Here is a 133,017-nt window from a genome sequence, read left to right as displayed (position 1 = left end):
CAGGGAACAACACTGTGCATTGTTGATTCAAGGACAGCCGGGTTGAAAGGAGAGAATTTGAGACACCTCTTCGCCGGCCGTTTTCGCTTTCTCTCTGTGGACGCTTCCTCTACCCCCTATTTCAAAGGATGTCTCCATTTGCTGCTGGTCTCCGGCGACGTTCCTAGAAGCACCCCGAGACAAACCATGCGCCCCGTTATCGGAGGAGCCGTCCTGAGCCTCCTGCTGATGATCAAGTCTATCCCTGCGCCTGGGAAGGAGATCCTAGCAGGGGAAGGGCCTGAGCTTCCAAGCTCCAGGGAATCTGTGGGGCCAGAAGAGGACGAAGTCTTGGGCACGTCGGACTTTGCAGACCCCAGGATGACGGTGGAGGCCCTATATCCCACGGACGCAGACTGGGGCGGGCCCTTAGGTCTGTGGCCCCACAGTGCTAGCTTTCGGCCGAGGCCCCACGGAGACCCCCAGGGGCCTGTTTGTAGGGTCAAGGTGCACCGGGGTGGCGAATTGAGCCGCCGTCCTCTGGAGGTTGTGGGTCTCCTCACCAGCTATGACAACGGGTTCCTGAAGGCGCTGAGTGGGTCCATCTGGAGCGAGGAGGATATGGAGGTGTTTGGGGTCTGCCCCACAGATGTGTCCCGGGGTGTCCTGGCCTCTCTGCAGCGGGTTGGTGCTCACCTGGACAACCCGGGGGAAAACCGGCTTCTGTGGCTACACCTGGAAGAAGGTAGGTGGCCATTTGCGTGAGATCTCTGATTGGCGAGCGCCAATTTTTTTTTTCCACGCTTCAGATGATCAGGAAAGGGATTGGAAACAAAACTGCAGGGTCTTGATGCCGTTCTGCAAATTGACGGTGCGGACGCCTTTGGAAGGCGGCGAATGGTTCTGGGTGCCTCGCTCAAAAGGGAGTTGGAAAAGGTTCAGAAGAGGGCAGCCCAAACGGTCAAGGGATGTAGCAAGTTTCCTGGGATCCACGTTTGGGGCTTTTTTATTTATAGGAAGAGACAACATGATAGATAAAATGATGCATGATGTTGAAAAAGTGGGATGTTGAAAAGTTTCCCTCCCGAACACTAGAAGTCACAGGAATCCCAGTGAAACTGAAGCTTGGAAGATTCAGGGCAGGTTTCCTAGCTGGCTTCGAAAGGGATTCGGACAAGTTTGGGGTGTTATAGATGGCGAGTAGCCACGCTGCTTTGCTCTTCCTCTATGATGGGAGGCAGCAGTGTTTCTGAATATCATAGAACCGTAGAATCGTTGGAAGGGACCCAAGGGTCATCTAGTCCAACCCCCTGCAATGCAGGAATATCGGTTGCTGCAAACGACAGGAGGGGAGAGTGTTGCTCTGATGCTTGAATCCAGTTTCCCAGAAGAGGCATCAGACTGGCCACTGTGATGCTGAACCAGCAGCCAGGTTCTTATGTTTCTATGGAACCTCCCAGTCCAGAGGCAGTCTATCGAGATCCCTAGCTTCTTAGGGGTGTTTGGCTGCCGCGGAACAGGATGCTGGACTAGATAGGCCATTGGCCTCATCCTGCCACTGTGCTCTTCTTATTTGGCCTCGTAGGTGTGGGTTATAAGCAGGAGCTCTTAGCACCCTGGCGTCAAGATAACTTCCAGATTTTGGGGGACTTCCCTGCCTTTTTTCTGGCCCATGTAGAACTAGTCTGGATAGTTAGCCTTGGTGAAGACTTGACGTTTTCATCCCCCAAAAAGTTTTTTATTTGAGTTTCTACTGAAATGAGGCTGCATTTTCATGTTGTATTTTAATCTTGTTTTTTAAGTTGTATTTCCATCAATTGTTTTTATACCTGGTGTTAGCTGCCCTGAGCCCAGTCTTGGCTAGGGAGGGTGGGGTATAAATAAAAATTATTATTATTATTATTATTATTATTATTATTATTAAGTCTCCCAGCTTGAGAGTCTTCTTCCCTTGCTCAGAGCTTTAATGGGCAGTGCCAACTTTGCAAGTGCCTTGTCAGACAGCACACTTATGGGATTGGTGGCCCCATCTTTGATCCCTGCCAGTGTTCTGCCCCTATGCAAAGTTTCCAAGGGCAGTCCCATTCCCGAGTGTGTTGCAGTAGTCTAGCTTGGGTTCAACTAGGGCATGAGTCACTCAGGCAAGGCCTGATCTCTGTCTCTCCAGGTAGTGCCACTGCTGGCTGGTGCCCATTGGGGACTGGCGAGGCGGGTAGCAGGGACCCCAAAAAGTAGGCAGAGCCAGAGCCAATGAGAGGCTGCGCTGGATTATTCTAGTCTAGCCCCCCTCCCCCCCGCTGGTTCCTGCTGGATCTAGTTAACGAGATTTTTTGATTTCTAGTATATGCAAAGAGTAAATAGTAATCTATGCAGCCAAAACAGAACCCCCCCCCCATTGCACAAGGGGGAAAGTGTTGGCGGGCTTGGGATGAACCCCAGATATTGCAGAAACCCCTCAAATTTAGTGCTCCAGGAAGCTTGCACCCCGCAATGTCATCTGTAGGCTGAGGATGCAGACTGGAAACCCCAATGTGTGTTGGGGGCGGGGAATGGAGGAGGACGAGGAGGAGAGGGGGGTGGGATGGCATATTGTGAAAGAGGGCTTGGCTGCTGGGTTTGGGGTGGCCTGGCTGAGAAGCCCCACACGCCCCACACTTTGTTACAGGTCTCATCCTATCTCCTTCTCTCTATATGCCTCAGTTCAGGGCCAGCAGTGGGAATTTGATGGGAGAAGATTAGAATCTATTCAGTTCCCCAAAAAGAACAGAATATATTGAAAAACAGGGGATACCGGGCAGAAAGTGCTCCGTGCACTGCAACCTTTTATTGCAGTACTCACCGTGTCTTCCTCCCTCCCTCTCTGCCTCTGATCAGGACCAAGATGGCAATTTCGCCAGAAAAACACACAACAACTTGCCATAATGCAAAGAGCCGAATAAGTCGGCCCGCTACAATGCATGCTGCCTGGTTCTTCGGGTGTGCGGTACTTCTCGGCCAGAGCTAAGTCTCGGGATGGCATCAGGGTTTGACTTGACAGTGTGAATGGGATTGCCTCTTGCTTTTTTAAAATGCAGGCAGGCAGGCAGGCAGGCAAGGTTTCGTTATTATTTCGTTTTATAATCTATATGAAGTGGAGAGAACCATTAGTTTCTGGAGGTGAAATCTCAAAGGGTACTTTCACTGCATATGTATACAAAAGGAATGCAACACCATATTAAAAGAGTCTGGAAGCGCTAGTCCTCATTGAGATCTCAAATGATGCCTGGTTTTCTCATAATGCAGAGCGAGCGATACCAAGTGTAAGATTTTTGGCTGTCCCCCCCCCCCCCCGGGCTGCGTTTGCTATTTAAGCTGGCATTTGGCACACCTGCAATGGAGGGAGTGAGACTCGGGTCTCCCTTGTACCAGGATGAAGAAGCAGGTCCCTGTCTGATTCTCCGGTTTCCTTCTTGCAGTGAAATGGGAGGCGGAAACGAAACTCCTCTTCCAGCTGGCCTTCCACGAAGAGGATGCGGGGGGCTCCCTGAGGTCCCTGCAACTGGCTCTGCTGATATTTTACCAAGGCGGAAAGGAATCGGGGGGCCTCGGGACCCTGGAGAAATTCCTGGTGGGAGGGGAAGGTCTCCATCCTAAACAGGTATGCAAATGGGGATGGGGGGGGGCGGCAATCTTTGGAAAGATGATTATCATCTGACTGGCAGAATCCGAGACCAGGGAGAAGAGTCGGTGGAAGAAGATTGGAAGAAATTTAAAGACTATCTACAGAAATATTGTAAAATTAAGGAATGTTAGAAGGATGTTGGAATGAAGTTATGTGGTTTTAGCAGTAAATCTTATAAAGGAGTGTTTAAAGATGGATTATTAACAGGTGAGAATGTAAAGTTATAATATATCATGATAAATTATTAAGATAAAAGCAAAAATGGAAAGGATTTGCTGAAATAACTAACTGAACTAGGACACAAAAAAAGGAGGTGTGAGGAGGTCAGGGAAACAAGTAAATGAAAGTCAAGAAATGGAAAGGTTGATTTGTTTTTAATTGTTTTTACTTTTTTGTATTTTGTAATGTTTTGTTTCTTTTTCTTTTTTTTATTCTTGTAACTTTTTTGAAACTTTAATAAATATTATTAAAAAAAAAAAAGGAAAGATGATTATCATCATCATCAATCTTTATTACGGTCCAGAGACCCAACAAATCATTGCAAAACAATACACAATTCATACCTACCTCCAGGTTAAACAAGCATATTGTTCAGAATATAGGGCTCATTTGTTCTTGCAACCACCGATAGAAACTTTGCCACTGCTAATGTTCTAGCATTTGTCCGGTCTTCCAATAGGAACCTGACATAGTGAGCCTCTGATTTTCCCGGGAAAGGTACCAGCAAGGGTAATATCAGTTCTGCCCTGGCTTGCTCATATTTTGCACAATGCAACAAAATATGTTTTACGAAATCGATGTCTTGAGCACACGAGCAAAGTCTGTCCTGGTAGGGAACTCCTCTCCACCTGCCATCCAACTATGAGATGATTATTTCATTCATGGCTCTGGACGCCCGTCTTTTCTTTCGGGTGAGACATGCAGAGCTCCCCTCGGACTTTATCCTCGCACAACAACCCTGTGAAGTAGGCGAGGCCCAAGGTCACCAGGGATTTGAACTCAAGGGTCTTCCCAGCCCTAAAGCGACATGCCCATTTCATGGACAGAGATAGTCCATCAGCTGCCATTTCTTTTTTTAAAATAATTTTTATTGAATGATTTTATGTTACAAAAAACAACACAACCATACTACCACTGAATATAATTAAGAGACAAAAATTACATACATCAATATTTAGTTTATTTGTTATTTACCATCTTATTTCCTCCCAAACATTCCATACAAAAGCACACATATGTGCAGACACACACACAAGATGATTATAATGAATGTAAATATTTTCCCCCCTTTTATCTTCCGAAATCTTTTATTCAACTTTGACTTCCTGTCAAGTCCCTTTGCATATATTTTATCTTACAATCGAATGTACACAAAACAATAAACCTTTCTATATAAATTTTCCAATACAGCTGCCATTTCAGGGAAATAGAACCCAGCTATTTTTTATAGTTTAGATCAGGGGTCAGCAAATTTTTTCAGCAGGGGGCCGGTCCACTGTCCCTCAGACCTTGTTGGGGGCCGGACTACATTTTGGGGGATAAATAAAAAATGAACGAATTCCTGTGCCCCACAAATAACCCAGAGATGCATTTTCAATAAAAGCACACATTCTACTCATGTGAAAACACACTGATTCCCCGACTGTCCGTGGGCCAGATTTAGAAGGCGATTGGGCCGGATTGGGCCCCCTGGAACTTAGTTTGCCTACCCCTGGCTTAGATATCCCTTTGCACCACAGAGTTATTACGCTAGCCTGTTCAAATGCATCCCCTCCTTTGTACTGCCTGGAAGGTTTCAGAAAATCCCCTTCCAGAATAGACTTTGCTCTGGTTGAATGAATACGCCAGATATGATATACCGTATAATTTTGGACTTTCCTCTTTTCGACACTCTTAGGAGAGACCTACTGGCGACTCTTTTGAAGCTTAAAGTATCTTCTTACAAAGAATCTGGAATCCAATATCTCTTGTGGGATGATACACCCAGATCTACTGAGATTGCTTCAGGATATTCAGCCAAGATTTTTAAAGTCAAATTTGAAACTACTAAATTTTACTTTAATGGTGGCTGCTGATTCTTTTATACGTTTCACGTGTTTAATAGACCTTGATCACCAATGTTTTATGCATGTTTCCCCCCCTCTCTCTCTTTTATGATTTTATTGTCTGAATTGTGCCAATAAAAGCAGAGTGAATGAATGAAATAGAGCCTCCATGTCCGGGACCACGCTACCAGAGAGCATAAAAGCTGACGTAAATAGATTCCTGGGCCCTGTTTTTCCTAAACTGATACTTTAAGAAACATAAATTGTTGTTAATTTAGTTGCTCTGCAAGCACAGCCCTGCGGAAATCCAACTGGTAAGGCCTTTCCCTGCCATCCTTGCCCAAACTTGGGTCTCCAGCTGCCTTGGGACTACAAGTCCCATCATCCCTGACTGCTGGTCCTGCTAGCTAGGGACGATGGGAGTTGTAGTCCCAGTACAGCTGGAGATCCAAGTTTGGGCAACCTGGAATTCTAGAGGAGAGACATCACCCGTTGAACTTCTGCCTAGCGGAGGCGATACTAAGTGCGCGGGGTGCTGCTGCCTTTAGCCATTTTTGCAAATATTGATTTCCACCCCGCAGGTCATCTGTCTCTCCAGCAGAACCCAGTACCTCGTCCTTCAGGGGTCGGCGATGTCAGGCAGACATTCCCTGGGGCAGCTCAGCTTTGAGGTTTCCCTGGCAATCAGGCGCCAGAACAGCAATGGTAGGACCCCTATTGCGTAAAATGGAATAGAAACAAACCTTTGACACGCAAGCCAAGCATTGGGGGGGGGGGTGGGCTTTCAACCTGAGCCCCGCTCAGGATTGCACTTTCCATAGCATGCAAGTATATGCAAAATAAATCCCCTTCCCAATATGTATTTTTATTGAATTTCCAAATTTTTCCAAATTCAATAGACATTTAATGTACTGTATTGACATTTCACTTCCAGGTCCACTTCCAGGTGTTTTTGTTTTGCATTATATATCCAAGTCTTATCTATTGCAAAACCCCCTGTAATGCAATTACTTTATCATTTTGAATTTTACTGTTATTCATGCTTTTATACTGTATTTTATGCTGCTTTTACAATTAAGTGTTTTAAATTTGTTGTTAGCCGCCCTGAGCCCGGTTTTTGAACCAGGAAGGGCGGGGTATAAATTATTATTATTATTATTATTATTATTATTATTATTATTATTATTATTTTCCTTCCAATGCTCCTCTCTCGGATCCTGCCTGCGGTTTCACTTGTTTGTAGTGCTTTTCCAAATAGTCCAGAAAAGGCCTCCATTCTTGTATAAAAAGTTCATCAAAATAAATCCTTTTAAATGCAGAACATGCTTTGACATCATCTGCACCTGAGATCACAAAGGCCCAATCCTCACCACATTGCAATCCTTACACGGGAGTAAAGCCTCTGTCAATCTTACACTGGGCTTAGAAGAGGAGTTCAGGGATATGTTTATTTTTTTTAAATAACTTTATAACTTTTGTGCCTTTGCTTCCCAATTTGCATTGCACCGTGGGTTTTATTGATTATAGTTCGGAAATTGTTTGTTGTGATCGTTAAGAGTGAAGTTCTGTTTAATTATTATCTGCCAATGTTTAATTTTACTGTGTGCTATTATATTCTAACGGATTATTTAATATTACTTTATTTGACATAAGTTGTTTCTTTTCAAAGAATCATAGAACTGGTGGACTCTCTCCTTTTTTGGAGGTTTTTAAGCAGAGATTTACAAATCTCCCTAAATCTCTGTTTAGGGAAGCTTTTAATGTTTAATAGGTTATTGTATTTTAATATTCTGTTGGAAGCCGTTCAGAGTGGCTGGGGAAACCCAGCCAGATGGGCGGGGTATAAATTATTATTATTATTATTATTATTATTATTATTATTATTATTATTAGGTGGCCCTCTGTCCTGGATGCTTTAGCTGAGATTCCTGCATTGCAGGGGGTTGGACTAGAGGACCCTCAGGGGTCCCTTCCAACCCTACAGTTTTTGATTCTACAAAAGTCCACTTTTGCCTCTGTCCCTGCCCAGCCCTGGGTGTCCCTTCCAATTCTACAATTCTACGATTTCATCCTCCCCACCACAACAACCCTGTGAGGTAGGATAGGCAGAGAGGCAGTGGCTGGCCCCTCAGGTCCCCCCCCCCACTAAACTGCGTGTGGCTGAGCGGGGGATTCGAACCCTGGTCTTCCAAGTCTTATGCTCTAACCACTGCACCACGCTGCCTCTCCCTTGTTAATATTAAATAATAGCAGCAGAAAACAATAATAATAGCAGCAGCCGTCTTTTCAGGAATTAGAGGGGTCTTTATTAGCTACAACCGAGAGAGAGACCTTCTATTTGTTCTACTCCTCTTTTTGTCCTACCCCTTGCAGGCACCGGCCTCTCCCAACACGAAACCCAAAACCTCCTGTTTGGTTTCGACCCGAAGTGCTTCACGCGCATGACTCCGGCTGTGCTGCTCCTGGCCAGGCTGAGACCCCGATCTGCTCCAATCCTTCTTCCCTCCTCATCTTTCCTCGCCGCCGACGGCAAACTGGACGTGGTCCCTTACCTGAACCCCAGGTGAGACCCCTTCCCTCCCCGCCGAGGGCTGTGCTTGATTTGCTCAAAAGGGAGGGCACTCTGCCCATGCTCAGGAGACCTCGGCTGATCTCCTTCCCTTGAAAACCAGCATTTCTCTCCCTCCTTTCTCTGGCCGCGCACATGATGCACATTCAAAGCGCATGGGAACGGCAGGAGTTGGCGGGTTTTCCTTTGGAAACTGCGAGAATAGGACGGGGAACAAGATGGACCCCCTTTGCCCTGATCCAGAAGGATCGTCCTTATGGAACCTCCAGGTTCAGGGGCAGTCTATCTGGATCCCTATGTTCTATGGGGTATACCTGAAGGAGTGTCTCCACCCCCATTGTTCTGCCCAGACACTGAGGTCCAGCTCCAAGGGCCTTCTGGCAGTTCCCTCCCTGCGAGAAGCTAAGTTACAGGGAACCAGGCAGAGGGCCTTCTGTGGCACCTGCCCTGTAGATGTCAAAGAGAAAAACAACTACAGTGGTACTTCGGGGTAAGTACTTAATTCGTTCCAGAGGTCCGTTCTTAACCTGAAACTGTTCTTAACCTGAAGACCACTTTAGCTAATGGGGCCTCCTGCTGCTGCTGTGCCGCCGGAGCACAATTTCTGTTCTCATCTTGAAGCAAAGTTCTTAAGCTGAAGGACTATTTCTGGGTTAGTGGAGTCTGTAACCTGAGGCGTATGTAACCCTGTACCACTGTACCAGACTTTTAGAAGACATCTGAAGGCAGCCCTGTTTAGGGAAGTTTTTAATGTTTAATAGGTCATTATATTTTAATATTCTGTTGGAAGCTGCCCAGAGTGGCTGGGGAAACTCAGTCAGATGGGTGGGGTATAATAAATTGTTGTTGTTGTTGTTGTTGTTGTTGTTGTTGTTGTTGTTATTTGGCCACTGTGAGGCCACTGGCCTGATGCAGCTGCCCTTCTGACGTCCTTCTCTCCGCAGTGTATCCCCGACATCTGCCACAGCCGATGTGCAGCCCTCCCCGGCCCCCCAGCCGAACGCCACCTCCGCCCACCCGGCGCCCTCAAGCACCGGCCGTTTCCTCGCCGCTCTCTCCCAGTTTGTCAACAAGGTCCTCAGTCCTTCCGGAGAGCCCCCACCGGCCCCCGGGCCGCAGCTGCGGCTGAACTTTGACACCATGGAAGCCCTCCCTCACCGGGTGCTCAACCTGTCCGAGAAGGTGGCGCTGGAGCGGCTGGTGCAGTCCGAAGACCCCCTGGTGGTCTTGTTCCCCGAAAACAGCCAGGCCTTGATGGAGAGCCACCTGGCGCAATGGGCGCTGGAGGGGAAACTGCTGCGGCAACTGCTGCAGAAATTGCGGGAGGTGATTCGGGAGCTGGCGGCCTCCCCGTCTTTCCGGGACCACGAGACCCTCTTCCACGGCCTCCTGGCGTTCTGCTACTACCCTCCCGGGGTCCCCGGTGGTGGCGATCCCGAGGGATCCGCAGAAGGATCTCCCGGGCGGCGGAAGATCCACAGCCTGCTGCTTCTCAAAGCCTTGCAGGCCCTGCGCGCCCGCTGGCGGGAGTCCCGGAAGGCGGCCCCCCGTGCCAACCGCAGCACCCAGGAGCGCGACGACTACTGCCGGCTGCGCAAGCTGCGGATCGAGCTGGTGTCCACGGGGTACATCATCTTCCCCGAGTGGTACGACGCCAACAACTGCGCTGGGCCCTGCCGCTTCCCGCTCTCGTCCCGCGTCCCCGACTACTACTCTCACACGCTCTTCCTGCTGCGGGTGCAGGAGCAGGGCCTGCCCCTGGAGAGAGCCCCCTGCTGCGTCCCCGTCAGGTACTCCAGGAGCATCATCGTCACCTTCACCAATGACCAAGGCATGAAGGTGAAGGCCTACCCCGACATGGTGGCCGAGGAGTGCGGCTGTCGGTAGAGAGAGGCCGGCTCGGCGGTGGTGGCTGGGGTGCTTTGCCCTCCTCCTCCCGCCGTTGAGCTCGTCTCTCCTTGCCCGGCTGTGCCCTGTTCTCCTTTCCCATCAATTACTTCACCCTCCTCCCACCGCTGACATCACACTCCTTCACTCACCATTGACTTCACCCTCCTCCCACCGCTGACATCACCCTCCTTTGCTCACCATTGACTTCACCCTCCTTTGCTCACCATTGACTTCACCCTCGTTCACTCATCATTGACTTCACCCTCCTTCACTCATCATTGACTTCACCCTCCTCCCACCGCTGACATCACCCTCCTTCACTCACCATTGACTTCACCCTCCTCCCACCGCTGACATCACCCTCCTTCGCTCACCATTGACTTCACCCTCCTTTGCTCACCATTGACTTCACCCTCCTTTGCTCACCATTGACTTCACCCTCGTTCACTCATCATTGACTTCACCCTCCTCCCACTGCTGACATCACCCTCCTTCGCTCACCATTGACTTCACCCTCCTTTGCTCACCATTGACTTCACCCTCCTTTGCTCACCATTGACTTCACCCTCGTTCACTCATCATTGACTTCACCCTCGTTCACTCATCATTGACTTCACCCTCCTCCCACTGCTGACATCACACTCCTTCACTCACCATTGACTTCACCCTCCTCCCACCGCTGACATCACCCTCCTTCGCTCACCATTGACTTCACCCTCCTTCGCTCACCATTAACTTCACCCTCCTCCCACTGTTGACATCACCCTCCTTCACTCACCATTGACATCACCCTCCTTCACTCACCATTGACTGCACCCTCCTCCCACCGCTGACCAGAACTGCTGTATCTCCTCTTGTTCCTTAGACCAAGCTAATAATTCTGGTTCCACACCGATGACACCCCCTCATGCGTAGTCAGCCTACCTCCAGTTTCTCTTGCTTTGCATAATTTATTCTGTATTTGCATATATATCTGATGGTGCTGGGATGATTAAATCTGTTGGATATTGGGTTTTTTAAAATGTTGACAGTGTGTGGCATTTCTTTTCCAGAAGCGGGCTGTGCTTGGTTTTGCTCCGTTCTTTAAATTGATGTAGTTTCTTTGCGGAGTAATTAAAGAATTGCAGAGTTGGAAGGGATCCCCCAAGGGTCATCTAGCCCAACCCCCCCGCAAAGCAGGAGAGTGCTTGCAGGTTTCCCAGAGGCATCCGGTTGCGTTGCTGCTGATAAAAGGATGCTGGACAGGATAGACCAAAGTCTAGTCCAGCAGGGCTCTTCTGGACCCTTAAAAATGTGACCAAGGCCATGCCTCCAAGCATGTGCAGAGTGGTTTCCCTTTCCTGTGCTGCCGCCACCAGAACCCCACCACCAGCATCTAAGAAACAGCATTGCCTTTAAAGCTCTAAACGGCCTCGGTCCAGTATACCTGAAGGAGCGTCTCCACCTCCATCGTTCTGCTCACACGCTGAGGTCCAGCGCCCAGGGCCTTCTGGCGGTTCCCTCGCTGCGAGAAGCAAAGCTACAGGGAACCAGGCAGAGGGCCTTCTCGGTGGTGGCTCCCGCCCTATGGAACACCCTCCCAGCAGATGTCAAAGAGAGAAACAACTACCTGACATTTAGAAGACATCTGAAGGCAGCCCTGTTCAGGGAAGCTTTTAATGTGACATTTTAATGTATTTTTAATCTTAGATGTATTCAAGTCTCCAGGGCCAGATGAACTGCATCCAAGAGTATTAAAAGAACTGGCAGATGTGATCTCAGAACCACTGGCAGTCATCTTTGAGAATTCCTGGAGAACAGGCGAAGTCCCGGCAGACTGGAGGAGGGCAAATGTTGTCCCTATTTTCAAAAAGGGGAAAAGAGAGGACCCAAATAATTACCGCCCAGTAAGTCTGACATCAATACCAGGGAAGATTCTGGAGCAGATCATTAAGCAAACAGTCTGTGAGCACCTAGAAAGGAATGCTGTGATCACCAATAGTCAGCATGGATTTCTGAAAAATAAGTCATGTCAGACTAACCTGATCTCGTTTTTTGACAGAATTACAAGCCTGGTAGATGAAGGGAACGCAGTGGATGTAGCCTACCTTGATTTCAGCAAGGCATTTGACAAGGTGCCCCATGATATTCTTGTAAAGAAGCTGGTAAAATGCGGTCTTGACTATGCTACCACTCAGTGGATTTGTAACTGGCTGACTGACCGAACCCAAAGGGTGCTCATCAATGGTTCCTCTTCATCCTGGAGAAGAGTGACTAGTGGGGTGCCACAGGGTTCTGTCTTGGGCCCGGTCTTATTCAACATCTTTATCAACGACTTGGATGATGGACTCAAGGGCATCCTGATCAAATTTGCAGATGACACCAAACTGGGAGGGGTGGCTAACACCCCAGAGGACAGGATCACACTTCAAAACGACCTTGACGGATTAGAGAACTTGGCCAAAACAAACAAGATGAATTTTAACTGGGAGAAATGTAAAGTATTGCACTTGGGCAAAAAAAGAGAGAGGCACAAATACAAGATGGGTGACACCTGGCTTGAGAGCAGTACATGTGAAAAGGATCTAGGAGTCTTGGTTGACCACAAACTTGACATGAGCCAACAGTGTGACGCGGCAGCTAAAAAAGTCAATGCAATTCTGGGCTGCATCAATAGGAGTATAGCATCTAGATCAAGGGAAGTAATAGTGTCACTGTATTCTGCTCTGGTCAGACCTCACCTGGAGTACTGTGTCCAGTTCTGGGCACCCCAGTTCAAGAAGGACACTGACAAACTGGAACGGGTCCAGAGGAGGGCAACCAAAATGGTCAAAGGCCTGGAAACGATGCCTTATGAGGAACGGCTAAGGGAGCTGGGCATGTTTAGCCTGGAGAAGAGGAGGTTAAGGGGCGATATGATAGCCATGTTCACATATATAAAAGGAGGTCACATAGAGGAGGGAGAAAGGTTGTTTTCTGCTGCTCCAGAGAAGCGGACACGGAGCAATGGTTCCAAACTACAAGAAAGAAGATTCCACCTAAACATTAGGAGGAACTTCCTGACAGTAAGAGCTGTTTGACAGTGGAATTTGCTGCCAAGGAGTGTGGTGGAGTCTCCTTCTTTGGAGGTCTTTAAGCAGAGGCTTGACAACCATATGTCAGGAGTGCTCTGATGGTGTTTCCTGCTTGGCAGGGGGTTGGACTCGATGGCCCTTGTGTGGTCTCTTCCAACTCTATGTTGGAAGACGCCCAGAGTAGCTGGGGAAATCCAGCCAGATGGGCGGGGTACAAATAACAAATTATTATTATTATTATTATTATTATTATTATTATTATTATTATTATTAATGCTTAGAAGAGGCATCCCCTTCTGAGAGCAAGCCATGCCTCTTTTTGGATCCCTCCCGTTATTGCTGGACTCGAACCCCTCTCAGCTATGGACAGGAATTATGGGAGCTGAATTCCAGCAAGGTTTGGCAACCCTATATGTTCCTCTCCCCTGTTCCAAGAGGCGGCAAGGAAGAGATGAGAGGATGCATCTGTTTTTAAGAGGCATTCCACTCTTCTCCAATTTGGGATGGGGGGGGGGAACCTGTATCCCTCCAGATACAGTGGATGCTCTGGTTGCGAACGTGATCCGTGCGGGATGCACGTTCGCAAGTATTTGCAACCTGCAGCGTGGGTTGCCATTTGGCACGCCTACACATGCACAAAGCGTGATTTAGCATTCTGCGCATGTGCGACTGCCGAAACCTGGAAATAACCCGTTCCAGTACTTCCGTGTTTCGGCTGCCCACCACCCGAAAAAACACAATCTGAAGTGTCTGTAACCCCAGGTATGACTATACTGGATTCCTCTATTTTAGGCATGTCCAAAGTCCGGCCCAGGGGCCAAATCCGGCCCACTGGTCAGTTTAATCCAGCCCCACCGGCAATTTCTTTCCTGGGCATGGAACTTCCACTGGGCGGTTATGTCACTTCCGCCCACTGTTTGTCTCTCGCTCTGTGCTGCCTGCGATCTGAGCCAAAAGGTATATGAAAAGTATTCTGTGACTAATCCTTAAAAAAGGTCTGGAACTCTGGGGGGGAAATCCTTAAAAAAGGTCAACAACTTCAATACTTCATCCCTAAAAAAAGGTTGGCCCTCATGCATGTTCATTTCATCAAATCTGGCCCTCTTTGAAAAAAGATTGGACACCGCTGCTCTATTTGGAAGAGGTAGCAGGAAATGCCTCTTCTGAATAGAGCAGCGTTGGGGAAATGTGTGCCCCTTCAGGTGCCCTTAAGTTCCACCTCCCAGCAGCCCCCGAAGGCAGAATTTCCCAATGGTCAGGGATCCTCGGGGACCGTCGCTGCGTGGAAGAAAATGAAGAGTATCCTACATGTCTGAAACTTTTATTTAACAGATGTATTATAAACAGATTTAAGCCAAAAGGGTGGGGAGAAAAGGGAAGAGTTCTTTTAAGGGGGAAAATCGAGAAAATTGGCTGGAGAATAAAAGGTGGGGAGCTGAATTTAAGACTGCAAACACGATGAATGGAGAGGAATCAGGATCTGCGCCACCTCTGAAAACTGTTTTGTGACAGAGGAGGAATGGATGGTTCAATCTGTCTTTTTTTTTCAGGCACTGATGTATGGGGTGTGGGTGTGTGAGCCAACCCCACTGCTTATGGGGTGAGATCTCAAGGTTTTTTGGGGGGTCTTCCATCTACCAAAGCAGCAGAGTCTAGCACAAAGGCCTCATCGTCCGTCACAAGCTGGTTTAGCAAACACTGCAACTTCTCCTTGCCGTTGTGGGGCGCCTCCCCCTACCCCGTTATTTGGGGGGGGAGGCGTGAACACCCAAAAAAAGAGAGAAGAGAATGGGGGGTGGGAGAGGCTTTCTTGAGGTCAGAGGTCAGAGGGATCTCCTGGGCTGGGCAGACAAGTCCTTGGCCGTGGCCCAAGATCCCTCTGCAGGTGGCAGGGCCTCGGTATTATGTGTCTGGGAAGTGGGACCAAGGGGAAGTTTGTGAGATGCAAGCAAGCGGGTCTCGCACTGCTCAAGAGTCGCCTGGGCCTGCTTGTTTGTGGGCACAGGGGGTGTTTTGGAGCTCTGCTTCCCACGGCGGAGGGGTCTCAGTCGTGCCGCCTGGCAGGCTTCTGCAGGGGGAAGAGCGGGCGCTGCACCCGCAAGGGCTTCCGGCCTCTCTGCTCGTGGGGGTGGGCCTTGTGGTCCCGCTCTTTCCCGCGGTCGTGCCCGTCCTTGGGGCGCCCCTTCCCTTCCTCATGCTTGTGAGCCTTGGCCTCGAGTTTGGGTTGTCGGCTCCTCCTCTCCTCACGCTGCTCTTTCCGCTTCCCTTCCCGCCGAGGTCGCTTGCTGCGAACAGGCTCCTCCTCTTCTTCCTCTTCCTCCTCTTCCTCCTCTTCCTCCTCCTCCTCTTCCTCTAGGTCCTTGCGACCTTTCTGGGACTTCTCCTTGGAGACCCTCTCTCTCCGGGTAGCTTTCTCCAGCCTTTTCTTCTGCTTGACTTTAGCTCCTCCCCCTCCCTCCTCTGGCTCCTCCTCCTCTTCCTCTAGCTCCTCCTCCTCCGCCTCTGGCTCCTCCTCTTCTTCAGTGGGCTCCTCCTCTTCGACTTCGAGGCTTTCCTCTTCTTCCTCCTCCTCCTCCTCCTCGATGTCAGGCGGTTCGTCCATGTCCGACCAGTTCAGCCACCTCTCATAAAACCAGAGTTCTTCCTGGAATGGGAAGAAAACACACAAACACACACAGCAGGTGTCACCAAAAACAGCCTCCGGACATTGTGGGCCCACAACTCCCATCACTGCTGGGCGTCCAGCAATATTTGGAGGGAAACAAGTCTAAGAAAAAGCTATTATTCTGCCTCGAATGCTGCTTTAGCGGCTTGAGGCCACAAAGTAATCTATACATTTGTTAAATAAATTCATTTGTTAAATAAAGAAATGCATGAATGCCTTGTGGTGTCTTTGGCAGAGGAAAGGGCTCAGGATTGAACCCTACACAAATCTTGAGGGGAGTCCCTAAGGCAGTTGGGTGACGCCTTGTGCGTCTCCTTCTGGCAACTCCTGCAAGCCAAGCTGGTGCCAAAGGTCTTCCACTGTGTTCCTTTGGAGCCCATCAGTGAGGCTGAGAGAGGGGTCTTGTCCAGCCCAGGACCCCCAGACACACTGCCCAGGATTGTGCCCCAGGGAGGGCACTTCAGTACTGCTGTCACAGCAGTTTGACCACCCCCAGATGCCAGCAATTATTATTATTATTATTATTATTATTATTATTATTATTATTATTATTATTACCCCACTCATCTGGCTGGGTTTCCCCAGCCACTCTGGGCAGCTCCCAACAGAATTAAAAGCACAATAAAACATCAGAACAACAGCAGCAGCAACAAAATAAACTTAAATCTGGAGGGCATCAGCTTTTCCCTCCCCCCGCTCCAGGATGAAGCATTCTCCTTAGAGGTAGCAAGATGGGTGCTGGCCGAGGGCCGATTGCAGTGGGTGGGGCCCCAATTCAGCATCCTCCACCGTGGATGGGCATATTTTCCTGCTTTCCATTCACCCGTTCGTCATCTCAACTCACCGCTTCCCCAACGCTGCCGTCTTGAGATGTCCAAGCGTTCAGCTCGGCCTCGAGGATTTCCCCGCCATAGTCGACAATGTCTGTGGGAAAGGAGAGGCGACCTTCAATGTGCTCCAATACCAAAAAGTAGATGAACTTTTTTTGGCGGATGTTGCAAATCTAGGAATCGGACGCATCCTCCATCTCTGAGAACCTAGTCCGAGCTGCTTCACAGCTGAAGCAACATCTCCCTTTTAGCCCCAGACACCAGTCTTCCTGAATTAGGGGGAAATGGGGATTGATCCTAGCTGGTGCACTTTGGGACTGGTTGGAGGGAAGGCAGGGAGCCTGACAGCAGGTGGCGCCAGAGACAACAGCAGGGAGAACTCACTGATTCTGGTTGGCAGGTGGAGCTGGATGAGAGTTTGAGAGCTGCCACCTATGTGCCCGTGGGAAGCTACTCAGAGAAGGGTGTCGATCAGGCCTGCTTGGATCAGGGCCAGGCTGAGAGCCAGGAAGGAGTGGAGCTTGCAGATCCTACTCTGAGTTGCTTCCTTGCTGAAGCAAAACATCTCCCACCGAGCTCCATGCTCCAGCCTTCCTGGACCCAGAGCCAGTGTTAGAAACACAGATATAACCTAGGTGCCAAATGGCTCCTTGAACCAGGGTTACAGTCGCCAAATCGGAATGTCTACTTTGGGGGCAAAGTCTTATTTTTCAAATGATGGACTAACTGTGATTGGTTCTCAGTTCAGAGGACAACCTTGAGCTCAGTTAAGAGCTTTGAGAACTTAAAAAAGAAAAGTCACTTTACCTAGTTCACATATCTTTTGGCCTATTCCGACCCCTTTTTCTTAATGGAGACACAGACCATTCATAACGCAGGAATATTCTTCCCAACTCTGAGCAGGGCAGTGGGGGAAGCCAAGACAAGCGACAACAATTCACTATAACGCTGTTCACTGCTACTGCTCAGGTGGCACTGAAAAAGCATTTTGGTTCCAGAAATTCGTTCTGATTGTGCGGATAAAATATAATGGATAGAATTCTACAGGATGGGACCTTAGTGTGTGAAAACAGACCAGATCCAAGGATCCCCAGATGGTGGAGACGTCAGGCACCATCCTGGCACCCAGGTCGCAAGTGGCCGATATCTAGGTGCAAAAGGCGCCTGGTGCCTGGCTAATTTCGAACACTGCCTGGAGGGAATCCTCTGGAGAAAAGGAGCCTTCTGTAATTGACTGGCCAAGCAAGGCAGACACCCGGAACAAGTTCTACTCAGAGTAGCACCCCCTCCTCACCCCCAAAATAGATCTGAGACAGTGGTTCCCAAACCACTTCCTTGCCTCAAAAAAAATTAATCCCCAGAGCCTGCTGCCTTATACAGTGGACGTTCAGGTTGCAAACATGATCCGTGTGGGATGCATGTTTGCAACCTGCGTTTGCACATGCGCGGGTTGCGATTCGACGCTTCTGCGCATGCGCGACCGCCGAAACCCGGAAGTAACCCATTCCAGTACTTCTGGGTTTCAGCGGTCCGTAACCCGAAAAAAAAACAACCTGAAGTGGCTGTAACCCAAGATATGACTGTAAAAGTGTTATTCAGAATGGATTTGTGTCCAGATTTTCACTTTCTGAAATATGGCAACGCTATCCAGTGCCCCTTTGATGCCCCCTCGCTTCTTAGCTCCCCCCAACATCTCCCACCCAGGGGGCAGTAGCACCCGCTCTGGGAACCACTGATCTGAGGTAGAATAGAATCTTAGAGTTGGAAGGGACCCCTGATGGTCATCTAGTCCAACCCTCTGCAGTGCAGGAATATGCAGCTGTCCCTTGCAGGGATCGAACCTGCAACCTTGGCGTTATCAGCACCACACTCTAATCATACTCTGAATATGACTAACATCAGGTACAAGGCAGAATTTGTGCAGCGCTTATTTTTTTTGAACCATGAAGACTAGAAACTTGTGGTTTGGCTGCAACTTGGATAGGACCCCAAGCCCTTTTACTCCTGCGTCCCACTCAATAAATGTGGGGTTTTCCTAATTGCCAAAGGGGGTCCCTGAACAGAAGGAGCCCACTACCCAAGGGAATAGCTCAGCTGGTTGGAGCGTGGTGCTGAGAACGCCAAGGCTGCAGGTTCGATCCCTGCCTGGGGCAGCTGCCTATTCCTGCCTAGAATAATTCAAGGGTCAGCAAACTTTTTCAGCAGGGGGCCGGTCCACTGTCCCTCAGACCTTGTGGGGGGCCGGACTACATTTTTTGGGGGGGGAGGGGAATGAACAAATTCCTATGCCCCACAAATAACCCAGAGATGCATTTTGAATAAAAGCACACATTCTACTCATGTAAAAACACGCTGATTCCTGGACCATCCGCAGGCCGGATTTAGAAGGCGATTGGGATCAGGCCCCCGGGCCTTAGTTTGCCTACCCATGGACTAAACGATCCTCACAGTGCCTTCCGACTCTACAATTCTATGATTCTCTGTTCCAGTAAGCAGCTGGTCATATCCTGAAACCGCTCTTCTCCCTTACCTTGAACCACCTGGCAGCTGACGCTGAGGAGGGCGAGGCAGGAGGCGACAACGAGGCATTTGTTCAGGGTCAGGCCCTCCCAAGGGAGCGTGTCCTTTGTTGGCCCTGCAGTGCGGGCCTCTGCTTTCCTCTTAGCCGGGACGGTCTTTGTGGCTTCCAGGAGAGAACAGAGAGAGGGAGAGAGGGAGAACAGAGAGAGGGAGAGAGTTGGGCACACTTGACCAGCCTGCTGGGACCCAAAGGCCGTTTCTGGTGGGTCCATCATGGGGGGGGGGGACACATTCTGAGGGTCACATGGTGGCGGTGGGAGGGGCCAGAGGCCCCCAAAGTGTGTGGGAGAGGGTCACTAGGATGTTCAGAAGAGCAATGCTGGACCAGGTGAAAGGTACCCAGGATCCTGTCGTCTTGGTGGTCACTCGGACTCCTCCGGGGTAATTCACAGGTGAGCAAGAGCATCTGGTCTTCAACACCGCGATACATCACCAGCTAAACATTGCAATACGCCGATATATCACAATGTCTGGAATAAGGGTGGAACTGTGTAGAGGCAAACAGGAGGGCTGGGCAATATCTGGCACCACCAGCTAAACACCGTGAAATATATAGCACGATGTCTGAAATGAAGAAGGAACTATGTAGAGACATTCGCCGCTGTCAGGGGCTCAGGAGCAGAGGCACAGGAGAGGGAGGAAATGGAGGGCGAGGGGGAGGAATCCGAGGGGAGCGTAGGCGGTGACAGTGGTCCGAGGGATTCCATGAGCCTCTCCAGCGAATCGGAAGATTCACAGAAGGGAGCGCCAGTGGCCAGGGCAAGGGGGGTGCCAAGGGGGAAACCCCAGAAGGAAGGGGCCAGCGGGGACTCCCAGAGCAGCAGTTGGAAATCAGGACCAGCTTCCCCACCAGAGCGCAGTGGGGGGGAGGAGTCCCAGGCATCGGGACCAGTGTTCTCACCACCAGCGAGAGGAGATGAGTCAGGATTGACCACGCCTCCATCGGAGAGCGGGGAAACGGTCAAGAGGAAAGTTACCGGCTGGGCGCACGCGCCAAGTTCAAATGTACAGGCGAGCGGCACAGCAGGTAGCCCGGATAGGGAGCCAGGTCCTAAAGCCCGCCGGAAGGAGGGGCAAGACTCAGGGGGGTCAGCGTCAGAAGAGTCCAGAAAGGAGGAAACCCCAGGGGGCAGAAGGACCCAGAGGAGGAAAGAACAACGGAAGAGGTGGAGTAAGGCTAGAGTCTTAAACTGGTGTCTAGGAGGCGGAGACTCAGATGGAGCTTCGCCGGTCTAGGTTCTAAGACGTAGAGTTGCACGCTGCGGTTTGGAAATGGAAACTAATCTTCAATAAAGACTTTTATAAGTTATTACTGACTAGCGTTGGTCCTCTGTGAGCTGGGACCTAGAGGCAACTCTGACAGCCGCCTTCACGGTTTCTCCTACATCATGATTTTTGCATCACACACACGACATGATTCGTGATATATTGCCAGGTCACAAACTATGCAGCCAATATCATGACCCAGAGACTCCAGCGGGTGCAGAATGCCGCAGCGAGGCTCCTTACGGGGTCCTCGCCGCGGGATCACATTCACCCAGTGCTATACCAGCGGCACTGGCTCCCGGGGGAGTACAGGATCAGGTTCAAGGTGCTGGTTTTGACCTTTAAAGTCCTTCACAGCCTAGGACCCTCGTACCTACGGGACCGCCTCTCCTGATATGCCCCACGGAGGACCTTAAGGTCCACAAATGACAACACTTTGGAGGTCCCAAGTTGCAAGGTGGTTAGACTGGTCTCAACTAGGGCGAGGGCCTTTTCAGTACTGGCCCCGACTTGGTGGAACGCTCTGTCACAAGAGACTAGGGCCCTGCGGGATTTGACATCTTTCTGCAGGGCCTGCAAGACAGAGCTGTTCCGCCTGGCCTTTGGTCTGGACTCGGTCTGACCCTAATGTTTCCCTCCCCTTATGGTCTTGATTTATCAGCTATTTTAAAATGAGGCTACATTTTAAATTGCATTTTAATCTGTATTTTAAATTGGGGTCCCCCCCTTTCCCCCCTATTATGTTTTTACTGTGATTTTATTTTATTGTTGTTAGCTGCCCTGAGCCCGGCTTTGGCCGGGGAGGGAGGGGTATAAATAAAAATTATTATTATTATTATTATTATTATTATTATTATTATTATTATTATTATGACTTGAAACCAATTTCGGACAATCTATTGCCCAGCCTTAACACACATCATGATTTGTGATATTTTGCCAGGCCAAAAAATTATGAAACCAATATCATGCTATGGACTTTGAACCAGTTTTGGATGATATATTGATATATTACCCAGCCCTAATGAGCACAAGTGCCGCCTTGTTTGTGTTTCCTGTTGCTCATCTCCCTTGTTCCCCATCCCTCTTAGTTGTTCCCCGCCCTCCAAATCAAGAAATCTACCTGGACAGGCACACGCACATGCTACAAGGAGGAAAGGACCTTGAGGACTAGCCTCTTCCTGTAGTTTTAAGGGAAAGGCCACAACGCAGAACAGCTGCTCTGTATGCAGAATGTCCTGGGTTCAATCTTCAGTGTCTCCCAGTAAGGCTGGGAATGCCCCCTGTCTGATATCCTGGAGAGAGGTTTCCTAGTTTAAATCGGCTCAGGACCATGAAGGAAAGGACCATAAACTCATGCAGAAAGTCCCAAAATCTCCAGGTTGGGCTCAGAAAGATTCCATTGTCTGAAACCAGGGAGAGCTGCTGCCAGTCGGTGTAGGCAGCCCTGAGCTACATGGAATAATGGTCCGACTCGGTCTAAGGAAGCTGCTAAAGTGAAGGTTGGAAACCCACCTTCCTGCCCCCTGGCCTTGATCCAAATCCAGCCCCCAACTCCTTGCAATTTCTGCCTTTACAAGTAGGAAGCAATGCTGTCGTCACGCGTGCATCCGGACCCAGGGAAACCGCATACCTGCTGGAGCTGCAGGCCGCGCTTTCTCTGCCGGCTTCTCTGCCCGCGCCGCCTTCTCAACTCGGGGTGCCTTTTCCACTCGGGGAACCTTCTCAGCGACCTTGTCCATCCCGGAGGTTTTTTCTGCTCGGGGCGTCCTCTCGACCACCCTTTCAGCCCGCAGGACTTTTTCCGCCACTTGCTCGGCTCGGGGCTGTTTTGCGGGGACCTTCCCGAGAGCCGGGGGCTCCTCTGCTTCCAGCGATGGCTCAGGAAGCGTGGAGGAAGCTGCTTCTCCGATGCTGTCCACGAACTCATCGAGGTCTTGCTCGACCACGTGAAGCCTGTCTACATCTTTCCTCTCTATACCCTGAAGTGGGAGGAATTCCAGTGGTTTATTTCATCTGAACACTGAAGACGTCCTCTAAGCAGTTTTCTAAAATAATACATACTATGGGCTCATAAATCATAGAATTGTAGAGTTGGGAGCAGTGGCGTAGCGTGGGTTGTCAGCACCCGGGGCAAGGCAAGTAATTTGCGCCCCCTAACCCGTGGATTTGCGCCCCCTAACCCTAACCCCCAGATGTTGCGCCCGGTGCGGCCGGGCCCCCCTGCACCCCCCACGCTACGCCACTGGTTGGAAGGGACCCCAAAGGTCATCCAGCCCAACCCCCTGCAATGCAGGAATCTCAGCTAAACTATCCATGACAGATGGTCACCCAGCTTCTGCTTAAAAACCTCCAAGGAAAGATCGTCTACCACCTCCTTTTCACTGCCAAACAGCTCTTACCATGAGAAATTTTTGTTTAGTCGGAATCTCCTTTCTTGTAACTTGAAGCCATGGGTTCGAGTCCTACCCTCCGGAGCAGGGGAAAACAAGCTTCCTCCATCCTCCATGTTACAGCCCTTGAGATACTGGAAGATGGAGATATCCTATCTCCTCTCTGTCTCCTCTTTTTCAGGCTGAACACACCCAGCTCCTTCAAACGTTCCTCACAAGGCTTGCTTTCATTAATCATCTTGGTCTCCCTCCTCTGCACACCTTTCGGCTTTGTCAACATCTTTTTAAAATTGTGGTGCCCAGAATTGGACACAGTAGTAAGCTGATTTCTTCCCCAGAAATCCATGTGAATGACACTTCGTTAATTTCAATATTTGCATCCCATGTTAGACAACTGGGGGGGGGGGACATAGGAGCCCCCCATTCCTGATCTAGGTAAAGGTAAAGGGACCCCTGACCATTTGGTCCAGTCGGGGCCGACTCTGGGGTTGCGGCGCTCATCTCGCTTTATTGGCCGAGGGAGCCGGCGTACAGCTTCTGGGTCATGTGGCCCGCAGGACTAAGCCGCTTCTGGCGAAGCAGAGCAGCGCACAGAAACGCCGTTTACCTTCCCGCTGGAGCGGTACCTATTTATCTACTTGCACTTTGACGTGCTTTCGAACTGCTAGGTTGGCAGGAGCAAGGACTGAGCAACGGGAGCTCACCCCGTCGCGGGGATTCGAACCGCCGACCTTCTGATCGGCAAGCCCTAGGCTCAGTGGTTTAACCCACAGCGCCACCCGCGTCCCATCCATTCCTGATCTAGGAAGCAGCATTTCTCTGCTGCATGGAGGAAATGGATCAATGCCTCTATTCCAAAGAGGCCTTCTCTAAAGAGAGGGGAATGCATCTTCTTCTTCTTCCATCAGGTATGTCTCCCTCCAGGTGTTGCTGTTTTCTGACTCCCACATGGTTCTCCCCCCCCCCCATTTTATCCTCACAACGCCCCTGCAAGGTAGGTTAAGGTGAGTGGCCCAAGGCCCACAAGCAAATGGATGAGCATGGGGGTGGTGGGATTCAAATCCTGGTCTCCCCATCTCTAAACCAACCACTGCATCTCAACACAGGGATAACAATTTCTGGCACAATGCCTCGTGCTGCTAAAAGTCAGAGAGAGATTTCCAGGCAGGACTTGGAGAGGAGATCAAGAGCAATCTCCTTTCAATTTCAAGGATGCTGTCATGAAGGTTCACGGCTCTGTAGAACAAATTACACAATAGCAGCCTTTGTGTGCGTGTGTCCGTTTGATTGGAATTTCAGGGTCCTTGGCTGCTGTTTTCAGCCGCCTCAGATAAGATGCTGGGCATTGTGGGTTGTACAACTTGGGGAGAGGGAATTTGGTTGTCTTAACACACACACACACATGGGAGAATGCTCTTCTGTTTGATTCTTGCTTTTGTTTTGTTTTCCCCCAGTAATTTTTATTATTTTTTTCCAAATATCTTAAACACAATACAGCCTAACAATACTATTCTCCTTTCAACCTATATCTTATCCGAATTAACTTCCCTCCACCCCTCCTCTGGCTTCTCTACATTGCTCTTACTTAAGTGTGATTACTCTATATACATTCCATAAATGTCTCTAATTCCTTAATAATTTTTTGTATTATACTTTAGACATACATTCCTTATTACATTACAGCATTACATCTTGTGGTCTAACCAAATGTTTGCAATAAACGTTATGAGCTTTATTTCAGTCCTGTGAGTGTATTTATTTATGTACAGTTTTCTCTAAGTATACCATAAATTTGGACCATTCTTTCTGAAATTTCTCCATCGTCCTGCTGTCGGATTCTTGCAGTTAGCCTTGCTATTTCTGCATACTCTTGGTTCTTGCTTTTGGGCTTCCCAGGATGCTAGACTAGAGGCCTGAACCAGCAGGCTTCTGTGTGCGTTATACAAGGTGGACTAATGACATCACAGACTCATTGAGTTGGAAGGGACCCTGAGGATCATCTAGCCCAACCCCTTGCAATGCAGCAATCTTTTGCCTCATATGGGACTTGAACCCACCACCCTAAGATTAAGAGTTTCATGCTCTTATCAGCTGAGCTACCGAGAGTTTGGGGAAAGGGCTATAGCTAATTGGGAATGCACATCATTTGCATTCAGAGCTGGCACAAGACAGCTTTCTTGGTTTTGAAATAAAAAAAAATAAGGTCTTATATATATATATAATAAATGTTCATAAATGTACCAAGCAAACACGCACATAAATATATAAACCACATGTCTGAAGCAGCACAGGAGAACAGCCCTGAAAGCAATTTCTCTGCAAGGTCAAGGAAAATGGAAAAGCCTCCCCAATGTCTTTTCCTTCACAAATCCTGTCTTAAGGGTATGTCTGTGTATGAATAGGGTGAGCCTGTGACCTGGCTCAGGAACTAAGTGTCATTACAAAAGACTGGCCAGGCTCCCCAGGGTATCCAATCAAGTGAGCAGTAACAGGTAACCTGCCAGACAGGAGGTAAACAACGCACTCATATTTCTGTTGTAGACCACCCTTTCTGTGATGCAGGTGTGATGTATCTGGGGGTGGTCTTGGACTCCAGGGCAGGGAATTTAAAATGTCTATATAAGGGCAGACACACATTGGTTCAGGATCCTCCTCCTTCTCTTGCGTGTGAGGAGAGCACCCTGTTGCAACAGATCAATAAAGATCAGGCTTACTAGCTGCTTTGCTTCTCAGTATTCTCTGGTTGGCCTCTGTTATTTTCTCCGACCTGCAAAGGACTCTAGAAGGGCTCTTGTGGCCCCCATAAGGGAATAAGGGCAGATTTTCATTTATTACAGTTTCCTACTTCAAGCCAGTTCCTTGAGGACTAGAATCTTGCTCTATCCCAGGAACAGCTGCAAGGAGGGAGGAGGGAGGACAAGGTTCAAAAATCAGCTCAGCCACAAACCAGCTGCCTGAGCTGCTCAGCAGGACAGCTTGTCCTTAGGCAGGAATGATGTTGGGACAGGCTGCCAAGCGTCAGTCTCTCCTCTTGAGGGACAGGACAGATTCTGTTTTCTCGTAATTATCATCATTATTTCATCTATTAATTGCTTCCTGCAAAGTTGGTGCTGGGAATCTCTTTGAGGGGGTTCGTAGGGAGCAACTGATAAATGAAACGATGATGGTAACGAGAAAAAGAATCCCTTCCGTCCCCCGCAAGGAGAGATCATGCTTTAAAAAAATAAACAAATTAACACCAAATTAATGCAAATTTAATGCAGATTTAAAAGTTGACTTCCCGCCCCACTGCCTGATGTTTCACTGTTGCTGCTCAATATTACAAACATTTCCAAATTACGTTTTAAAAAAACCTGAAGGATTCACTTCCACCTGGAGCTAGATTGGAGTTAGACTTGATGGCAGGATTTAAATAAACATCCACATTATCAGCATCAGAAAATGTTTAGAAGATAGTGAAATAGGATGGTGTATTTAATTTAATTTTTATGTTTTTAGGTTCGATGTTACGCTATTAACAACTTTTTCTGTTGAGAGATAGCAAAGTGGGTGAAAAGATAAACAAACCAGAAGCGCATGTTGGGGGAAGCCCTTGAGGGGAGGGAGGAATATATAGTAAATGTTAAGAAGTTGAGATGTATGTAATAAATGAAAAATTAAAAACAAAAACTACAGTTCCCGTGATCCTTTGGGGGAATAATAACATTTTATTTATATCCCGCCCTCCCCAGCCAAAGCCGGGCTCAGAGCGGCTAACAACATTAAAATGATACAACATTCTAAAATAATAATAAAATTTTATTTAAGTTGCAACTGTTAAAGCGGCAGAAATGCTGCTTTCAATGTGAGGTGTGGATGTGGGCCGAGAGAGGACCCGGGAAGCAAGGGTCTTAAACCATTACCACACGCGGTCGTACTTACGTTTGGGGTGCTGTTGATCTCTTCTTTACTTACTGGTATTGCGGCATCTGTTAAAGAAACACACCCCAATTAGCATCGCTTTAATGGTGGGACCAGCGCTGAGATGATGGGGGAGACGATGATCATGGCCAGGTGAGGAGAGACTGACCCGACTTTGGCTTTCTTCTTCCCTCCTCCTCTCTCCTTCCTTTTGTGTCATGTCCATGAGATTAAGAGCTTGGGGGCTGGCTTATCTTTTAATACCTGTATACAACAAGGTGCTGGAAACAGCAGGAGGGGAGAGGCTCTCGTGCCCAGATATTGCTTGTGGGCCCCTGAGAGAACAGGATGGTGGACAAAATGGGCCTTTGGCCGGACCCAGCAGCCTCGTCTTCTGTTCTCATGGTGTTATGTACTGAGTTGAATAGGATCCAGAATGCTGCAGTCTGATTGGTCCTAGAACAATAGGATCCGGAATGCAGCAGTCTGATTGGTCCTAGAACAATAGGATCCGGAATGCAGCAGTCTGGTTGGTCCTAGAACAATAGGATTCAGAATGCAGCAGTCTGATTGGACCTAGAACAATAGGATCCAGAATGCAGCAGTCTGATTGGTCCTAGAACAATAGGATCCAGAATGCAGCAGTCTGATTGGACCTAGAACAATAGGATCCAGAATGCAGCAGTCTGATTGGTCCTAGAACAATAGGATCCAGAATGCAGCAGTCTGATTGGTCCTAGAACAATAGGATCCGGAATGCAGCAGTCTGGTTGGTCCTAGAACAATAGGATTCAGAATGCAGCAGTCTGATTGGACCTAGAACAATAGGATCCAGAATGCAGCAGTCTGATTGGACCTAGAACAATAGGATCCAGAATGCAGCAGTCTGATTGGTCCTAGAACAATAGGATCCGGAACGCAGCAGTCTGATTGGACCTAGAACAATAGGATCCAGAATGCAGCAGTCTGATTGGTCCTAGAACAATAGGATCCAGAATGCAGCAGTCTGATTGGTCCTAGAACAGTAGGATCCAGAATGCAGGAGTCTGATTGGTCCTAGAACAGTAGGATCCAGAATGCAGCAGTCTGATTGGTTCTAGAACAGTAGGATCCAGAATGCAGCAGTCTGATTGGTCCTAGAACAATAGGACCCAGAATGCAGCAGTCTGATTGGTCGACAGGAGCCAGCGAGCCACCCAATCCAACTCCAGGTGGAAGTGAATCCACAACCTGATTGGCCTACAGGAGAATCCCGGAGTTAGCCAATCACGTGGGGCCCATTGTGTAAATAATGGATATAAAGCAGACATTCTGGGGGAACTTCCATTCCTCCTCACCACCATGAGCTGAATAAAGAGCAAGAAATCCACTCTCAACTCCAAGTATATTTCACTGGCGAAGAAGGTGGGATTCGAACACACGTGTGCATAGTATATTTCACATGTTCTTCTGAAAGGGCGTAAGTTGCTTAGGTTCCCTAAGCCATGCTCATATCCCTGCATTGCAGGGTCCCTTCCAACTCTACAATTCTATAATTAAAATACCTTCTTTTATCTCCTCATTCAATGGCTTCTGGACCGGAGGCTCTTTCCGAGAATCTGGAGACTCCTCGCTCCGCTCCAGGATCTCGCAGGGACCTGTCGCCATGTCGTCGCTGAGGAACCCTTGCTAAACGCAACAAGAGGAACGAGGAAGAGATCTGTCGTCAGCATCCCAACCAGGTTAAGTCATGAAACAAGCAGAAGGGACCGGAGCTGTGCGAATCCCAGTTGGACTGCAACTTTTGCTCGCGCTGTCTCTGAGCAACTCTCAGTACCATTAAACTACAAGATTCATTGGGGCAGAGAGTTGAAATATGGCTCTTTAAAGTGCTCCAAGGCTGCTTTCAATGCATAGTGCAAAGGGGGCCCTTATTGATCCACTCAAGCAGGGGTCAGCAAACTTTTTCAGCAGGGGGCCGGTCCACTGTCGCTCGGACCTTTTGATGGGCCGGACTATATTTTGGGGGGGAAATGAATGAATTTCTATGCCCCACAAATAACCCAGAGGTGCATTTTAAATAAAAACACACATTCTATTCATGTAAAAAAACGCTGATTCCTGGACCGTCCCTGGGCCGGATTGAGAAGGTGATTGGGCCGGATCTGGCCCCCGGGCCTTAGTTTGCCTACCCATGACCCACTGTTTGTGTGTCTGAAGGCAGTTGGAGAATGGATGGTGGCTAATGGACTGAGGTTACTGTTTTGGGGGGACAGGGGGCGGGCAGGTGTGGGGGACTCCCTGGTCCTGAAAGTGGTAACTGTGCCCCTGAAGGACCAGGTGCGCAGCCTGGGGGTCATTTTGGACTCACAGCTGTCCATGGAGGTGCAGGTCAATTCTGCGTCCAGGGCAGCTGTCTACCAGCTTCATCCGAGACCCTATCTGCCCGCGGACTGTCTTGCCAGAGTGGTGCATGATCTGGTTATCTCCTGCTTGGACTACTGCAATGCGCTCTACGTGGGGCTACCTTTCTCGGAAACCACAACTAATCCACAACGCAGCAGCCAGACTGGTGACTGGGAGCGGCCGCTGGGATCATATAACACCGGTTCTAACAGTCCCTATTTTCATCTGAGAAATGTTGGAGGGTACGGGGTTATGCGACCCCCGAGCCAAGGAGATAAGTAACTGCACAACCTTTAGGAGATGTCTGAAGGCAGCCCTGGATAGAAAAGGGTTTTCTAAAAATGTTTAATGTTTTATTATAATGTTTTTGTATATGCTGGAAGCCACCCAGAGTGCCTGGGGCAAATAATAAAATTATTATTATTAAGGCTCCTGTCCCAAAAGTGGAAAATTGGTTCTAATTCTAGGAGATTCCCTTTTTTAAAATACCGAGTCCTGTTGGAGGGGTGGGGCAGCTGAAGGTGGGCGGGGAGTGGGGGTGGTGTAAGTAATATCCCAGGGCCTTAAACGGCAGTCTAGTTTCCACCCCACCTCTCCTGGAAGATGCCACAGCCTTCATTCACACTCGGATATGTCAAACCAGAGCCTTGGCTGTGCAGTCATCGTCAAAAACCCCATGGCAGCCTTCTAAGAATAGGGATCTGAAACCCAGCACGCTGGACACCGTCCAGCCTGCAAAACGAGCAGCCCCATTTCCCCGTCCCGTTCACAGCCCAAGCAGGTGTTTGGAGTCGCAAGAGGAGCCTCGCCAGTCTCCTCCCTAGGTGCAGTGGGAAAGAGTGTGTCGGATTAGGCACCTGGGAGACCTGAGTTTGAATCCTGACCCTGCCTCAGCCACAAGTTCCCTGGGTGTGCCTGCTCGTTCCTTTTTTAATAAACTGATTTACTAACAACAACAACAATGTGCAAAAAAAGACAAGCAATCAAAAGATTTTAAACCTTAAAGCGCCACAGCCCGGAAAGACAAAAGTACAAACATACAAACAGGGAGAATAAAGGATCAACTCATACAAATATAGAATTATAGAATTGTAGGGTTGGAAGGATCATTCAGTCCACGCCCCTGCAATGCAATGCAGGAATATGCGGCTGTCTCATACGGGAATCGAACTTGCAACCTTGGTGTTATCAGCACCACGCTCTAGCCCACTGAGCTGCCCTTTCCAAATAATAAAGATTCATTTAAAAAATCAAAGCAATCTCCAGCTGCAGGCTTCATCGTTATTGAGAATAAAGGTTCTAATAAATATCTTAAGTAAGCCAGATGTTTGCATATACTGGTGGCATAAAATCGTGGCACATCCAGTGGTACCTCGGGTTAAAAACTTAATTTGTTCCGGAGGTCCGTTCTTAACCTGAAACTGTTCTTAACCTGAGGTACCACTTTAGCTAACGGGCTCTCCCGCTGCCGCCACCACGCGATTTCTGTTCTCATCCTGAAGCAAAGTTCTTAACCCGAGGTACCATTTCTGGGTTAGCGGAGTCTGTAACCTGAAGTGTCTGTAACCCGAGGTACCACTGTATTACAAAAAAATACTTTGCTTTTACGAGATGTTTTTGGAGAAGGGCAATTCCCAAACAACCCAGCAACCCATTCCAAGAATCCAAATGATTGATTATCAATTATTATGATTACTGATGGCATTTATATGCCCGCTTTTTCTCCAAGAATTTCAAGGTGGTGCAGCTGGTTGTTCCCTTCACAACAGGGTAGGTTAGTCTGGGAGGCAGTGACTCAAACTCAGGCCTCCCATGTCCTAGTCTGTTGTCCCTCTCATCTTAGCCTACTCCACAGAGTGGTTGTGTGAGAATGAAACACGGAGGGGGTGAAGATTCTGCATGGTGCTTTGAGCAGCCTGGCAAAAGGGCAATACAGTGGTACCTCGGGTTACATATGCTTCAGGTTACAAACTCTGCTAACCCAGAAATAGTACCTCAGGTTAAGCACTTTGCTTTCAGGATGAGAACAGAAATCGTGCTCTGGCGGCGCGGTGGCAGCGGGAGGCCCCATTAGCTAAAGTGGTGCTTCAGGTTAAGAACAGTTTCAGGTTAAGAACGGACCTCCGGAACGAAGTAAATACCGTATTTTTCGCTCTATAAGACACACCAGACCACAAGACGCACCTAGTTTTTGGAGGAGGAAAACAAAACAAAAAATATTTTGAATCTCAGAAGCCAGAACAGCAAGAGGGATCGCTGCGCAGCGAAAGCAGCGATCCCTCTTGCTGTTCTGGCTTCTGGGATAGCTGCGCAGCCTGCATTCGCTCCATAAAACGCACACACATTTCCCCTTCCTTTTTAGGAGGGAAAAAGGGAGTCTTATAGAGCAAAAAATATGGTACTTAACCTGAGGTACCACTGTAAAGAAATTAAGAAAACCGGAGGTGGGGAGGTTTTCAGCTTGTGGGACGGACATAATTTCTGAGCTGCCTTCTGCTGAGTCTCATGGAACAGGGAGCAAACTTGCTTTCTCCTGTTCTGGAGCGTGAGACTCGAATCTTTGGCTTAAAGTTAGAAGAAATGAGATTCCGACTCTACGATTATATGACTCTGTAAGTCAGAGTGCTCTTCCAGTCTAGCTCAGCATCACCTACAGGGGCTCTCTGAGATTTCAAGGTGGGCACCCGTCCCCAGCTCTGCCGGGAGGTGCCGGGGACTGAACCTGCCGCCTTCTGCATGCCAAGCAGGTGTCCAACGACTGCGTTATGGCCTTTCCTCTTAAAAAACAAAAACAAAAGAACGGCGCAAGACTCCAGTCCTCAATCAAACCACATTCTTACTCTACTTATTTAAACTGAATATTCATTTAATTGGATCTGTGTCAGATGTGAACAAAACACCTATGGTCGTTTAACAGAAGACGTTCCCTGTATACGCTCAATCGTGGATTTTGGCAGACTTTCAGCCACAGGTGATTCCACAGCTGAGGAGCAGACAGTGAGAATCTCTGGGGAGGCCCAATATGGTCCATGGAACAGCACAAGACATCAAACATTAAAAACTTCCTTATTTATGTGTACAACGGCAGCAGTAAGAATATTGTATGCCCAAAGATGGGAAGAAGAGGAGGTTCCAACAAAGGGAGACTGGCTTTTGAAAATGGTGGCGTTTGCGGAGCTGGCAAGATTAACAGCAAAGTTTAGAGACCAAAATGAGGATAAATTCCTTGAGGACGGGAGAACTGTTACTACAGTACCATGTGGAGATGGAAACACAAGCAGGATTTGAAATATGAACATCAGAATTAATTATTGGTTAGCATAAAGCAATTTATCCTATTTTTGTAGGAGAAATGTCCTTTTGCTAGACTATGTAAAGCACATTTCTACACACACACACACACACACACACACACACCCACACCCACACCCACACACACACACCCACACACCCCAATAATCCTGTTAACTGTAGCTTACTCCTCACAGAGGTGCTTAGGTTCCCAGCAAACTTACCGTTTTCCCCCATGTATAAGACTAGGTTTTTTTTTACCAAAGAAATCTGTTTAAAATTGGGGCTCGTCTTATACACAGGTAGTGCTGAGGGGGTGTTTTCCTAATTTGGAGTACCCAAAAATAGGGGGCGTCTTATACATGGGGGGCGTCTTATACACAGAAAAATACGGTAACTAATCAGAGTTCTCAATATTCTTTGGTCTGGGTGTGAGTGTGCACACACACACACACACACACACACATGTGCTTTAAATGTTCTTGGTGTCTGCGCAAGCTAAAAACTCCCTGCAAATCCTTACGTTTTTAACCTATTTGCTATTATTACATGGTTTTTTAGGATCAAGCTTTTGAATGTTGACTCCCTCACCTTGAACCCAGCACCTCTCAGGTGGGTGCCATTACCATTATAAGAGAACAAGGGCGAGTTCTGGTACCTCTCTCTAGAAGAATGCTACTGGCCATTATTATTATTATTATTATTATTATTATTAATTATTATTATTCATCCTAAGGTCCCAGGAGCGTTACAGCAATTACAACGCAACTTTAAATATCAGAACACAACATTAAAAGCAACTGGAAACAATTCAACATTGCAGAAATAAGTCCTAAAAATACACCAGTCAACCAGGTTGGAGAGGTGAGCATTCCTCAACGTTTGCCAAAAGCTGTATAAGGAATGTGCCAGATGTTCCTCAGCTGCAAATCACCTGAAGGCATAGGGAAAGGCGACGGTGTTGATCAATCTATTAATATCATTGACCCAGTAATCAATAACCACTGGTTTGGAAGCGGGCAGAAGTTAATACACACGCACCCTCTTTGGATCTTCCCAACGCCGATGGTTACTGGGCCAGGAACACATCGAGGTTAGTCTGCTTCAGAAAATGGAAATAATAACAGAGTGCAATCTATAGTTATAGATACCTTGCCAGCTTCATGCCTGCATTTGAGTTCTCAGATGAGGAGCAGCCTTCGCCACCAGGGAGCTGGTATGGGGCTTTTGCGTCGACGGCTGCTGACTCAACATCAAAGCGTCACCCAAAAATAGTTTCCTTCCCCATCCCGGGCGACCCGTGGAAGGCGGCCCAGCTGGAATCTAGCCAGCGAAAGGGGAAAATGAATCTTTGGGAGATCCAGGCAGGCTGGCTGAAAGTTCGTGGGATTGTTGCAAGCAGACACGCAGACAGACGTGGTTCAGAAACCAGAAGCTGAGAGTGCTAAGACGCAGACAGACAGACAGACGGCATGCAGCTCATACCCAGGTCCTTTAAATCCGGCCGTCTGGCCTTCAGATTGTCGCCTGGATCAATCCTGCCCTCTCTCACTCTCTCTGTGTGTGTCTCTCTGCACAGCTGAAATATACAGCGACAGGTGTCCTTCCCTTCCAAGGAAAATTCCAGCCAATGACGGGGACTTTGCTGCAGTTTCGTTTTTCGAAAGGCAAGGGGCTTTGCCCTGGTGGGTGGGGAAGACATGTCCTCCAACATTTCTCCAATGAAAATCAGGATGTCAAGGAGAGGAAGAAGTAGTAGTAGAAGTTGTCAATCTGGGCGCCCTCCAACACATTCTAAAACATAATACGTAAACATTAAAAATCTTCCTTCTACAGGGCTGCCTTCAGATGTCTTCTAAAGGTTGTATAGTTACTTACCACATTAGGATTGAAGGCCACATAACTCCCTACCCTCCAACATTTCTCCAATGAAAATAGGAACGTCCTAAGGAAAAGCAAGGAGGGAGGTGGGTGGCGCTGTGGGTTAAACCACAGAGCCTAGGACTTGCCGATCAGAAGGTCAGCGGTTCGAATCCCCGTGACGGGGTGAGCTCCCGTTGCTCGGTCCCAGCTCCTGCCAACCTAGCAGTTCGAAAGCACGTCAAAGTGCAAGTAGATAAATAGGTACCGCTCTGGCAGGAAGGTAAACGGCGTTTCCGTGCACTGCTCTGGTTCGCCAGAAGCGGCTTAGTCCTGCTGGCCACATGACCCGGAAGCTGTACGCCGGCTCCCTCGGCCAATAAAGCAAGATGAGCGCCGCAACCCCAGAGTCAGCCACGACTGGACCTAACGGTCAGGGGTCCCTTTACCTTTAAGGAAAAGCAGGACATTCCAGGATCAAATCAGAAACCAAGATGGCTTCTATCAGGGCTGTCTTAAGCATATGTGGCGCCGTGGTGCAAAGAGCCACCTCCCCGGTTGCCCAGTCCCAGGCACGCAGGATGTCTTGCTGGCTCAGCGTCTCGCTGGCTCAGTCGCCCCAAAACTCTTGGTGCAGAGCTGCCCACAGGAGAAGAGCCCGCTGCTGTGCTTTTTCCTGGACTTAACTCTCAGGCCTGGTGCCCGGGTGCCCTGCACCCCTAGTGCCTATGGGTATGACAGCCCTGGCTTCTATAAATCTGGGACTATCCCTGGAAAATAGGGACACTTGGAGGGTCTGGGGAAAGTGACAGGGGGTGGCAAAGGACAAAGGCGCAGGAGGGAGGGGTTTATTTCATATTGGAGCCGTTCATTCAACGTCTTGGCTTCTCGTTTTTGCTGTCTCGGATCCCCCATTTCTGTGGTGGTTTAAGAGCTGGTCCAGTGCAGCGGTTAGAGTTTTGAGCTGGGAGTGGATTCGAATCCCCCCGCAGGCCCAGGAAGCCTGGGTTTGTCCTTTAGGGGTGGTCACTGTCTCTCTCAGCTGCACCCACCTCACAGGGGTGTTGCATAACTGGCAACGTTTACCTTTTTAAAAGGGAAATTCCCTTATTCTGAATAGGATTCCTCACACGAAAAGGGAAAAGTTGACAGCTATTGGGTTTTGTTGTGAGGGGTTAAAGGAGAACCACGTATGACACCTGGAGCTCCTTGGAGAGGAAAATGTGGGATATGAATGCAATAAAATAAAATAATATATATATTGAGTTGTCACCCTCTATATTCCACTCAGAGCAGACCTGTTCAAATTAATGGACCTACATTAGTCAGGTCCATTAATTTAAATGGATCAACAGCAAAGTGTGACTGACATTGGGTACGAACCTACGTTAAAAATAAAAATAAAATAAAAGCATCCTCGTGGAAATTTTGTCATAATTTTCGTGGAAATTTTTCATGTAGTACACAGATTTTGACTGATGCACACAGTTTTGCAAGCAAGGATAATGAATGTAAAGGTAAAGGGACCCCTGACCATTCGGTCCAGTCGTGGCCGACTCTGGGATTACGGTGCTCATCTCGCTTTATTGGCCGAGGGAGCCAGCTTTCGGGTCATGTGGCCAGCAGGACTAAGCCGCTTCTGGCGAACCAGAGCAGCGCACGGAAACGCCGTTGACCTTCACGCCTATTTATCTACTTGCACTTTGATGTGCTTTCAAACTGCTAGGTGGGCAGGAGCAGGGACCGAGCAACGGGAGCTCACCCCGTCGCGGGGATTCGAACCGCTGACCTTCTGATCGGCAAGCCCTAGGCTCTGTGGTTTAGACCACAGCACCACCCACGTCCCGGGATAATTTCACTAATGCAGGTATCTCTATGTGTACTCAGAGCTGATCCATCATAATGAATGGACCTAAGATTGTAATATCCATCAGTTTCAGTGGGTCTACACTGAGTAGGAAGAACATTGATTACAAACCACTTTCCCCCAAATACATTTTTGTACACACTGGTTGCAAAACTGTGCAGGAAAATCAAGAGAGCTGCAAATGTCAAATGATATTTGGCTTGTGTGCAGTATTAGTCATACTCAGAGCAGGCTAAGTGAACTTAATTGGCTCAACTAGCTGTGAACCATTCGTTTCAATGGTCTGCTCTCAGAACAACCTGGTTGGCGGGTGGGTTTGAGAAGTACCCACTAGAGAGTTTCTCATGGAAACACAAATAAAATTCTCCCCCATCTGTTAACATTGCAAAATAAAAAAATTGGATAAAACTTACACCTCTCTCTTTCTCTCCACACACAAGACACACACGAGGTGTGAAATACATTCACATGAGTGATTGACAGTCTTCAAATTTATTTACTTATTTTAGTTTATTATACGCCCTTCACCCTAAGGTCCAAGGGCAGGTTAAAAGGTAAAGCTAAAGGGACCACTGACCATTAGGTCCAGTCGCGGTTGACTCCGGGGTTGCGGCGCTCATCTCGCTTTATTGGCCGAGGGAGCCGGCGTACAGCTTCCGGGTCATGTGGCCAGCAGGACTAAGCCGCTTCTGGCGAACCAGAGCAGCGCACGGAAACGCCGTTTACCTTCCTGCCAGAGCGGTACCTATTTATCTGCTTGCACTTTGATGTGCTTTCGAACTGCTAGGTTGGCAGGAGCAGGGACCGAGCAACGGGAACTCACCCCGTCACGGGGATTCGAACCTCCAACCTTCTGATCGGCAAGTCCTAGGCTCTGTGGTTTAACCCACAACGCCAAGGGCAGGTTACAACAATTTAAAATGCAACAGTTAAAAGCAGTTCTTTAAAACGTAACCAGCGTTGACACAGCTGCTTATATTAAAATTCCATTTCCAATCTTTCTGCAGGGTGTCAAAGCTAAAGCAAGGCTGTAGTCCTCATGATCCTGAATAAAGATCTGATTTAAACAGGAACAAGAGAAGCTGCCATTATTTAGCTCGACGACGTCTACAGTGACTGGCAGAGGTTCTCAGGCCGGGAACATTCCCAGTCATGCCTAGAGATGTTGAAGACTGGTGCTTCTGTGTGCAAAGCAGCTTTTCTGCCTCCGATTCCCTTGTGGTCCCTCGCGACTCTACAATTCTATGAGCTGAAGCTCTTCCCAAAAGCAACAAGCTGATCATAGGGTTAAGATATCAACTCTAATTTTTTTACCCGCCTACCCCTTTGTTCCACCACCCACTGGGTCATGCAACATCTTCCTTGATGGAGAGTTCTGCAGAATTTGAAACTGGTACCCCAAAGCAATGAATACATTAGAAATACATATTCTGCAGTTTCTGAACCAAGGTTCTCCGATCATGTCAAAGTTCCTGTTCGGATTGGAACAGAGGGAAATTTAAAAAGCAGATCAAGTGAAAAAACAACTCTGTCCTTCTGCAGATACCTGCATTGCAGGGGGTTGGACTAGATGACCCTTATGGTCCCTTTGGACTCAACAATTTCGCAGTTCATTGATTCCAATTAAATAGGCAGACAGCGCCCTCTAGTGTTGGCACTGGATGCTCTCATGTTCTGAGTAAATCACGCTGTTCTGTTCTGTCAATTGAACAGAATTTGTCATGCACAATGGAAGCGGAAGGGAAATTACCCGGATAGATCTGCTTATTTTGCATACGCCTACCCAATTTGCACACTGCAATTTACCAGAATTGGGGTCTCCCTCCACCACATCAGAAGCTTAGCAATCATTAATATTCAGGACAGACAACAGACTAAATAGGAAGGACCTCTTTGCACAGCACAGTTAATCTAACGTCTACTTTTTTTTGTGAGCTGCTTATAGTTTCTATTTCTGACCCAGCGGCATGCGCTGTGTTGCCACTCAGATGCTGGGGACCGAATCTGGGACTGCAAGCACCACCTTCCCATCTCTAGGGAAAGGGTGCATGCCAAGTGTTGTAAAAAAAATCTGCCCTTTTCCCCTTATGGGGTATCCATATAGAGTCCTTAAGTGGGTTCCCAATCGGTAGGAGAAAATAACAGAGGCCAGCCAGAGAATATTGAGAAGCAAAGCAGCTATTAAGCCTGATCTTTATTAACTGTTGCAACAGAGTCCCCCACTCACCCCATGCAGGAGAGAAGAGGAACCCAGAGCATTGGTGTGCAAGCTCTTATACGTATAGACTTTTGAAACTGCCCACCCTGTAGCCCAAGACCACCCCTCTGAACCATCATACATACATCACAGAAGAAGGCGGTCTACAGCAGAAATCCTGCCTGCCAGGATACCTGATAATGGCCACTGATTGATCTACCTGGGCAGCCTGGCCATTCTTTTGTGATGGTTAATACTTTAGTTCCTGAATCCAGGTCAGAGCTCTTTTGTGATGGTTAATACTTTAGTTCATGAATCCAGGTCACAGCTCACCCTATTTATACACAAATATGCCCTTAAGACAGAAACTGTCATAGAATCATAGAATCATAGAATCCTAGAGTTGGAAGAGACCACAAGGGCCATCGAGTCCAACCCCCTGCCAAGCAGGAAACACCATCAGAGCACTCCTGACGTATGGTTGTCAAGCCTCTGCTTAAAGACCTCCAAAGAAGGAGACTCCACCATACTCCTCGGCAGCAAATTCCACTGTCTTACTGTCAGGAAGTTCTTCCTAATGTTTAGGTGGAATCTTTTTTCTTGTAGTTTGGATCCATTGCTCCGTGTCCGCTTCTCTGGAGCAGCAGAAAACAACCTTTCTCCCTCCTCTATGTGACATCCTTTTATATATTTGAACATGGCTATCATATCACCCCTTAACCTCCTCTTCTCCAGATTAAACATGCCCAGCTCCCTTAGCCGTTCCTCATAAGGCATCGTTTCCAGGCCTTTGACCATTTTGGTTGCCCTCCTCTGGACACGTTCCAGTTTGTCAGTGTCCTTCTTGAACTGTGGTGCCCAGAACTGGACACAGTACTCCAGGTGAGGTCTGACCAGAGCAGAATACAGTGGCACTATTACTTCCCTTGATCTAGATGCTATACTCCTATTGATGCAGCCCAGAATTGCATTGGCCTTTTTAGCTGCCGCGTCACACTGTTGGCGTCAAGTTTGTGGTCAACCAAGACTCCTAGATCCTTTTCACATGTACCTCTCTCAAGCCAGGTGTCACCCATCTTGTATTTGTGCCTCTCATTTTTTTGCCCAAGTGCAATACTTTACATTTCTCCCTGTTAAAATTCATCTTGTTTGTTTTGGCCCAGTTCTCTAATCTGTCAAGGTCGTTTTGAAGTGTGATCCTGTCCTCTGGGGTGTTAGCCACCCCTCCCAGTTTGGTGTCATCTGCAAATTTGATCAGGATGCCCTTGAGTCCATCATCCAAGTCGTTGATAAAGATAAAACAAAAAAATCCTTCCAGTAGCACCTTAAAGACCAACTAAGTTAGTTCTAGGTATGAGCTTTCGTGTGCATGCACACTTCTTCAGATACACACTTCTTCAGTGTATCTGAAGAAGTGTGCATGCACACGAAAGCTCATACCTAGAACTAACTTAGTTGGTCTTTAAGGTGCTACTGGAAGGAATTTTTTGTTTTGACTATGGCAGACCAACACGGCTACCTATCTGTAGTTGATAAAGATGTTGAATAAGACCGGGCCCAAGACAGAACTCTGTGGCACCCCACTAGTCACTCTTCTCCAGGACTTCTCTGAAGTTTCTCAGCCCCACTCACCTCACAGAGTGTTTGTTGTGGGGGAGGAAGGGAAAGGAGAATGTGAGCCGCTTTGAGACTCCTTAAAGGGAGTGAAAGGCGGGATATCAAATCCAAACTACTACTACTCCTCCTCTTCTTCTTCTTCTTCTATTGACAGGGTTTTTTTCCCGCTTGAACTTGCCGGAACTCAGTTCCTGCACTTCTCAGGTGGGGGCCATTGCCATCATAAGAGAACAAGGGAGGTGAACATGGTGAGTTCCGGCACCTTTTCTAGAAAAATAGCACTGCTTATGGAACAGGATGTCCCTATTTGCATCCGAGAAATGCTGGAGGGTATGTTATTCTACCTGCCTCTCCCTCTCAGAAGACCTATGCATTCTGTGTGCTGCAGCAGCAAGCGGCGGCAACTGAGAAATCACATGATGCTTTCATCAGCAGTGCATGATGGGCGCTGTAGGCATGAGCATGGGAAACTGAGGACCTTAGCCACAGTACTCCCAGCATGCACCAGGGCATTTGGAAGACGCAGCTGCTTTTCATTTCACCCTTTTCTGGCCTTCCCATCTGGATCACAGCAATAAGGGGAACAGCTGCCAGAAAAGGAGCCTGGTGGTCCTCTAACAATTTTATTTTGTACAGTTCTTTGGAACTGTCCATTTCAAGCTAGGTTCTGATAAATTTTACACCCAGCTCTTAGAAGTTTGATTTCATTGGTATTTTTGCTATGTATTTTTTATATTGTATACTGTAAAAAGCTCAGTGTGGGTTTTTTTACCAATTAAGTGGCACTGTATTTACATTGTGATTAATAAACAAGGAAACAACTGAGTTCACTTTAACCATCTGCAAGATGAACTTTGCAAGATTTTCATTGCTCTGCTATGGTTAAGGGATCATGCATAGACAAGGTCACATCCTGTTCAGGCCAGAACTCCCTTCTACTCCCAAGTTTCCCCACCCTGCTGCTCCCTGTCAACAAAGAAGCCTTGATTTCGCCCTCCTGATTTAGCAGCCGCCCAGGTGGCTGGTTCAGGGTTCCCCTGCCTGCTTTGCAATATGTTAAGTCACCATTTCCAATTGAAACCGGAGAGATTAACTTTCTTTTCCTGGGCACCTGATTACCTAGATAGACACCTGTCAGTCACTGTGCTTCCCTAGGCGAGGGACGCATTGAAACCCTCCACCAGCAAAACTTGCCAGCCGCAGGTCACCCGGGTGACGCCTGTTGCCTGTGTGTGGTTCCCAGTCTTGAAACTTTAAAGGTTCAAAAGAAAAATAAAACGGTCCAGAGGAAAGTTTGCTCGTTTTTTTTTTTTTAACAGATGTTTTGTAGGGCCAAAGTGTGCCTCCAAGTTGAGAGGTGAAATTGGAAAACCGCTGTCAACCGAGGCAACCCCCCCACCAAGAAAAACCAGGTAGCCAGTAGAAATGTTGCAATGAACTCCACCCTACAGGGCCTAAAAAATGAATAAATATGTAAACAGCAGGCTGCAGTTTTGTTATTTCTTGACCAGATCAATTGGCTTGTTCAGATAGTTTTAGAAGGCTGGATTTATCAGTTTGCAAAAAGTGCAGGATCTCACCTCTCCCTGGAGAGAGCAAATGGCTCTGTAGGGATACAGGCCATTATTTATTTCTTATCAATTTATTTCTTTTTTCTTTTATATACTTTATTGGAAGATGAAAATAATGTGTATGTAATTGTAAGTGCACACGGTAAAAAAAGATGTGAAAAAAGGGGGGGGGAGGGTAAGAAAAGAAAAACAACATCCAAATACAATACCAAAAGAAAAACCCACCAGAAATAGAACGTATAAACATTACAAGATTGTTATCGTTCAATCTATTATTTATATATATATTTCTTCTTTACTGAAGACAAAAAGCAATGTGTATATATAATTGTAAGTGTACAGGTAAAATATAATGTGAAAAAGGGGGAAAGGAAAAGGAAGGGGGGGGGAAGAACACCATATGCAATATAATTGAAACTTCAAAACAAAACAAAAGCCACCAAATTAAAATTATTCTAAAACCAGATAACAACTCCTAAAAGAAATTAGCAGCAGCATCACCACCACCCAGGACAATGATCAGTCACACATTTGTTTTCATTGTGTTAAAACCAGAAATGGGGCAAAAATCCCAAGTCCCCCCCCCCCCCAGCCTCAAACTAAGGCCAGGACAACTGACAATGACACAGGCACCATACATACAGAACAGCAAAGAGGTTCAGAAAAGCAGTCCATAAAATTGTAGCAATAAGCGGATACCATGTACTGTATGGTTTCCTCTGACTATCCAATACAGAATCAAATAATCTCCAAAATTATTTTGCTGACCAGAGGGACCCGCGGGGAGTGGCACCCCGGCGAGCTGGGCAGAGGCATAAATCCACACTCCAGGATTTTTCCTTATCAATTTTTTAATATAGAAATTTCAGTTTGGGTAAGAAACGCCTTTTAAAAAACAAAGAAAGTGCTGCATCCTTTGAAGACGGTGCCTGGAATGAGAGGAGGATAGGGACAAACTGGAACAAGTGGGGAACAGTCTAGCCTGGCCGGGGTAAAAGATGCCCTGCTTGCAGGCAGAAGTCCTCCACCCATGCCACCCCCCCCCCCCCCGCCCATCTACAAGGTTAACACAAGGCTGCCAGGGTGCCCAGTTGGTGGTGACCCAAGACGGCCACCGACATGACTCTGGCATGTCCCGTTTCATTATATATATATATATATATATTGATTTTAACATATAAATAAAACATATAAACAAAATGTACCACAAAACTTATCACTTCTACAATCTTTTTAGACTTCCATCAGCACCTCTGATGATCCACTGTTTTAACCACTTCTTATGCATTTCTTAACTTTATATTGCCTTTACATCTCTTAACAAATCATCCTCCCCCTTCTCCATTTTTGCAATACTTCACAGCTAATACATTTACTGCAAGATTCTGATCCGAGTAGGTCTCTTTCTGTTGCCAGATTTCTGATAACAGTATTAGCTTATAAGAGGAAAAATGGATTACTTTATGATTATTGATTTTGCCTAAAAATATTGATTTATATTGATAATTTGATATTTTAAGCGCTATATTGTTCTTATTTTAATGGAATTTAGAAATTTACGGTTTGAGATGTACTTGATTTAAACGTATTTTAATTTATTAATTTTCCCTTGTTATACCTGTTTTGCAGTATGATCTATTGAATATGGGCCTATGGCCGTAATAAACTATCTATCTTTGCAATACTTCCAATAATACTCCTCACAAAACTTCTTGCAAACCTACATACGTTGTCTGATGGCATGTCCCGTTTCAAGGAGGAGCTGGGAGGCCTGTTTCTGAACCAAATTGTTTATATTCCAACCTATCTTTTCCTAAAAGCAATCAGAAGGTCCCCCCCCCCTTCTTTTTGGCTTGGGAGTTCCAGTGAGTTGTGGCTACAAAAATCCCCAAGGGTCACTCCTTACAAGTCTGCAGCTGTTTGACAGCGGCAGGGCTGGAGCCCAGGCGGGGTGGACCAGAAGCAGCGCCTGAAAGGGCCTCAGTCCTTCCAGGAGCAAGTTGCTCGCTTGGAGCAATCTGTGGCGCTGCAGTCTCTGCCCTGCTTTTCCTTGAGGGCTCCTCCTCTGGCCAAGACACCTCTCAAGGAGCTGTCAGGTGAGCACAGGCCATTCACGGGGCAGGAAAGAACGTGAGGCATGAAATGAGCTTTGATGCACAGGAGAGTTCTTCTGGCTCGACTTGCTCTAGCTGGAGACTCGAGTTCCACTGCTCTAGTTCCCCTGTCACTAGCTCTCGGGGTGCCTCCAGGACAAAGAGAGTTCGAATTCAGGGAGGTGCCCAGCAGGGCTTGGAAGGGCAGGAGGTAAACAAAAATACAGTCTAGTGGTGATACAATTGAATGAGTGGTTTTTAAAAAAAAAGATATTTCTCTTAGGTTGCTTTTCATAGAATCACAGAATCATAGAGTTGGAAGAGACCACAAGGGCCATCGAGTCCAACCCCCTGCCAAGCAGGAAACACCATCAGAGCACTCCTGACATATGGTTGTCAAGCCTCTGCTTAAAGACCTCCAAAGAAGGAGACTCCACCACACTCCTGGGCAGCAAATTCCACTGTCAAACAGCTCTTACTGTCAGGAAGTTCTTCCTAATGTTTAGGTGGAATCTTCTTTCTTGTAGTTTGGATCCATTGCTCCGTGTCCGCTTCTCTGGAGCAGCAGAAAACAACCTTTCTCCCTCCTCTATGTGACATCCTTTTATATATTTGAACACGGCTATCATATCACCCCTTTTGTTTCAGTATTTATTTTGTAAGTTGTCTGTTTGTATGTGTTTCCAGGTGGACAGGAAGATTACCCCTCCCGCAGATGGGCAGGGACCCCACGGCAGCCCTCTGGCACCAGTGGCCAACACAAGCGGGAACTGTCTCCAGAAGAGGGACCACCAAGGGGGCTCAGAGCAAGAGCAGGAGCAGGCCAGGCACAAGGGGGTCGTACCAGGGACTGGGCTTTACGCTACCAAATGCCTGGTTTAAACAAGGATGCTTTTAAATTTCTCCTGGAAACTAATAGCGAGGGAGATGGATGCACCTCATGAGTGAGGGTGGTTCACAAACAGGAAGCCGCCACCAAAGAGGCCCTGTCTAGGGGCACCACCAACTGGGCACCCTGGCAGCCTTACATTAACCTTGGGGGTGAGTTGGGCGGAGGACTTCTGCCTGCAAGCGGGGTATCTTTTACCCCGGCCAGGCTAAACATGTCCACTCCCTTCCAACCTAGACTGTTCCCCACCCGCTCCAGTTTGTCCCTATCCTCCTTTAAAGTGTGGCACCCTAAACTGGGCACATTCCCACTGCAGTTCAGGGAAATCACACCTGGCCTAAAAGGCCTCCGATTCCAGGCACCGTCTTCGAAGCATGCAGCTCCTCCTCTGTTTTTCAAAAGGCATTTGTTACCAACAGACAGCTATGGCCCCCGTCCCATCCGCGGCTCCCAAGCTGCCGAAAAGAAGGGGCAAGGGGCAAGGTGGCGCAGCTCTCCCCATCTGTATTTTAATGTTTGAAATGGTTTTGTTTCATATATATTGTCAGGGAACTGCCATCAGAGCAAGAGTCGGAGGCAGGGCTCCAGAGAGATGCCGGAGAGGGGACTAGCAGGGGGGAAGGATTTCAGCGTAACACCCATAGAGAAGAGGGGGAGATGGAGGAATTGGTGACAGGGCTCCAAGACCCTTCACCTGAGTCTAGTGGAGAGAGCGCTGGGACGCCCCTGCCATCCCCTTACTTGCGCAGACGCGTTCCGCGCAGGGAACATAGGAGGAGACTCGGGGTCAAACAGCTTTTATGTTGGAAGAGGTTCAAGAAACACCCACTCTCGGATTCTGCAAGTGACTAACAGGTCACGGAGGGCGAGCTCCGACCCTAAGCATGGTTGGGCAAGCAAACTAACTGAACTGAAGTAATTTACGCACAAGTAACCCTTCACAACCATTACATATATATATATATATTTTTCAAAAACATAATTAAAAAATTATATAGAGAGACAGAAAGTTGGAAAAAGAGTCCGCAGTGGAGGACATCTGCTCAGAGTTGCACCTCAGTAAAGGCACCATCTTTGAAGGATGCCGCCCCTCCTCTGTTTTTTAAAGGGCTGTATTGTATTGGCCGGCTACCCTCCCCCTTCTTTCAGCGGCTTGAGAGCCACGGTCGGGAGGGGTGCCCTTGTGGTGGCCTCCTGAGCAGGGTTGGGGGAGCGCTCTCCATTCCGGGCTTGGAAGGCAAGGCCAATTTTTGTAGGGTCACAAATATACTTTTCCCGGGCAGAATTTGGGGGGAAAGTGTGGCTTATATTCGGGCCAATGGGGTAATTTCTAAATTAAACCCATGTGGGACTGATCGTGCATCACAACTTCTTTCTGCAGGTTCCTGGGTGCTGCTGCTGCTTATATCTCCTTTTTTGATATACAGACCAACCAGTTCCTCCTGGAAGCACGACATGCCGGGGACACATTCGCTGTGGGTGGATGCGACTGCGGTGCTGGCCAATCCACCGTCTCAGCCACCTGGCCAGAGGCCTGCTCCCCACTTGCGCCCCACTGCTGGCTGGGGTGCACCGATGCCGATGGGGCGGTGCTTTCCTGAAGACCTTCCGGACCTAGGAGACGAGGGAACAGAGACTGAGGTGTGAGGGGTTGTGTGAGGCTCTGATGGGGTACTGGGAGTCTCCTTGAATGAGGTGCGGCTCCGAGCAGATGACTCTCGCTGGGGACTCATGGAGTACTGTGTCCAGTTCTGGGCACCACAGTTCAAGAAGGACACTGACAAACTGGAACGTGTCCAGAGGAGGGCAACCAAAATGGTCAAAGGCCTGGAAACGATGCCTTATGAGGAACGGCTAAGGGAGCTGGGCATGTTTAGCCTGGAGAAGAGGAGGTTAAGGGGTGATATGATAGCCATGTTCAAATATATAAAAGGATGTCACATAGAGGAGGGAGAACGGATGTTTTCTGCTGCTCCAGAGAAGCGGACACGGAGCAATGGCTCCAAACTACAAGAAAGAAGATTCCACCTAAACATTAGGAAGAACTTCCTGACAGTAAGAGCTGTTTGACAGTGGAATTTGCTGCCAAGGAGTGTGGTGGAGTCTCCTTCTTTGGAGGTCTTTAAGCAGAGGCTTGACAACCATATGTCAGGAGTGCTCTGATGGTGTTTCCTGCTTGGCAGGGGGTTGGACTTGATGGCCCTTGGGGTCTCTTCCAACTCTAGGATTCTATGATTCTATGACTCTTTATTCTGCTTTTCGTCTCTAGCCCGATCTGCGAGAAAAGCAAACAAGTCACACCCAGATTCTGGGAAACTGCCATGATCATTACTAATTAATTAATAAATTGGAGGGACCAGCTGGGGAATGCCAAAGAGAAGAAAGATCAGAGGCCAGAGAGTGGGGGTGGGAGAACAGTCAGTGGTTAGAGGGAGAAGACTGGGAAGAGGAGGTGTCTTAAGCTGGAGAGGTAACAGGGCTTAGTGAACTGGGAGAGTCTGTTGCAGAGAGAAGTCCACAATCGGAGGCAGAAGCTGCAGCAGGAGAGTGGGATGAGAGAGGGCAAGAGGCAGAGATGAGTCCGGCTGGGGAAGACTCGCGATTGTCTCTCCCTCATGCTACAACAAGCTTGCCTCCCTCCTGTCTCCCAGAATTAGGAGAGGCATGAAAAGCGCAGAGCAGAGGTTGACTGCATGCAGTCAATTGCTTGAGAAAAAGCCCTGGGGGGCAGTGGACTTTCAGCCTCGGCAGCTGATTTCCACGGAGTAGGACGGAGGAATAAAGCTGCTCTGCTCATTAGGCCTGACACTCCACAGGTCTGTGGAGTTAACTCCGTCTTTGAACTGTGTGATTACTGACCGGCACTCTGCTGCAACACAGATGTACATACGTAGGTGCCTTGTTCTAGGTCAACACCTATTGTCCATCTAGACCAGCTATGCCTACTCTGATTGGCCGTGGCTCTCCAGGGTCTGAAGTTAAGAGAGTCCTTTCCTGATCCCTTTAACTAGAGACACTGGGGAATCAAACGTGGGATCTCCCGCCCTTCAATGCCATTGTGCTACGAGCCCTGCTGGGCACCTCTCAGAATCCGAACTCAAACCTCACCCTACCTGCTTCGCATCTCCAGCAGCCTCCATGCTGTAAGAACAAACACTGACAGCTCCCGCCTCCTCCTCTGGGCTGGGCAGAGAGTGTTGGTCCTGCTCATCTGACCATCAAAGATGTTTCTTCTTTTTTTGCACTTCCATGCTTTGATTGGCGAGGGAGGGCTGCTGTGGGGTCCCTGGCCCGCAGGAGGGGTACTTCTCCTTGTTCACCTGGAAACACTTGCAAACAGACAACTTGCAAAATAAATACTGAACCAAAAGCAACCTAAGAGAAATATCTTTTTTTTTAAAAAACCACCCACTCAATTGTATCACCAAGAGCCTGTATTTTTGTTTACCTCCTGCCCTTCCAAGCCATTACCATTGCCTCCTTGATATTGCAGCACACACTGAGGGTTCCTGCCCCCTCCTCCGGGCTGGGGAGAAGAGCACTGGTTTTGCAGCCGCGGCTGCAGCTCCACTGCTGTGGCCTGCTCGTGCTCCTTCTCCGAGCCCCCTCCGTGCTTCCTCTTCTGGGGACACCTCCCGCTCCCGTTGGCCGCTGGCAGAAGCGACAGAGGGCTGTCGTGGGTTCCCTGCCCCTCTGCGAGAGGGATACTCTTCCTGCCCAGCGTGAGGCCCCCACCCTCTTTGTCCTGGAGGCACCCGGAGGGCTGTGGTTGTGCTTGTACAAATAAAACCATGTACCCTGAAGACACCACAGTCTCCGCTGACCTTCAGCCCAAAGAAACTGAACCTACGTAAGCACCTGGAACCCTGGGAAATTAGGGCCTGCACAACCACATCTCTGCATTTATTTGTGGGTGGGTGGAAACCATAATTGTGAAGCATGAAACGAAATCATTCTCCTTTTTTTAATCTAATAAGTAACAACTTTGGTGATAAGTTGTAATTCAGCTGCTGAATTACAACTTATCACCAAACTTAAAACCATGGAGAAACCTGGCCTGAACAAAGACCTTGGATTCTTATCTCATTATACATGACAAAGCCATTTTTCACCTTTTCACCCCTTGCTTTTTCCTGTAAGACCTATTGCAGTCGTTAAGAGTCGTCAACAGGCTCATCACAGCTATCGGCCAATCACCCATTCCCACCCCCTTTCTGAGTAATACCCCTCCCCACCTTCTCACTATATAGAAGGGTCTGGAAACTTCTGTTTCAGTGTATCTGAAGAAGTGTGCATGCACACGAAAGCTCATACCAAGAACTGACTTAGTTGGTCTTTAAGGTGCTACTGGAAGGAATTTGTTTTGTTTTGACTATGGCAGACCAACACGGCTACCTATCTGTAACAACCTTGTATTAGTTCTCAGTCCTCCTTGATGTGGAGCGATGGGTTGTGTTTCTATTTAAATTTCTGTCCTTATTCCTAAACGCATTGGGAGCTTGGATCCTGCTTGGGGGTTCCCCCTTTGGGCATCTGGCTGGACAGAGTAAGAACAGGATTCCGGACTAGGGGCGACATTGGCATGGGTGTTCATTTTTTTCCTTCTTGAAATATAGCAACCCTGGTTAAGGGGTCACCGCCTCTGACTTATGAGTGTCTTCTGCCCCTTTTAAGACCACCCAAACCTGCCCACTCACCACTTCTGGTGGCAGGCAGTTCCTAGGACTGAATCCCTATGCGCTTCTGGGGTTATTCACTCTTGGCTGCAGGTGTTCTTCTGTGTTGCCTCCAGGTGGAAGTCACAGCCCCTCCACAGCATCCCTGGCCGAATTATTGTGGGGTGGCCCTTGTCTGCTAATATCTTTCGGGGTGATGCCAGGCCGCTCCTGGAAGGACCCCTCTTCCTTATCCTGAAGCTGTGGGACAAAACAAAACAAAAACAGCAACGTGAAGAAGTCTGAAAGACAGAGCAGGCCAAGATGTCCTCAGAGGATCTCTATTTCCTAAATAACTCATAGGAAAGATCTGCCTAGTCCAGCCTCATTTTTCTCACATTATATAACCAGATATTTCAACTGGAGATTGGCCACCAGAGATTTGCCACATACCCCCTTGAGGTGTCCAGAGTCCCCCAAGATGTCGCTCTCGTAGGCTTCATAGTCTAAGCTCAGGGGGCTGTCCCGACTGGCGTCTCTCTGTGGAGGGTGAGGGCATTCTTTCCATTTGGGGTCCTCCTGCACACAACCTCAGAGTTGCCGATGTCCATTTCGGGGAACTGCGGAGGAAGAGGGAAAAGCTCTGAGCAGCGCTAGGAAGAGGGGAGGGAACTTCTGCCTGCAAGCGGGGCATCTTTTACCCCGGTCAGGTTAACATGTCCTCTCCCTTCCAACCTTTCTTCATCGGACTGTTCCCCACCCGTTCCAGTTTGTCCCTATCCTTCTTTAAAGTGTGGGACCCTCAACTGGGCACATTCCCACTGATGTGCACCGTCTTCAAAGGATGCAGCTCCCCCTGTTTTTTAAAAGGCATCCCACCAATCCTGATTGATCAGTCGATCAGGGGGTTGATCTTGGTCGATCGCGGGCCCAAGGCAGCCCGAGCACAGCACGCTCCTCAATAGGCAGAAAGACAATGACTCCAAAGCCGGGCACGAAAGAGCTCCGCACCCCAGATGGTTTGGAGAGAGAGAGGGGGGGGGGAGAGAGAGAGATGTGCTGGGGGGTGGTGGTGGAGAAAGAGGATGGAGGTGAGAAGGAGCTGGGTCTCTGAAGAGGGAAGGTAGGATCAAGACCAGCAACAGCATCGCCTCTGCAGGGGTGGAGGGAGGGGGAGAAGGCAGGATTGGCATTGCCCACCCACCCTGCACCCATCCCTGCCTCCTTGAGAGAAGCAGCCAACGCCCACCTGCCCACCCTACTCTCATCATGCATTGTCTCGCCCTCATCCTGCAACAAGCTTCCCTCCCTCCTGTCTCCCAGAATTAGGAGAGGCATGAAAAGCGCAGAGCAGAGGTTGACTGCATGCAGTCAATTGCTTGAGAAAAAGCCCTGGGGGGCAGTGGACTTTCAGCCTCGGCAGCTGATTTCCACGGAGTAGGACGGAGGAATAAAGCTGCTCTGCTCATTAGGCCTGACACTCCACAGGTCTGTGGAGTTAACTCCGTCTTTGAACTGTGTGATTACTGACCGGCACTCTGCTGCAACACAGATGTACATACGTAGGTGCCTTGTTCTAGGTCAACACCTATTGTCCATCTAGACCAGCTATGCCTACTCTGATTGGCCGTGGCTCTCCAGGGTCTGAAGTTAAGAGAGTCCTTTCCTGATCCCTTTAACTAGAGACACTGGGGAATCAAACGTGGGATCTCCCGCCCTTCAATGCCATTGTGCTACGAGCCCTGCTGGGCACCTCTCAGAATCCGAACTCAAACCTCACCCTACCTGCTTCGCATCTCCAGCAGCCTCCGTGCTGTAAGAACAAACACTGACAGCTCCCGCCTCCTCCTCTGGGCTGGGCCGAGAGTGTTGATCCTGCTCATCTGACCATCGAAGATGTTTCTTCTTTTTTTGCACTTCCATGCTTTGATTGGCGAGGGAGGGCTGCTGTGGGGTCCCTGGCCCGCAGGAGGGGTACTCCTCCTTGTTCACCTGGAAACACTTGCAAACAGATAACTTATAAGATTAATACTGAACCAAAAGCAACCTAAGAGAAATATCTTTTTTTTAAATGACTGGATAAGCCACTCATTCAAGTGTATCACCACTTGACCGTATTTGTGTTTACCTCCTGCCCTTCCAAGCCACTACAATTGCCCTACAAGCCCTGCTGGGCACCTCTCAGAATCCGAACTCAAACCTCACCCTACCTGCTTCCCATCTCCAGCAGCCTCCATGCTGTCAGAACAAATATTGACAGCTCCCGCCTCCTCCTCTGGGCTGGGCAGAGAGCGCTGGTCCTTATCAGTAACAACCTTGTATTAGTTCTCAGTCCTCCTTAATGTGGAGTGATGGGTTGTGTTTCTATTTAAATTTCAGTCCTCATTCCTAAATCTATTGGGAGCTTGGGTCCTGCTTGGGAGTTTCCCCTTTGGGTATTTGGCTGGCCACAGTGAAAACAGTCAAGCCAGAGGCTCCTCCCAGCTCTGTTGTGCCCCGCCCAGTGGGCTGGACCATTCACAACTAAACCCCGCCTTGTCTCTACCCGCATTCCACCCCCCCTTCACAACCTATTGTCTTCTCTCCGCCTCCTTTCACAATGGCTCACCTGGATTGGCACAGGTGGCCAACACTCTCACGAGTGCCAGAGCTCGCCCCTCCCCCTTATCTCGTCCTGATTGGCCGAGACAAGGGCCAGCCTGGGGGGAGGCAAGGCAACAGAAGCAGCTGGAGGAAATTCATCCCCCCCCAAAAAAACCTTAATTAACCAAGATAAAAAAAACAGGTTTTGAACCGAAATCTTCTAAACTGAAAGTGAAGTGTAGCAGCCAAATTAAAAAATTATATCGAAAATGTACAACCTATTACTTGAATGGGAACTGAAAGATGAAGTAATAAAAGAAACAACGATAAAGTGCTCACAAGATCTGGGCAAGACAAAACATTTAGATAGGTGGGAAAAATTATGGAGTTTTGACATAAATTTTACAGCTTGTTATTTGATAAAAAAATATATATAAGTGTTTTGTCTTCCTTTAACCTTGGCATTCCTCCCACCCACTCCAATTTTATTTATTTAAAATATTTATAAGTCAGTTTGGGGGTAAAAATAGAGATACCTCTTCCAACCATCAATGTATGCAAAGTTAATTTTTAAAAGAAATAGTCTCTCCCTTGATGCCCTGTCTTTTCCTGCTTAAAAATGCAGTGCTTTTTTCTTTAAAAAATGTTTAGGGGTACACTCATTTTGACTCAAGAAAATAACTATTTTATAGTTCAAATCGGGGGGGGGGGGGAATACAGTAAATGGACAAAAATATGAAGATTTACAAAATGTTTAGGGGTATGCGTACACCTGCATCCCCCCAGAAAGAAAGCACTGAAAAATTGTATGTATTATATATATACATTCACTGTCTCAGTTGCCAACAAAACAACTCTATATTAGATATATTGAGTGCCAACAAAACAGCTCTATACTGTACAGTAGTACCTTGGGTTACCTTCAGGTTACATACGCTTCAGGTTACAGACTCCGCTAACTCAGAAATATTACCTCGGGTTAAGAACTTTGCTTCAGGATGAGAACAGAAATCGTGCTCCGCCGGCATGGCAGCAGCAGGAGGCCCCATTAGCTAAAGCGGTGCTTCAGGTTAAGAACAGTTTCAGGTTAAGAACGGACCTCCAGAACGAATTAAGTTCTTAACCCGAGGTACCACTGTACACAGAAAAATTTGGTACTTTATAATACTGTACTATTAAGCTATAAACACTATAAAGTTCCAAATGTAACTATATAGCATAACACTTAACTCTACATTCTTTTACATCTATAGATAGGCATTGCACTTTAAAAATACAGGATCCAAATACATTTTAACCACTTTTAAATTTGCATTTTAACTAATTGCATTTCAAACAATTACAGCTCGTGGGCTTCCCATTGGGGGCATCTGGTTGGAACCAAGGTTGCAGGTTTGATTCCCATATGGGGCAACTTGCAGGTTGGAATAGAAGACCCTCAGAGTCCCTCCCAACACTAAAATTCTGTTTCTTGATGGGCTGTTGGCTGGATCCAGCAGACTGTGTTTATGCTGCACAATATGCCCACCCACAGAAAAACCACACCAGTCTGGAGCTAGATTTCTCCCCACTCTTTGCAAAGATGCATTGCTTTCCCCTGTGTATATAGATTGAGCCTGACCGTGCCGGCACTGCCAGATGGGAGTTGGAGCCCAAACATCTGGATGGCACCAGGTTGACAAAGGATGGTCCGTGATGGACTATATGGAACTGGCGGAAATGACTGGCAGAATCCAAGACCAAGGAGAAGAGTTGGTGGAAGAAGATTGGAAAAAATTTAAAGTTTATTTAAAAGAAATATTGTAAAATTAAGGAATGTTAGAAGGATGTTGGAATGAAGATATGTGGTTTTAGCAGAAATGATATAAAGGATTAAGTAAAAATCGATAGTTGGTGAAAGAAGAGAGTAGGTGAAAGAAGAGAGTGTAAAATTACAGTATGTTAAGATAAATTATTAGGATAAAAACAAAGATGGAAAGGATTTGCTGAAATATCTAATTGAACTAGAATACAAAAAAGGGAGGTGTGAGGAGGTCAAGGATACAAGCAAATGAAAAATAAGTTATGGGAAGGTTGGATTTGTTTTTTCTTTTTTCTTTTTTTCTTAATTGTTTGTATTTTTCTGTTTTTTTAAAAAAATTTGCTTGTCTGTATTCATGGTGATGTATTGTCTTGTTTTTTCTTGCTTAATTTAGTGTTTTCTTTTTGTAATTTTAAAAACTGGAATAAATATTATTTTTTTAAAAAAAGACAAAGGATGGTCCGCACCCAAACCTGGGTTTCCAGCTGTTTTTGGACTACAACTCCCATCCCTAGTGGACAGGGATGATGGGAATTGTAGTCCAAAACAACAAAAAAAGTCCTCTCCTCCATGAATTCATCCAAATCTCCTTTAAAGTCATCGAAGTTGGTGGCAGCCACTGCCTCCTATAGGAGGGAGTTCCAGAGGTTAGCTATGCGCTATGCGCCTTTTGATGCTAACTTCCTTACCGGTCACGATCATTCATAACATCTCAACGTCCGCTCGTTTTGCATCACAGGGATTAGCTGTACTCAGGCCGGCAGAATGGTGCTTCCGTGTTTTGAGGGCAGATCTCTCCCTCGCCCTGTTCTCCTTTCTTCTTCCAGGAAGGGACGCCCTGTAGAATTAGCTGATCCCACTTAATCTCTCTGTTATAGTGGAGCTGATCCACATTATGAAGGACTGAGTGCGCCACACTGGCCTGTTATTGCAACCCACAGTGTCTCCGGGAAATGCGTTGTCCAAGCAAGCAGATGCCTGTGTTGTATGTGCTTTGTCAGGAATGCACCGGGGCTCGCATTCCGCGTGCCTAAACATTTCTCTTCCAAATGCGCACGTTAGGCAGTTCATATTACAGAAAGCACTGATACTGTTTTTTAATTATTCCATTTCTCCATCAAGTAGCTGAGCAATAGGCCAGTTCGTTCGGTTCCATGTACGATTATTTAATATATATTTTATTTTAAATTTTTCAAACCCTTAGTACATATTTGATACCATTCTTTCTAATACATATGAACTTACCCTCCATCCCATGGTTTCCTTATTTCTCCTTATTTTGCTGATTATCATACCTAACAGCCCTCTTCAACTTAGCTTAATATCTAAATTATTTTTCACTGCTGTTCACAGTTTGAATCCTACTGGCAAATTTATCTATTATATTTCTGCAAATATTCTATGAAAGGCTTCCCCTCCTCCCTTAACACTGACTCCTCCTGGTCTCTAATTTTTGTTGCCAGACTTGCCAACTCCACATATAACTCAGCCATAGAGCACCTCTTTTGTAGGCATGGAATCCTGAGTTCAATCCCTTGAGCTGCCCTGCGAAGAGGAGCTGCTGCCAGCCAGTGTAGGAAATACTGAATGAGATGCACCAATAATCTGAATCAGCATTAAGCAGCTGAATAAACTGACCAAGATGTACAAAACTGTATCAAGTAAATTTTGGAAATGCTGAAGGGTCATTTTTTCATATGCGGCGGACTTGTAAAAAAGTGGCAGGCCTTTGGGAAATGATAAATGAATTGAAAATGATGTTTGAAATAGTCACCCCCCCAAAAAAAGCCTGAAGCATTTCTTTTTGGGAATAATAGGGGAAGAGGTCCCAAAATTTGGTTAAATTGTGTATGTTTCTACTGCAGCCAGAAATGGAAAGAAATATTTCTGACAAAAGAGGAGTGGACGTTAAAACGATTGTACTGTATGGAGATGGTGAAACTGATGGCAAAAATAAGAGACCTAAAAGACAAAATGTTTGTGGAAGAGTAGAGAGCCTTTTTGGACTATCTGCGAAAATATTATACTCAAATGAAATCGCAGGCATGGCTGGAAATATGAGAAAAAGGAATGAGAATGATAAAGGAATATAATGTACGATATGAGCTGCACGAATGATCTGACCCAATATTAAGCAGCTAAATTGTGTTTAAGAGGTCCTTATTCCCCTTGGTGAGCTATAGTTTTCCTGAGAAGAGGGATTGATAGTTAAATCTTCTGGGAACTGTGGCTCTGTGCAATAAGAGAGTCGCCTGGCAACTCTCAGCAATCCTTGTTGTTGTTTACCGTATTTTTCGCCCTATAGGACGCAATTTTTCCCCTCCGAAAATGAAGGGGAAATGTGTGTGCATCCTATGGGGAAAATGCAGGCTTCAGGAAGGTATCCGCAAGCCTTGGGAGCTCAGCGGGAGTTCCCGTCGGGCTCCCAAGGCTTGTGGATAGTAGCCTGCATTCTGAAGCCTGGGGCGCGCTGCAGAGCGCGCCCCGGGCTTCGTGCAGATATCGGGCAGCCCCACAAGCTCGGGGGACAGCAGGGAGGTGGAGCGCCGCCATCCCGCTGTTCCCCGACCTGGTTTGGAGGCTGCCAGCCCCACAAGCTTGGGGGACAGATATCTGCAAGCCTGGGGAGACCAGCGTGCCTCAGTCTTCCCCGATAAAGAAAACAATGCCCGACCTGAAGAATTTGGAGCAAATGATTCAGCAGAGGAAACACAGCCCAGAATAACTAAGGAGATAGTACAAGAATACTTGGCTAGTTTAGATGTATTCAAGTCTCCAGGGCAAGATGAACTGCATCCAAGAATATTAAAAGAACTGGCAGATGTGATCTCAGAACCACTGGCAGTCATCTTTGAGAATTCCTGGAGAACACGCGAAGTCCCGGCAGACTGGAGGAGGGCAAATGTTGTCCCTATTTTCAAAAAGGGGAAAAGAGAGGACCCAAATAATTACCGCCCAGTCAGTCTGACATCAATACCAGGGAAGATTCTGGAGCAGATCATTAAGCAAACAGTCTGTGAGCACCTAGAAAGAAATACTGTGATCACCAATAGTCAGCATGGATTTCTGAAAAATAAGTCATGTCAGACTAACCTGATCTCGTTTTTTGACAGAATTACAAGCCTGGTAGATGAAGGGAACGCAGTGGATGTAGCCTACCTTGATTTCAGCAAGGCATTTGACAAGGTGCCCCATGATATTCTTGTAAAGAAGCTGGTAAAATGCGGTCTTGACTATGCTACCACTCAGTGGATTTGTAACTGGCTGGCTGACCGAACCCAAAGGGTGCTCATCAATGGTTCCTCTTCATCCTGGAGAAGAGTGACTAGTGGGGTGCCACAGGGTTCTGTCTTGGGCCCGGTCTTATTCAACATCTTTATCAACGACTTGGATGATGGACTCAAGGGCATCCTGATAAAATTTGCAGATGACACCAAACTGGGAGGGGTGGCTAACACCCCAGAGGACAGGATCACACTTCAAAACGACCTTGACAGATTAGAGAACTGGGCCAAAACAAACAAGATGAATTTTAACAGGGAGAAATGTAAAGTATTGCACTTGGGCAAAAAAAAATGAGAGGCACAAATACAAGATGGGTGACACCTGGCTTGAGAGCAGTACATGTGAAAAGGATCTAGGAGTCTTGGTTGACCACAAACTTGACATGAGCCAACAGTGTGACGCGGCAGCTAAAAAAGCCAATGCAATTCTGGGCTGCATCAATAGGAGTATAGCATCTAGATCAAGGGAGGTAATAGTGCCACTGTATTCTGCTCTGGTCAGACCTCACCTGGAGTACTGTGTCCAGTTCTGGGCACCACAGTTCAAGAAGGACACTGACAAACTGGAACGTGTCCAGAGGAGGGCAACCAAAATGGTCAAAGGCCTGGAAACGATGCCTTATGAGGAACGGCTAAGGGAGCTGGGCATGTTTAGCCTGGAGAAGAGGAGGTTAAGGGGTGATATGATAGCCATGTTCAAATATATAAAAGGATGTCACATAGAGGAGGGAGAAAGGTTGTTTTCTGCTGCTCCAGAGAAGCGGACACGGAGCAATGGATCCAAACTCCAAGAAAGAAGATTCCACCTAAACATTAGGAAGAACTTCCTGACAGTAAGAGCTGTTTGACAGTGGAATTTGCTGCCAAGGAGTGTGGTGGAGTCTCCTTCTTTGGAGGTCTTTAAGCAGAGGCTTGACAACCATATGTCAGGAGTGCTCTGATGGTGTTTCCTGCTTGGCAGGGGGTTGGACTCGATGGCCCTTGGGGTCTCTTCCAACTCTATGATTCTATGACTTCCCACCGGGCTCCCTAGGCTTGCGGATAGCAGCCTGTTCTGGGGGCTGGGGTCGGGGGAAGCTCCAGCATCCCCCACCCCAGCCCCGTGCCTGGGGGAAAAATATTTTTTCCCCTTTATTTCCCCCTCCCCTCAAAAAAAAACTAGGTGCGTCCTATGGGCCGGTGCGCCCTATGGGGCGAAAAATACGATAGTTGTTGAGTTGTGTCTGACTCTGGACCAGAGCATGCCAGGCACTCCTGTCTTCCACTGCCTCCCGCACTTTGGTCAAACTCATGCTGGTAGCTTTGAGAACACTGTCCCACCATCCCGTCCTCTGTCGTCCCCTTCTCCTTGTGCCCTCCATCTTTCCCAGCATCAGGGTCTTTTCCAGGGAGTCTTCTCTTCTCATGAGATGGCCAAAGTCTTGGAGCCTCAGCTTCAGGATCTGTCCTTCCAGTGAGCACTCAGGGCTGATTTCCTTCAGAATGGAGAGGTTTGATCTTCTTGCAGTCTATGGGACTCTCAAGAGTCTCCTCCAGCACCAAAATTCAAAAGCATCCATTCTTCGGCGATCAGCCTTCTTGATGGTCCAGCTCTCACTTCCATACAGCACTACTGGGAAAACCAGAGCTTTTACTATACGGACCTTTGTCTTCAAGGTGATGTCTCTGCTTTTTAAGATGCTGTCCAGGTTTGTCATTGCTTTTCTCCCACGGAGCAGGGGTCTTTTAATTTCGTGACTGCTGTCACCATCTGCAGTGATCATGGAGCCCAAGGAAGTAAAATCTCTCACTGTCTCCATTTCTTCCCCTTCCATTTGCCAGGAGGTGATGGGACCAGTGGCCATGATCTTCATTTTTTTGATGTTGAGCAATCCTTAGCAAACTACAGTTCCCAGGATCCTTTGCCGGAGGGAGAAGGCCATGACTGTTTAAAGTGGTATGATAATGCTTTTAAATGTGTAGTGTAGACGGGGCCAAAGATTAAAATATGTCGATGTCTGGATGGCCTTGCCTAACCAAAAGCGATTCAAGCAGGCGCCAGAAAAAGCTCAGCCAAGGCGCCTGCCTGGTGTCAAGAGGCAGGGAGTTCCAAAGCCTAGGTGCCTCCACACTGAAATATTTATTTCCTATGACTGATGTGCACAATGATGGCAGAATACAGCCACAAAGAAAAAAACAACCCCACACCAGTATGGAGGCACCCATTCAGTGTTGGCCGTTCTTTTTTTTTCCTTCCCTTTTTTTTTTGTATGTTATGATTTTATGATTTTGCAATGTTTAAATGTCTTCATCGTACACCAACCTGAGTGTTTCCTGGCCCCGCAATATTTAGTTTGATGGTTGATAAATATATTTTTTAGAACTAAATAAATGTACAGTTAAGGGTCAAGGGATTTTTAAATCTGAAAAAGGTTTGGGGGGGTGTTGTGTGTGTTCTATATGGGTTTCTCAATGTAACCACAGGGAATTGAATAATAATAATAATAATAATAATAAAATTCTATACATGGTCGAGGTAACTGGGGCTGCATCCAGTGAAGTCTTCCAAAGAGGAAACCCATTGAAATGAATGGAGCTTACTTCTGACTAAACGTGTTTAGGATTTTGCTGTTAAGTTGTATACAACCATCATCATCATCATCATCATCATCATTAACCGGCCTTCATCAAGAGATCCCCAGGGCAGTTCACATAATAAAATACAAGTTAAAACACAAGTGAATAATTAAACCAAAACAATGAAAGAATAACTCCCCCCTTCCCACAGATACATTTAAAAGGCTGTAGGATATTAACCAGCAAATAATATAATATAATATAATATAATATAATATAATATAATATAATAGGGATAAAACGAAGGGGGATAAAACGAAGGATTTCTGTTCGTGCCTTGAGGAGCTATTCTATGAGGTAAAGAGAAAAGGGGGGGGGATCCACATTTTAAGAAATTATCTGTGGATTATTCTTCATGAGAAATATTTGTTTTATGGAAATCCTGTGGATTTAATGGGTCTCTCAGCGTTCATGTGTGATTATTTCAAAAGTATGCATTTTATGTATTTCAGCTGAGGCAATTTATGAGCGTCTGAGGAGAATATTTTCTAGGAAGGAGTTTATGGATATTTAATATTTATTTATATTTGCTTTACCTAATGAATATAACTTTATATTATTCAAAACGAGGCATTTATTTATGAGGGAATAGTAATGAGCCCCCTCGCGCTTCCACATCTGCGCATGCGCACCTTACCTCAGCTCACCGAGACGCTGCCCCCTCCATCTCTCTCTCATTTTCAACTAACTTCAAGAATGCCACCTTCTCAGCCAATCGAATCGCCAAGATCATCTCCCTTGGCCAATCAGAGAAGCCCGCTTCAGCATGGCTCCGCCTCCCCTCTTTTATGTGCGTTTGTGTGAAAGTATTCTGCGAGCTGCCAATCATCTTAACCCGCCTCCTTCCTTTTCTGCGCCGCGGCCCCTCAGCCAATCAGGAAAGCCCTTCACGGCGAGTGGGGGAGGGGAAAGAAAATATTGTTTACCTCAGAGAGGAAAAAACGGTAAAGATGAAAAAAGAGGTGGAACAGGGCGGGGGAGCGGGGGAGGAGAAGTGGGCGTGGCCTCGCCCTTATTTGCGGAGGAGTGGGCGGGGCAACCCGCCTTATGCTAGAAGGTAGACGCGGCCTTTGCTCCCATAGGCGTAAAACGCGCGAGGTGGGCGTGGCCATAAGGCCCCCGGGCTCCGCCCACCACTACATAAAGGCGGCTGTCGGAACGTTCCGGTCCGCCATTTTGTGCAGCCGAAGGGAGAAGAAGGAAGGGGAGCAGCTGCCGCGAGGGGGAGCCGAGAAGGAGGAGGAGGAGGAGGAGGCGGCGGGGGGAAAGACCCGACCGGGGGTTCGGCGACCAGGGGGCGGCCCGGATGGTGAAATCCTCCCTGCAGCGGATCCTCAACAGTCACTGCTTCGCCCGCGAGAAGGAAGGAAATAAAAAGACCCACGTCCCCGCCGACATGCCCGCCCTGCCCGCCAGCGCCGCTTTGAGGAGGTGAGGAGGCGGAGGAAAAGGGAAAGGAACGGGGAGGGGAACCCCAACCCCCCCCCAGCAGGCGCCTCGCTTCGCCTGACGGGCCGCGGCCTTGTCGCGCACGCCACGCCCTATAAGCCACGCCCCTCCGCACGAAGGGCCCGAGAAGGGCGGGGTTTGCTTTGGCCACGCCCTCCCCTTTTCTCCCTGTCCCTCTTGTCCCCCACTAGCACCTCATACGTATAAATAATACCTGTGTGTATGTATACGTTCGTGTGTATAGGGAGAGGATAGAGAACGCCCTCCCACCAGATGTCAAAAGGAACAACAACTACCAGACTTTTAGAAGACACCTGAAGGCAGCCCTGTTTAGGGAAGCTTTTAATGTTTGATGTATCACAGTATTTTAATATTCTTTTGGAAGGCGCCCCGAGTGGCTGGGGAGGCCCAGCCAGATGGGCGGGGTATAAATAATAAATTATTATTATTATTATTATAATAAAGTAGGACATGTAGGGGAACTAGAGATGAAACTATACTTTGAAAAAGGGAGGGGGCTCTAGAGCTTTAAAAAAAAATAAAGGGGGGGGGAGATATTCAAGTATTTTTGAACAAGGGAGGGGCTGTAAATGTAAAAGTATTTCAAAAAGGATGGAAAATCCGTGTTTTCCCCTCCTTTTTTTCTTCGCCCCCCCCCCCCAGCATTTTTAAAGAAATATTTTTTTGGGGGGGGCTTTATCTGGCGTAGGGATGGAGGGGAGGGGAACTACAGAGAAAAATTGGTTTAACGAGGGGATGATACTAAAGGTTGAAAACGCAGAGAGGGCTAGAGATTTTTTTTTAAATGGGAGGGGAATTAGAGATGGCCAAACCATTTTGAATAGAGAATAAGAGATGTTTTAAAAGCGATGTGATTTAGTAAAGGAGCAAGAGTTTTAAAAACTAGGAGCAAGCTAAAGATTGATAAAATGCCCTGAACATAATTTAGCTATAAGGCAGCATTTGTGTTTGTTTAGGGACATATTTAGGTTTCAGCTTCTGCCTGGTTAGGTTCTGTGCATACAGATAGTGTGTGTGGGTGATATTTTCCCTAACACCTCTCAAAGTTCTCTATTCAGTAGGGCCTTGCGGTTTGCCTATGTGCCTCATAGCTAAATTATGTTCAGATTTAGGGTGGAGGGGAAAAAGTGCTAGGTTTAAGTCCGGGGTTCTTGAAAAATAATAATTGTGCATGGTGCCTTACACTGCCAACTACTCAACTAATCATTGACAACCACTACTCAGATACTGAGTGTGGGGAGAGAGGAGAGTGAGTGTCACCTTTGTTCATTACAGAACTCTAAATTCTGTATCCATAGGGAGGAAGGGCAGAGTGAGGCCCACTTCTGTTAATTAAGAAACGAAACAAAACGTTGCTCTTTCACACACAACCCAACACACACTTATAGCACCAACGTTTAGGAAGAAAGGGGCCAATTTTAAAGGGGGAAGGGGAAGAATGTGAGCCTCGTCCTTGTTCTTTTGGGAAGTTCAAGTTTGTCCTTCCACTTTCTGCTGCCCGTACACCTACTTGGCAGCCAACGCTTAGAGAAAAGTTCCTACCTGTATGTTTGCAGGGAATGAGACTTTATTTGATCACGCGGGACAAAAAATAAAATTTTATCAAACACGTGCCTTTGTGTAAAATGACAATTGGCCACCAGACACTGAACACTCCACAAAGGAGGAGGTACTATTTTAAATATGTAAGTATGTATATACTGGGGGTGAGGATGAGGGAAAGTAAGGTGCACTTTTGTATTCTATAGTGAAGCTCTTCCCTCTCGTCCTTCATTTGGTACTCACCCCCCAGAGAAGAAGTCTCTTCCTAAATAGTATGAAGGGACAGATGAAGCAAAACCCATATCTGATCATTGTGGGGAAGGATATGGGGTCTTCCCTCTCCACTGCCTGCCCCAGAGTGAGGCAGAAGCATCTGCTCCCTAGGAAAGAATGAGGTTCTGCTCTCATTTGTTGCAGACGAGGTCACTGGTTACATGAGAGACCTTCCCTTGATCCGGACAAAAAACAAATCCCCTTTTTATCATCAGGGGAAAGGCTTCATCCCTCCCTTGAGACGCAAGACATTTTTTGACACCTTACTCAGAATAAGTTTCAGGGAAATGAGTGACATCATAAAGGAAAAATGGGCACCAACTTCCACTCTTCCCTATCAAAACCTTGGGAGCCTTTTGTGAAAAACAGTTAATGTGCAGGGATACATAAAACTGGAGCACCTGCCTAATCCTTGTGGAGAGATATTTACGACCCCTTTGTCAATCACAGGGAAAGCAGCGGTTTTACCTTTATTTAGGGAAATCTACATTAATGAAAGACACAGAATTGCAGGGGGTTGGATGGGACCACTAGAGTCATCCAGTCCAACCCCCTGCAATGCAGGAATCTTCTGCCTAATGTGGGGCTCAAACCCACGACCCTGAGATTAAAGAATCTCGTGCTGTAGCAACTTGAGCTTTCACACATATACCCATCTGACTTTTCTTTTCTTTTTTTGTAGAATATCCTATGTACAGTGGTGCCTCGCAAGACGAAATTAATCCGTTCCGCGAGTCTCTTCGTCTAGCGGTTTTTTCATCTTGCGAAGCAAGCCCATTGACGGCTTAGCAGATCAGCTGATTAGCGGCTTAGAAAAAGGGGGGGGGGACCCCGCAGGAACTCGCAAGACATTCGTCTTGCGAAGCAAGCCCATAGGGAAATTTGTTTTGCAAAGCGCCTCCAAAACGGAAAACCCTTTCGTCTAGCGGGTTTTCCGTCTTGCGAGGCATTCGTCTTGCGGGGCACCACTGTATTCATACAGCAAAGGCAAATCTTCAGCAGTGCAAATTTTCTCACTGATGTGCATTGTTAAAATAACCACATTTAAACAATTCTTCCAAGTGGATATGTATAACACTAGGGTCCCAAGTAGAGGGAAGCCCCGTTCGATACATGGAGAGTGCGTGTAAAAAGAAGTGACTTTACTACATAACCTAAATCAGATTTCACTAACCTAGTACCCTCCAAATCTTTTGGGCTGCAGTGACCAGTGGCAGTCCTGGCTGGCGCTTATGGGAGATGGAAGTTCAAAACCTGTGGAGGGCACCAGGTTTAGTAAAAACCACCTTTAGATTTCCCATGTCACTGAATTCCGAAATGGGACCACCTTTTAGAAAAGGGGTGGGGCCTTTAAACAATATTTGAGGTGGGGACAAATTCACAAGGCAAGCACTCAATTCACTCTTGCCAGCAGTAGGGCTTAATGCCTTTTCCTCCCCTTTTGATCATGTTAGAAGAAGCACCTCAAACTGAGCATTATTGAGATGTAACTGTCCGCCTCTGGGAGAGTGGGGAGTTTCCTAGCTGTTGTCCTCTGGGTGTGGCTTGCCCTGAACTTCCTTTCTTGGTGCCAGTGGAGCTGACATGGGGCCTTGGCCAACTGCACCCAGAAGAGGCGGAGGACCCACTTCCCCTCCCCCCAAACCCCTCGCCTTGTTTGCTAAAATCTGCAGGTGCACACTTTATTGGCGTTACCTAGGAAGGGATGTTCCTTCCAGAATGAGAAATGGGGGTGGAAGTGTCGGGTGCAAGAGAATGCGGGAGACATCTTGGGTGGCACTTGCATCCCTTTAACCCTCTAATAGCCCTTCCTCATTTGCCTTGCCATTCTTCATGAGCTCAGAAAATATGGTTGTAGCCCCTGCCAGAACCATTGCAAAGAAGCTTCTCTGTAGTCACCCATGCCTCAGCTCCCTTTTCACAGACTCAGTGCAAAAGTAGCAGCTGATCCAAGAATGGTTTTTTTAAAAAAGAAAATAAATCTGTTTCTCTGAGAAAGACATCTTGTTTTGACCAAGCCAGGGGTGGGAAGTTGGATCTCTGACCCGCTGTAAGCAAGGTCTGGGCTTTTTCTTACATGTAATACTTTACACTGTGGCCTGTTCCCCACATAATTAAGAGGTACAGGCCATATTCCTTTCCCTCTCAGGGATTTTGATCTCTGAAGCATAGTGTACAAGGCATATACAGTGGTACCTCTGGTTACGTATCCTTCAGGGTACACATATGGCAAACCTGGAAGTATTTTTCTGGGTTTCACCGCATGCGCGGAAGTGCTCTGCCGTGCCACGCGCATGCACAGAGCAGGCGCCTCTGGTTGCGAAAACCTCTGGATCCAACTAGAGCTCCAGAATGGATCCTGCCCGCAACCAGAGGTACCACTGTAACTGAATGCTGTGGCAATGGTTGCCTTCAAGTTCTTCCTGACACTGTTTAGACTAACCTGCCCCCGGCATGGTGTCTTCCTTGTCCTTAATCATTGGACAGGCTGGGTTAAGTATGCAGTAGCACTTGGTAGTGTAAACTCGGATCATCCCCAGCTTGGGATGTTGGTGGGGTGAACAGCCTGGGTCAGCTCTTCTCCCAGAGATTGAGTCATAGAAGGGACGCCTTGGGTCATTTAGTCCACCCCACTGCAGTGCGGGAACGAATTCCCTCCTGTCAATTATCCTTCGGGGGTGGGGCCTGAATCAGACCACTATTTCTCCGAACAGCCCTGGCGGCGCGCCCAATATGAGTGGGGTAGCTAGGCGCTGTGAGAAAATCAGTATCAGCCTTGTGGGCCCTGTGGTGCTGTTGAAATGACCTCAGAACACAATGCGGCGGGGGGGGGGGCGGGTTTGAGTTAAAGGCAAATGCTTTTGCAGGTAGTTGATGCTGGAACTGGGTTGAATCCAGTCTGGAATAGTCTCCCTTCTTGCTTTGAATCCTCTCGGTTCAACAGTGGGTGTTGAATTTACAAAGCAAGAGTGCATAACTTGGATCCGCAGACAGGTGAGGCACAGCCAAGCTATGTTTCAAGTGATTCTCCTGCTCAAGAGCACCCAAGACATCCATGTTTGCTCAGATCCAGGCCCGCAGGAGCCTGCCTTAGTTAGGTGATCCATGGGGAACTGGCGATTGGTCCCCCACCAGTGGATTGCAGTCTTGGTTACACTGAATAGAAACAGTTGCCTTTAGGTAAGCAGCTTGGGCTTCCTGCGTAACAGGGCCGCTTCCTTGGCGGACTGCAAGGATAGAGGGGTGTTGAACCCTGGGCGTAATGGCTGCTTAAGGAGAGAGCTGAGTTCATGATGGAAAACATAAAGGGTGGTAGATTTTGAACACTAGAATGGACCTTTTTTCTGTGGTGACTCCCCGTTTCTGGAATGCTCCCCCCCAGAGAAGTTCTCTCGGCGCAATCCTTTATCTTTAGGCACCAGGTAAAAACTGTCCTCTGTAACCAGGCCTTTAACTATCTGTGGCCTTTTAGAAGTGGGTGGGGTGTTTTTAATGTATTGCAGAGTTGGAAGGGATCCCCAAGGGTCATCTAGCCCAACCCCCTGCAATGCAGGAATCTCCGCTAAAGCACTCATGACAGATGGGCATCCAACCTCTGCTTAAAAACCTCTAAGGAAGGAGATTTGATTTTAATGTACTTATGTGGCATTTATTCTTTGTCCGTTTGGTGGTATGCTGTTTTGGGTTGCCCTGAACAAGATAAAGCAACTGCCAAATTTAATAAAAAATAAATAAAACAAGCCCTGTGGTTTCCTGCCTGGAACCATTCTCCCACTCATGCAAACTGAAACAGCACAGAGCATTGTAAGACGATGGAGTTAGTAACTGGATGTTGGGCCTATGGCATCAAATCAGAAATTACAATAGCAAATGTACATGGAAAAGGCGCCCTTAATGAGTAGATACTGCCTGTCAGAAGACCTTAAAAGAAGTCACAAACCATTGTAACCTGGAGCAGCATTTTTCTGCGCCTCAGATGACTCAGTCATTCCCCCCCCCCTCCACATTTGAGCAACCTTGAGCCCAGCTTGTGTGGCTGAAGGGGGAATAAAATAAATCGGATTGTTGTGCAATCCTTTGAGCAAAGCACTGCATATCGCGTTAAGGGATTAGTGGGGCGGTTGTTTCTTTTTTGGCTGTTCAAAATGGTGGATGACAGGGCTTCCTCCCCCGCCCCCCTTGTTTATACTGTTTTGCAAATGGCTGCTGGCAGGATGGTTGTGCGAATGTCCCCGAGGGGAACCTTGATCTGCTTCATCTGCTGAGGTGACGCCTCCAGTGAGAGCCTGCAGGGTGAAGGTTGGTGCAGAGGGAGGGGCTAAGGGGGGCAGTGATGATCATCACCCGCTGTTGATGTTAAAAAGGAGACGGAGCCCATTCAATTCAGCTGGCTTGCTGTTGACATAGCACTGTACGTGAATGCTGCGCGGCTAGCTTTCTTCAGCTGTGCGGGACATTTAAATGGCAGCTTAGAAATTCAGAAATAGTGGTTGGTATTTTGCAGCTGCAAGTTCCGTTCTTAACGTGTGGATGCATGCCCCTTTATTTTTCCGTTTTTAAATGGCAGTTCTCCAATTTAGCTTGCAGGCTTGCTGCTCCCAGTATTAAATTCCCAGTAGAAAGAAGCAAAACATATTATGGATTATTGAAGTTATATGTATTTTATTGCAACCAGTAAAGGGGAAAGGAAAGGGCTTCCAGTTCTGTAGAATGTGAGTGCGGCAAGAGGCTAATAGGGAATGAACATGTTTGTGGGCTGATGGGGCAATAGAGTGCTAGTTAAACAACTAGAATGGGAGCCTTTTAGTCCTCTCCCCGGCCCCCGCCTGCTAACTCCCGTTAACTCTGAAAACTTAAGCAACTCCCCCGAGAATAGCAGAAGCAAAACAGCAGGCTTGAATATCAGTGGAGTGCATCCAGATTGTTTTGTGTGTTAGGATTCAACAGACACAAGTGTGACGTTTGCGTGATTCTTGGAGTTGGAAGCAATTTGTGGGGGGTGTTGATTTTGGGGAGGCTTGTTCAAACTTGGAGCTCATGCTACTAGTCCATAAGAAATTCTGATGTCCTCCCTAGGTGTGCAACTCTGACCATTTCCCCCCTCTCTCTTTCTCAGTTCCAGAGTGTCCTTCAGTTGCTGTAGTAACCTGGGTCCAGGGCCTCGGTGGTGCTCCTGATGCCCCTCACCCACCCCTGAAGATCCCAGGTGGGCGAGGGAATTGTCAGAGGGATCACAATCTTTCAGCTAACTTATTTTATTCCGTAAGTATGCTTGTGCCCTGCACGTGGGGTTAATCCCTGCATATTTTAAGGGTTTTAGAGATTAGGCTGAGATGTGTCCTTTAACTTCAGTGGGTCTACTCTGAGTGGGACTCACAGTAGATTTCCCCACAGCCATAAGCAGATAAGAAAAACACCTTTCTGTTTCCTTTAGGATAATCGGCTGAATGTAACAGAAGAGATAACATCGAATAACAGGACGAGAATCCTGAATGTCCAGTCCAGGCTTACGGATGCCAAGCACATCAGCTGGAAAGCTGTGTTGAACAATAACAACTTGTACATCGAAATTCCCAATGGCGCTCTGCCTGAAGGGAGCAAGGACAGGTAAAGGGCGGAAGGAGTTCAGGTGTGCCTCGGTTGTTGTCATGGTCCGAGTGGGGTGAGGGAGGCCGCCAGCAAGTTTATAGCTCTGGTCAAGTCTCGTTCTTGAATCTGTGGCTTTTACAGAACTGCCCTCGGGGTCTATCCTTGATACACCTCTTGGTGTTGTGTTGTGCGGTGTGCTTTACACACTGATTAGGCAGGTTCACAGTGGATGACAATTGGCTGCTATGGCTAAGTGGACCCTCTGTGTTTGCAGACTCTGTGCTGCTGCAGGCGAGAGTTTTATGTTTTTCAGACTGTGCTGATGGGCTTCCCAGAGGCATCTAATTGGCCACTGGGGATCAGATGGTGCTGGTGGCGCAACAGGGATAGGCTGGGGCTGTTCAAAGACTAGGTGCCCCCCCCCCTCCCTTTACAGGAGAATGGAGGAATTTCTCCTCGTTAAATGGGTCCTGGGGAACCTGTGCTATTCTACTTTTGTACCTATTAAGTATGTACATGTTTCCGGCTTTTCCACAGAGGTGGTGTGGGGCTTCAAAAAAGAAAGGCCTGTGTTTAACGGGAAAGGAATGCAGTCCAGGTTCTTCTAAGTTCCCACATGTGCATCTTAATTCCTAAAACCAGTTCTTGACCATAGCATTGCAGGGCAGAGGCCATCCTGGGTAATTTCCGTTCAGCCCCAGGAGATTATTAAGCTATAAATGGCAGCTGCTGCTGGCTCCTTAAGGAGCTTCTGCTGCTTTTCCTCTGCCCAAATCAAAACCGCAGTTGCATAAAATACTTCTTGAGCAGGGAAGTGGAAAACAGAGTTTTCACTTGCTTCCTGTTCTCCCCCCCCCCACCTCCAGTTTTGCAGTTCTTCTTGAGTTTGCTGAAGAACAACTTCAAGTGGACCATGTCTTCATTTGCTTCCACAAGAATAGAGACGACAGAGGTAAGAGTTGGTGGCTGGGTGTGCGTGCGAGGAACCCGTGTCACCTCCCCGGTGGCATGGGTGGGAGATGGGGGGGGCAAACAGGGTGTTTAATTCCGTCTGGGGAACTCACCCTACATCTCTTCTCTCCCCGGCAGCCTCGCTGCTCCGTACTTTCAGCTTCTTGGGCTTTGAGATTGTGAGACCCGGGCATGCCCTTGTCCCCAAGAGACCCGATGCTTGCTTCATGGCGTACACCTTCGAACGAGACTCTTCCGAAGAAGACTAGATTGCAGTGTTTGCCTTGTTAGAGCTTTTCTCTCTCTTGTTTTCTCTTTGTCAAAGATGAATCTGTAGAAATTTTGTCAACATCTTTAAATGACGCGTAGCGCACAAGCGCCGGAAAAAATGAAAGAAAGAAAGATGACTTGTTCCTTTGTACGAATTATTTGTGACAGGCTGCTCTGGTGGTGGTGGTGCGGGGGGAAAGATGTTGAAAATTTCCACCTTTTTGTCATCTGTTTTTTTCCTCTCTCCTGGATTTGTCCGCATGTTGTGATTGTGCAAAGAAAAAAAATAAATGCTCACTCCAAATTAGCAGTATATTTCTTGGAAGTTTAATATTGTGTGTTTGTGATACTGAAGTATTTGCTTTTAATTCTAAATAAAAGTTTATATTTTACTTTATTGCTAGTTTTAATGTTTAATAACAGTTGGTATGTTCGGCTAGGAAGGGGTTTTTTAGCCTGGACTTGGAGAGCAGTAGTGAGGCATGTTGGGTTCTCGGCTCCTCTCATTCCTAGCTAGTGTGGTGGAGGCAGATGGCAGTTGTAGATCAGCAACATCGAGAAAAGCGGTGGGTGTTCCCTAGCTTTGCTGACGAGATCATGACATTGGTCTTACTGTGAAGGTTCAGTTTCTTCAGGGAATAGTTTTTCACTCAAATCAGGGTCTTTTCAAGCAACACAGTTGCATATTCCACAACATCACCTGGCCTTGTTGGGGGTCCTCCTCTCAATAACGTAATTTGGTGCCGATTCTGAGGCTTACCATGGGTTGTGGCTCATTTGTGTTATTGTCAGTATTGCTTCAAGAGAGATGGGATTCTAGGGTGCTGAGTGGGCCTCTCAAGATTAGTTTCCTGTGTCCTGCAAGCAGGGACTTGGCTGTTTCCTTTTTTACAGGTGCCTAGTAGGGCTAGGAGGTAGCTGGTGTTCAGCATCACAATATACCACCAGCTAAACATCGCGATAATGTATCACACCGATTGAGAAGGATGGAGCTATGTAGAGTCATTGGCTGGCTTCATGGGTTTCCCCACATTCTGATTTTTGCATAGCGCACACAGACACCATGATTTGCAGTATATTGCCAGGTCAAAAATTATGAAACCAATAGCGTGATACGAACTTATACCATCCAAAGCAGGTTTTATCAAGATATCGCCCAGCCCTAGTGCCTGGTAACCTCAAATTGGGACTGGTGTTTGAGTTGTTGCAGCAGTCCAGACAAGCAGCTGTAGAATGCATGTCTCTGCATTCTCATTTCTCTACTATGTCTCCTCACCTCGGTTGAGCTGGTTGCTATGAGAAGTCCCAACCCCTGGCTTCTCAACGCCGTTCCTTTAATCCTACGTAGCGGCTGGTTTTATACCCTGTAATGCAGCCCCTTGCCAGAGTCTTTGTTAAAAAAACCCCCATCCTGTGTTCCCATCTCAAGACAGTCTACTTTTGCCAGTTACACTGCAGCTAACCTTGGATCCACCTAGCTGAGCATTGTCTACACAGACAAATCGGACGCCAAGGCAAAATGCTTGCTGCTGTGATATTTACCTGAGGGTCACGTACGTACACTGCTCACAAGATAGGTATTGAAGCGACTTTGTAGCATAAGTAAACAGAATTGTAGAGTTGGGTCACTGCAGTTGTCCCATAAGATGATCAAACCTGCAACCTTGGCATTGTCGGCACCACAACTAAACTTAGGATAGGTCCCCCCCCGACCTGCTGGAAACCTTAAGGCAGGTGCAAAAAAATAACAGGTGGAGAAACTTTCAACCTTAGAGCTACCTTTTAGGGAATTGCTGACAGTGGTGGGTGGGGCAAAAAATTAAAAGGTTATCTGACCAGTAGGATAACACTATTCTCTACCGCAGGGGTCAGCAAACTTTTTCAGCAGGGGGCTGGTCCACTGTCCCTTAGGCCTTGTAGGGGGGCCGGACTATATTTTTTTTGGGGGGGGGGGGAATAATTCCTATGCCCCACAAATAACCTAAGAGATGCATTTTAAATAAAAAGCACACGATCTACTCATATAAAAACACCAGGCAGGCCCCACAAATAACCCAGAGATGCATTTTGAATAAAAGAGCACATTCTACTCATGTAAAAAACCACTGATTCCTGGACCGTTTGAAGGCGATTGGGCTGGATCTGGCCCCCGGGCCTTACTTTGCCTACCCGTGCTAGTCTACTGGGTCTACCCAGACCAGCAAGAGGTGTTGCTGCAGTTCATTGTCACGTTCTGTCAAAGCTAAAAGCACTCAAGGAAAGTGAGGCGGGGCTGGGGAGAGTGTCCATAGAGGAAGGTCTGCAGGACCCCAGTTGTCCCCAACACCTGAGGTGCCCCATCTCTGAGCCAGAAGGGGAAAGGGGGCGATGTTTTGGACACATCTTGCCCAAGCCGAAAATTAAAGGGATGCAGATGTTTTTAAGCAGAGTTTGGGTGGCCATCTGTCATGGATGCTTTAGTTGAGATTCCTGCATTGCACGGGGTTGGACTAGATGACCCTTGGTGGTCCTTTCCAGCTCTACAATTCTATGCTAAAGCTCTCATTCTGATGGAGAAAGATGCTGGCTCCAACCCCAATGAATTATAATCATAAAAACAAAGGCCAGTGCAAACCTGAACCTCTAGGTTAGAATGACACTGGTCGAACGATTCCAAGCTTCTAAGTCCCATTTGTTCTGTTGAATTAATTCAACTAAATAGTTCCGATTAGATTTTAAATAAATTGCGATGGATGTTTACCATTTTGAATCTTGATTGCCTTGTGATCTTCCTGGGCGGGCTTTGCAAACCACTATTCTGAACCATGAGCATAGCCAGATTTAGGTTAAGGGGCTGCAGGCCCCCCACCTATCCCCATCCTCTGCCTGGCTCTGTTTAGCAGATTTGGAATGAAATGTCTCAACAACTGTTGTTTTAAATTACTTCCTTTTGAATTACTTCCTTTTGAACTCAGCAAGGATTCCAGTTCCCAATATTCTCATTATTTCTACTTTTAGTTCAGTATTTTTATTTACTTGATGTGGGGGGCAGCTGCTCCCTTGGCTATGCCCATGTCCCCTCCTTCGAATGAGCGTGCTTGCACCCTAAACAGACATTACGAAGAAGACAATGTGCATTTCGAAACGGCGTTTTTAATTCCTTCCTAGGCCTCCCTGCCTCCCCCCCCCGCCCGCCCAAAAAAGCATTGCAACATTGTGCAGAGAACACATCAAGGCGGTCGTTGTGCAATGCTCCGCCAGCATGCCTCGATAACTCATATCCCTTTAAAAAAATCCCAACTTGCCGTACCCCTTTAGATAGCACCAGAACAGCAAAAAATATCAACACAATGAGTGCTGGGGTGCAAAGGTTGCCTTTGCTGGAAAAAAACCCACATGCCAAAGCGTTTGCAGTTTTGGAAACAGCGGTCAAGGAGGCAGTTTCTGCCTCCATGTGCTTTGCAACGCATGTGGCAGGGGGTTCCTTGCGCATGGCGCAAGCTCTCTGTTTCAAGAGCTGGTTTCGTATGATCTGGCCTGTTTACTGCCCTGCTTGGGCTCTGGGCCACAGGATGGAGCGTTGCTCAGATCTTCTGAACATAATTCCCGGGGAAGAGGCCTTCTCGCCCATGAAGCCGGCCTTTCCACCATCCGGAGGGGTCTGCGAAAACATAATAATAATATATGACAAGGTGTTTGTGTTGCTTGTTAACCCCACGTGCCGCCCTCCATCCCTGCTTTGTTGAAACAGCTGCTGTTTAAAACTATCTCTTGAAATCTAGCCTTTTTTTGCTCTCCTCCCCTGCCCTAGCTACGTGCATACGCTCCAACATTTCTCTGATGAAAACAGGATCATTCTACAGTCCCTCCAAGGGTCCCTACTTTCCAGGGACAGTCCTGGATTTTCAGAGGCTGTCCTGGTTTCTGATTTGATCCCAGAATGTTCAGTTTTTCCTTAAAAAGGTACCCCTGCCTGTCAGGGCTAGTCGTGACCGACTCTAGGGTTGCGCGCTCATCTCGCTCAAGAGGCCGGGAGCCGGCGCTGTCCAAAGACACTTCCGGGTCACGTGGCTAGCGTGACGAAGCTGCATCTGACAAGCCAGCACCAGCGCCGCACACGGAAACGCCATTTACCTTCCCCCTAGAAAGCGGTCCCTATTTATCTACTTGCACTTAGGGGTGCTTTCAAACTGCTAGGTTGGCAGGCGCTGGGACCGAGCAGCGGGAGCGCACCCCGCCGCAGGGATTCGAACCGCCGACCTTTCGATCGGCAAGTCCTAGGCGCTGAGGCTTTAACCCACAGCGCCACCTGCGTCCCTTAGCTTTTCCTTAGGTTGTCCCTATTTCCATCGGAGAAATATACAACCTTTAGAAGACATCTGAAGGCAGCCCTGGATACGGAAGTTTGTTAATGTTTAATGTTTTATTAAGGGACACGGGTGGCGCTGTGGGTTAAACCACTGAGCCTAGAACTTGCCGATCAGAAGGTCGGTGGTTCGAATCCCCGTGACGGTGTGAGCTCCTGTTCCTCAGTCCCAGCTCCTGCCCAGCTAGCAGTTCGAAAGCACGTCAAGTGCAAGTAGATAAATAGGTACCACTCCGGCGGGAAGGTAAACGACGTTTCCGTGCGCTGCTCTGGTTCACCAGAAGCGGCTTAGTCATGCTGGTCACATGACCCGGAAGCTGTACGCCAGCTCCCTTGGCCAGTAAAGCAAGATGAGCGCCGCAACCCCAGAGTCGGTCACGACTGGACCAAATGGTCAGGGGTCCCTTTACCTTTACCTTAATGTTTTATTATGTTTTTATATGTGCTGGAAGCTGCCCAGAGTGGCTGCGGCAACCCAGTAAGATGGACAGGGAATAATAATAATAATAATAATAATAATAATAATGCTGGAATAGGATGTCCCTACTTTCATCAGAGAAACATTGGAGGGTACGAAAGTGGCAGAGAGAGCGGAAAGGGTGTCTGGTGTGGAGACGGCTTCAGAAGAAGGGGGCAGCCCCGCACACTTTTGCCACTGCCCGCCTGCCCTGTGGCTGACCTCAGACCCACCTGTACCTCCCCCAAGAGAAATGTGGATTTCTGCCTTGCAAAACCACAGCTTCCTTACCCCTTGCTTGCGTGAGTCACAGACCGCATTGCAGACCTACCTTCCATCAATATATCTATCATGTCGCCTGCGTTGAAGCTGATCTCATCCACATCCTGCCCAACGTACTGGTACAGAGCGCGGCATCGTGGCCCGGAAGCCTTGGGCTGTGGCTTGGGCCTCCCCACGGCCGGAGGGGGTTTCTGGCTGATGCTCCGCTTCCTCTGTGTCCTGTTAAAAAGAGGCGGAAGTGAGTCGGCAGGCGGTGCTTGCAGCTCTGGGTTCAAATTCTGCAGGGCACCAGAGATGTTTCCACCTACAGGGCTGATCCCATCTGCAGGATGACACAGGGGAACAGATTACGCCATTGGGCACAGAATCCTGCTTTTACGACGGGTGCCCAATTGAATAAAATATTGGGGGGCCCAGGTAAGCCCTGCCCCACATAAATGATCACATGATGCGGCACACTGCAAACAATTTGGATAGCAATGCCCATCAGCTTTTTTGGGACCCTCAAATATTTGGTAGGGCAGGAGCAGATATAAAAGGAGGAACAACAAGAAATTTAAAGAATGTTTAGCTAAATATTGTAATATAAGATAAATAGAAAATCCTTGGAAGTAACAAATAGGCTTAGGGGTAGATGAAGGATACGGGGTAGTAAATATTAAGGATTAGAATATTAATAAAGGAGAAGAGGTTAGTAAATGAAAGGAATTAATATTATTAGAAATATGAACTTGGAGAACTGTTATAAAGGTGATATAATGAAATTCAGTTAGAGGGGAATCGAGGAAGTCAGTTATCAGTATTAAGAGAATTAGGTATTTGAAGAAATAATTTTTCTCTGTGTTTAATTTTATTGTATTGTAGTGTGTTTTTTGTTGTTGTGTGTTTTGTTACGTATGTCATTTTGTGATAAATGTGGAAAATCAATAAAAAAAATTGGGGAAAAAAATAAAAGGTGGAACAACAGATGAAAAGACAGTTCCAGATAATCACACAAGCAAGATGAAAAGAAAAACATAATATAGAAATAATAATAATTTTATTGTTTTTACCCAGCCCATCTGGGTCTATACAAGTAATGATTTAAGGTGGAGAGGCAAGGGCCAGAGGAACCTCATTTGATTTCTTTCTGTTTTTCTTTTTAAGGAAATAAGTAATTATACAAGCAGGGATTGATAAATAGACAGCTGAGGGAGAAGGGGAAAGGGAGGGGGAAAATAAATTTTGAAATCTGGAACTGAAGATTAAATATAAGGAACAGAATGTGAATTGGAAATAAATGGCTGATATAAAGCAGTAATTTGAGGAAAGATGAAACACGTGGATGACGAAGAGTGGAAAGTCAATGGAAAAACTGTTAAATTTGATGTAATTGGGTATCGATTTGTTAAAACTAATAAAAATTATTTGGCAAAATAAAAACAAAAATGTGGAGGGGCCAAGGGACCTCAGACCCTAGGAGTTGATTCTTATGGTTCCCAATAAGTTCAGTTTAATTTTCAAATCAACCCCATGCCCATGCCCTTATGGTTTTGTTATCAAAATCTACCTTTTGCTTCTTAATCGTAAGTAAAACCTCCAAGCGGTTTGCAAATAATAATAATAATAATAATAATAATAATAATAATAATAATAGGGACACAGGTGGCGCTGTGGGTTAAACCACAGAGCCTAGGACTTGCCGATCAGAAGGTTGGCAGTTCGAATCCCTGTGACGGGGTGAGCTCCCGTTGCTCGGTCCCTGCTCCTGCCAGCCTAGCAGTTCGAAAGCACGTCAAAGTGCAAGTAGATAAATAGGTACCGCTCCAGCGGGAAGGTAAATGATGTTTCCGTGCGCTGCTCTGGTTCGCCAGAAGTGGCTTAGTCATGCTGGCCACATGACCCGGAAGCTGTACGCCGGCTCCCTCAGCCAATAAAGCGAGATAAGCACCGCAACCCCAGAGTTGTCCGTGACTGGACCTAATGGTCAGGGGTCCCTTTACCTTTTAATAATAATATTGCCAGCAAAGGGGGAGGGAAACAGCTTTCCTCACATAGGGCACCCTGGGGCAGGTGATAGGTTTCAAAATCAACACATACCCTGCCATTCCCTGGTCTGGAACGTTGAGGAACTCCATGTTGTGGTCCGAGGGTGTCCTCGCCTTTGCCCGCCGCGTCATTCCTTGTCTGGGGAGAGCGCTGGCCGGGGGCACTTGTCCAGGCCTCTTGGGGGCGCTGTAGGTCTGTTCCTGGGACCTGGTGCTGCGTGCAAATTGCGGCGCTCCGTTCCTGCATGTACCTTGAGGGGGCGCCCCTAAACAGGAGGCATTACAGAAGCCTTAGCAAATAAACTGCAGAGTTTCGTGCTGTTTTTGCTCATCTGCGTACAACCTGAGCCGTTCGTTGCCTAGTCGCCTGGAGCAAACTGTCAGCTCACCACAGGTGAATTAGATTGTGATAAATGCTCCAATTATTAGTAATGCCCCTATTATTATTGTTATTAAAATTTGTGTACTACCCTATACCTGCAGGTCTCAGGGCAGTTACAACATAAAATCACAATTTTCGTGACCCCATGGACCAGAGCACGCCAGGCACTCCTGTCTTCCACTGCCTCCCGCAGTCAAAAAAATCACAATATAAAAGTACAAATTACATAATAAAAACAACCCACAGGGTGGGTCACAGCAATTTAAACTTAAAACAGCTTAAAGAAAACATGACGAGCGAATCTGAGCTTTCATCCAGGCCAATAAAAATTAGAGGGCAGGTTTCTAGACCTCATGGAGGAAGAATGCAGCTTGAAATTCCCAGCTAGTCTATGTGAGACAAGGTAACCCCGCAAAATGGGTTAGCTGGGCATACTGAAACTGGCTCAAGGTCTGCAAATGAGCAAGTGGATCTTCTGGGATCCTTGCCTGGCACAGTACTTTATCCTCTACCTTTAGATCAGAAATGGGCAATTCTGTGGTTTTCTGGATGTTCCAGGACTCCACTTTGCAGAACCCCCTGGACCTTGACCATGCTGGTTGCTGGGAGCTGGACTCCAACAGGACATGACATGTTGAATGTGCATTTTTCTCCCTTCCTCCAAGAAGCATCATTGGCCAGGCTTACCTCTGGGGGCTGACGGGGCGGCTCGCGATGGCGTTGCTTGCTTGTGGCGACCTCTGCTTTGAAGGGCCCCTTTCCGGGTTGGCTCTGGAGGAAGAGAGGAAGAGATTTCACATTCACCTTGGCCTGGAATTGGGATAAAATTCTGCAAAAGGGTGCACATTTCATGCGGATTATACCCAGCTCTACCTCTCATTTAAATCGGAACCAGTGAAGGAAGTGAAGGTCCTGTGTGAGCGGCTGGAGGATGGATAGTGGCCAACGGACTGAGGTTGAATCCTGACAAGACAGAAGTGCTGTTTTTGGGGGACAAGGGGCGGGCAGGTGTGGGGGACTCCCTGGTCCTGAATGGGGTCACTGTGCCCCTGAAGGATCAGGTGCGCAGCCTGGGAGTCATTTTGGACTCACAGCTGTCCATAGAGGCACAGGTCAATTCTACCTCCAGGGCAGCTGTCTACCAGCTCCATCTGGTGTGCTGGATGAGACCCTCCTTGCTTGTTCCCTGTCTCACCAGAGTGGTCCATGATCTGGTTATCTCCTGCTGGGATCTCCTACTGCCATGCGCTCTCCATGGGCTCTCCTTGGAAGGTGACTCAGAAACTGAAACTAATCCAGAATGTGGCTGCCAGACTGGGGACTGGGAGTGGCTGGTGGGACCATATAATACCAGTCCTGAAAGATCTACACTGCCTCCCAGTACATTTCTGGGCACAATTCAGAGTGTTGGTGCTAAAGTCCTAAACAGCCTTGGCCCTTTATATGTGAAGGAGCGTCTCCACCCCCATCGTTCAGCCCGGACAGTGAGATCCAGCTCCGAGGGCCTTCTGGTGGTTCCCTCACTGCAAGAACTGAAGTTACAGGGAACGACAACCAACCCAGAACGCTGGTGACTGGGAGTGACCACCGAGAACATATAACACCGGTCCTGAAAGACCTGCTCCCAGTACGTTTCTGAGCACCTTCGAAGTGTTGGTGCTGGACTTTGAAGCCCTAAACGGAATTGGCCATGAAGGAGCGTCTCCAATCCCATCGTCCATCTCCAAGGGCCTTCTGGTGGTTCCCTCCATGCAAGAAGTGAGGCTACAGGGAACCAGGCAGAGGGCCTTCTCGGTGGTGGCGCCCTCCCTGTGAAACACAGATGCCAAGGAGATAAACAGCTATCTGACTTTCAGAAGACACCTGAAGGCAGCTCTGTATAAGGAAATCCCACACTGAGCCCCTGCTTACTGGAGTTCTTGGGGAGGCCGCTCCCAATGGATATGGTCAGAGTCTTGCCGCTTGCTTTGAGGGCTGCCACGTCGCCCTGTCCACTCACGAACGACACCGTCCGGGTGCCCCCTCCTCCCCACCCTTCTTTCTTCACACGGAACTGTAGTCTGAGGGACGGAGAGAAGGAGAGGCGGAGGAAACGATTAGATCCACAAAACATTATTTGTTTATTGTTTCTCTCACATCGAAAGTGACTTGCAGTTTGAACCAATTAAGAAAATCCAATAAAAATATTAAAAACAGCTAAACAGATAACTCAGGACGTGCCAACCCCATCCCACTAAAAGGAGGCCGCCATTGCAGACCATCCCAGTGACCCTGTTTTCCCGGGACAGTCCCGGATTTACAGAAGCCATCCTGGTTTCTGACTTGACCCAGGAATGTCCCACTATTCCTTAAAGGTAAAGGTAAAGGGACCCCTGACCGTTACGTTCAGTCGTGGCCGACTCTGGGGTTGCGGCGCTCATCTCGCTTTACAGGCTGAGGGAGCCGCCGTACAGCTTCCGGGTCATGTGGCCAGCAGGACTAAGCCGCTTCTGGCGAACCAGAGCAGCGCACGGAAACGCCGTTTACCTTCCCACCGGAGTGGTACCTATTTATCTACTTGCACCTTGATGTGCTTTCGAACTGCTAGGTGGGCAGGAGCAGGGACCGAGCAATGGGAGCTCACCCCGTAGCGGGGATTCGAACCACCGACCTTCTGATCGGCAAGCCCTAGGCTCTGTGGTTTAACCCACAGTGCCACCCGTGTCCCTCACAGCCCCTCACTATTCCTTAGGATCTCCCTATTTTCATCAAAGAAGTGTTGGAGGGTAAGGAGTTATGTGGCCCCCAAGCCAAGGAGATAAGTCACTAGACAACCTTTAGAAAAAAAGAACCCTCTCCCTTTTCATAGAATCATAGAGTTGGAAGGGACCCTGTGGGTCGTCTAGCTCAACCCCAAAAGTCTCTTGGCCTCACGGATGTGGTCCAAAGGGAAGCAGAGCAAGATGTTTGGCACCAGCTTAGCGGCACGAGGTGTGCAAGGCGTCATCCAATCATCTTAAGGACTCCGCTCTGGATTTGTGTTGGCCCCAGATTCCCTCTCCAGCATCTCCAAGCAGTGCTCGGGGAAACTCCCTGCACTACAGGGGGTTGGGCTAGATGACCCTCAGGGTCCCTTCCAACTCTTCAATTCTCTGATTCTGAGAACTGGGAGAGCTGCTGCCAGCCAGTGCCAGTAACACACCATGGACTGATGCGGCGGTAAGGCAGGTTTGGTTCTTGGTTTATCTCCCTCTCTAAGATTCTTATTAGATTTCCATAACTTTAACCCTGGGGTAGGCAAACTAAGGCCCAAGGACCAGATCCGGCCCGGCCTGCGGACAGTCCGGGAATCATCGTGTTTTTACATGAGTAGAATGTGTCCTTTTATTTAAAATGCATCTCTGGGTTATTTGTGGGGCATAGGAATTCGTTCATTCCCCCTCCCCCCCCCCAAAAGATATAGTCTGGTCCCCCACTGAGGGACAGTGGACTGGCCCACAGCTGAAAAAGGTTGCTGACCCTTGCTTTAAGCAATTGAATTTGGACTTCAAATTTGTCACACATTTCTCTTATAGCAAAGCTACAGGGAACCAGGCAGAGGGCCTTCTCGGTGGTGGCTCCCGCCCTGTGGAACACCCTCCCACCAGATGTCAAAGAGATAAACAACTACCTGACATTTAGAAGACATCTGAAGGCAGCCCTGTTCAGGGAAGTTTTTAATGTGTGAGGTTTTAATGTATTTTTAATCTTTGTTGGAAGCCGCCCAGAGTGGCTGGGGAAACCCAGCCAAATGGGTGGGTAACAAATAAATTATTATTATTATTATTATTATTATTATTATTATTATTATTATCATCATCATCATCATCATCATCATCATCAGACTTCCTATGTTCCCTCCCGTGCTGTTTTTATAAATATTCCTTTAATATGCTGCATAATATCATAAAGGTAAAGGTAAAGGGACCCCTGACCATTCGGTCCAGTCGCAGACGACTATGAAGTTGCAGCGCTCATCTCGCTTTATTCGCCAAGGGAGCCGGCATACAGCCAGCAGGACTAAGCCGCTTCTGGCGAGCCAGAGCAGAGCACGGAAACGCCGTTTACCTTCCCGCCAGAGCGGTAACTATTTATCTACTTGCACTTTGACGTGCTTTCGAACTGCTAGGTTGGCAGGAGCAGGGACCGAGCAACGGGAGCTCACCCCGTCATTGCGGGGATTCGAACCGCCGACCTTCTGATCGGCAAGTCCTAGGTTCTGTGGTTTAACCCACAGCGCCACCCGCGTCCCGCATAATATCATACTTTTCACCTAATGCATATTGTGGAAAACGCTACTGCTGTTTTAGAGGGGTTCTGAGTTGGGCTGAGGAGGGAAACTGGGTCCATTTTCCTGCAACACTTTGGGAAAGGGGCGGTTTGTGTGCTTGTGTGTGTCGCTGGCTGTCCCGCTTACGTGTCGTTGAAGTTCAGGAGGAGTTTGCTGCGGGTCGCCTCTTCGTAGCGCTTGCAGAGGAGGCTGATGAGCTCCGTCTTGAAGATGGATTCCAAGAACGTGTCGGCCTCGGCTTCGTGGAGGACGAAGAAATCGTCTTGCCTCGTGCTGTGGTCGCCCCACCCCGGAGAAACAAAACAAAACAGGAAACAGCCAGAGAAAAGAAGGCGTTAGTCCTCTTGGGAGAGGGAGGAAGCGGGTGAGACGAGAGGGAGAGTGGCGGGGAGTCCCTCTGACCCCGAGATAGCCAAGTGCGAAGCAGAGGACCATTCCATTTCAATTCTCTGAATCGGAGGATTGTGGGTTCGAGCCCCACACTGGGCAAAAGATTACTGCGTTTCCGGGGGTTGTGCTAGATGACTCTTGGGGGTCCCTCCGAGTTCTACAACTCAGCTTCCTGTTTAAATCAACCCTTTGTTCAAAACAATGAGGACTAGATTCTTGCTTCAGTTTTCAGGGAAGATGCTTAGAGGTGGCTTAGAGGGAAAGTAACTCATCATGCGAAAGGCTGGGCTGGATGAATCCCTAGCCGGAATTAAGATTGCCGGAAGAAATATCAACAACCTCAGATATGCAGATGACACAACCTTGATGGCAGAAAGTGAGGAGGAATTAAAGAACCTTTTATTGAGGGTGAAAGAGGAGAGCGCAAAATATGGTCTGAAACTCAGCATCAAAAAAAAAGAAGATCATGGCCACTGGTCCCATCACCTCCTGGCAAATAGAAGGAACAAATAGAGGCAGTGAGAGATTTTACTTTCTTGGGCTCCATGATCATTGCAGATGGTGATAGCAGCCACGAAATTAAAAGGTGCCTGTTTCTTGGGAGAAAAGCAATGACAAACCTGGACAGCATCTTAAAAAGCAGAGACATCACCTTGAAGACAAAGGTCCGTATAGTTCAAGCTATGGTTTTCCCAGTACTGATGTATGGAAGTGAGAGCTGGACCGTAAAGAAGGCTGATCGCCGAAGAATTGATGCTTGTGAATTATGGTGCTGGAGGAGACTCTTGAGAGTCCCATGGACTGCAAGAAGAACAAACCTCTCCATTCTGAAGGAAATCAGCCCTGAGTGCTCACTGGAAGGACAGATCCTGAAGCTGAGGCTCCAAGACTTTGGCCACCTCATAAGAAGAGAAAACCCTCTGGAAAAGACCCTGATGTTGGGAAAGATGGAGGGCCCAAGGAGAAGGGGACAACAGAGGACGAGATGGTGGGACAGTGTTCTCAAAGCTACGAACATGAGTTTGACCAAACTGCAGGAGGCAGTGGAAGACAGGAGTGCCTGGCGTGCTCTGGTCCAGGGGGTCACCAAGAGGCGGACACGACTAAACGACTAAACAACAACAAAGAGGGGAAGTTGCCAAAACAAAGAATGTGGCATCTCACCTGAGGGACACTCTGTTGACAGCCTGGACCTCGACTTTCTTCTTCAGGACCTCTCGGATCTGACCTTTCTCAGGACCCTTTTTCACCTTCTCCCGGCCGATCATGTAGAGGTATTTGGGAGTCAGGATGAAGTCCCTCTTGATGGGCTGATGATGAGGAGTAGAAGTTGGTTGCCACGACCTCTCAAAGGGAGCGAGTGTCCCCTGCCCTTACTCACCTTCCCCCTAAACTCAAAAACCAATATGTACTGGGCAAAAATTTCAGCTATGAACAAGGAAGTCCAGAGTTCGAATCTCACGTGAAACTGACTGAGTGGCTCTTAAGCATCCCATTCTCCCTCGGTCTTCTCCATCTGTGAAATAGGGATTAAACGCTCCGATCTGCCTTGCACAGAACATTGGCAAGGTAAAACAGAGGTGATGTTTGTGAACATTTCAGTGCCAATGGAAGGGCAGGACTCTGGATAAAGCATTTGGAAGGGGAAACCTCCACCTTACCTTAAAGCGCCTGTCGTATTTGGTGACGGAGTCCGCAAAATCGACCCGTTCCCTCCTGGCCAAGAACTGGCGCAGCTCAGGCTTGTCTTCCATGCCCAAATAGTCCCCCACGAAGTTCCGGTTGAGGCTGTTGCGCCGCCTCTCTTTGAAGTTGTACAGGATGTGAGATGCTTTGGGGTTGGGAGAAAAAGAAGAGGCCGGTTTGAAAAGCGGCCAGGCAGACCTAGCCTTGGCCAAAATGAAAAAGGCAAGGAGCTAGACCTTAAGACTGCATACCCTTGTGCGTGTTTCTGACCAGTTTTAAAACCACATGGACAAAATTTGAAATGCAAGGCGTTAGTCCTTAAGGCTGCATACTGAGCTTGTGCTTCTGGCCAGCTTTAAAAGCACACAGGCAAAATTGAAAAGCCGAGGTGCTAGTCCTGAAGACGGCACACTCTGCTCATGTTTCTGACCAGTTTTACAAACACACAGGCAAAGTTAAAACCGCAAGGGGCTAGTCTCTTAAGCTTACATAATGTGCTCGTCTTTCTGACCAGATGATGATGATGATGATGATGATTAATGGCCTCAGCCCTGTATACCTGAAGGAGCATCTCCACCCCCATTGTTCTGCCAGGAGACTGAGGTCCAGCACGGAGGGCTTTCTGGTGGTTCCCTCCCTGCGAGAAGTGAGGTTACAGGGAGCCAGGCAGAGGGCCTTCTCGGTGGTGGCACCCGCCCTGTGGAACGCCCTCCCAGCATTTGTCAAGGAAATAAGCAACAAACCTCCTTTAAAAAGACATCTGAAGGCCTGTTTAGGGAAGTTTTTAATGTTTAATGCTGTATTGTGTTTTAAATATTCAATTGGGAGCTGCCCAGATGGGCAGGGTATAAATAATAATAATAATAAAAATAATAATAATAATAATAATAATAATAATTTCCTCCCTCCCACCACCTGGATGAAATGTAATTAGATTGTAATGTCCTTGGGGCAGAGACCTTGTCCTCTTAAATGATGCTAAGCTGGAGGGACGTTGATAGCTCAACGAGCGCAACAACGGTTAAAAGGTTAAGAAGGCTTTAAAGGCCTTCTTCAGGGTGGTGGAAAAGGGAGATAAATTATCTTCTCTCTCTCTCTCTCTCTCTCTCTCTCTCTCTCATCATCATCACCACCCTGCTTCTCTCTCCACCCTCCCTGAAACGTTGGAGTGTTTGTGGACACTCCTTACCTTCCTCCCGCATCTGCTCGTATTTCCGGATCGCGATGTGGCGCCGCCAAGCTTTCTGGATTACCCGGGCGTATCCGTCAAACTTCCGTTCCCGCATCTCCTCTAGCAGAAAGAGCTGAGTGGCGACGAAGGTGGGAGGGAGAGAGAAACAGAACTAAAGGATTGTGTCAGAAGGCGATCTATCCCAAACTAACCGAGGGTGGGGAGGAACCCATTCCCCCTTCCCTTTGAACTTCCCCCCTGCTCCACCCAAATCCTCTTTAAAGAGTACAAGAAGATTTCTTCCACTTAGCGGTGGCTGATGCCCAGATTTATTTCTGTTGGTAATGCGAGTCTTGGGCATTGGCATGGCTCCAGCAAAATATGCTAGGATGCTCTCAGGGACGAGTTGGATGCAGATAAGTGGTGGGAGGAACCAGCCGGGGGACCCCCAAGGGAGGGAGGCTCAGAGCCTGGGGAGAGGGGTGGGTGGGAAGACAATGAGGGAGAAGACTTGGATGGGGAGGTGTCAGAAGTGGAAGATGTAACAGGGCTTAGTGAGCAGGGAGAGTCTGTGGAAGAGAGCAGTCCAGAATTGGAGGCAGAAGCTGGAGCAGGAGTTGAGGGAGGACAAGAGGCAGAGATGGTGAAGAGCCTCCTGCTGCGAGAAGCTCCCCTCCCTGCTGGTCTCCCAGAACCAGGAGAGGCGTGAAAAGGACGGAGGAGAGGCTGGCTTCACACAGACAGAGTCTCTGATTGCTCAAAAATAGCCCCAGAGAAGAGGGGATTTAGCTTCATCTGGTATGCAGGCTGAGACCCTCCCTGCCCACAGACTGTCTCACCAGAGTGGTCCATGCTCTGGTTATCCCCCGCTTGGACCTCTGCAATGTGCTCTGTGAGGGGCTACCTTTGAAGGTGACTCAGAAACTGAAACTAATCCAGAATGCGGCTGCCAGACTGGGGACTGGGAGCAGCTGATGGGACCATATAACACCAGTCCTGAAAGATCGACACTGCCTCCCAGTAAATTTCTGGGCACAATTCAGAGTGTTGGTGCTAAAGTCCTAAACAGCCTTGGCCCTCTATATGTGAAGGAGCGTCTCCAACCCCATCGTTCAGCCCGGACACCGAGGTCCAGCTCTGAGAGCCTTCTGGCGGTTCCCTCACTGTAAGAAGTGAGGCTACAGGGAACCAGGCAGAGGGGCTTCTTGGTGGTGGCACCTGCCCTGTGGTGCCCACCACATGTCAAGGAAATAAACAACTATCTGTCTTTTAGAAGACATCTGAAGGCAGCCCTGTATTGGGAAGTTTTTAAAGTTGGATGTATTACTGTGTTTTAATTTATTGGAAGCTGCCCAGAGTGGCTGGGGAACCCAGTCAGATGCGTGGCATATAAATATTATTGTTAGTATTATTATTATTAGAAGGTTGGGAAGCAGTTTCACTTGCCTGGGCTGCCTCTTCCTCCAGCCCCCAGCCAGGATGGCCACAGACTGGAGCAGAGTGGGCACAGGGGGAGTGTAGCCTAGTGGGTTCAGGGGAAACGAGGGAGTAGCAAAAAAAGCAAGGCCGTCCGGATCGTGCAACCTGGCTTACACAACAGCCAAACCCGAACCCAAGTCCCAGATCCTCCGACACCAGAGCGTTCTGCTTACCGACTCGGGGTTCTTGACGAAAACCTTGGAGCGGCCCATCTGGTACTGATCCGCGTCCATGTTGACGGACCGCAGCAAGTGCTGGACCCCCTGGCGCTCATCTCCCTGCCACCTGGGCCACGTTTCTGGGGTCAAGATGGCGTACCTACCGGAGGGGGCACACACACTTTGTTCAGGGCAAAGGCACCTGGAGATATTGGGGAATCCCAGCAGGAATGGGAAAGTACGGGGGCGTCGTTGGTGGGGAGGCCCGGGAGGGACCTGGCTTTTAACATAAGGTTCCCATATTTTTTTCCAATGAATCCAGGGACTAAATAAATAAATACTACATGTTTGGGACGTTGATGCTGCAGCAATGGCGGTGGCAGAGGGGCGACTGCCGCCTTGACCTCAACCGCCACGTTTCCCCTTCCTCCGAGGCTTCTATCTCTTTCTTCCATGAGCCTGGGCAGCCCTGAGTTGTTGGATCTTTGGTGGTGGTGGGGAAGCAATGTGCAGTGGGTCAGGCATGGAAGGCGGAGGAGGGCTGAGAGAAGCGGTGGTAGCGTGGCTAGGCCACCACGATGCCTCCCTTCCCATCAGAGCAACCCCAATCCCATTCCTACTTGCGTGCAAGCAGGAGGGGGCGGGGATCCCTCAGCTGAGAAGGGAGGCTTCCCTTTGCCTACCTGAGAGATCTCCACGCAGCTCCTGCTTGCACGCAAGTAGGAGTTGGGAGGCTGCTCCGATAGGCAGCGTGAAGCCTCCCTTCACAGCTTACTTGCTGGGGTCAGGGAAGGCAGAGGCAGCCCAGAAGCTGCGTCTGAGAGACCCTGCACCACCATCATAGAATCCTAGAATCCTAGAGTTGGAAGAGACCCCAAGGGCCATCGAGTCCAGCCCCCTGCCAAGCAGGAAACACCATCAGAGCACTCCTGACATATGGTTGTCAAGCCTCTGCTTAAAGACCTCAAAGAAGGAGACTCCACCACACTCCTGGGCAGCAAATTCCACTGTCAAACAGCTCTTACTGTCAGGAAGTTCTTTCTAATGTTTAGGTGGAATCTTCCTTCTTGCAGTTTGGAACCATTGCTCCGTGTCCGCTTCTCTGGAGCAGCAGAAAAAAACCTTTCTCCCTCCTCTATGTGACATCCTTTTATATATTGGAACATGGCTATCATATCACCCCTTAACCTCCTCTTCTCCAGGCTAAAGATGCCCAGCTCCCTTAGCCGTTCCTCATAAGGCATCGTTTCCAGGCCTTTGACCATTTTGGTTGCCCTCCTCTGGACACGTTCCAGTTTGTCAGTGTCCTTCTTGAACTGTGGTGCCCAGAACTGGACACAGTACTCCAGGTGAGGTCTGACCAGAGCAGAATACAGTGGCACTATTACTTCCCTTGATCTAGATGCTATACTCCTATGGATGCAGCCCAGAATTGCATTGGCTTTTTTAGCTGCCGCGTCACATCAGATAGGGACTTCCGGGCAGCTCCTGAAGCCAGCCAGAGCCAACTGCTCCGAGCTGCTGAGACGGCCGCTGCTGCGTTTCCCGGGGTCATTAGATGAAATCCGGGGACATTCCGGGGATGGAATTTGTCTGGGGACTTATTCGCAAATCCGGGAAACGGGGACGTCTGGTAACCCTATTTAACACCAGCTAAACATCGCAATATACTGATATATCACCATGTCTGAAATAAGGGTGGAGCCAGGTAGAGGCTTCATGGTTTCCCCCCACGTTGTAAATTTTGCACAGTACACAAACACATGGTGATTCACAATATATACCAAAAATTCTGAAATCAATACTGTCTTATAATATGGACTTGAAACTGGTTTTTGGTTATATATCGCTCAGCCCTAGTGGTGGGTAGTCTAGAGGGCTCTGAAACCTGCTGCCTTCTCCTCCCCCCATAATATTCTGCTAAAACTGTGCTTTTGGGGTGCCCTGCGTATCACCTTGCTAGCGAAACGCAGCCGCCTGCCATCTTAATTTGCCCAGAGGTGTGTATATGTGCCTAGATAACCATATGCAAATGATAAGCAGATTTGTGTTCTGGGCGTGTACCCTGAGGCATTGCTAGGAGGATTTAAAAACAAAATCAGGCTCTAACGGGGGGGGGGGGCAGTGGGGGCTTTTTTCCAGCCTGGGAGAGTAGAACCAAAGGCAAAGAGGGGGATTGTAACATGAGATGGGGGCTGTTATGTATTGAAGTTCTCCCCCTGGCCACCAGGGGTATTGTGTACAGTGGTACCTCTGGTTGTGAACGGGATCCGTTCTGGAGCCTCGTTTGCAATATGAGCAGAACGCAACCCGCATCTGCGCAGGTTGCAATTTGGCGCTTCTGCGCATGATGTCATTTTGAGCGTCTGTGCATGCACGAGCAGCAAAACCCGGAAGTAACCCGTTCCGTTACTTCCGGGTCGCCATGGGACGTATCCTGAAAGAACGTAACCTGAACCGAACATAACAAGAGGTATGACTGTATATAGTTTTCACTCAGGTCCACATCAGTTAATTTAGGCAGGAAATCATGGGTTGTTGTTGTTGTTCCAATGTTGACAGCCGGCTGCCTATAAAAGCAGGTCGGCTGAGCTATTCAGTTCAGTTCAGTTCAGTTCCAGCTTACTTATAAAGAACTGTTTGGAGAAATCTCTGTGACGTCTGCTATGTCCACCCACTACTTAATAGGGGTGTAGTGGGGGGTCTGCAGAACCCACCTTCTGTTATAAAGGTGAAAAAGCATGGAAGCCCAGCCCGGCAGCCCCTCCCCACTTCCGACCCCCAGGAAGTAATAATATAATAATAATAATTGATTATTTATACCCCGCCCATCTGGCTGAGTTTCCCCCGCCACTCTGGTCTCTGCCTACCTCTGCAGGAATTTGTGGAAGAGCCTGCGATAGGCGAAGCCCGCTCGGCGGACTCGAATGTTCTCCTTCAGCCCCAGGTACTCCACCTGATGTTTCACCCTGAAAGAGAAGAAGAGCTGCCTTGGTTCTTCGTTTTCAAGAGAGTGCTTAAATGTTTTCAAGAGAGTGCTGTAAATGTCTTAGAAGAGGCATTCCAATCTCCCTCCTGTAGGACAGAATGCCTCTTCTAAGCAAAATAAAAAAATTCCTTCCAGTAGCACCTTAAAGACCAACTAAGTTAGTTCTAGGTATGAGCTTTCGTGTGCATGCACACTTCTTCAGATACACACTGAAGAAATCTGAAGAAGTATCTGAAGAAGTGTGCATGCACACGAAAGCTCATACCTAGAACTAACTTAGTTGGTCTTTAAGGTGCTACTGGAAGGAATTTTTTTTATTTTGTTTTGACTATGGCAGACCAACACGGCTACCTATCTGTAACTGCCTCTTCTAAGGTGCAGCTTGCCACCTGGTGTGCCTTTTTGTCTTACCCAGAAGGTAACACCTTTTAAGATATATGAATTTATGAAATTCTTTCTTTGCCTCTCTGATATTGTAGGAGATATAAATAGACAGGATTGTAAGTTGTTTTTATATGCAGTGATGGCAGCAGGAATATTATTGGCACAAAAATGGAAACAAGAACTACTGACGAAAGAAGAACGGAGGATGAAATTAATGGACTATGCAGAACTGGATAAATTAACAGGAAGGATTCGAAACCTGCGGGACCAGAGATTCATAGAAGACTGGAGCAAATAGATGAACTATTTGAAAAGTAATTGTAATGAACAGATTACGCTAGTAGGACTGCAAGAAGTTTTGTAAGGTGGACTATTTGAAATATTGCAAGAAAGACAATGAGGAGGAGAATTATTAGTTAATGATAATTAAGTGTAATAGAGAAATTAAGAAATGCAGAATAAGTGATAAAAACGGAAAATCGTCAGAGGAGTTGACAGAAGTCAAAAATAATGTATAAGATAAGAAATTACTGGTACGTTATATGAATGTTGGAAATGATATGTTAATAAAACATATATATATATATGAATGAGAAGGGAATGCCTCCCTTAAGGGAATCTCTGCTCCCCTCTTGTCATCCTCTTCTAAAACACAGCTTGCCTTTCTCATTCCTCATCCTCCCACCAAAGAGAGAATGGTTTTTCTAAGACAGGGTTTTGCAGTCCACATTCCCCCTCTCTCATGCAGCATAGAATGCCTCTTCTGAGATGAGACATTCAATAATAATAATAATAATAATAATAATAATAATAATAATAATAATTCATTATTTGTTCCCCAGCCACTCTGGGCAGCTTCCAACAAAGATTAAAAATACATTAAAATGTCACACATTAAAACTTCCCTGAGCAGGGCTGCCTTCAGATGTCTTCTAAATGTCAGGTAGTTGTTTATCTCTTTGACATCTGATGCGAGAGTGTTCCACAGGGCGGGAGCCACCACCGAGAAGGCCCTCTGCAGCGATGCCTCTGAACACCAGTTGCTGGAAACCGCAGGAGCGGAGAGCCGCTCTTGTGCTCGGATCCTGCTTGGGGGTTTCCCACAGTTGGCCACTGTGAGAAGAGGATGCTGGACTGGATGGGCCATTGGCCTGATCCAGGCAGGACTCTCCTCATGTTCTCAGTTGTCCGATCTGGGTCTCCCACCATCCTTTCTTACCTGCTCTCCTCCCAGTCTCTTGGTCTCTTGGTCTCGTTGGGTTTGATGCAGCGGATATAGTGGGGGGTGCACTTCATCAAGGTGTTCACAAGATCATTGGCTTGCCTCTTTTAGGGAAATAATAATAATAATAATAATAATAATAATAATAATAATAATAATAATAATATTATTTATACCCAGCCTGTCTGGCAGGGTTGCCTCAGCCACACATATAAAAACATAATGAAACATCAAACATTCACCATAACAATTTGATTCAATACAAATAAAGTTACAATAACTTTAAAATAAACAGGTAAAGGTAAAGAGACCCCTGACTGTTAAGTCCAGTCGTGGCCGACTCTGGGATTGTGGCGCTCATCTCGCTTTATTGTCTGAGGGAGCAGGCGTACAGCTTCCGGGTCATGTTGCCAGCATGACTAAGCCGCTTCTGGCGAACCAGAGCAGCGCATGGAAACGCCGTTTACCTTCCCGCCGGAGCAGTACCTATTTATCCACTTGCACTTGGACGTGCTTCCGAACTGCTAGATTGGCAGGAGCTAGGACTGAGCAACGGGAGCTCACCCCGTTGCGGGGATTCGAACTGCCAATCTTCTGATCAGCAAGTCCTAGGCTCTGTGGTTTAACCCATAGCGCCACCCACGTCCCTTAAAATAAACAACTTATATCAAATAAAGCTATATTCAGCAATCAATTAGAATGCAAAAATAAACAATAAAATTAAATCAGCAGATTATAATTAAACAGTTCACACTTATCAATTACAAGAAAGAATAGTTAAACTATAATAAGTAAAAATAATCACAAGTCACAATGCACTCTTCCCAGCTGCTTTTGCTGTTCTCAAAGTCTGGGAAAGGTTCCCAGGACTTGATCAAGATTTCCCAAACTTGGGCCACTAGCTGTTGTTGGACTACAATTCCCATCATCCCTGACCACTGGTCCTGCTAGCTAGGGATGATGGGACTTGTAGTCCAACACCAACTGGGGACCCAAGTCTGGGAAATCCTGGGCTGGATGGTGGAGCAAGGCAGGTGGGAAAAGCCATTGCCTGATGGACAGCAGAAGACACAGGTTTTTTGGTGTTACCCAGCCCAGGGTGCAAATGACAGGAATGAGCCGGCAGTCAATCGCAGGAAGCAAGCAGAGTTAACTCTTTATTAGGAAAAGCAGGATCTGCACAGCAGCACCAGGCCTAATGAGCACAGCAACTCTTCTTCAGTGGGTCTTGAGGGTCCCTGCCTCCCCACAACCATCTAAGACCCCTTCTGTCCGGGACTTCCCCCAAGCAATCGGAGACTATGCCTGCATGCAGCCAACCTCTCCTCCGCCCCTTTCATGCCTCTCCTGGTTCTGGGAGACCAGAGGGAGGGGAATTTGCTGCAGCAGGAGGGGGAGAAATCCATGACTCTTCACCAGACGGACTTCTTCTCTGTCTCTTGGTCTTCCTCCTCTCCTGCTTCTGTCTCCGATTCTGGACTTCATAATACACGGATAGTTTTATCCTACGCAAATGCTTCCTAGCTTCAGCTATGAAACAGATCAAGCCAAACAAAGACTCACCTTAATTTTGGATCCCGCTGTGGTGGGTCTCCCTTTCTTATCCGCGTCAAGTTTTTCTGGGAAGAGTCCTCGGATGAACCCACTGGGAGGTGAAAGGTTTGGGGGTCTGGTTATGTCAAGCCAATAAACCCCACCCCACATTCCCCGAAAGAGAGAACTGAGGTAGCAGATAAGGCAGTCAGACCAAGGGAGTTGGTTATTATTATTATTATTATTATTATTATTATTATTATTATTAATCAGTGCCATGCACTTTCCCAAGCACACTCATGAGGTCTAGTAACTTCATGCTCCATTTTTAAGGCAGAAGCTGGGTGAGAGTGTGAGAGTACACACATAGCCCCAAAGCCAATCCACCCTCGCCTGCTTTTTCTCTGCCCCCTTTCATTGACCAAACAGAGGGATCCGGCAATAATACTAATAATAGTTGTTGTTGTTGTTGTTAATAATAATTATCATTATTCATACCCCACCCATCTGACTGGGCTACCCCAGCCACTCTGGGTGGCTTCCAACATATATGAAAACATAATAAAACCTTAAACCTTAAAAAGCTTCCCAATGGAGGGCTGGTTTCAGATGTTTTCTCTAAAGGTTGAATAGATGGGCAGGAGAACCTCCTTTTCCAGGTAGGGTCTACCTTCCTCAAACTTTCCCCTGTTGTCAACACGACTCAGGACAGCTGGTTAATTCTTAAATCTTTTTGTCCACCCCACGTCCCCTCCACCCTGCTTGTCCTTGACCCTGGGAATAGCCAGTGTGGTGTAGTGGTTAGAGCAGTGGTTCGCAAAGTGGGTGGTACTGCCCCCAGGTGGTTGTGGTGGGATTAACTATTCTAAATAATAATAAAAACAAAAAAAAATTCCTTCCAGTAGCACCTTAAAGACCAACTAAGTCAGTTCTGACTTAGTTGGTCTTTAAGGTGCTACTGGAAGGATTTTTTTTTGTTTTGACTATGGCAGACCAACACGGCTACCTATCTGTAAATAATAATAATAATAATAATAATAATAATAATAATAATAATAATAATTTATTTATACCCCGCCCATCTGGCTGGGTTTCCCCAGCCATTCTGGGCAGCTTCCAACAGAACACTAAAATACAATAACCTATTAAACATTAAAAGCTTCCCTAAACAGGGCTGCCTTCAGATGTCTTCTAAAAGTCAGATAGTTGTTTTTCTCTTTGACATCTGGTGGGAGGGCGTTGTTCCACAGGGCGGGCGCCACCACCGAGAAGGCCCTCTGCCTGATTCCCTGTGACCTCACCTCTTGCAAGGAGGGAACCACCAGAAGGCCCTTGGCGCTGGACCTCAGCGTCCGGGCAGAATGATGGGGGTGGAGACGCTCCTTCAGGTATACTGGACCGAGGCTGTTTAGGGCTTTCAAGGTCAGCACCAACACTTTGAATTGTGCTCGGAAACGTACTGGGAGCCAATGTAGGTCTTTCAGGACCGGTGTTATGTGGCCTCGGCAGCCACTCCCAGTCACCAGTCTAGCTGCCACATTCTGGATTAGTTGTAGTTTCCAGGTCACCTTCAAAGGTAGCCCCACATAGAGCGCATGACAGTAGTCCAAGCAGGAGATAACCAGAGCATGCACCACTCTGGCCAGACAGTCTGCGGGCAGGGGGGGTCTCATCCTGCATACCAGATGGAGGTGATAAACAGCTGCCCTGGACTCACTCACATCTGAGGAGAGAATGCCTCTTCTGAACAGATAATCTCTATGTAGTTCAGGACTGAGTGCCTCTTCTAAACAGACGTGTCTCTCCATGTCTTGCATATTGCAGGGACTGAATCTTATTCTGTTAAGGATAGGGGAACCAGCAGCCACTCCAGAAGCCACTGAATTTCACCTCCCAGAAGTGTTGCTGGTTTCCCATCCTGGATCTAGCAAATTCGCAGAGCCTGTTTCTAACCGCCAGATGTTTCCGGGGAAACTCACAACCGCAGGGATCCTGGCAACTCACAATTCGCTGCTTTGCATCAACTCGATCAAGTCTGTGAAGAGCACGTCCCGGTTGCGTTCGCAGAAGCCGCTCACGTCGTAGGAGACCTGGAAACGAGCGCCATGGAATCTTAGGACGGCAGAGTTGGAAGAGGGGTCCCCCAAGGGTCATCCAGACTAACCCCCTGCAATGCAGGAGTCACAAACAGAGAATCCCCAGCGGCTGCCGCATGTGCAGAAATGAAATGAAGGGGGGAAGGATCCACAAGAGTTTTATTTAAAAATGGGCTTTCAAAGCAAAATAATACAGTGGTGCCCCGCAAGACGAACGCCTTGCAAGACAGAAAACCTGCTAGACGAAAGGGTTTTCCGTTTTGGAGGCGCTTCGCAAAACGAATTTCCTATGGGCTTGCTTCGCAAGACGAAAATGTCTTGCGAGTTCCTGCGGGTTCCCCCCCTTTCCCCCTTTTTCTAAGCAGCTGAGCCACTTATCAGCTGATCCGCTAAGCTGATGAGCTGCTAAAAGCCGCTAAAAGCCACTAAACCACTAATAGCGCTAATCCGCTAAGCTGTCAATGGGCTTGCTTCGCAAGACGAAAAAACCGCTATACGAATAGACTCACAGAACGGATTAATTTCGTCTTGCGAGGCACCACTGTATGAGGATAGCAAATTAGCTAATTGGGAACCACTGATGTTGATAAGAATAGTGCCCCACAGAGCTCCAGAGACCTTGCCAGCGTAATGGTGGATGATGAATCCCATATTGGACCCATTGAAATGTTCGTGGTTCCCCACAGCTGACTGCAGCTTCTGAAGGAGTGTCTGGTCAGCTCCGTCGCCCTTGGCGTACACAGTGGCACAGACGTCGTCCAAGACGCTCATGATGCCAGGAGGATTCTGGGAGTTGAAAGAAAAGAGCGGAGGGGGGCTAATTACGTCCTGATTCAGCCTTGCTGGCATTCAGCCTGTTCTCTATGTTAGAATTCCTGCTCCCTGGTTGCAGTCATGGGATTGTTGTCTATCACATGACGGTGTATGTTTTGACTCCACAGAGTGGGAAGTGACGGAGACAGGATGTTTGTGTTCTTGTGTTCCGTGAAGTGGGACTATTGTCCTTTGTTTTTTCTCTCTTTGCTGTCTGATGCTAGAGAGAGAGAGAGCCATGTTGCCGTGCTCCGTGTGTGTTTATATGTAAATAAAGTAGATTAGCCAAAATGCTGAGTTGCTGAGGTCTGTCACGCATGATGCACAAACTCTGCAGATCCCTAAGTGTGCCAGTGTTGGTTCGCATTGGTCACTGTGATGTTCGGGCTGAAGAAAGCTTTTGAAGCTCCCGAACGATCGACCAGGAGGGAGAGAATGTGCCTGTTTCTGCCAGGGTCCTACTCGAGTGTAGGCTGAACTCCTGACACTCTATGCACACATTTTGGGTCGCACCCAATTAAATTCTACTTGGAATAGGCGTGTTAAAATGAATGGAATTTAGGCATGCATGTCCTTAAGTCTGAACGGGCTTCCTCTGAGTACAGCTATGTACACACCACCCATCACAAGCCCATGAATGGCAAAGAACCATGGGAAATGTCGTTGGTTCAGGGTGCTGGGAATCATAGCTCTCTGAGGGGTGAACTACAGTTCCCAGGGTTATTTTTTCGGAGGAAGTCATGTGATTTAAATGTACAGGGTATAGTAGTCTATGCTCAACCATTCCTTTACACCTTTTGTTTTGTAAAAGGGGACTTTGGGCGGGGGGAGGTTCTCTTACCAGCTTGTTTTCGATGAGGTCACACACCACTTTGTTGTTGAAATATTCAATTGGGGTCCATTTGATCCCTTCCTGCACATACTCTTCCTAAGGCAAAGAGACCGAGCTGGAAATGCGAGGTTTTTTATTTTCAAAGAAACCACAACATATCAAAAATTGAGGAGTTAACTCTTGATGTCACCCTGATTGATGTGTGGGGAGGCCGTCTGTCAAGTGACTTAGATGGGCACACTTGCTGATTTTGTTTTTAGAAAACCCCCTCTTTTCACCTTGAAAGGGGGTGGGGGAGGAAACCCTTTCCAAACTCCAGGTTTTTTTCTTGCTATATAATACAGTTGTAAGGCTGTCATCATTGTGCAGTTGATGGCTGCTGTAGCTCCAGCATTACAGCAGAATATTGGGCAGGCAAGCCAGCAGGGTATATTTGTTCATTACATTTAGACTCTGCATTTCTATATTAAAATACATTCAAGGTGGCATGCATAGATATCAGCAACAAACCGGTTAAAGGCGTTTAAATGTTTAATGACTTGTCTATTGCAGGTGGGAAGAGCCAGAAGAAAATACAAGGGAAGAATATTGGGGGCCATATAAAGTGGTCTGGAGTGTTGCAGTCGCCCTCCGGAGCCCTGGCGTAGACCTCACCTGCTCTGCTTTCAGGGTCAGCTCGATGAAGATTTGCTGCAGCTTTTCATTCACAAAGTTGATGCAGAATTGCTCAAAGCCATTTCTCTGATGGGAGGAGAGAGAGAGATTAAAAGACATTACCTCTCTCGCCCTGACCTAGCCACTGTAATCCACACGACGGTCACCTCCAGACTGGATTATTGTAACTCGCTCTACGTGGGGCTGCCCTTGAGACTGACCCAGAAACTCCAGCAGGTGCAGAGCCGTGGGATCACATTCACCCGGTGCTCTACCAGCTGCACTGGCTCCCGGTGGAGTACAGGATCAGGTTCAAGGTGCTGGTTTTAACCTTTATATCCCTCTACGACCTAGGACCCTCGGACCTACGGGACCGCCTCTCCTGGGGTGTCCCACAGAGGACCTTACAGTCTTCAAACAAAAACATCTGGGAGGTCCCGGGCCACAGGGAGGTTAGGCTGGCCTCAACCAGAGCCAGGGCCTTTTCAGTACTGGCCCCGACTTGGTGGAACGCTCTGTCACAAGAGACTAGGGCCCTGCAGGACTTGACATCTTTCCACAGGGCCTGCAAGACAGAGCTGTTCCACCAGGCCTTTGGCCAAGGCACAGCCTGACTCCCTCCTTTGGTAATCCTCACAGAACTCTAGCCCAGTGGTTGCCATTAATTTGATTTGAATTGATTTTAGAATGAATTGAATTTAGAATGCTGTGTTACTTTTATTGTTGTTAGCCGCTCTGAGCCCTGCTTTGGCTGCAGAGGGCGGGATATAAATAAATATTATTATTATTATTATTATTATTATTATTATTAATAATAATAATATCACAGGGAACAGAGACATGCCCAGTTCAGGTTGCAAACTGTGGCGATCGGTGTATTGTGGTTTCTGGAGACGGCAAGAGAATTAAACCCCCGCACCTATCTTCTAAACCTGGGGTGGTTTTTCAAAGTGAGATCTGTGTTCCCCTTGGGTGAAGCTTCTGGGGGCCATATGGCAGTGGTGGGCGGGGCCAGAGGTGAAAGTGGGCGGGGCAGTGCATGCAAATTTCTCTCCTGCACCCCCACACAGAAACACCACTCTTGACCCTTCATCCCAGCAAGCGAGAGGCATTATCAGAGTTCAAGGACCCATTTTCAGCCAGGTGAAAAGGCTCAAGGAGGTGTGGAGCAGGGCCTTGAGAGGGGCTGCTCTGAACAAAGACACCTACCTGGAATATTTCAAAGCCATAAATGTCCAGAACGCCAACGCTGTATTCCTCGTGCGGCTTCTGAATGGCTCTGTTGATGGACTTGAGGCAAAGGAGAGAGGATTGGTTACCATCCAAACATGGCGGAAGGATGACAAGAAGGTTGCACAAATGCAGAGCGGACAACCGAGGAACCGGCAGCAAAGCAGGCTGCCATCTTGTCCAAACCCGCTAATCCTAAAGGCAAAGGGTTGCTTCCAGCTAAGTTCCACTCAGAGTAAACCCACTGGACTTAATGTGCCCAAGTAAACCCTTTCCATGGATTTCAAGGGGTCTCGTGTAGGACCAATGGTGGATCCTGCCGAATAGTCCCCCCACCCCTCTATTTCAAAGAACCATAGAGCTGGAAGCAACAAACAGGCGGCTCTCGTCTTTCTATGTTCGGTTTTTAAAGGATCATACAGCTGGAAGGAAGAAATGGGCCGCCATCTTGTTCCAACACTCTCAGGCTATTCCTCCCATCCATATTTGGTGTTCAAAGAACGACTGAGTTGGAAGCAAGAAACAGGCTGCTCTCCAAACAAGTCTCATCCTTCCATTAATGATTTTGAAGGAACCATAGAACTGGAAGTGAGGAATGGCCCACCCTCACACTTCCATATTTGCTTTCCAAGGTACCATAGAGTCAGAAGAGAGAAGACTAGTCTCACCCTTCCATATTTGATTATGGCGGCTAATGGATTGAGGTTGAATCCTGACAAGACAGAAGTGCTGTTCTTGGGGGACAGGGGGCGGGCAGGTGTGGGGGACTCCCTGGTTCTGAATGGGGTCACTGTGCCCCTGAAGGATCAGGTGTGCAGCCTGGGAGTCATTTTGGACTCACAGCTGTCCATGGAGGTGCAGGTCAATTCTGTGTCCAGGGCAGCTGTTTACCAGCTCCATCTGGTACGCAGGATGAGACCCTCCCTGCCCACAGACTGGATCGCCAGATTGGTGCATGCTCTAGTTATCTCCCGCTTGGACTACTGCCATGCGCTCTACGTGGGGCTACCTTTGAAGGTGACCCGGAAACTACAACTAATCCAGAATGCAGCAGCTAGACTGGTGACGGGGAGCGGCTGCCAAGACCACATAACACCAGTCTTGAAAGACCTATACTGGCTCCCAGTACGTTTCCAGGCACAATTCAAAGTGTTGGTGCTGACTTTAAAAGTCCTAAACGGCCTTGGCCCAGTATATCTTAAGGAGTGTCTCCATCCCCCATCGTTCTGCCCGGACGCTGAGGTCCAGCTCCGAGGGCCTTCTGGCAGTTCCCTCATTGTGAGAAGTGAGGTTACAGGGAACCAGGCAGAGGGCCTTCTCGGTAGTGGCACCCTCCCTGTAGAATGCCCTTCCAGCAGATGTCAAAGAGCATAACAACTACCTGACATTTAGAAGACATCTGAAGGCAGCCCTGTTCAGGGAAGTTTTTAATGTGTGACATTTTAATGTATTTTTAATCTTTGTTGGAAGCCGCCCAGAGTGGCTGGGGAAACTCAGCCAGATGGGCGGGGTACAAATAATAAATTATTATTATTATTATTATTATTATTATTATTGAAAGAACCATCGAGTTGGTAGCTATGAAGGGGCTGCCATCTTGTCCCAACACTTTGGGGATCCAAAGAACCACAGAGCTGGAAGCCATAGACAAGACTCCCTGTTGCCCCAGTGGCCCCAGCCTCCCCTAACACCCTGGACCAGGATGAGGCCAGTCCTCACCTCTACAAGGAAGTCAAAGACTCGGGAGTACAGCCCCTTGGCCAGGGCGTCGCGGGTATAGGAAGCTTGCTCGACATTGAGGGTCACGTTGATTGACTCCTTCCGGTTCCCCCACTTGCTGTCCATTTTCCGGCTGGTCAGCTTGTCGTTGAGCCGGTTCTTGTCGATCCCCAGGAGGTAGGCAGGAAAGGCCAGCACTGGGGTTGGGAGGGAGAGGCAGTTGAGCATCTCTAGAGAGGCCTGTGGAACTCACGGCCACTGCATAACCCTGAACTTCGGGGCTATGGAATGATCTTCACAACAACCTTGTAGGGTAGTTCGGTTCGCACTCCCTTGCTTGGGCCACAAAGATTGCCTGACAAACTTGTGGTCGGTTGACATCTTCCCTCAGCCTAACCCATGGGTAGGCAAACTAAGGTCTGCGGGCCAGATCAGGCCCAATTGCCTTCTGGATCCGGCCCGCAGATGGTCCAGGAATCGCTGCATGGATCGCCAGCGCGCACGCTCCTTCCCTCTCCCTCTCTCTCCCTTCCATGGCGGTGCTGGTTGCGCCTCCTCCCTCCCTCCTCCCGGCTTCTCCCTGCCCTGCCTAAAGGAGGAAAGGAGGGGCTGGGCTTTGATGGTGCCAGCAGCAGCAGCAGCAGCAGGGCTTCAGCGGCCGCCATTTTAAGCAGCCCCTGCCATTCGCAAGACACAGGTAAGCAGCCAGCGGGGCTCGTGGGACACTCCCAGATTGACAGAAGCCGTTCCGGTTCCTGATTTTTACTGTAATTAAAATTCCAGTTATGTCTTAAGGATGCCTCATATCTATGATTAAAGGGGGGAGGGAATGAAGGTTTTATGGTCTTTTTGGGGGGTCATACTGATGTATATTTTGCTCTAGGACATGGGTAGGCAAACTAAGGCCCAAGGGCCGGATCCGGCCCACTCACCTTCTAAATCCGGCCCGCAGACAGTCCGGGAATCAGCGTGTTTTTACATGAGTAGAATGTGTTATTTAAAATGCATCTCTGGGTTATTTGTGGGGCATAGGAATTTGTTCATTATTTTTTTCCTGAATATATTCCGGCCCCCCACAAGGTCTGAGGAACAGTGGACTGGCCCACGGCTGGAAAAGTTTGCTGACCCCTGCTGTATCTATCTACTTAAAACATTTATCTCCTATACCTCTTGAAGGACACTTTGCACGAGAAAAAAACATCCTACTCCCTAGGGCAAGTTTCTTACACACACACACACACTCTCTCTCTCTCTCTCCCTACTCTCCAGCTGTGAAGCAGGGCTGGTGAGGGGCGTGGCTTAGATAAAAGGGGCGTGGCCATGGAGTCCCTAAAGGCCATGTTTTCTCCCCCCCCCCCGGGCTTGAGGTTCCCCAGGCCTTTTGCACCACTTCATTTGGAGCAATATTTCATAGGGTCGTAGAATTGTAGCATTGGAGGGGACCCCAAGGGCCATCTAGTCCAGCCCCCCTGCAATGCAGGTTGGCAAGCGACTCACAATCTGGGCTCTCCACCTGGGCGTAGTTGCCCTGCTCCTGGAATCCGATGTTGCCGAGGTGAAGGATGCCAGCTGTGATCTGTAGGATGAGCTGCTTGTCTTGGCCAGAGATCCCGATGACGTCCATGGCATTCTTGGGTAGCGTGGGGGGAATCCCAGGAAAGAGAGAGAGAGAGAGAGAGAGAGAGAGAGAGAGAGGAAGTAAGTCCATGTTATAGCTGACTGGTGAAAAAGGTAAAGGGACCCCTAACCATTAGGTCCAGTCGTGACCAACTCTCGGGTTGCGGCGCTCATCTCGCTTTATTGGCCGAGGGAGCCGGTGTCCAGCTTCTGGGTTATGTGGCCAGCAGGACTAAGCCACTTCTGGAGAACCAGAGCAGCACACGGAAATGTCGTTTACCTTCCCACCGGAGCAGTACCTATTTATCTACTTGCACCAATGTGCTTTCGAACTGCTAGGTTGGCAGGAGCAGGGACCGAGCAACGGGAGCTCACCCCGTTGTGGGGATTCGAACCACCAGCCTTCTGATTGGCAAGTCCTAGACCCACAGTGCCACCCACATCCCCAACAGCCAGTGGTTGCTGGTGCCCATTGGAGCTGATAGAGAGGCAGGGAGAGAATATAAGGGTGTTACAGATTTGGGAACGGGGGACCCCTAAATTAATAAATGGCAGGGTTTTGATGATTCGGGATGCGAAGGGAAAAATATGACCACACCATTGTCTCGTGGAATTCGCTCCGGTCGTCCGTTCCGTCCACTTTGTACGTTTCTGACTGGGACAGGTAGTAGTAGTAATCTGGGCTCATGATCCCCAAATTGTGCTTCTGGTCTTGGGAGGCCCCCTCGATGAGCTGAAAAAACGAGAAAAAATATGCAACACAAACACAAATGGCAAGACTACCAAAGATTTCTGCTGTGAGAGAATGTATGGAAGAGGCAATATTCTTTGTGTCTGGTATAATGCTCAAGGTTTGGAAGTTGCACTTTTAACAGATCTTGGGCATGGAAAAGTGCTTGACCATGCCTACTTCTGGCTGGGCAGTCAGTGCATAGTGGGGCATGTTGTGAGCTCATCCCTGTGCCTCTTTGCAAAAGCACTTTTATTTAATTTCTCAGTAGTTACAGGTAGGTAGCCGTGTTGGTCTGCTGTAGTCGAAACAAAATAAAAAAAATCCTTCCAGTAGCACCTTAGAGACCATATTTGAGTTTTCGTGTGGTATCTGAAGAAGTGTGCATGCACACGAAAGCTCATACCAATAACAAACTTAGTTCGTCTCTAAGGTGCTACTGGAAGGTATATATATATATATATATATATATATATATATATAAATTAAATGAAGAAAAACAAAGAACAGTACATAACATTGTAAACACAATTATATACATAATTTCCAAAATGAAAATAAAAATAAAAAGAAAGAAAAGGAAAAATAAAAGATATAAAGAAAAAAAAGAAAAAATACTTTTCATAACCTGAAATATTACCAAATTCTTGCTTCAAATACTGCAATATATAAATCTTAGTTAAAATATTATAAAAGACTTCCACCGCATTCGCCACATTTCTCTTAGTTGTCTTACATTTACATCTGTTCTTCAGTCATTTCCCTTCCTCACATTCTTTCATAATCCATCAAATCTTAATATTCTTTGTATTCCTCACATGGTTAGTCTAGACATAGCCAAACTTTCGTATTTGAGCCCTGCTTGTATAAATAATCATTTAAACATTTCCATTGTTTCTGAATTATTATTTTTTACTTATGCCTTATTAAATCCGTCAATTTTATTTAATTTCTTACCTTACAATAAAATTGCAAGGCTGTCACCATGCTGTACTTCACATAGCCACCTGTAGGTGGCCACGGCCACTCCAGCATGGTTGCAGAACAGCAGGCAGGCAAGCAAGCAACAATACATTAGATGTGCATCTCAGGCAGATGCCCATCTAGACACTTGCTGACCCAGCCCTGCTTCATCAGCTCCTACCTGGTAATAGATATGGAAGTTCCTCTCGCTTTCGTTCTGGCTCACCACACGGGATTTTTCCAGCAGGAAGTTGGAGATCTTCCCTCCATCGGGCTCCCCTCCACGACTGAACTGGATCTCAAAGTACTTCCCCTGGCAGGGCGAGACGGAGACACAGGCTCATACTGAATGTTCGCCCTACTCAGAGTAGCCCCACTGAAACCAATGGGCATGAGTCACCAAGGCCCATTTGTTTCAAGTGCTCTCGGAGTAGAATTTAGCAGGAGACAACCCACAGCAGGTCATTTTGCAAATCCAGTTTTTCAGTGTAGGAATCTCAACTAACCCCCCCCCCCCAGCATGTATTTTGGCTGCATTTGGTCCCCTGCCTTGAGGTCCCCCATCCTGCCCTATTGTCAGCAGCAGCAACCAAAGCTGGAGGCTCCAAGTCTTCGCTCCCCAAACAACAACCCTGCAGAGACTTACAAATCGACTGGAGTTGTTGTTCCGGACAGTCTTGGCATTGCCAAATGCTTCCAGCAGCGGGTTGGACTGGAGAATGATATCTTTAATGTGCTGTTAGGAAGAGAAACCAACATCAGTGGAACTGAGCAAGAGAGAGCAAGGCAAAATGGAACTGAGATGCCCTAAACCCTCACAGCATTTCTGAATCTAGTTTTCTCCTCCTTTTGCAGAGTAAATAACTCTGAATTCAACCCAAGATCCTGACCTGGGGAACCCCCAACCTGACCTGTACCAATTCAGGGGCAAGGCGAATGTTCAGTTCAGGTTTTATTATTTATTTGTGTTTCGTTAGCCTTGCCGGCTGGTGAGCAAAGGGTTCGATCCTGCAGGGCACTGCATCCCCAGCAGCTTCCCCACAGGGAGCACGCCAGACCTGGCAGCCCCTCTGACCCATCTAACAGCCCCAGATTGCTCCAGAGACGGCTGGACTTGAGCAGGGGCGATCTAAGGCTGCTTTTAACCTGTTTCAACCCACAGCCAGATCCTAAATCAGCCCGAATCATCTAGCCAAATGTGGAGCCCAGACCTAGCCCATGGGACAGGAAGCAAGACTTCAGAACTGACTTGGGATAGGGTCAAAGGGCGAAATGACCTACCTGCACCTTTTCGCCACCTCCGGAAACTTTGGAAATGTACCCCATAATGTATTTGGCGGCCACCGTCTTCCCTGCACCACTCTCGCCGCTGAAACACACACGTCAAAATGTCAGAAGCTGCCTTATATACAGAGTCAGACCAACATGGCCTACCTAGTTCAGCCTTGTTGACTGCTGTCTGTCTCGAGAGACAGTGTGCTTTGGGGGGTGAAGTCAAACCGCTGCGTGAGTGGCTCAGAAATGACCTCCCTGGGGCCCAAGCCTGGTCAGTGCGTCTGGAGGTCTTGGGCTGCCCAGAGGGCAAGACCCACCTCTCAGCCTTGCTGGCGTCCAAAGGAAAGCAGAACAAGACCTTTGGCACCATCTTGGCTGCAGGAGTTGCTGGAAGGAGGCATGCAAGGCGCCATCCAACCGCCAGGGCCGTCTTACCCATAGAGGCTAGTGGTGCGGGGCGCCAGGGCACCAAGTTCTGGAGGGCGCCAGGGAAGAGGCGGAGGCTGGAGGTGGCACCTCCTGGCATCAGCTCGCCGCCCTTGCCCACCTCTGCCATGCCGCACTGAAGCAGCGCCGTGCCCGGAGCCTCTGCCTGCCATGGCCACCACGGCACAAAGCGGCCAGCTGAGCTGGGAGGCGCCACGTCCAGCCTCCGCCTCTTCCCTGCCGGAGGAGCCGCCCTCCAGCCGCTGCCCACATCCTCCAGCCCCACTGGCAGCCCCATCCTCCCTAAAAAATTCTGGGAAACGTAGGGAGCTTTGCACCACGGCGCCGGATATGCTTAACACGGCCCTGCCCGCCTTAGGGACTTCGCTCTGGATTTGAGTAGGGTTTACTCCTGAGCCCTTTCGTCTCCCAAATATATCCTGTAAGGCAGCAGAGATTTGAGATCCCCGTTTTCCTTCTCCTAGATAGGAGACAAGCCCCACCAGTCCCTCACTTTTGAAATAAAAAAATTAAGGTCTTATATATATAATAAATGTTCATAAATGTGCCAAGCAAACACGTACATAAATATATAAACCACATGTCTGAAGCAGCACAGGAAAACAGCCCTGGAACCAATATTGACTCCCAAACTGACCAAATGTTTTCTCTGCAATGTCAAATGGAAAAGCCTCCCCATTGTCTTTTCCTTCACAATTCCTGTCTTAAGAGTATGTCTGTGTATGAATAGGGTGAGCCTGTGACCTGGCTCAGGAACTAAGTATTTATCATTACAAAAGACTGGCCAGGCTCCCCAGGGTATCCAATCAAGTGACCATTAACAGGTAACCTGCCAGACAGGAGGTGAAGAAAGCACTCAGATTTCTGTTGTAGACCACCCTTTCTGTGATGTAGGTATGATGTATATGGGGGTGGTCTTGGACTCCAGGGCGGGCAATTTAAAATGTCTATATAAGGGCAGGCACACCTTTGTTCGGGGTCCTCCTCTTTTCCTGCATGTGAGGGGAGCACCCTGTTGCAACAGTTCAATAAAGATCAGGCTTACTAGCTGCTTTGCTTCTCAATATTCTCTGGTTGGCCTCTGCTATTTTCTCTGACCAATGGAGAACCTGCAAAGGACTCTAGAAGGGCTCTTGTGTCCCCCATAAGGGAATAAGGGCAGATTTTCGTTTATTACACTTCCCTCTACAGCACGGGCAGAAACCGCCTTCTTGACCATGGGGCCCAGTCTTGGTTTCGTCCATTTTGTCCGCCGGAGTCTGTCTTTACCTGGAGGGGAAGCCCCTAACTTGCTGAGGGTTTGAGACCCACTGGCTCCCCTCAAAGCCCAGGGTTTGGGAAAGCACCAAAGTTAAGGGGACCCCAGGATGCCCTCTTTGGTTATTATGGGAAACACCCCTTTGCCGCATGAAACTTGGCTTGCAATGCAAACTTTCTGCTAGAACGCCGCAGACTTCAATGGGGAAGTTGCTCAACATTTTGCAACAAATCTGTTGCAATGATCTCATCAGGGGAAAAACAAACAAAACCCCCAAGCCCTAAATTTATACAGTATATATATTTTCCTTTTCCTTTTCCTTTAACAACAGGCCTCTTCCTAAGTCACTGCAGCTGTGGTAAAAAAAAACCCCACGCCTGCCCCAGGAGTTCTGCTTGAAGGGCAACAGCAGAACTTCTGCTAGAGGAAGAAGTGTGTATGTTTGTATGTTAGTGTCTGCGTAACCTTCATGCTGAGTTTTGAGTTGCTCAATCATCCCAGATGGTCCACAGATGTTTCATCAGGGGGGAGCTGAAGTGGTCTCCTGATTGCTGGGTTTCTCTTTCTTGCCATTGGAATGAGACACCCATTTGAATTCAGAGAAGGTTGATAGACTGGGCAGAACTATGCCACTGAGATGACCATTTTTTATATTTATTAAAAAGAGGCTCAGGAAGTCAGGAGTCCTCCTTCTATCTGCCAGAGCTGGGATGAGGAAACTGTGGCCCTCCAGATATCACTCCCAGGTGGTTCATAATCAAAGATGTTGGGTGTTCTGACCTATAAAACCTTAAACGGCTCAGGGCTGCAATATCTCAAGGACTGCCTCTCTCCATATGAACTGACTCAGACCCTGAGATCATCTTCTGAGGCCCTCCTTCATGGGCCTCCTCCTCGAGAGGTCCAGAGGGAGGAAACACGAGAACGGGGCCTTTCCTCTGGTGGCTCCTCAATTGTGGAAAACTCTCCTCAGGAAGGTTCGCCTGACGCCTTCATTATACACAGATGTTCCCTGAGCTAAGAAGATGCAAAATCTACGGCGTGCAAGAGACGGGAGAACGCATCTATTCAGGAACAGGGAATGCCTCTTTTCAGAACAGAATAATGAAGGCGCCAGGTGAGCCTCCCTTGGGAGAACATTCCATAAACGGGGAGCCACCACAGAAAAGGTCCTGTTCTTGTGTTGCCACCCTCCGGACCTCACATGGAGGAAGCACACGAGAAAGGGCCTCAGAGGGTGATCTCAGGGTCTGGGTCGGTTTATATGGGGAGAGGCAGTCCTGGAGGGATTGCAATCCTCAGCTGTTTAAGGCTTTAGAGCAGGGGTCAGCAAACCTTTTCAGTAGGGGGCCAGTCCACTGTCCCTCAGACCTTGTTTGGGGCTGGATTATATTTTTTTTGGGGGGGGAATGAATGAATTCCTATGCCCCACAAATAACCCAGAGATGCATTTTGAATAAAAGCACACATTCCACTCATGTAAAAACACGCTGATTCCCGGACCGTCCGCAGGCCAGACTGAGAAGGCGATTGGGCCGCATCCGGCCCCCGGGCCTTAGGTTGCCTACCCATGCTTTACAGGTCAAAAACAGCACTTTGGGTTGGGCCCAGAAACTAATTGGCAGTTGGAGCAGAATATGCTCAACCTGTTTTGCCCCGATAAGCAACCTGGACCCCAAATCCTGTGCTAGCTGGAGTTTCCTAACCGTCTTCAGTGGTTAGATTAGATCGCGGATAAAAACATGAGGAGTTTTTTCTCCCACTACCACATCCCCTGAAGCAAACCAGGGAAGCCCTGATGCTGGGAGAGGCTGTGACGCGTGGGCAAGTGACCGAGTGGGGATTAAACCCCACGGTCTCTCTAGCTTGCCAGGACACCAGGCTTCCCAGCTGCCAAGCACCCGGATCGTGATTCAATATATAATGATTTATATACAGTGGACGCTTGGTTTGCGAACATGATCCGTGTGGGAAGAAAGTTTGCAACCAGCAACGCCACATATGCACACACGCGGGTAGCGATTCGGTGCTTCTGCACATGCGCAAAGCGCAATTTAGCACTTCTGCGCATGAACAAGCGCCAAAACCTGGAAGTAACCCATTCCGGTACAGTCGTACCTCATGTTACGTCCGCTTCATGTTATGTTCTTTCAGGTTACGTCCCGGGTTTTGCCGCTCGCGCATGCGCAGAAGTGAAAAATGACATAACGCGCATGTGCAGAAGCGGCAAATCACGACCCGTGCGTGTGCAGATGCGCTGCTGCGGCTTGCATTCTTTTCATGTTGCGAACGGGCCTCTGGAATGGATCCCATTCGCAACCAGAGGTACCACTGTACTTCCGGGTTTGGCGTGATGCACAACCCGAAATCGCGCAACCCTAACTGTTTGTAACCTGAGGTATGACTGTATTTCAAAAGAGCTTAACACAACTTTTTCCAATTAACAATCAATTCACTGTGGACTTCCCCTCTGCCCTCCTCCACGCTTTCCCTAATTTTTCAAATAATGCCGCATGTTACAGTCCTTCTGTGCCTTCTCTTCTCCACAATATTTTCAAATACAGACCTTACTGTTCTTACTCTAAGGCTACTTGCGCCTCAACGCATTTTACAGTATTTTTTAAAATGATGGCGTATGCTGAAATGGCAAAGCTAACTGGAAGACTTAGAGATAAGGACAACAGAGACTTTAAAAAAGACTGGGAACCACTTGTGTTGTATTTACAGAAGCATTGTAAAGAAGTGGACTCACTGCCACAGTTTGAGCAGACACTCACACCTAACAAAACAAACATAGAGATCAAGATGTAATAACAGGGAAATAACAAAGTGTAAGAGGCAAGTTGAAAACAATCATGGTGTAAAAATGATAAGAATATAACAATATTCAGCTTAAAGAATGCAATAGTAAGGTATAATATTGCAGGACTTGACATCTTTCCACAGGGCCTGCAAGACGGAGCTGTTCCGCCTGGCCTTTGGTTTGGACTCAGTCTGACCCTTATGTTTCCCTCCCCTTATGGTCTTGATCTATGGGCTACTTTTAAAATGAGGCTGCATTTTGAATGGCATTTTAACCTGTATTTTAAATTGGTTTTTTTTTCTTTTCCTATTATGTTTTTACTGTAATTTTAGTGGTTTTAGCCGCCCTGAGCCTGGCTCTGGCTGGGGGGGCGGGGTATAAATAAAATTTATTATTATTATTATTATTATTATTAATAATAATAATAATAATAATAAAATAAGCAGGATAAGTTAATGTGTAAAGAACCAGAAGAGGAAGTTGAGGGAAGTTTTGGGGGGTTGGGAATTGTATTTTTTCTTCTTCTTGACATAATGTTATTGTGATGAATATAAAATTGTAAAACTTAATATATTTTTTTAAAAGCATATTTAAAAAAAAATAGCAGACCAACCTTTTCCAATGCTCCTTCAATCCTGCCTCCTAATTTCACTAGTTGGACTTGCCAATTTGGCAGGTTCGGTCAATTTCAGCTGCAAATCCTCTCTAGTATGGATAGCGATTCCATTCTGTTTTATCCTCTGTCTCCTTACCTGATGATGACGCACTGGTTCTCCCCGTCGATGAGCATGTTTCGGTACATGTTGTCGGTCAAGGCGTAGATGTGGGGCGGGTTTTCGTACTGCGCCTAGGACAGAACACCAGAGAGGCGTGAATCCGGGGCTCCTGCTGTAGCCAGACCCGTGTCAGAGGGCAGGGAGGGGCTCGGCCACCTTAAGAAATTGGGGTGCCCACTGGCAGCCCCCCGACCCCTTCTCCCAGCCCCACAACTCCAGTGCCTTACTGCTCCTTGGTAGAGTTCCACTTCCCGGTCTGTGAAATAGGGCATTTGCTTAAAGGGGTTGACAGAGATGAGGACAGGTCCAATATAGGTCTGAGAGCCGTCTGTTAAGGAATAATCTGTCTGTCTGTCTGTCTGTCTCCATATATTTTGTCTCTCTCTATAGGTAACCTATACAGAAATATCAACAACCTCAGATATGCAGATGACACAACCTTGATGGCAGAAATTGAGGAGGAATTAAAGAACCTTTTAATGAGGGTGAAAGAGGAGAGCGCAAAATACGGTCTGAAGCTCAACATCAAAAAAACTAAGATCATGGCCACTGGTCCCATCACCTCCTGGCAAATAGAAGGGGGAGAAATGGAGGCAGTGAGAGATTTTACTTTCTTGGGCTCCATGATCACTGCAGATGGTGACAGTAGTCATGAAATTAAAAGACGCCTGCTCCGTGGGAGAAAAGCAATGACAAACCTGGACAGCATCTTAAAAAGCAGAGACATCACCTTGAAGACAAAGGTCCGTATAGTAAAAGCTCTGGTTTTCCCAGTAGTGATGTATGGAAGTGAGAGCTGGACCATCAAGAAGGCTGATCGCTGAAGAATGGATGCTTTTGAATTCTGGTGCTGGAGGAGACTCTTGAGAGTCCCATGGACTGCAAGAAGATCAAACCTCTCCATTCTGAAGGAAATCAGCCCTGAGTGCTCACTGGAAGGACAGATCCTGAAGCTGAGGCTCCAAGACTTTGGCCACCTCATGAGAAGAGAAGACTCCCTGGAAAAGACCCTGATGTTGGGAAAGATGGAGGGCACAAGGAGAAGGGGACGACAGAGGACGAGATGGTGGGACAGTGTTCTCGAAGCGACCAGCATGAGTTTGACCAAACTGCGGGAGGCAGTGGAAGACAGGAGTGCCTGGCATGCTCTGGTCCAGGGGGACACGAAGAGGCGGACACGACTAAGCGATTAAACAACAACAAAGGTAACTTTGGCTGAAATGCACCTCCTCACCGCAGCTTCAGAAACCAGCATTCAAGCATGGACCTCAAACCTCTGGAAGATGTGGCTTTCTTGTTTTCTCCAGCTAGGTAGGGTAGGACTCGAACCAGTGGCTTCAGGTTACAAGTGTAATAAACGAAAATCTGCCCTTATTCCCTAATGGGGAACACAAGAGCCCTTCTAGAGTCCTTTGCAGGTTCTCCATTGGTTGGAGAAAAGAACAGAGGCCAACCAGAGAATATTGAGAAGCAAAGCAGCTCGTAAGCCTGATCTTTATTGATCTGTTGCAACAGGGTGCTCCCCTCACACGCAGGAAAGGAGGAGGACCCAGAACAAAGGTGTGCCCACCCTTATATAGACATTTTAAATTGCCCGCCCTGAAGTCCAAGACCACCTCCAGATACATCATACCTACATCACATAAAAGGCAGTCTACAGCAGAAATCTGAGTGCATTTACCTCCTGCCTGGCAGGTTACCTGTTAATGGTCACTTGATTGGATACCCTGGGGAGCCTGGCCAGTCTTTTGTAATGACAAATACTTAGTTCCTGAGCCAGGTCGCAGGCTCACCCTATTCATACACAGACATGCCCTTAAGGCAGGATTTGTGAAGGAAAAGACAATGGGGAGGCTTTTCCATTTTCCTTGACCTTGTAGAGAAATATTTGAGGTCAATTTGGGAGGGACAAAATGGTTTCAGGACTTTTTCTGTGGGGTTTCAGACATGTGGTTTATATATGCAGTTATATGAGACTTTAAATGTTTTACTTCACAAGAAAAGAGATTCTGACTCAAAATCAGGAAGAACATTCTGACAGTAAGAGCGGTTTGGCCATTGTATGGAAGGGGACAGAGTCTCCTTCTTGGGACGTTTATAAGCAGAGGTTTGGTGGCCCTCTGTCAGGGATGCTTTATCTATGATTCACGCATAGCAGGGGGTTGGACTAGATGACCCTTGGGGTCCCTTCCAACTTTACGATTGTATGATTCTATGAAATCAGAAGCCGGGGGTGGCTTAAATCCGGGACCATTCCTGGAAAATCAGGACACTTGGGTTGATCCTTGCTGAATTCTGCAAGAAGCTCAGCTCCCAGGTTGGTTGTAAGTAGTATAGCAAGCAGGTGAGGGCCGGGTGATGGCTGACCGAGGCGAGGGGGGCAGTGCCCCATGGGCCCGAAGGCTCCATGGCATGTACAACTGGCCGAAGGTGCAGCTGCGCCTGCAAACGCGGTCGTCCTGCAAGCTAGAACCAGCCGTCTGTTCTCTCTGGCGCCACCTACTGTTGGGCTCCCGGGCTCCCACCCTCCCAGCAACCGCACTTGCAGCGTCAAGAGGCAGTATCTGTGGTTCTGCTCTGAATGGTCCAGGAGCATCCGAGGCGGACCTTAGGTTCGGATCCAGCCCTCAGGGGGCGAACCTGACCTTTTAGCATCACCCTGGGCACCTGATTATGTGGGTTGTGACGATTCCGGCTGACTCAGGCCACAGTAAGGAAGTCCTTTTCACAACGGCTGCTGTGGGCGGCGCTATTTTTAAGCAGGAAGATGAAAGCGAGACAACTTTTCAGTTTCGGTGTGTGTGCATTTATCCCACATAGCTAAAGAGTCCCGTGACTTTGACTAAGCCCATCTCCATCTCTATTGCATGCTAATTCTTAGAACTTCTGTGGACCTTCAGATTACAGTGGTACCTCGGGTTAAGAACTTAATTGGTTCTGGAGGTCCGTACTTAACCTGAAGCACCTGAAGCACCACTTTAGCTAATGGGGCCCCCTGCTGCCGCTGGAGCACGATTTCTGTTCTCATCCTGAGGTAAAGTTCTTAACCCGAGGTACTATTTCTGGGTTAGCGGAGTCTGTAACCTGAAGCGTCTGTAACCTGAAGCATCTGTAACCCGAGGTACCACTGTATTATTATTATTATTATTATACTATTTACAGTGGTACGTTGGGTTAAGTACTTAATTTGTTCTGGAGGTCCGTTCTCAACCTGAAGCTAAACCTGAAGCCACACTTTAGCTAATGGGGCCTCCCACTGCCGCCACACAATTTCTGTTCTCATCCTGAAGTAAAGTTCTTAACCCGAGGTATTATTTCTGGGTTAGTGGAGTCTGTAACCTAAAGCGTCTGTAACCTGAAGCGTCTGTAACCTGAGGTACCACTGTAATAGTAGTAATAGTAGTAGTAGTAATCGTGTAGCACCTATACCCACAAGTCTCAGGGTGGTTCACAATATTAAATCACAATTAAAAAAACCCATAAAGCGCATTATCAAAATTAAAATAAAAGCAACCCAGATGTTGCCTGACCACAGCTTCTTTGTACTCCCTCGCACAAGGACAGACAACAACTTGGGTAGGATTGAGAAGGAACAGGCTTTCGATGGCTATTAGCCACAGTTGGAGAAAGTGATGCTTGTGAATCCCAGTTGATGGAAACCCCAGGACGGGAGAGAGTTCCCCTTGTGGTCGGATCCTGCTTCCAGACTTCCCATAGGCATCTCGTTGGTTGCTGTGAGAACAGGCCCTGGACTAGACGCATCACTGGCCTCATCCAACAGGCTCTCCTTATGCGCTTTGTTGTTGTTGTTTAGTCGTTTAGTCGTATCCCAATCTTTGTGACCCCCTGGACCAGAGCACGCCAGGCCCTCCTGTCTTCCACTGCCTCCCGCAGTTTGGTCAAACTCATATTCATAGCTTCGAGAACACTGTCCCACCATCTCGTCCTCTGTCGTCCCCTTCTCCTTGTGCCCTCCATCTTTCCCAACATCAGGGTCTTTTCCAGGGAGTCTTCTCTTCTCATGAGGTGGCCAAAGTCTTGGAGCCTCAGCGTCAGGATCTGTCCTTCCAGTGAGCACTCAGGGCTGATTTCCTTCAGAATGGAGAGGTTGGATCTTCTTGCAGTCCATGGGACTCTCAAGAGTCTCCTCCAGCACCAGAATTCAAAAGCATCCATTCTTCGGCAATCAGCCTTCTTTATGGTCCAGTTCTCACTTCCATATATCACTACAGGGGAAACCATAGCTTTAACTATACGGACCTTTGTCTTCAAGGTGATGTCTCTGCTTTTTAAGATGCTGTCTAGGTTTGTCATTGCCCTTCTGCGGTTATGGATTCCCAAACCCCATAATCATCCATTGGCCATACGGCCTGTTTTTTCTTGTTCAACATCACCTGGCATTCTGAGACAGGCTGAAAGAGGGGAGCTGAGAGGAGACAGAAGAGCCGCCTTCCAATATCTCAAGAGCTGCCCCACGGAAATAGGGAACGCCTTGCTTTCTCCTGCTCTGGAGGGTAGGACTCGAACCCATGGCCTCAAGTGACAATAAAGGGGATTCCGACTCAACATCAGTAAGAGCTATTTGACCGTGGGATGGAAGGTGGGGGCCTCCCTTGGAGGCTTTTAGACAGAGGTTGGAGGGCCATCTGCCAAGAGTTCTTGAGCTAAGATTCCTACATTGCAGGGGGTTGGACTGGATGACCCCTGGGGTTGCCTTTCAACTCTACCATTCTATGATTCTTTGATTCTATAACTGCCCCTGAACAGAAAGGCCCAATTTATCCTCCTTAGCTAACAGCTGCCGGTAGATCTCATCTCCATGGGTTCATTCTAACCCAGTCTAGCTAGCAAGGCCAGAGCTCAGGGATGATGGGAGTTGTAGTCCAACAACATCTGGGGACCCACAAGTTGAGAACTGCTGTTGGCAAACTAAGGCCCGGGGCCTGGATCCGGCCCAATCGCCTGCTCAATCCGGCCCATGGACGGTCCAGGAATCAGTGTGTTTTTACATGAGTAGAATGTTTCCTTTAATTTAAAATGCATCTCTGGGTTATTTGTGGGGCCTGCTTGGTGTTTTTACATGAGTAAAATGTGTGCTTTTATTTAAAAGGCACCTTTGGGTTATTTGTGGGGCATAGGAATTCGTTCATTCCCCCCAAAAAATATAGTCCGAACCCCCACAAGGTCTGAGGGACAGTGGACCCTGCTGAAAAAGTTTGCTGAGCCCTGATCTAAACCATTTTGCTTATTAAACAGAGCTGCTGGATCAGACCACGAAGACCCACCAGGGGCAGGGGCGGGGGGCATCTCCCCCTCCAGATGTTGCCAGACTTCAGCCTACATCATCCCTAACAACTGTCATGCTGCCTCGAGTTGGAATCCAACAACATCTGGTGTTTTTTTTACAGGTTTACTCCTTCCTGACCCCCAAAATGGGACGAAAATCTAGGGACGGAATGCCTCTTTTTAAAAGAGGCATCTTCCCATTTCTTGCAGGAGTTAGGGAAGCCTGCTTCTCAGAGCAGCACCAGGGGATTTTGCAGAACTGTGGAGTTGGAAGGGACCCCCGAGGGTCATCTAGTCTAACCCCCCCCCGCAATGCAGGAACTCACACTGGGAAAAGAGTCCCTCGATGGGAGCATCAGAACATTTGGGAAATGGGCAGAGAAATGGGCTTGTGGAGCGAAGAGGAGGCTTTCAGCGCTCTGCCGGGACTGCCAAATTTGGAGAGGATGACGGGAGAGGAAGAGCAGGGGGAGGAACGTACTTGGCCACAAACCACAGGGACATCTGAACGGAAGTGACACAGGGGGACAGCTGCACAGGCGAGAGCAAAACTATAAATTTAAGAAGGATGTCGACAAGCTAAGCTGGAAGGTGTGCAGAGGAGGGCGTCCAAAATGATCAGGGGTCTGGAAACCAGACCAGATGAGGGATGGTTGAAGGAGCTGGAAAAGAGGAGATATGAGAGCCATCTTCAAAGATCTGAAGGGCTGCCAGATGGAAGAGGGAGCAAGCTTGCTTTCTCCCGCTCTGGACAGCAGGACTCGAACCCATGACTTCCAGCGATTGTGATTGTGACTAAACATCATGTAGAACTTTCTGACTGTAAGAGCTGTTCGACCGTGGGATGGAAAGTGGCTGACTCTCCTTCCTTGGAGGTTTTGAAGCAGAGGTCGGGTGGCCTTCTGTCACGGATGCTTCAACTGCATTGAAGGGCTGGACTGGATGACCTTTGGGGGTCCCTCGCAACCCAACAATTCTATGATTCTAATCCACTGCCCGAAATGAAAACTTGGCTCAGTCAGATGCCCCGACTCTGATCACGGCGGGCGCATGTGGCACCAAACGGCTAGAAGGGAACGCAAGAAAGAACGAAGGAAAGGACGCAAAGGATACGAAAATATAGTCATCCATGAACCGCTTCTTGAGATTTTCGACGATGGCGTCTTCGTTGATCTTGCTGAGGAGGACCATGTCGTCCACCCCGCTCTGCTTGACATTGTGGCTTTGCCAATGGAACCGCTCTTTGCTGCCCTGGAAAGATTTGAGAGAGAGAGAGAAGAAAGCTGAGTCAGACCGGCAGAAGTGGATTTGGAGTTCGGATGGATGGATCTGTCCATTTACACTTTCATCCAGCCTCTGATTCCAAACCCCCCCCCTCCCAGTTTCAACTATTTTGTTATTTATTACCATGGAATCGTAGAATCATGGAATTGGAAGGGGACCCCTGAAGGTCATCCATCCCAACCCCCCGCAATGCAGAAATCACCGCTGAAGATCCAGGACAGACAGTAATGCCACCCAACCTCTGCTTAAAAACCTCTAACCCTTAAAAAAATCCTTCACTGGAATATCACAGGGCGGTCCGCAACACAAAAACGCAAAACGAGAACATAAAATACATAATAAGCAAAAACAAAACAAAAGCAAAGCAACAACTCCCCTCCCACGATCACAGACCCCCCCCCAAATACTCTCAGGTGAAAATAAGGACATTTCTTACTCTCATCAAGTGACCCTTCTTGACCCCCCATTTTTGGCACACAACGCGCCCCCCCCGGCAGAGCATTTCCACTACTTCACCAACGGGACACGGCACACACAAACCCTGAGAAAACTCCTTAACCCCTATTTTATTTTTTCATAGCAAGTTTTTATTAAATTCTCAAAAGTTTAACATACACTTCAATACGTAATAAGTTTGTCTTTTTCCGACTTCCCAGCCCTTTTCTCTCCCTCTGCTGCACAATACCGTCCAATTCTTACGCCATCAGCTTCAATACAGTGGTACCTCTGATTACGTACTTGATTCATTCCAGAGGTCCTTTCTTAACCTGAAACTGTTCTTAACCTGAAGCACCACTTTAGCTAATGGGGCCTCCCGCTGCTGCCGCACCGCCAGAGCACGATTTCTGTTCTCATCCTGAAGCAAAGTTCTTAACCCGAGGTACTATTTCTGGGTTAGTGGAGTCTTTAACCTGAAGCGTATGTAACCTGAAGTGTCTGTAACCCAAGGTACCTCTGTACTGTAATTCCTAATTCCTTCTGTTGCTCATATTTCAAATCCCGCTTGCGAGTTCTATTCTATTCTATTCTATTCTATTCTATTCTATTCTATTCTATTCTATTCTATTCGGTATAAACACACATCGATAAATAGATTTTATAAAGGCGCAAGATCAGACGTGGATGCGCAAAGCATTTCTTAGAGTAAAGGAAAGCAAGGCTCCCTATCCTCCGCTCCCCCTTTCTTCCAGCTCAGGTTAGCCTTGCCTGCACTTCAGGGCTAGCGCATCACAGGAGCATGGCCTTGGTGGTGGCAGCCCCTCCTCTACCTGGCCAGTTCTGCAGCTGCCCAAGGAGACTGACAGCAGCAGGGGCCGTGGAGAGACCACAGGATGCTCCCTCGCAGCTGCCATAGGGCCATTCTGGGATACAGCACAAGATATGATGGGCTGTCCGTGAATCCGCTGGATGAAATAGTGGAAGAACATTGCCTCGGGAGAGTGAGGAAAATTCTCAGGGATGATTCACACCCTGGCCGGCACTTTCTTGATCTCTTGCCCTCGGGCAGAAGATATAGAAGCAGGATTAGTCGCAGCAACAGGGTAAAGAACGGCTTCTATCCAGTGGGCTTTTAGGCTGCTGAATGAAAAGATCACAACAGGGCAATGGACTTTCGGGTTTGGTGTGTGTGTGTCAGTAAACGAGGGGAATTAAGACTAAGAGAGCGGAGTGGGGGGTGCTCATGTAATCTCACTGTATACAAGTTGTACAAGTGACAATAAAGTATTTCAATTTCAATAAATCAGAAGTCGGAGTGGCTTTTGTAATTCCAGGACTGTCTGCTGGGGCAACCCAGTCAGATGGGTAGGTTGTTGTTGTTGTTATTATTATTATTATTATTATTATTATTATTATTGAACAGGCTGTCTCTATTTTCATCGGAAAAAGGTTGGAAGGTATGTACAGTCCCTGGGACATCAGGACGCTTGGAGGGTATGCAAACACAGCGGAAAGGCCCTGGATAGTTTTATCAGCCAAAGGCCTGGTTATAGAGAAATGTTTTTGCCTGGCGCCAAAATATACAGTGGACGCTTGGGTTGCGAATGTGATCCGTGCGGAATGCGCGTTCGCAACCCGCATCTGCGCATGTGCGGGTTGCGATTCGGCACTTCTGCGCATGTGCGATTGCCCAGACCCAGAAGTAACCTATTCCAGTACTTCAGGGTTTCAGCAGACTGCAACCCGAAAAAACACAACCTGAAGCGGACGCAACATGAGGTATGACTGTATGTCATGGGGGAGAACATTCCAGCAACGGGGAGCCACTGCAGAAAAGGCCCTGTTCTCGTGTTGTCATCCTCCTGACCTCATGGGGAGGAGGCACACAAAGAAGGGCCTCAGAGGATGATCTCAGGGTCCGGGGCGGTTTATTTGGGGAGAGGCGGTCCTGGAGGTATTGCGGTGCTCCGTGCAGTGGGCTCGTTCCTCAACACACATCTCTTGATCCTCCATTTGGTCAAGCAAAAATCACAGTCGGAGTTGAAGGGCACATTCTGCACGGGGAAAAACGCTTTCCAGGAGGGCATGCAGAGCCAGTGAGGGCCATGGGTTGGGACAAGGCTTGCGGGGAGTTATGAGGGCCAGGCAGAGAGGTCCCAGGGGCCGCATTTGGTGTCTTCTCCACCCCCCACTGTAGTCACGGACAGAAGTATTTCCGAAGGGGAAGTTTTAACTGCTCTTACATGCTGCTGATTGCTTAAGAGGTGGTTTGGATGTAGTGGGGCAATTTTTGAGATCTCGGCCTGTCGAGGCGTTCCGGTGCTTTTAAGATCAAGGGCTGAGATCCGACAAAGTCAGGCTCAGAACAGACCCACTGGCATCAATGGAACGAGGCAGGCCTGCAGATTTCAACAATCTATTAATAAATTAACAAACAAACATTGCTCCCCTTGCCTATTTAAGTATGTATTGTTGCTGAGCTGAAAATAAGATGGAGAACTTCCAGGGACAGGATGGGACCAGAGAATTCGGGACTATTTTCGATCAAGAGGGAGGCAGGAAGAATTCACCTCTACCTCCTCCAGGATTCCCAAAAAACAACTACCCTCTAAAATCTGTGCGTCTCTGAGTTTTAGGACCCGGTTCTCCAGCCTCTCCCTTCTGCAAATGTGTTCAGCAATATGCATTGTTTTTTTGGGGGGTGGGGGTCAGTTTGGATGATGTCCCAGGTCCCTTCCAGTTCTTGAGATCCTATAACTGTTGGGGGGGGGATGCACAAATTTCTGTTTAGACCGCCTTTTCTGTGATGTAGGTATGATGTATCTGGGGGGTGGTCTTAGGTTATACCCCTTCTGTGATGCATGTATGATGTTTCTGGGGGTGGTCTTGATCTACAGTGTAGCAATTTCAAAAGTCTTTATAAGGCCTTGCGCACCATTTTTCTGGGTTCCTCCTCCTCTCCTGCGGGTGAGGGGAGCACCCTGTTGCAACAGATCAATAAAGATCAAGCTTACTAGCTGCTTTGCTTCTCAATATTCTCTCCTACCAATAGGGAACCTATGTAAGGACTCTATATGGACCCTTGGATACCCCATAAGGGAAAAGGGCAGTTTTTGTTTACAACACACGAGAGCAAGCTCTTTGGCTTTTATTCCTCTTTTATTCCTTTTCTGATTTCCATATATGCCTTGGGGAGGGTGAGGGGACGGAATGCACATAGGCCAATTTGCTGATGTTTAGGGATTTTTATAGAAAAAAGAATTTGCAAATGGGCGAGGAAATGCGGTGGGGTTGAGATGAAGAAAAAACAGGAAGCCGAGAGAAAGCAAATCGGGAGGGATTTCTGGAGTTCCTCAGATCTGGCTGCTAAACCCAAAGGCCACGCCTGCCTTCACTGAAACCCTCGTCTGCCCCCAAGGAATTTATTTTGGACGTAGTGATTCTTGATTTATTGTGGATTGCTAACTTGTTGATCACCCTCACTTGCAGATATTGGAAATGTTAGAATATTATACATTCAAGGAACTGATGAGCGGCTAGCCAATGGTTCAGGATAATAAACAACAACAAAACATTGCAATAAGGTTAATTGCAAGGAATGTGAATTAGAAATAACTGGGGAAACAATGCAGCAACAAGAGGAAACGATGGACACATCGAGAACGGAACCAATTTTTGGAAAAACTGTATGGAAATTGCTTTCATTTGTGGTTGATTTTCAATTTGGCAAAGAAGAAGAAGAAGGGGGGGGGGGCAGAGGAGAAACCATAGTCTGCCCCTTTCTTGGTGTGGTCACTGTTTGCAAAAGCATCCGCCATCCACATCTTCCAGATCTTATGCAGAACACAAGAAGGTCTCTTCCTCTGAGGTTTGGCTTCTGCGGCTGGAGAGCTTCGGTTTAAAGGAAAGGGGAACTGAGGTAGCTGTGTTGTGAGTGTGTTTGTGTGTGTTGTGAAACCTGTCTCTGCGTTTCCCAGGACATGGTTTCGAAAAGGCGGCCAGAGAGAGGGGGCCCCACAATCAGCCCCAAAGCAGTGAGTTTCCCCCCAAAAATGGCATGTCCTGCGGATCGCTAGGTCAGCGGAGGGTGTCTCCCGCTGCAACTCTGTATGAGTCTCCGTTCCAAGCCTGGCCTCCTTTGAATCAGCAAGCGCCCCACCCCGGGCAAGACCGCCGCCACCCGTGGGTTTCCTGTGTCACACGCGAACTTCAGAGGCAGCAAGGAGGCACACTTCCTGTGGTTGAAGTTAGAGGAGCGATCAAGGGCCTAGTCCTCAGCGAGGTGGCAAATTCGACTCTGGGGAGTGCCGCTTCAGAGTGTTGCAGGAATTTATGTATAAATCGGGGGCGGGGGGTTGCCCCTCCAGCAGATATCATGCACATGCAGCCCACTACCAAAACCAGCACAATCACTTTTATGACTTTTGTGATTTGCCCCCACAAAACATTTCATCACAGTTTCTTCCTATCTATTCAAAGGGCCTTTGCTGCACGATACCAAATGTAAGAATTCACTGATAAATGTCTCTATGTACTGGCTCACTGGGAAAACTTCAGAAATTCATATAGACCTGTGAGCTCAGCTACTTAGCAGCCCCTCTGCCTGAGTGATAATTCCTCGCATCCTGATACCTGAGTGCCAGACAGGGAGCCATTCCAGAAATAACAAACCCAGATGAAGACAAAAGGGTGTGATGAACTTGGCTGGGAAACAGAGAAATGTAAATATCTCTTTTGTTCCACTTGATGGGTGTTTGGTGGAGGGCAAGGGGAACCATGGGGCAGGGTCCAGGATGCTCAGATTACTGCCTCCAGACCTCCCCTTTCATGATGTAACCATGATGTATTAGTGATGTAGTTTTTGGGGGTGTAACATGGGGATGAGCAGCTAATAAAAGTTTGGGTTCTCTTTTGTTGGGGGCTTCCATCTTGTTCCACCTTGTGGCAGGTGGGAGTCCTGTCGCGACAGTCTTCAATAAAGACCAAGCTGACTGGCTGCTGTTTTGCTCTGGTATTCCTGGCTGGTGCCCTTATTTTTTGTCCAAGGGAACCCTCAGATTTCTCCATTAACAAGGGGAAGAACCTCCAAGTGTCCCTATTTTCCAGAACTTACAGAAGCCGTTCCAATTTCTGATCTGATCCTGGAATGTCCTGCTTTTGCTTAGGACGTCCCAGTACACATCGGAAATATCTGGAAGTGCATTCTTGACCTGTGACGGAGGGAGGTGGATAAAACGAAAGTTGGCATCCAAACCACTGAGCCAGCTCTCTCACAGAACCATAGAGTTGGATGGGACCCCAAGGGTCATCTAGCTCAACCCCCAGGGATCTTTTGCCCAATGTCGAACCCACAACCCTGAGAGTCTCACGCTCTACTGACTGAGCAGTAGGTAGCTCATATCAGCTGCATTGATTTATCTATTCGTGTTTAGTTTTAAATGTATTAATGATTATTCTGGGCAACTTACAAACATTGCCTTCCGGGGTGGGCGGGGCCAGAGGGAAAAGTGGGCGGAGCAAACAGAAACATTACAAGAATGTTTTAGCTGGTGTCAAAAAAGGGACAGGCGTCTGTTGTCAATAGGCGGGGAGTTCCAAAGACCGATTTCTTACAAATGAGGAATGGGTATTATGTGGCAGCTGTTGACAGGCCCAGTTCTGCAGATAGAAGAGGTCAAGGGGGTGCGTATGTGGTATGGCAATCCCACAGTTTAGGGGTGGCTTAGTTTTAGGGATGGACATGATAAATATTCCTTTCTCTGAGTTTCTTATCTGCCCAGATTTAAGTTCTCCACCTTTCTGCATCAATGTGGATCCTCGTGAAAATACCCGTGCAAATTCACCAGAGCTTTAGTGCCAATTTCTCCAAATATGCATGTTTTCTGTAAGCCATTTCCCCCATGTTATTTCCACTATTATAGACACCTGTGTGCACACCTGTAATTATACAGATTTTGGGAGTTGGATCACTGCATTGCAATATTCATAAATGTGCAAATTTCAAAAGATCGCTGTAAATTTCGGTCTTGCAATGTGTAGGTTTGCATTAAGCGAACCAAATTCCTCCTCTTCCTCTTTCCTCCTTTGGGTGCCGTACTCTTTTCAAGTCCTCATTTAAAAATGCACACATTTTAAAATACAAGCGCGAGAAGGGAAGCTGGATCGGGGCCCCAAAAGGAAGCCCATAAGCAAGAGCGAGTTACACAGTTTCCTAAAGTAACCTTTCCAAATGATGTTTTTCCCCACCTACCCTCCCGCATTGATGGGTCTCTAGCCTCCTCTTCTGACCTCTCCATTCTGTTTTCACACCTCCTACGACTGTCACTTTTCTTCCAGCCTCTCATACTGTCCACACCCCATGCTGTTAAGCTATTATGGGATTGTTTTGGTGTTTCTGGCCTTCCACACACCCCTTAAGATCTTTTGCCTATCTGCAAACCTCAGGGGTTACTCACAGTTTACTGATATTCCTGTCTTAGAATCACGAAATCGCAAAGTTGGGACCTCCAAAGGTCATCCAGTCCAACCCCCTGCAATCCTGCCCACAGCCCTCCCTGGGTGGGCTCGAACCCCCAACCTCCTGGTTCACAGCCAGACGCACTGACCCATTTGAGATTTTTTCTCTCTGTGAGTGTAAAGAAGAGGCAAATTGGCTCTCTCTCCCTCTCCCTCTCACTGATCAATCCATGCACACAGAAAGCTAGCACGCAAGAAGGTTGGCACGCTAGTGGAGTGCAGGAGAAGCAGTCCATCGCTATCGTCTCGTGTGCTGCAACTCTGGCACGGGAACCGCCATTCGCCGCAGAATGCACAAAGAATGCAAAATTAATAAAAAATAAAATTCTCCCCTCCTGCTGAACCCCCTCTCTCCGCAGATCTCAATTTCTGCCGTTCTTGGGTGTGAGGTGGTTCTTTCTGTTACGCTTTCAGGTCGGACTAAATGTCAGGAACTTCCTAAATATCAGGAAGAACTTTCTGAGAGTCAGAGCAGTGGACAGTGGACAGTGGACAGTGGAACGGGCGGCCTAGGACTGTGGCGGACTCTCCTTCTCATTCCCAAACAGAAGTTGGATTCTTTATCTGCGTTTCCTGCCTTGCAGGGGGCTGGTCTGGATGACCCTTGGGGTTCCCTTCCAACTCTACACTTCTATAAGCTGGAGCTTTCAAGCAAGTCAATGCTGGTTTAATTGTTATGTTGGTATTAGAACCTTAAACAAAGCATTGCTTGACATATAAACCGATTTTTTATGACAGAATGGAAGTGTAAAAAAATGGAAGTGTGAAAATTCCCGAAGGCTGTCAAAGCCACTACTTCTCAATTTTTGCAATGTATGGATCATTTTGTAAGCAGGAAAATGAAACCTTCATAAGCACAGGAATAGCACCTCATCTAACCTATGGGAATGGGGGTGTTATTCCGCTGCTTTCCTTTTTCTTATGTATTTTGTGTTTTTATATTGTGATTTTATGTTGCAACTGCCCTGAGACCTGCGGGCATAGGGATGTATAATAATAATAATAATAATAGCATATAAAATTTTATTTCTTAATTGAATTATTAATTATTATTATTTTTTTGTGGATAGCTGTTCAGTGGAAAAAGCAGGACGGAAAGACTTCGAGTCACAACCTAAATACATACAAAGAGATGTTTCACTTCCTGTTGTTTTGAACCTGCAAAGCTCAGCCCCCTGCGTGCTTACTCAGAAGTAAATGCTGCTTTGCCCACTGTGGCTTACTCCCAGATAAATATGCAGAGCAGCACTGAGCGGCAAACTTTCTTCCCACCCAAGGGCCGCATCTCCTCCTGCAAAACTTTCTGGGGGCCAGCAGTCAGAGGTGGGCGGGGCAAGAAGCAAAGTGGGCGGAGCACCAGAGGTAAACCCCGCCTCCTCGCCATAGCCAAGTTTCCACACACCCCTCTCTGTCTATCCTCCATGCAGGCAAGTGAAAGACAGGATTGGGGTACGAAGACACATTCCCAGCCGTGGGAAAATGCTCAGGGGAGGGAGCATGACCTGGAGAGAGAGAGTACATTTCCGAGGGCCAGACAAAGATGTGTGGAGGGCCATTCCCAGACACAAGGGGTCTAAATTGAAGCTAAATTGAAACAGGTGCTACTTATGTAGGTTTGAAGAAAGCAAAGCAAAATGTGAAAACAGTGTGTTTGTCGGCTGTTGAAGGATTGACAGCAGTCACTTCCCCCCAACATTTCTTGGGTGAAAATAGGAACTCCCTATTCCGTAACCACAGAGCCTAGGACTTGCCGATCAGAAGGTCGGCGGTTTGAATCCCCGCAATGACGGGGTGAGCTCCCGTTGCTCGGTCCCTGCTCCTGCCAACCTAGCAGTTCGAAATCATGTCAAAGTGCAAGTAGATAAATAGGTACCACTCCGGTGGGAAGGTAAATGGCGTTTCTGTGCGCTGCTCTGGTTCACTTAGTCCTGCTGGCCACATGACCCGGAAGCTGTACGCCGGCTCCCTCGGCCAATAAAGCGAGATGAGCGCCGCAACTCCAGAGTCGTCTGCGACTGGACCTAATGGTCAGGGGTCCCTTTACCCTTTACCTTATTCTATAACAACAACAACAAGGCATCTGCGGCATTGCTCTGTCGGAGAGGAGCATCACGGAATCACAGATTTGGAAAGGACCACGAGTGTCATCTCGTTCAACCCCCTGCAAGGCAGGAACCTTTTTGCCTAACGTGGAACTCGAACCCGCAACCCTAAGATGCATGCTCTCCAACATTTCTCTCATGAAAATAGAGACTCTGGGCGGCTTCCAACATATGTAAAAACATCATAAAAACATGAAACGTTAAAAAAACTGCCTTCAGGGGTCTTCTAACGGTTGCGTAGCTACTTGTCTCCTGGGCTTGGGGAGGCACAACTCCAGACCCTCTAACATTTCTCTGATGAAAACAGAGACGTCCTAAGGAAAAGCGGGACATTCCGGCATCAAATCAAAAACTGGGACAGCTTCTGTAAATCCCTGGAAAATTGGGGCACTTGGAGGGTGAATGCCTGGCTAGCTCCGTGCTGACAACGCCAAGGTCGCAGGTTCAATCCCCGTATGGGACAGCTGCATTGCAAGGGGGTTGGGCTGGATGATCTTCAAGGTCCCTTCCATCTCTATGGTTCTATGGTCTGACTTCATTTCCTGGTGATGCTAACCTTCCACAGCAATTAACGCCACCCAAAGTGGCCTGGGGGGTGGCGAAGGTGCTGAGATTCCTCTCGGATGCCTGTGACAAGAACTACAACCCCCATTTCCCAGCCTGGAAAGAGAGAGCGGTTGTTAAGCCCCGCAGGCTCCAGGAAGTTCTCAAGCAGGAAGGCAGAAAACAACCCCTTGGCAGAAAACAACACCAAAATCTAGTACTCCAAGGTAGACTGCCCTTGCACGGGGAGGCTCCAAGTTGCTGTCAAGGTGGATCTCTGTTAAGGAGAGCTCTGCTGGGTCAGAGCAAAGGCCTGCCAGGTCCAGTGGCCGATCAGACTCATGGGATCAGATAATCGTAGGACTGTAGATTCGGAAGGGACCTCCAAGGATCATCCAATCCAACCCCGTGCAATGCAGGAATCTCAGCCAAAGAGATTCTCTCCCTCAAGCCCACAAGCAGGGTGTGAAATGAATGAGGTTAATCCCGAGACACGGTGATTGCTACCTCTCCCGCTCCCTCTGGTTTGGGTTCTTTGAGGTAGACTTCCTTAGATCATGGAGGTTCCATTGCACCAATAGCTATCGAGAGATCAGCTTTCCTTCCCCAAATCTCTGCAGTCTAGTGGACATTACCACATCTCCTGGCAGGGAATCCTGTCAGTTAGAGGAACAGGATTTTCCCCCAGCCTGTGGACCGGCATGTAGGTCCCTCGTGGGCACTTTGGGGTCATGAGGCAGGGCTGGTGACCATCCCGGCTTGTGGGGAGAGTCATGAGGACTTCATTCAATCTCCAGATTATCCACTCACTGCCTGCTTTCGCAGTGGGTGCGGTACACAATGCAGAACTTACACAACTGGTCTGAGATTCTGGCCTGCTAAGTTTGTTCATTCTGAATCGATTGTTCTGAATCTCCTGATGGGTAGGGATGCCCCAGGGTCCGAGGATCACGGGAGAGGGAGAACAAAAAGTCATTTCAAGCCACTTTTTCCCTACTAATTTTAAACTCTGTGTTCTAGTTTCAGTGTGGCTATGCCCCAGAAATACATCTGAACATGGACCCAATTGTTAAGCATGTAAGGTCAAAAGAAGCAATTATAATTTAACAGTTTTCATGTTACTCTATTTTATCAAAGCAACTAGAAAAAAAATTATGATGGGAGGATCTCACACAGGTGAAGGGAAGCAGTGGGGAGGAGGGTAGGGTTAGGTTGAATTTTGGGGGAAAAATTAATATATGGATATAATAGATTCTTGTAGAATAGTAATATATTGTAACCAGAAAAGAAGTTTAAAAGGGGAAGTACCGGTAAATGTACTTTTAGTATTTTCATTATTGTAATAGTTATTATTATTTCTTATCGGTAGAAGGCAATGTTAATTTAGGCTACTTTGTTTTGCTGTCTGTATAAATTTTTTTAAAGCCAATAAAAAAAAAAAATACATCTGAACCTGGACCCAAATATGTGCCAGCTGGGAGCTGAATGTGGGATTTACTCTGTCTTTGATTAGCACAACAGAACGTCAGGATAAAGCCATGTCTCGGTGGGAGCTGGAAGGGCCCTCAAGGATCATCTAGTCCAACCCCGTGCAATGCAGGAATATGCAGCTGTACCATAACAACACACAGTACAGTGAAAACAGCATCAAACAGAACCTGCCCTTCAGTAGTTTGAAACAGGGCTTCTACCTCAGATCGTTCAATGGGTTGGTTTTGGGAAGAAGATTGGAAGAAATTCAAAGTTTATTTGCAGAAACATTGCAAAATTAAGGAATGTTAGAAGGATGCTGGAATGAAATAATGTGGTTTTAGTGGAAATGTTATAAAGGATTAAGTAAAAATAGATTGTTAATTGGTGAAAGGAGAGAATGTAAAGTTACATCATATTAAGATAAATTATACAACAAAAATTGGGAAAGATGGAAAGGATTTGCTGAAATAGCTAACTGAACTAGAATACAAAAAAGGGAGGTGTGAGGAGGTCAAGGAAACAAGCAAATGAAAGATAAGTTATGGGAAGGTTCGATTTGTTTTTTAATTGTTTCTATTTTTCTGTTTTTTTATTGTGATGTGTTGTCTTGTTTTTGTTGTTTTTTCTTCTTTTCTTTTTGTAACCTTTAAAACTTCAATAAATATTATTTAAAAAAATCAACAAAGGGTTGGTTTTGTATTCACTGTTAGCCAGAGTAGACCCCTGAAGTGAGTGGACATGACTGACTTAGGCCTGTGACTCTGAAAGTGTCTACTCTGAGTAAAAACCCAGCGGGATACGACTGATGGATGCCAGTCAGAGTGGCAGGGGAGTGAAAAAGAGCAGAAACCACATCATGGACCTCACAAGGACTAGCCACTTGAGCTGCCCAGGCACCTTCTGGTGCCGAAACACATACAACTGAGGTCCCAGCCCAGCACTTCTGCAAGTTGCTTTTGGGACGAAGGCTGCAAGCAAGGCCTGCTGGGTTAGGCGTCTCCTCTGGACAGGGAAGCTTAATTTTGCCTTTTTTATTTTTAGCAAACCAGCTGAAGAACACCACCCACCCTGGAATGAATCAGGAGGACCGAAATACACATGTGTCTGAATTGCACATCCTTGCACCGAAAAACAGAATCAGCACACCAGACACAGAAATGCCAAAATTCCTTTTTGCCTGGGCAAGTACAACTTAACCCATCACCTCTGAATACACACAAACAAACACACACATATTTATAATGGTGCTGCCTATTTTATCTGAAATAAGTCCCCATCGACTGAGTTTTTCAGTAAGCATGCTGAGGACTAGAACTTTTGTTTCCCTCCCCAAATTCTCATGCCAAGTGGATGCCAAGCGGCAACTTTCCTTCAAGTAAGCCTAGCAGTTTAAGCAACAAGTGCCATGCAATTTGTCAGGGAATTTGGGGTGTGTGGGGGACTTACCCCTGCCGAACCCCCCTCTCTGACGCCAGACACCTCTGGAACTCGGTCCATTTTGAGCAGTGCAAGCTGGGTGGCAAACCAGTTCCTGAAACAGGATGCCACAGCTCAGCTTGCCACCCTGAAGCCCAGACTTACCATGATATCTGCTCTGACCACTCCCCAGGTTGGTGCTGAGACCCCCGCAATGGGTCACTGAGGTTCTCTGTGGGTCATAGACGCATTCCTGGCGCAGGGCAAGGAGCAAGCGGGGAGAGATCTTGCAGGGTGAGCTTCAGAGCTGTGCAGCTAGCAAGAGAGAAGTGGAAGCTCACCAGAGTCACAGCAAGTTCCTCTATCCGGCCCTCACCCCCCTCCCCGCCTTCATCTCCCCCTTACTTCCTCCTTCAGAGTTGTGCAGAGTTGTGAAGGTGACAGGCCTCAGAAGAGGAGTCAGTACAAAACTGCACTTTTATTTCGGGATGACACTCTCGAACCCAGTGCCGGAATAGAATCGTAGAATTGGGATCCAAGGGCCATCTAGTCCAACCCCCTGCAATGCAGGAATCTCGGCTGAGTTAATAGTTAATTGATCTCTTTCCTCCAAGTTTCCTGTTCTGGAGGGGGGGTTTAATTTTTAAAGAAAACCACACATACAGACACAGGCCTGGAAATGAGGCCAGATGAGGAACGATTGAGGGAACATAGAATCATAGAATAGAATCATAGAGTTGGAAGAGACCACAAGGGCCATGGAGTCCAACCCCCTGCCAAGCAGGAAACACCATCAGAGCACTCCTGACATATGGTTGTCAAGCCTCTGCTTAAAGACCTCCAAAGAAGGAGACTCCACCACACTCCTGGGCAGCAAATTCCACTGTCAAACAGCTCTTACTGTCAGGAAGTTCTTCCTAATGTTTAGGTGGAATCTTCTTTCTTGTAGTTTGGAACCATTGCTCCGTGTCCGCTTCTCTGGAGCAGCAGAAAACAACCTTTCTCCCTCCTCTATGTGACATCCTTTTATATATTTGAACATGGCTATCATATCACCCCTTAACCTCCTCTTCTCCAGGCTAAACATGCGCAGCTCCCTTAGCCGTTCCTCATAAGGCATCGTTTCCAGGCCTTTGACCATTTTGGTTGCCCTCCTCTGGACACGTTCCAGTTTGTCAGTGTCCTTCTTGAACTGTGGTGCCCAGAACTGGACACAGTACTCCAGGTGGCACTATTTCTTCCCTTGATCTAGATGCTATACTCCTATTGATGCAGCCCAGAATTGCATTGGCTTTTTTAGCTGCTGTGTCACACTGTTGGTTCATGTCAAGTTTGTGGTCAACCAAGACTCCTAGATCCTTTTCACATGTACTGCTCTCAAGCCAGGTGTCACCCATCTTGTATTTGTGCCTCTCATTTTTTTTTTATTTTTTTTTTGCCCAAGTGCAATTCTTTACATTTCTCCCTGTTAAAATTCATCTTGTTTGTTTTGGCCCAGTTCTCTAATCTGTCCAGGTCGTTTTGAAGTGTGATCCTGTCCTCTGGGTTTGAGTTTGACCAAACTGCGGGAGGCAGTGAAAGAAGACAGGAGTGCCTGGTGTGCTCTGGTCCAGGGGGTCATGAAGAGGCAGACACGACTAAACAACAACAGCCTGGAAAAGAGGAGACTGAGAGGAAACACGATAGCTATCTCCAGCCCTAGGAGTATTCAAGGGAGCTGTGCCTGCAGGAAGAACTGTGAGGGGAGGGACTCCATCAGACAAGGCCTCCTTCCACCTGCCTTGCTCTACCCTCTAGTCCCTGCTTTGCAATGTGTATTGTATTATTTTATGTACTGTGGCTTGCTGTTGTCTTATTGATTATAGCTTAGATATTATTTATTGTAACTGTTGAGTGGACGTCTGTTTAACTTTTATATGTTGATATTGTTATTTTATACTATTCTAATGATTGCTGAAGGGATGCGGGTGGCGCTGTGGGTTAAACCACAGAACCTAGGACTTGCCGATCAGAAGGTCGGCGGTTTGAATCCCTGCAATGACGGGGTGAGCTCCCGTTGCTTGGTCCCTGCTGCTGCCAACCTAGCAGTTCGAAAGCACCTCAAAGTGCAAGTAGATAAATAGGTATCGCTCTGGTGGGAAGGTAAACGGTGTTTCCATGTGCTGCTCTGGTTCGCCAGAAGCGGCTTAGTCCTGCTGGCCACATGACCCAGAAGCCGTACGCCGGCTCCCTTGGCCAATAAAGCGAGATGAGCACTGCAACCCGAGTTGGTCACAACTGAACCTAATGGTCAGGGGTCCCTTTACCTTTACTAATGATTGCTGAATGTTACTTTTTTGGTGTAGGTTGCCTATTTTAAAATTGTTTTATTATCACACTTTTGTATTGCATTAGATTGTTATAAAATGTACATTTTTTGTTTCTTCAGCTGGTAAACCGCCTTGAGTATTGGAAGATAGAAAGACGGTATACAAATTAAAAATGATGATGATGATCTTCAAATATCTCAAGGGCTGTCACATGGAAGAGGGAGCCAGCTTGTTTTCTCCTGCTCTGGAGGGTAGGACTCGAACCCATGGCTTCATGTTACAAGAAAGGAGATTCCGACTAAACACCAGGAAGAGCTTTTTGACAGCAAGAGCCATTTGACAGTGGAAGGGTCTCCCTTGGAGGTTGTGAAGCAGAGGTTGGGTGGCCATCTTTCATGGATGCTTGAGCTGAAATTCCTGCATTGCAGGGGGTTGGACTAGATGACCCTCGGGGTCCCTCCCAACTCCACAGTTGTATGACTCTATGATTCTGTGAAAAAGCTCTTTGCTGTGTGATGGAGTGAGATGGTGGCTCCAACCGCAATGAATCAAAATCATAAAAATAAGGGCCAATGAAAACCTGAACCTCTAGGTTAGAATGACTCTTGTCAAACCAGGTTCTGAAAGTTAATTAGTGCCCCCGCACCAAATTACCGGTTCAGAATGTGGCTCATTTCCTTTTTTTAAATAAACATTAAAAATTGCTAATGTGACAGTGCAATGGCATGGTTTGAACAGCGAATTGAGATGATGTACAGATAATTACATGAAAATAAGGGTCAGAATGACTTTGTTTGGGAACAGTTACCAGCACAGAAAACAAACAAACCACCTAAACAACTAACAGTGATGTGATGGAAAGTTGGGGTCTTCAAGCCCAGTAAATTATATAAGTTTGCAATGAAGAATATTTTTTGTTTGCGTGTGCCTAAAACTTCTGTCCTCTTAAAAAGTTGATGGCAAAATAAGGGTGGACGAAGGGTTAAGGATGCAATCTGCTCCAGTAAAATTTTGCGTTTAAAAACAGCCCCCCCCCAATTAGAAACCAGTCTCTTGTTGCACCAGAGTTGCACCAGAGTTGGTGGCTCTCACTGGGTGTGTGGATGTGACACGGAATGTACTGCTACCAGTGGGATTCCTGCCATCCAGGATCTGTGAGGAAAAGGAAAGTTGTCAGTTTTGCTGGGAATGAAACTTTACAGGGGTGCTGACTGAGGAATGGGAAGAGGTCCCAGGAAGTCAAAGGATCAAGAGACAAGGAGCCCAGAGGCCAAGGTGAGAGAAAGACAGGGTTGCCAGCTGACAATGGGTCTATTTCGGGTGGAACTAAAATAGGATAAAACCGTAAGTTTTTACATCTCCCCAACACCAGACATAGATGCCAATTCATAATAACTCAGAACCAGGGGTGGTAGGTAGTTTTTTTATTGTAAAAATCATGCTGTAATTTCTCTCTCTCTCTTTCTCTCTCTCTCTCTCGCTCACTCTCATCGTGGAAACAGGATTTTAAACAACTTCTATAATAACAATATTATTAATACAATATATCTGTATATATTTATATATGAAATGGTGAAATCTGACCCTGCCCACCAGAGGGCGCTCTGAGCAGATTAAGAAAACTAGCACCCAACTATCAGCTAGGAAGGTTCCTTTGGCGAAATGACGGATCTTCGTCTGCTTGTGTCCGGGACCCAAAGGAGAGCAAGTGACTGACATTTTGCTGGCGGCAAAAATCCAAAACTGTTGCTGGGTATCACCGAAGCTGAAATTTGAACTGGATTCAGTTAAAATTTTGAGGGAATGGGAAACAGTTTATGAGTAATACATTGTCCCACCTGGATGAGTGAAATCCCACAGGTCCCTTAGACTTACCAGCGGGCTGTGGGGTATTTTGTGGGGTGAGGGCAATCTCTAACCAGATGGGAGAGGGAGAGGGTTTGCCTTGTGAGATCCACAAAAGGGGCAAAGGTGAACCAACCAGCCTC

At 47.7% G+C, this 133,017-nt stretch overlaps 5 protein-coding genes and 4 long non-coding RNA genes across 11 annotated transcripts in view; 3 read left to right on the top strand and 6 right to left on the bottom strand.

Moving 5' to 3' along the window:
• PLEKHJ1 (pleckstrin homology domain containing J1) overlaps positions 1–138 on the bottom strand; it is a gene marked incomplete at its 5' end in the record, with an annotated part of 9,017 nt that extends 8,879 nt beyond the window's left edge. Inside the window, one exon of the mRNA XM_081845956.1 lies at positions 114–138. Within this exon, the coding sequence (XP_081702082.1) occupies positions 114–138 (25 nt within the window). The remainder of the gene's footprint in view (positions 1–113) is intronic.
• Positions 7–10,141, top strand: AMH (anti-Mullerian hormone; the record flags this gene model as incomplete). The annotated part of the gene is made up of 5 exons (XM_081845977.1): positions 7–724; positions 3,435–3,616; positions 6,267–6,390; positions 8,059–8,248; positions 9,199–10,141. The coding sequence occupies exons 1-5, from the start codon at positions 187–189 to the stop codon at positions 10,139–10,141; spliced, it is 1,977 nt and encodes a 658-aa protein (XP_081702103.1). The 5' UTR covers positions 7–186.
• Positions 10,142–10,497: 356 nt separating this feature from the next.
• Positions 10,498–10,975, bottom strand: LOC309332808. The gene is made up of 3 exons (XR_014152336.1): positions 10,773–10,975; positions 10,620–10,710; positions 10,498–10,583 (listed from the first exon to the last, which is right to left on the bottom strand). It is a non-coding gene; the product is annotated as an uncharacterized lncRNA (long non-coding RNA).
• A 3,527-nt stretch (positions 10,976–14,502) lies between these two features.
• Positions 14,503–34,207, bottom strand: JSRP1 (junctional sarcoplasmic reticulum protein 1). 2 transcript variants are annotated; one of them, XM_081846308.1, is made up of 7 exons: positions 33,993–34,207; positions 28,376–28,499; positions 26,853–26,899; positions 22,172–22,520; positions 19,223–19,375; positions 16,707–16,786; positions 14,503–15,841 (listed from the first exon to the last, which is right to left on the bottom strand). In XM_081846308.1, exons 2-7 carry the CDS (start codon positions 28,476–28,478, stop codon positions 15,242–15,244), a joined length of 1,332 nt encoding a protein of 443 aa, XP_081702434.1. In that variant the 5' UTR covers positions 28,479–28,499; positions 33,993–34,207; the 3' UTR covers positions 14,503–15,241. The 2 variants fall into 2 exon arrangements, with proteins under 2 accessions (XP_081702434.1, XP_081702433.1); XM_081846307.1 differs by lacking the exon at positions 33,993–34,207 and adding an exon at positions 33,659–33,822.
• Positions 34,208–49,008: 14,801 nt separating this feature from the next.
• Positions 49,009–51,945, bottom strand: LOC309333083. 2 transcript variants are annotated; one of them, XR_014152359.1, is made up of 3 exons: positions 50,136–51,945; positions 49,710–49,876; positions 49,009–49,517 (listed from the first exon to the last, which is right to left on the bottom strand). It is a non-coding gene; the product is annotated as an uncharacterized lncRNA (long non-coding RNA). The 2 variants fall into 2 exon arrangements; XR_014152360.1 differs by having other exon boundaries at positions 51,042–51,945.
• Positions 51,946–60,714: 8,769 nt separating this feature from the next.
• Positions 60,715–70,032, top strand: OAZ1 (ornithine decarboxylase antizyme 1). The gene is given in 6 exon segments (XM_081846464.1): positions 60,715–60,971; positions 67,942–67,999; positions 68,001–68,087; positions 68,260–68,432; positions 69,281–69,366; positions 69,504–70,032. Coding segments are annotated over 6 exon segments (660 nt in total). The 5' UTR covers positions 60,715–60,846; the 3' UTR covers positions 69,635–70,032.
• LOC309333108 lies at positions 62,362–65,041 on the bottom strand. Its single transcript, XR_014152388.1, has 2 exons — positions 63,792–65,041; positions 62,362–63,513 (listed from the first exon to the last, which is right to left on the bottom strand). It is a non-coding gene; the product is annotated as an uncharacterized lncRNA (long non-coding RNA).
• Positions 70,033–72,638: 2,606 nt separating the features above from the next.
• MYO1F (myosin IF) lies at positions 72,639–129,086 on the bottom strand. The gene is made up of 28 exons (XM_081846062.1): positions 128,886–129,086; positions 116,062–116,199; positions 109,890–109,979; positions 109,639–109,733; positions 104,385–104,472; positions 103,750–103,839; positions 103,285–103,416; positions 102,009–102,143; positions 101,291–101,423; positions 99,794–99,990; positions 98,054–98,134; positions 96,845–96,931; positions 96,200–96,286; positions 95,164–95,331; positions 94,454–94,539; positions 92,480–92,561; positions 90,914–91,020; positions 89,192–89,290; positions 86,337–86,481; positions 84,703–84,817; positions 83,489–83,658; positions 82,992–83,137; positions 81,564–81,710; positions 79,040–79,188; positions 77,816–77,899; positions 76,799–77,012; positions 74,769–74,938; positions 72,639–73,275 (listed from the first exon to the last, which is right to left on the bottom strand). Exons 1-28 carry the CDS (start codon positions 128,886–128,888, stop codon positions 73,199–73,201), a joined length of 3,315 nt encoding a protein of 1,104 aa, XP_081702188.1. The 5' UTR covers positions 128,889–129,086; the 3' UTR covers positions 72,639–73,198.
• LOC309332801 lies at positions 126,123–128,521 on the top strand. Its single transcript, XR_014152334.1, has 3 exons — positions 126,123–126,294; positions 126,852–126,908; positions 128,346–128,521. It is a non-coding gene; the product is annotated as an uncharacterized lncRNA (long non-coding RNA).
• Positions 129,087–133,017: the final 3,931 nt, after the last annotated feature.

The sequence above is a fragment of the Podarcis erhardii genome, assembly GCF_964252035.2.
Source record: "Podarcis erhardii genome assembly, chromosome: 18".
Lineage (NCBI taxonomy): Eukaryota > Metazoa > Chordata > Lepidosauria > Squamata > Lacertidae > Podarcis > Podarcis erhardii.
Note: the sequence above shows the minus strand (reverse complement) of the source record. Positions and strands in the feature narration are given on the sequence as shown.

Excerpts from the sequence above, each read along its gene's own strand:
- JSRP1 (XM_081846308.1), bottom strand. The coding sequence starts at position 28,478 with ATGGCGACAGGTCCCTGCGAGATCCTGGAGCGGAGCGAGGAGTCTCCA. Across the intron at positions 22,521-26,852 it reads AGATCAACAGCACCCCAAAC|GGTATAGAGAGGAAAGATGT; the intron begins GTAAGTACGACC and ends CTCCCACTTCAG. Across the intron at positions 19,376-22,171 it reads GCGGCCTGCAGCTCCAGCAG|CCACAAAGACCGTCCCGGCT; the intron begins GTATGCGGTTTC and ends CTCTCCTGGAAG.
- MYO1F (XM_081846062.1), bottom strand. Across the intron at positions 109,980-116,061 it reads TCATGGATGACTATATTTTC|ACCTATATTGGACCTGTCCT; the intron begins GTATCCTTTGCG and ends GACGGCTCTCAG. Across the intron at positions 98,135-99,793 it reads TCTTTGACTTCCTTGTAGAG|TCCATCAACAGAGCCATTCA; the intron begins GTGAGGACTGGC and ends CTTTGCCTCAAG.